Source organism: Ailuropoda melanoleuca, chromosome 4, assembly GCF_002007445.2.
Source record: "Ailuropoda melanoleuca isolate Jingjing chromosome 4, ASM200744v2, whole genome shotgun sequence".
Lineage (NCBI taxonomy): Eukaryota > Metazoa > Chordata > Mammalia > Carnivora > Ursidae > Ailuropoda > Ailuropoda melanoleuca.
In genome coordinates, this window is record NC_048221.1 from 61820498 (window position 1) to 61934891 (window position 114394).

At 46.5% G+C, this 114394-nt stretch overlaps 2 protein-coding genes and 1 long non-coding RNA gene across 7 annotated transcripts; 2 read left to right on the top strand and 1 right to left on the bottom strand.

The window, feature by feature from the left end:
* Positions 1-19810: 19810 nt before the first annotated feature.
* Positions 19811-85208, top strand: FHL2 (four and a half LIM domains 2). Of its 4 annotated transcripts, XM_034658926.1 has the most exons (7): positions 19844-19933; positions 51021-51219; positions 62898-63077; positions 71530-71704; positions 78161-78330; positions 80373-80559; positions 84604-85208. In XM_034658926.1, exons 3-7 carry the CDS (start codon positions 62922-62924, stop codon positions 84753-84755), a joined length of 840 nt encoding a protein of 279 aa, XP_034514817.1. In that variant the 5' UTR covers positions 19844-19933; positions 51021-51219; positions 62898-62921; the 3' UTR covers positions 84756-85208. The 4 variants fall into 4 exon arrangements, with proteins under 4 accessions (XP_002913547.1, XP_034514817.1, XP_034514816.1 ...); XM_002913501.4 differs by lacking the exon at positions 51021-51219 and having other exon boundaries at positions 19811-19933; XM_034658925.1 differs by lacking the exons at positions 19844-19933; positions 51021-51219 and adding an exon at positions 52689-52709.
* An 11567-nt stretch (positions 85209-96775) lies between these two features.
* Positions 96776-107502, bottom strand: C4H2orf49 (chromosome 4 C2orf49 homolog). 2 transcript variants are annotated; one of them, XM_011231123.3, is made up of 5 exons: positions 107328-107502; positions 105006-105172; positions 101439-101565; positions 101190-101312; positions 96776-99135 (listed from the first exon to the last, which is right to left on the bottom strand). In XM_011231123.3, the coding sequence occupies exons 1-5, from the start codon at positions 107424-107426 to the stop codon at positions 99079-99081; spliced, it is 573 nt and encodes a 190-aa protein (XP_011229425.1). In that variant the 5' UTR covers positions 107427-107502; the 3' UTR covers positions 96776-99078. The 2 variants fall into 2 exon arrangements, with proteins under 2 accessions (XP_011229425.1, XP_002913546.1); XM_002913500.4 differs by having other exon boundaries at positions 101190-101565.
* A 128-nt stretch (positions 107503-107630) lies between these two features.
* LOC109490412 lies at positions 107631-112436 on the top strand. The gene is made up of 4 exons (XR_004624816.1): positions 107631-108534; positions 109256-109389; positions 109494-109550; positions 109948-112436. It is a non-coding gene; the product is annotated as an uncharacterized LOC109490412 (long non-coding RNA).
* The last annotated feature ends 1958 nt before the right edge of the window (positions 112437-114394 follow it).

The window sequence follows — 114394 nt, forward strand, 5'->3', positions numbered from 1 at the left end:
CCCCCCCCCCACTCTCTCTCTCTCTTCTAAAAATAAAAGGGCCACAGACTTAAGTAGATGCTTTTTCCAAAGAAGATACACAAATAGACAACAGGTATATGAAAAAGCAATATTAATGTCACTAATCATGAAGGAAACACAAATCAAAACCACAATGAGATATCACCTCGCATCTGTCAAGGTGGCTATTACTTTAAAAAGAGAGAGAAAGAGAGAGAAGTGTTGGCAAGAAACGTGGAGAAATCGGAATCCTTGTACACTGTTGGTAGATACAGCTACCAAGGAAAACAGCATGGAGGGTCCTCAAATAAAAAATAGAACTACCATATGACTCAGCATTCTGCTTCTCACTATTTGTTCAAAAGAATTGAAATCAGGATCTCGAAGAAATATCGGCACTCCTCTCACCATTGTAATACTGTTCACAATAGCCAACGTGTGGAAACAACCTTAACGTTCACCAGTAGATGGATGGATAAAGAAACTGTGCGATATATGTACAACGGAATATTATTCAGCCTTAAAAAATAAGGGAATCCTGCCATATGTGACAATATAGACGAACCTTGGGGACTCTACACTAAGTGAAATAAGCCAGTTACAGAAACACAAATACCGCATGATTCTGCTTATATGATAGCTAAAACAGTCAACTTCACAGAACCAATGAGTGGAATGGTGGTTGCCAAGGGTGGAGAAGGAGACGTTTCTTATAAGCAGGCATAAAGTTTCAGTCAAGCAAGAGGACTAAGCTCTAGAATCTTCTGTACAACACTGTACCTATAGGCAACAAAACTGCATTGTACACTTAAAAATTTGTGAAGAGGGAGGGTGTCGTGTTACACATTCTTACCACAATGAAATGAAAAATTAAAAAAAAAAACAAAACCAAACTGAACACCCAGCTTATCATGGTAAGGTGTGCGGTCTGATACCAAACAGGTAAAGCCTCACTTCTCTACGGCTTAGCTGGCTTTGCCATCTGGATTGCAGAGCCCACGGAAGTGGCCCTTCCCGCCCTGCTCAAACCCTCTGACGCTCGCTGCCCGACCCTTTCTGCAGAGAATGGTTTTCAAAAGAAAGAAATAAGATGTTTTCATCTTGTCCTTGTTTTGCTTTTATCTGATCTTCTTCTCCACCCTGCCAACCTGAAGAGCTTTAACACCCATGAATTTCTTCACAACAGAAGACAAATGTTGACTCCTTGTTCAAAGTCTCGCTGATTCCCACCCCAAATAGAATAGTAATTTGGGATGCCTCCTTTCTCATGATTTTTTAGGACAAAACTAGATGATGATGAAAGCACAGGGTAAACTATCATGCATTTTAAGAGTATCTGTGTCATAATAGATAGCTATCACTTGTTAAATTGCCGCCCTGTTTTTTAACACGGTACAAATCCCGTATGGAAGAAAACAAGGGTGTGTGGAGAAAGGGGGACCTGTTGGGTTAGCTCTTCATCATACCCTTAGGTAGACAAGGGCACGATTTCCTCTATCTTTTTGAATTTTTCTTTGAGAAGCAGCCTCATCTTCTTGCCGAGTTAATGGTTGGGGAGTTTAATAGAATTTTCTTGACACATTTCATTTTGTGGCTACCTTGTAAATCAGTAAGAGATGGCTCTGGTCCCACTTCCTCCTGGCTGTGTGTCTTTCATTTCTTTTTCTTATTCTCTCAGCTCCCTCCCTCTGTTCTCTCCCCATCCTCTCCTCTCGCACTCCTGCTTCCTCCCCTACATCCTTTCTTTGCGCTCCCCCTTCCTCATCTCCTCTCCCTCCCTTAGACCTTAAGGTCACAGTTCCCCTCCTGATGGTGGGGGTCCAACCCAAAATGATTGCTAACCTCTTCTCACCACCCACCCCTCACCACCCTGGGTGACGTGTCCTTCTCTGTGCCTCTGTTAAAATGTCTTCGCTGCAGTACCAATGAGTCGGTCAATGCCAAGGTCACATCCTGTGTGTCTGGAGAGTTTCACTGGTGAATTTGTGTTGCCTTAAAACCTTCCATGTTTTCATAAATTACACCGATCCAGCAACATAAAGTGAGTTAGAGATTAAGGCCTCTTGTTTGATACAGGTAAGAGGTTCGGTTCAAGGGGACGTTGACAAATATGGTAACATCTTGATTTTGTCAAATGTCACCAATTATTTTTCAACTATTTTTGTTTAGCAAAACCAAATCTCTCCCTTCCTGGACTTTCTAATGCATGTGTACTTTAGGTGAAATATAACCTCTGTGTTTCCACTACATTTGCACTTAATATAGCCAACTGTGGGGTTTTTTAATATCCAAGAACACTTTCAGAGACTTTAATAATCCTCTTTTAAAAGTCTCTTCTCCCCTCGGGCCCCCAAACAGGAAATCGTATTTTACTAAGGGTAAACAAGTATCATCTCCAAAGTTCAAGCGTGTCTTCAGCCAAGCACCCAGCGTGATTGAAGAGGCTTCTGAGTTTGACAAAATGTGCTCTGTTCCCTCTGGTTCAAAAGTGTGAGACATGAAATTCCCAGACAAGTTTATAATAATCTAGGTTACTATACATATAAACATAATTATATCTTATATCTACATAATATATACACGTATATAGCCTATAAATAACTGTATACATAATTATGCACATTATAATCAACTCTCTACACACAAATATATTGCATATATTAAATGATCAATATATTATACATAATACATATTGCTTGATGGGGACCACTCCCTTGGATCTTGCATGCTGGGAGGTTCAATACTGTCCGCGCCTAACGATTCCACAATTCTGTTAACATGTTACTATTACTCAAGACCTATGTACCTAAAAACTCAAATTAACAACTTTCTTGCATAGATACACAGATCTTTGTCAAAAACCGTCAACCCTTTTTTCTCTTTTCATGGTATCTCTGGAGAATATAAAAAGCATGGCTAAGAAAAAGCAATGGATCATCAAATACACAGACCTTCGGACACTCCCTGCAGCGTTCCATCAAGCCTGCCTCCTAATGTCTCTTTGCTCCCTTAGATAATACGACTTAATCAGAAAGTTTTGTGCATCTAATCAAGTGGAGGTGGTAGTTACCACGTTCTCCAAGGCTCACGTCGAATCTTTACCCTTCTTTAACAATCCAGCTGACTGGCTAGCTCCTTCCTGCACAGCTCATCTCTGAGCTAGGACGGGATACAGGGTCCTCAATTCAACCCTGCTGGAAGATTCTGGGGTCCTCCAGCAAGTGTATTCTCCTGCCAGAATCCCTTGGCTGGCAGGTTCGTGGAAAGTGATTCTGGTCAAAACACTCCCTTTTTATGTGTGCCAACAACACACTTAGGAAAGGGGTCACACTTAATCCCTTTGTACTCTGGAGGTGTGTGTGCTTAGACACACACACACGCATGCACACACACACGTACACACACAAAGGTACATGCACACACATACAGCACATAGAACGTTTTCTATCCATTCCCACGTGTCCATGAACCCAACATGCCTTTCATTCTATCCCACAAAAGGGCCAAAAGCGGACTTTAAAATGTTAGCACAATTATTCCAATCTTAAGAAAGAGGATTGTCACTGTGTGACCTGGGGCCCAGGCCTATCCCCAGGTAGTTTGAATTTTGTAATCCCAGGGAGGATTTTGTTCTCCAATCCTCCAAGAATCTGATTCTTGTCCTCTTATCTCCTCTTTCTGATGTGGTGAACAGCCAGATCTCTGTCCTCTGAAGTAGTTATCAAAAAGCACAGGCAAGGCAAAGGCTGGAGCGGAGCGGTATTTGTCCAAGGATTCCGAGGAAAATCATTCACAGGAATGCTTCATTATTGACATTTGTTTCCTCAAAGTCCTGAGTGCCTTTCCCTGGAGCTTGGCAACTCCCGCCTCCTGTGTGTCTTGCCCATGACGCTGTCCTGAAGATAAACACCGTCGTTGGAACCGGCAAGAACAGAAATATAGGAAGAGGGCAGATGGCCCTTATGATAGGTGTCTGAAGATAGGAAAATAAAAATCAAGTGAAGAAATGCAACACGTTTTTGTATATTGAGTTTGTATCTTGCAGCTTGACTGAACTTTTTAGTTCTAACAGATTTTTGATGGAGTCTTTAGGATTTTCTCTAAGATCGTGGCATCTGCAAACAGAGACAATTTTATTTCTTCCTCTCCAACTCAGATGTCTTATTTGTCTTGCCTAATTGGTCTGGCTAGGACTTCCCAACCTATGTTGAGTTTCTATACTCAAATTCTCTGAGAAAGAGCCTGAGTGGCTCAGTCATTAAGCGTCTGCCTTCGGCTCAGGGCGTGATCCCGGCATTCTGGGATTGAGTCCCACATCAGGCTCCTCTGCTGGGAGCCTGCTTCTTCCTCTCCCACTCCCCCTGCTTGTGTTCCCTCTCTCGCCGGCTGTCTCTCTCTCTGTCAAATAAATAAAATCTTTCAAAAAAAAAAAAAGGAAAGGGGCGCCTGGGTGGCACAGAGATTAAGCATCTGCCTTCGGCTCAGGGCGTGATCCCGGCGTTATGGGATCGAGCCCCACATCAGGCTCCTCCGCTATGAGCCTGCTTCTTCCTCTCCCACTCCCCCTGCTTGTGTTCCCTCTCTCGCTGGCTGTCTTCTATCTCTGTCGAATAAATAAATAAAATCTTAAAAAAAAAAAAAAAAAGGAAAAAAGAAATGGGATAAACGCTATATCTCATTTTTAAAAAATTCTCTGAGAAAGAAATAAAACAATCCCATTTACAACAGCATCAAAAACAATAAAATAGTTCAGAATAACTTTAACCAATGAAATGAAAGATCAATATACTGAGAACTTTATGACTTTGATGAAAGAAATTGAAGACAGAAATAAATGGAAAGATATCCTGTCGTCATGGATAGAAAGAATTGGTGTTGTTAAAATATCCATACTACCCAAAGCTATCTATAAGTTCAATCCAATCCCTATCAAAATACTTAAGGCATTTTTCATAGAAGTAGAAAAAACAATTGTACAATTAGTATGAAACCACAAAACACCCCCAAAGAGCCAAAGGAATCATGAGAAAAAAAGCTAGAGGCATCACGCTTCCTGGTTTTAAATTACATTACAAAGTGAAAGTAATCAAAACAGTAGGGTACTGGCATAAAAACAGTCACAGACCCATGAAACACAATCGAGAGCCTCGAAATAAACCCATGTATATACAGTCAGCTAACATGACAAAGGGAGCCATGAACACTCAATGGGGAAAGAGTAGTCTCTTCAATAAATGGTGTGGGGAAAACTGGATATTTTCATGCAGAAGAATGAAATGGGACCCCTATCTTGTACCACTTACAAAAATTAAATTATAATGGCTTTAAGGAAATGAAATCATTATCTCAAATTGATATCTGTATCCCCATGTTCATTGCAGCATTATTCACAATAGCCAACACATGGAAACAACCTGAATGTCCATCAGTGATTGAATGGATAAAGCAAATCAACACAAATGACCCTGGAGGGCATTATGTTATATGAAATATGTTAGAGAAAGACAAATACTGCATGATCTCACTTATATGTGGAATCTAAAAAGGCTAAACTCATAGAAACAGAGAGTAGATAAATTAATGGTTGCCAGGGGCTGGGAGTGGGGGAAGTGGGATGATGCTGGTCAAAGGGTACAAACTTCTGTGAATAAGGTGAATAAATGCTGGGGATCTGAGGTCCAACATGGCAACTCTAGTTAACAATACCATGTTTTATACTTGAAAATTGCTATTAGAATGGATCAGATGTATTCATTTTTTTTTAAGATTTTATTTATTTATTTAACAGAGAGACACAGCCAGCGAGAGAGGGAACACAAGCAGGGGGAGTGGGGGAGGAAGAAGCAGGCTCCCAGCGGAGGAGCCTGATGCGGGGCTCGATCCCAGAATGCCAGCATCACGCCCTGAGCCAAAGGCAGACACTTAATGACTGAGCCACCCAGGCATCCCAGATCAGATGTATTCTTGCCACATACACAAGGCAATTATATGAGGTGATGGATGGGTAACTGATCTTACTGTGGTCGCGATTTTGCAGTATATCAAATCATCACATTGTACACCTTAAACTTATACAATGTAAATATATCAATTGATATATCTTGATAAAGCTGGGGGCGGGGATGAAGTAAAGATTCACAATTTAAAAAGGAAATGAGCAAAACAAGAAACCGACATGAAATAATACGCAGAACAAATCAGGACAGACATTTCTGAATAGAAACTTCTTTTGTTCAATCCATGATATTTGGGGTTGTTGGAGATCAGATGATGGGTCAGGGTTATGGATCATAGATTCAATTGTATTTAAAACACTTGTGTACGCACTGCCTGACTTCTTTTAGTCCCAGCCTAACGTCATCAGCTTATAGGTTTTGATGTGTTGAAACTTGAAGCAAATATATTGTGTGTTAAGATTAGTGACTACAATTAGAGGAAGTGGTTCCAAGTTTGCAATTAATGATCCAAGGTGCTGAGACCCATTTGACTCACATTCTCTGAAATGATCGAAATACTGATTCTACTTGACTAGATTCCCCACTGAGTACTCAGTGAGAAATATGAATTAGAAATACAGTTTTCAGGGTGCCTGGGTGGTGCAATTGGTTAAGCGTCCGACTCTTGGTTTTAGCACAGGTCCTGAGCTCAGGATCATGAGATCGAGCCCCGTGTCAGGCTCCACACTCAGTGAGGAGTCTGTTTGGGATTCTCTCTCTCCCTCTCCCTCTGCCCCTGTCTCTGTCTCTCAAATAAATAAGTAAATCCTAAAAAAAAAAAAGAATGAGAAAGAAGAAAAGAAAGAAAGAAAGAAAGAAAGAAAGAAGGAAGGAAGGAAGGAAGGAAGGAAGGAAGGAAGGAAGGAAGGAAGGAAGGAAGGACAGGCTTCATTTTTAAAATGCAAGCCTGGTGACTGTACAATTATGACAATAGGACGGAAAACAGCCTCCAAACACAAAATCAAAGTGTATCATCCGGATATGAACATGCTGAAATTCCTTATCTTTTGGTGACCCCAAATTTGCTAGCTCCCCAAGTGTCTCCTGGCTGCCACATCATCCAGTCAGCTGGGCACCCAGCAGTAACACACAGGAGCCTCTGGACATGCTTCTGTCTTAGCTGGGCAGCCATGACTGTTAGTGCTACAAATCTTTAACATCGTTCCCACACAAATCCTGGTGAATGCTGTCTTCGGGAATCCTAGTTGCTACAATTCAAAAAAGACTCAGTGGAACTGGAGTCAGATAACTGGGAGGTTGCCACATGAAGCAGAACACAACTGAGAATTTTCATCAAGATAGATAAAAGTAATTTTTAAAAAGATTCAGTTTTTTAAATGTGGGCATCTGGAAGCTTGAACATGGATCATTAAGGGAAATCTGGATGCTGGGCAATATGACTGACATTGTTTGTTTGTTTCTTTGTTTGTTTGTTTGTTTGTTTGTTTTGGCTGATGTCAAGGAAGATGGCGGCACCCTCCAGTTATTAGCTTGGTGCTTCTGTGAACACAGAGCGTTGAGCTGGGAATGATGTGTCTTCTTGGATGGCAGACACTTTTGCTGTTGTTGTCATTGTTGGTGTGGTGGTGTTCAGAAGAGGATGGGGAAATGTTCCAGAAACGGATGGAGGGGGACCCCGGCAACCATCTTATCTTTCCACATGGGAGCCCCGGAATTTTCTGGTGTAGCATCCCTTACCTCCCACCATACTAACCACTCAGAGGCAGAACCTAAAGGTTTTGGGTTGGTGATGGAAGGTAAAGCAGCGGAGCACGAATGTGGGGAAAAGATGGGACAGAGAATCCAGGAAGTGGAGGTTATGTTCTAATCCAGCCATTGAATCTCTATGAGGATTTATTATTCTCTTAAAATAACTTTTCTTTTTTCTGATCAAAAATTATAGGGGTGCCTGGGTGGCTCAGTCATTGGGCATCTGCCTTCGGCTCAGGGCTTGATCCCAGGACCCTGGGATCTAGCCCCACATCGGGCTCCCTGCTGGGAGCCTGCTTCTTCCTCTCCCACTCCCCCTGCTTGTGTTCCCTCTCTCACTGGCTGTCTCTCTGTCAAATAAATAAATAAAATCTTTTAAAAAAATTATATGCACTCATTATTAAAAAACCAAACTCCAGAAAAGTATAAAGCATAAAATTAAAACTACCCAATTTTCCATCCTCTACAGAAAACCCCCTGGATTTAATGTTCACATTCTACTGGACCCATCTCTGGACAGCTGTCTCCACTGGACACGTGTAAACACACAGCAGAGAAGACACTATCTTGAGTCAGTGGAATCCTGATTTTCATGCTATTTTAGAACATGGGGTTTTTTTTACTTCATGTATGTTGCAGGTATTTTACTTGGTCAGTATGTATAGCTCTATTTCATCTTAAGAACTGAATTGTGTTCAAGGTGTTACGTCGCTGTTAATGTATAGGAATTCATTTAAGTAAAACTCTAGACAAGCCTTTAGGTTGTTCCTGTCTTTTTTTTTACTGTCAGTAAGTCTATGATGAAAATCTTTGCATCTAAATCTTATCAAAACTATCAGACATCTCCTTAGAACAGAGTTCTAGAAAAGGGCTGTCTGCATCAGATGGCATGCTCGGGTTACGTGCTAACGTTGTTAAACTGCTTTCCAGAATTCTGACCTGGTATACTACCACCCACAACGCACAGGGCTTACCATTTTATCAGGGTGCCATCAAAATTGAGTCATGCCAGCTTTTTTTTTTTTTTTAAGATTTTATTTTTAAGTGAACTCCACCCCCAACGTGGAGCTCGAACTCACAACCCTGAGCTCAAGAGTCACACACTCCAGCGATGGAACGAGCCAGGTGCCCTGAGTAATGCCAACTTTTGGTTTTACCCAATCTAATAGAAAAACATGACATATCAATTTTAGTTTTATTTGCATTTCTTTTATGATGAATGAGGTCGGGCACATTTTAATAATGCCATTGGCTCTTCCTGTGTTGTTTCATGGTCCATTAACAGCTTTATGAAGTGGACCCACTCCCCTATTGGATTGTTTACCCTTTATTATATGAATCTATACAAAGTCTATTTTAAGGATATCAATACTTTGTTATAGCGATTGTAAATATTTCCTTCAGTTTGTGTTTACCTTTCAACCTCCGTCTAGGGCATTTTCTGCCACTCAGTGCGTTCTTTTACAGTTTCAATTTTTTGTGTGTTCCCTTGTCTTGGGGGTACAAACAGAGACCTCTGGCTGAGTTTCAGCACCTGACAATTAGTTGGACATCCAGCTTCCAAACCCAGAAACCGTGTGTTTTACTTGGTAACTCACCGCTCATTCTCTTCCTTGCCTCTTGAACTGGTCTCCACTCCCGTTCGTAAATTCTCTTCGTAGTGCTAAGCAGATCAGAATAAGCCTATGCCTCCCACCATAGTTCTAGAAGCCCGCCACCAGCACTTGGCCAGGCCGGGGCCAGGGCCTGGGGTCACAGATGCCAGGAGCGACTCCGACACGGTCACAGAACATACACGTCAGTTAGCACAGCAGCTGTCGAGCCTCGTTTGCAAGACTGCTCTCCGACTTGGGTCCTCGTGTCTGGAACGGCGTGCGTGTGCTGAGCCCAGGCCGATGTCCGCGCCGGCAGTCTGAACCGTTAGCCCTCCTGCGGCTTCAGAGCTGCTGGTTGAAAGCTGTTTGTTTCTTTGTTAACAGTTTCGGCTATGAGAGCTAGAGTTTCCAAATGGGACAGACCAAACTTTTTATTCTACTCCACCACAGCGAAAGAGTGACTAAGGAGAAAGCGAGGTGGTTCCAAGTCCATCACGGGGGTCAGGAATGAATCACTACACATGGATTCATCTGGAAATTTCTCCTTAATACGGCAAACACAGAGGTTGCTTAAGGTAAGGAGAAGCTGCCGCGTGAAAGGAGCACTGAGGGTCGTGTGTAATGACGCAGCGCCTTACACTTACGGGGCCACCTGAATGACTTTGTTGAATGAATGACGGCGTGAATGCATTAATGAACAAGTGGCCAAAGGAACAAAACTGTCCGAGTCATTACTGCTGAGTACAGGAAGGCTTCAAGAATGTACCCGCGGCAGTTCAAGAGAAAGGAACGCAAGGGATTTTGCTCTCTGGTTTTTTCCGAAGGGAGGATTGTTTTAAATGCCGTTGACGGTGGGGTAGTTCTCCAACGGAGAGCTTGGATGTGGGGGCGAAGAGTCATTAGAAACACCTGAGCTGTTTTTTCAAGTCAATATACTCTTGCTCCTTCCAAATACACGGTCCCACCTCCCCGTTCCTCCCTCATTAAGGATACATTTAGCTAATTCTGCCTAGGACATACTAGTCACTGGTTAGGGCAAACTAAGGAAGTGACCTTCTTGAATCATCTCTCGACGAGGAGTTCACTTAAATATGAAAAGATAAATGAGGTCGGCTCAGAGGACTGGGATACATTTTCAGTTAATTTGTCCAGACATTTGTATATAATGAGACTTTAGTTAGCATAAATCTGTGTCCTCCTAAAAACAGTTTAAAAGGTCTACATAGGAGGGGCACCTGGGTGGCACAGCGGTTAAGCGTCTGCCTTTGGCTCAGGGCGTGATCCCGGCGTTACGGGATCGAGCCCCACATCAGCCTCCTCCACTAGGAGCCTGCTTCTTCCTCTCCCACTCCCCCTGCTTGTGTTCCCTCTCTTCTGGCTGTCTCTATCTCTGTCAAATAAATAAATAAAATCTTTAAAAAAAAAAAAAGGTCTACATAGGAAAACAGAGTCTATGTTAAGTAATTTCACCAGAGGAAATATAAAGCGGAGGGCGACGGAGGAGCTGGGATGAGGTGGAAGTGGCCGCCCTGGGCCTCAGTGGGAGGCAGCACGATGGTGCCCAGGAGCTGGGGACGCCCAGGAGCTGGGGACGCCCAGGAGCTGGGGACGCCCAGCAGATCTGGGACAGGGAGCAAGAGCTGCAGCTGCTGCCCTGCCTGAGACCCTGCCACAGGCAGAGGGGAGAACTACCTGCTCCCCCTTTCCTGCAGCCAGCCTCCCCCTGCCCCCAGCTGAGCAGGTGGAAGCTGCAACCCTAGACAGCAGCTGGGAAAGGCCCCTCAAGAGCCAGAGCGACAGGGCCCCAGTGCTGCAGAGCAGAGTGGGCAGGGGAGGGGTTGAGAGGGGGCCTGGGGCATCCAGCCGCCCCCCCTTTGCCTGGACCAGTGCGAACAACATGCTGCGGGGCGCTGAGCCCACGGCCAGCTGCCTGAGCGTGAGGCCAGTTCTCCTCCCTGGTTTTGCCACTGGGCCTAGCGGGGGCCAGAGAACGCGATGTCTGTTGGATTGAAAAAATGGCAGTCTCACCTCCCCTTCCAGAATGCTTACATAAGCAAGGTCTTAGAGATAATGCCCCTCATGGTGTATCTTTAAACAAACTGGTTTCTGTTCCCTAACTGGTACTGGAGACTTTAAGGTAGGGAAATATTCTTTTTTTTTTTTTAAAGATTTTATTTATTTTTTCGACAGAGATAGAGACAGCCAGCGAGAGAGGGAACACAAGCAGGGGGAGTGGGAGGAAGAAGCAGCCTCATAGCAGAAGAGCCTGATGTGGGGCTCGATCCCATAACGCCGGGATCACGCCCTGAGCCGAAGGCAGACACTTAACCGCTGTGCCACCGAGGCGCCCCAAAGGTAGGGAAATATTCTTGAAATGCCCGCTCTTTTAACATCTGTCCTAACTGAGCCACAAGGGCAGAACTCTTCTGATCCTTAAATTATGTTCATGTGTGTTTATTCTAAAGAGTATGAGATTGGGGTGCCTGGGTGGCTCAGTCAGTTAAGCACCCGACTCTTGGTTTCCACACATGTCATAATCTCAGGGTCATAAGACCGAGCTCCACCTCAGACTCCATGCTCAGTGGGAAGTCTGCATGAAATTCTCTCTCCCTCCACGCCCCCCCAAAATAAATAAATAAATATCAAGAGTATGAGATGACTTAATGAAGAAAGCAAATATTATCTCGTGCCCCCCAAGTGTCCATCCACTAAATGAATAAACCAAAAGTGTTCTGTCCATACAATGGAATATTATTCAGCCTTAAAAAGCAGAGAAATTCTGACACCTACAACACAGACGAACCTTGAGGACATTATGCTGCGTGAAATAAGCCAGTGTGTTTGTCCCCAGCTCTCTTTGTTCCCTAAAACTCTTGCAATTTCTAAGTGACATGAGCAAAAGGAGCATCTTTTGTTATCGTATTTACTTTTTGTCCTCGGTTCCTGAAATGGCTCCTTTTGGCATCTTTTTTATGCATAACCAGCCCCTTTCAACCACACCTGAGTTCAAGTTAATGAGGTGACTTTGGGGAAGCCCCTAAGGATGATGGGGGGAGGGGAGCTGGTTGCCAGGGGAACCCATCATGTGATTAGAGGGTTAAATCTTTTAGTGCCACACCCCCAACCTCTGAGGAGAGAAGGAAGTTGGACATTGACTTAATACCCTATGGCTGTGATTTAATCAATTGTGCCTACATAACAAAGCTTCCAGAAAAATCCCAAAAGGATGGGGTTCAGAGAGCTTCTGGGTTGACGCATGCGTGGAGGTGCTAAGAGGGTGGTGCCCCTAGAGAGGGAGGGCACGAAGCTCTGTGCCCCTTCCCACATACTTGGCCCTATACATCTCTCCCAACTGGCTGTTCCTGAGTTGAATACTTTGTAGGAAAGGGATAAACATACAATGTTTCCTTGAGTTCTGTGAGCTGTTCTAGCAAACTGTAGAACCCAAGGAGAGGGGCACAGGAACCTCTGATTTACAGCCTGGTGGTCAGAAGTCAGTAGGGAGGCACTGCCTTGTGACCGGCCTCTGAAGTAAGGACAGTCTGGTGGCGCTGGGCCCTTAACCTGGGGGGTCTGGCATTATGAACTCTAGGTGGGCAGTGTCAGAACTGAATTGGATTACAGGACACTCAGTGGGTGACCCAGAGAATTGGAGAACTGGGTGGTGTGGAGAAAACCCCACACATTCGGTGTCAGAAGTGAAGTGTTGTGAGCATATTAAGGGGGGAAAATAAGTTTGTCCCCTCCAGGCTGTCACAAAAGGGCAAATCCTGTAGGATTGTTTGTATAAGGTCCTGGATTCAGGGACAGAAAGAACAGGGACAGAAAAAGCAGTGGCTTCGAGGGCTGGGGGAGAGAGACGTGGGGTGCTGGGGGTTTGGGGTCACTGGTCACCAGGCACAGAGTTTTAGTTTGGAAAGGCCGAAAGTTCCAGAGGTAAACAGTGGCGATGGTTGCACAAGGTGAGACTTGTCCACTTAAAATGTTAAATTTCATATTGTGCGTACTTTACCACATTAAAAAATTAAAAGATACGTATTTATCTAGTGGTTTTCCCCCAGAACTTGTGTCCATAAATCCGGGCTTTGGGGACATTTCAACATAATCTTTGGAAGTCCACTATGACCGCGAGGGTCGTCATGCTTGAGCGACTCATAACGCAATCCTGCTTTACAGTTGGTTGGACACTTGGGCCTGTTGAAATAAGGTGACACTACTCACTCCGGTGGATCTGGACCGGAGAGCTGGACACGCTTAGGTTGACAGAAGACACCGCATTAATAATACCAATAGCACCTCAGTCATCTGGGAAAGGAATGAGGGCCCAGAAGACAAATGATTCTCTTCCTCACTTCCTTTGTGCTGTTTAGTTTCCACTGTTACGAGCGAGCAGCCCTGAAGGGTCGGCTTGCTCGGCGGTGGGAAAGAGAGCGTCCATCCGCTGACGGGCAGGGGGGCTGAAGGTCCGCTGTCTCTCTCCTCTGCCTTTTCTGCCCACAAGTCAGCCTTTAGGATGTCAGTCACTTGAGGAAAGCGACTGCCACTCAAGAAAACAGAACATTCCCGCAGCCTGGGTAGTGCTGCTGAAAAGCCAGCCTCCTGGTCTTGGAAACCCGTGTCTTTGGGGCCAAGCTGCATGTGCCTTCCGACTCTCAAACTCCTGCAGCTTAGAGGTCCCCACTGCCCCTCTGCAGGAAGAAGAATAAACAGAGTAGGATATCTGTGTAACACTAACATCGAACATTAACCCCATGCTTCCCAAAGATTAGTTTACCATAACAACTGTCCTAGGGGTTTCACGTGTCCACTGAAAGGGACAGACAGCACGGCATCTGTAATCGGGAGATGTGGGTTTCAAGGCCACGTGTTACCTGACCGATCTCTACCACATATGTCAGCCCCCCACCCCAGACCGTGTCTCACACGTCATAAGATCTCAATAATCGGCAGGTATGTTGTGATGAAAGCATGTGTGTATTGCAGTCTAGAAATCCAGGTTACAGGAAATAGTGCTTGACCTCCCTTAAAAACAACTCCATTAGGAGGCTGGGTACCCACTGTCACCAGCCTGGTGGGAAATTCCTCCGTTGGCATTATTGGGTTGTCCCCTGACCTTTACCACACCAGAATCTGGAGGCTTAGGTGGCCCACACGGGGGGTGCCAGACAATCCCATCATCCAAAGCAATCCCCTGGTCACACCAGTGGCAGGAGCACGGATGTGCTCCCTCACTCAGAGAACCTCCCCCCCTTTACATTCACAGCTCCATGGGGTGAAGGCTGGGGGTGGGACATGGAACCAATTCTCTGTCTCTAACAGCTTCTGAAGACCTTTGATCTTTCCCCTCTTCACCAGCAGGGGACCCAGGAGGAAAGAGATGCCACACCCAAACAAGGTAATTGGAGGAGAGTTTTAACAAAGAAACTATTTACAAAGCTATGGGCAGCCATTTAGGGAAACCACTGAAGGGTGGTGCAGAACCTTGGAGCTGGCAACTGTGGGAAGCCATGATGCCCTTCATCCTTCCCGCAAGGAGAAGAAACTCTTACCAGAGACCAGAGAGGGGCCCCAACAGGTGCTGTGGCCTTCCCCAGAGGGAGACAACTATCCCGCAGCATCCCTGCAGGGAAGATTCAAGCACCAAGGGCCTGACCTCACTGTCCTGTCTTCTGATCTCTTGATGGTTCCTTCTATTAGCTAAACCCAAGCAGAAGCCAGAGAACAAGGAAGTTCTTTGATGCTTGTTCACATCAGCCACCTGGGCACAGAGCAGAGGGTCACGGAGCCAAACAGAAGATGTCTCTCGGCCCTTCTACCCCAAGGAGTCTGTCCTAGCATCACCTCTCCGGGAGGGTAAGGTTTTTCCGATGGTACCACCATGTGGTACTTGTAAATGGTTCTAGAATTATAGGCTTGCTGACCAGATGACAGTCCATTATCTGCAGTAACCGCTGGAGCGGCCCTGGGCGTGGCTTCCTGTATCGATGCAGGGCCTAGGAAGGTCCCTGAACTCTCCTTCAGCTTCTAATTAAGGCTCGACATGTCACCGGTTAAAGTTTCATCCCTTTGAAAATGTCGATCCCTACCGGAGCACAAGTAACTTGAGGCAAAGAATCACCAAGCTGTTCTCCACAATGTGAGCCACGGGATAAAGATTCCAAGAGCAGATCTGGTAGGAATTTGAGGGAGAGAAAGAGAGCCCACAGCCTCCGAAGGGAGGGGGCGGCGTCAACCTGCTGGCACACTGCTGTGCTGCATTTTGGGTGTACTCTTGTCGTGTGTCTTGAAGCAGAGTGACGTGTGGGATCCAGGGAATCTTAGCTGAGAAAAGCTTCGGCTGGTTCTCGGCCCCCACATGCTTTCTTCTTGCACCTGTGCTAGCCAACGAGACCCAGAGACCCCCGTCATTCCTGAGTTAGCTTTCTGACTCGGTAACTGGCTTTATTTCAACACCCAAAGCTGCTCAGCATAAGTCAAGTTCAGAATGAAGAGAGGCCTGGACTCTATCACACCAACAAATGGTGATGCTATTTTTCAGGTTGAAACTTTCCAGAGCCATTCGCAGACGTATTTACACTATGGGACGTTTCTGCAGCCTTTCTTGCCTGTTTATGATTCTGGGAAGTGCAGAGGGAATGTTTACGTAGCGATTTCAGTAACAGCAAATGGAGTAGTTAGATCACAAAAGGTATTCATTTGAAAACTAGGACGGCAGCAGGTATCGAGCTCATCAGCCTACCTTCTGCAGATAAACACTTTGGAGGCAACACATTTCATAAGCCACTCTCCGTTGCACCCCTGACACACCCTGGGTCCACAGCTGAGGACTCTCAGTATAGAAAAACAGGCCTCCTTCCCCCTTGCTCTTCCCAGTCTGTAAGACTTGATGCTGTTCTATGGCCCCTTTCCCAAAACCGTTCTCTCCAGACTTCTGCCTCTCCTGATCTGCTTTCTCCTCTGTTAAGAGCTTCCTCTCCTGATCTGCTCTTCCTTTTCTGGCTCCCTGACTAGCTCATCTTCCTCTGTCTCGGAATTGACTAATCCAACAAGGGAAAAATCTGTGTGGGGTGAAAGAGACGAGCTCCCTCCAGCTGGGCGCAGGTGAGTAGGCTCCCCATGCCTTCCCAACCAGGGAGGGTGAGGAGGAAAAGGCAGTCCCAGCCGCAATCAAGCTAGGTAGGCCTTGCTGGCCCTGGAGACAGATGAGAGGCACACGCTTCCTTCTCTAGGCTCCGCAGGACCAGGCATGGCACTCAGGTGGCGGGGAGAGGCACCCCATCCCCCTTACAAAACTCAGCTGTGCTAGGTTCCAAGAGTAGCAGAACCAGTTTCACAGAAAGATCAAGCCTGTCCAAAGTGAAGCAAGGAGCACTGGTGACAATGACTGTGGACAGCAGCAGGAAATGGCGTCTACAGTGAGCAGGACAGCAAGTGCTCCAGACTCCAGGTGAGGTTCTAGGCACACACGCCGTGTGGATACAACACAAGAGAGACGGTAAGCTCCTCAAGGTGAGGTTGTCCTATCTTGTTCAGAGCTGAGGCCCCAGCATCTAGCCATGGGGCTTGGAACATGGATGAACCTCAGTGAATATTTATTTTAAAAAAAGAGAGTGAAGGAGAATAGTACTGATGGATGAATGAGATTTCATGACCCCAGGGTGCAAAACCCCGGTAAGCATGGGCCTGGGGAGCTGAGATGTTGGCACTGGTGGGGTGGAGTGCCCTCAACCAGGCTGGTGGCCAGGGGTAAGCTCCTAGAACACTCTGGCCATCTGGGGGTCTCCCGCTTCTTGCTGGCCTGTGCCTGCCAGTTGCTGGTTCCTGAGGGGGTGACTCAATGCCTATTTGCTGAATTGAATCAAAATGTTTGTTCCAGACCCATATGTTCTTTGGTTTGTGTCTCTGAGTTTTTGGCAACAGGACCAAGAAACACCTGTCAGTCTTTTCTCTGTGATATTGTGGGAGAGAAGCAAGTGCTGTACCTGACAATTCTCCCTGTCACACCCAGTCCTGACCACAGCCCAGATCCTGGGCCCCAGCCCCCGAAAGCAGATGCTGTTCCCTCCTACACATGACTGCTCCAGGGGTGACTGTCAGCAGGCATGGCACATCCTGTCCCCCCAAGATTGTGTGCATGCAGTAGGCCCCTCTGAAGTGGGGAGGTTGAGTCAGCCTGGAGGAGGGAGAATGTCACACAGGGATGCTTCCAACAGCTCTTCCTGGGGGTCAAGGGAGAACCCCACAGGCTGGTGGACCCATATGCCTATTATGAAGCCCTCAATGCCTTGCCTCAGGTCTGGCTTTGTCTAAGAGGAGCCCCTTCAAGCCTCCCCTGCACTGATGTCTTCCCTTGCATCAGGAAGCTGTACGCCCCCACACGGGGGCTGACCTGAGGCCAGAGTCACCCTTCTTACCAGATGTCTGCAGGGCACGTGCCAGGGAGTAAGCCAGCTGAAACGTGAGGAAGGTGGTCAGAGCTTACACAGATGGGGCTTCAGGAGGACCATCCAGGAAAAGCTCTGGCACCCCAAGTTCCAAAGAGCAGTCCAGAGGGTAGCCCAGCCTCTGACTCCAGGCTCTGTCCCTGGGTGCTGTCTGATCTACAGCCTATTTCTGGAACAGCTACTCAACACAAAAGCTTTGAAACTACCACAGTGTGGGCTATCGACCAGGTCCTATTCATGGAGGGTACCCCCCTCTAGTGTTTGCACGCAGAAGGGTAGCCGTCGGTACCTGTAGCCCTGGGAGCCCAGTGAGAGGGCAGCCCCTCTTCCAATTACACGTATCAGTGGTATGTGCTCCCCTATCGCCGCTCAGGGTTGGAGGTCATTCCTCAAGTCAAATATAATTGAAAAGGAAGGCATCTTCAAGACCTACCTATTCTTTAACTGCACATAGAGACTTTGTTATGTCCTGGCCAGAGCACAAACGGGCTTGTCAGGTCAGATAAAGGTGATCTGGGTGTATGGGTATTTTCTGTCACCTCTATGACATAAACTTTCTTATTTTCAGACTCCTCCTTCTCCTTGTGCTTTTTTTTTTTTTCTGCTTTTTTTCCCCCCCTTTTCTCTCTTCTTGACTTACCTTTGCCTTCACAGGGGCACTCAGGGACTCTATCAGCCATACTGTTGATACTGGCATGAGGAAAAAAAGCTGCTGACCCCAACATAGGTCTTTCCAAAGCCTGGGGAGACCCCAAAGAGTTCTGTAATCCTAAAATAAATTTGGGTCCATTAATGCAGAAACACAGAAAGCTCTCTTCTGATTTTCAGAAATTTGGAAATGAAATGAAATGAATGTTCTTATTGTAAAAGCAATGCAAGTTCATTGCAAACGATGCAGAGATGACATATAAGCCAAAGAGACTAAAGTCACCATGATCCCATCACCCAGCTGGAAGCACATTTCCGCATCGGACGCTTATCCTTTCAGAGTGTATGCGTGAGGGAACTGTGCGTACATCAAGTTCCCCTTAAAGTTGCCCTGCCTCTTTACCACCAATATGTTGTCATAGGGTTTCTATGTTATTAAATATTCTTCTATGCCATTTCCAAAGGTTGCAGTGTTTCCTTTATGGCTAGACTATTCCTCATTTTACCAGTCTCTTTTGTTAGTCATTTTGGTTGTTTCCAACTTTCCCCGATTCTCGAAAGAGCTGTAAGAGATGTTCCTGGAGCTCTGTCTCGGGCCACATCCCCTACTCTTTCCTCAGGATAAATTCCCAGACACGGAACGTCTGTGGGTAACGCAGACGGCAGTTGCCAAACAGCTGACCCTGTTGGCCTTCCCCCACCCACAGCCCCTGATGAAATGACTTCCAGAAATAAGAAATTTAGGGGTGAATCAGGAATGGTTGCTCCCCCAAATTAGTCTTCTGTCTCCTCTTCTACCGTATGGTTTTAAAAAGCTCCATAAGGTTTCTGTGTTCGCTCTATAAAAAGAGGTGATCTGTAGCCCAAGGGTCCCCCTTAATCAGGGGGAGCAGGGAAGATGGGGGAGAGGGCTTCTCAAGGGCACTCCACATGCCCAGCCTGAAGCCGATCTCTTCGATCTCTTCGAATCTTCCCTAAATCTTTTTCATCCAAACAAATGCCCCGAAGCCAGCGTAGAGGGTCCGTGTGCTCCTTCCAAGAGGCAGTGCTGAAGACCCACCCCACACCACAGAGGCACTGTGGTGTGACCGGGGGAAGTTTCCTTCCCCATCTGGGCCTCAATGCCAGCCCCCTAATCTGAGGGGCTCCCCGCGATGGAGCTGCAGGCAGCCCACCCAGAGGCTCTGCCACTTGTCTGATGAAGTGAGATCCCTTCCCAGCACTATGGCTTTCCCCTTCCACAGCTCTTTGGGGTTGGCCTGGGATGTCCTTGAGGCGAACAGGCCGAATGGGGAGCTGGCAGCCCCTGCCCATCTGGGGGCCGAGGCTCCTTTAATTTGGATACCTTAAAAGGCTCTCGGGAGCGAAGGGCTGGGTTCTTATCTCCCGAGCTCTGGACAGTGCCTTATTTATAGCCCTGCTGACAAGAGGCGGCAGCTGGCCAGCAGCTGCAGACACAGTTGGGGCCATCCAGCAGAGCGCTTGGCCCTGCGCTGCCGCTGTCCCCTTCGGTCGGGCTGGAGGGCAGGAGACAGGACAGGTAAGCTTTCTCCTCTCCCTGGCCATCCTTCCTTCCCTGTGTCTGCACAGGCTTAGCTGCCAGCTCTGCAGCCTTCGTGCCCTGGGAGGGAGCCCTCTGGCACTCTGGACCTGCAGACCCCAAGTGCAGACCCAGGTGGCCCTGGCAGGGGGCTCCCCTCACAGCCAGCTCCTGCCCCATGGCTGCGGGGAAAGGACACAACCGGCCCTCCCCAAATCTACACCAGGTGTCTCCGGAACATAAAAAACACGGAGAGAACCCCTTGCTCATCTGACCTTCTTGAGTGGGAATCAGGAATTACACTGAGTTCTGAACACCAGAAAGCTTTTTTTTTTTTAAGAGGAAAAAGAAAAAGAAAAAATATATAGAATAAACTTTGGAAGGGGGGAAACCACAGGGCTCTGGAGCTTTTGCTCCCTGACAGAATTTCCGGATGGCCTGGGGGTGAGAAGGGGAATTACTGACAAGTCTGATTACACTGGGAAAGTATGTTTATACAAGATGACTTGTTACGGCTGATGGTTCAAAAGGACAGATAGCTGTTGTGTGCTTAAGGGAAATGCATTAATATTTCACCGATTTCTAGAGCAGGATATGAGCAAATGCACAGTACTGAGTAATGCTGGGGCCAATTGCGTAATAATGTTAATACCGATAGGATGACCTATCATGATCATAGGGGTCATCCGTATAAACGTCCTCTAGTCCTACTCTATGCAAGGCCCCTTATCAGGTCCAATCTAATAAAAAAATACTACCAGATCAGTTATTTTTTAATAATTCTGAGGTCAAACGATAGTATTAACACCTGTGTTATTGGCTGATGTCATTTTATCATGTGCTTGCTCTATATGGGTTTGTTCTTGTTTTACTTGTTTCTTGAGGAATGTTATTTGAATTTTGTTTTATTGCCAGGTTTATAACAAGATGTGCTGTAATCAAATCTATTACATTTTGAGATCCATCCCATCTTATGAGAGTTTTTGTTGAAGTAGCCAACTACTCAACACATATGATGGCATTTTGGAGGCCTCCTCTAATATTAAGAAAATAATTCAATGTATAACCTCCATGAAGAGTTGCATAGTCTCCCCTAAAACATTCCCTGACTGCTCGCTCAATCTCGCCTGTTTTTGAATCCATTTTGCACTATTAGATTTCATCATCCCATTTAGTGTTTCCAGAGTTTCCACTGGTTCCAAATCCCTGAGGCTAGGCCACGTCATTCTTCTCTCTGCAATCTGATAGCTCTTAACAGAGGGACCTACACACTCTCTATCCACTGGTGCCTAAAATATTTCATATTTAAAATAGGTGGCCAGGAAACTGAGTTTAAATCATCCTCTTCCCACTGTCAAAAAAAAAAAAAATTCAACTGAGTAAATTGGAAAGATCTTATTGGTTTCATTCAATGATGCATGAATCAGGCAGCATCCCATCCAGGAAGGAGCTCTGAGGGGCTGTACAAAATGGAAGACTTGCGTAGACAGAAGGGAGCAGGAACAAGGAAGTTACAGAGACTAAAAAATGGACTGGTCATTGCAAGGTCACTTTCCCTTAGAGAATGGCAGGGGGTCTGTCCAGCAGATGACCGAACTAATGCTGATCAGATGATTCCCGGTTGACTGGAACAGGCCAAAATTGTAATTAAGTTGGGTCTGTTTGGTGACATGGAGTTTAGTATAAGTGACTCCATTTGGGGCTTGTTGTCTTGTCTTTAATACCACCAAAGAAAGTGGTGCGATTGTATTCATGTGTTTAAATGTTCTGTTTTTTCATACTGTACAAAGATATGCTCACCATAGAAAATACAGACCAGCAGAGAGAAGAAAAAGAAAAATTATGTGTAGTCTTACTACATTTATTGTTTATCTTAACTATTTCCTCATTCCAAGAGGTCCTTGATTTTAAGACAGACCATTAATTCAATACTAGCTTTATAAGAGAGGGGGAAATTCTCGCTATATTGTCCAGATTGATGTATTTTAAGATGAGCCCAAACAACAAATTACAAGGGGAACTATAAATTATAATTAAGAAAGAACTGTATATGTAATCAGGTTATTTGGTAACCTACTTTTTGTTCCATTTATGATCATTGCCCTTTTACCGTGTATTCAAACTTTAATTCTTTGAAAATTAGTTATCTTTGTATGACATTGCAACCTCTTTCATTAGCCAGAATATTAAAATACCCATAAGAGTTGGGAATAATACTGATGGGAAGTTAAAAAAAACATAAACTGAGCTTTAGATAAGCAATTTTTATCAGAATATAACTCGTTTTAAAGTACAATCTGCTAACTTCTGCACTATTATTGCATCCTACTGAATAGTAAAAATATACAACCGATTTGTGCCTTGATCTACATGACCCCTAAAAACTTATTTTACTGATTTTTTTCATTATCACTGATTCATCAGCCTTTTATCATTTAGTCTCCAATATACCAAAATACGGATGAAAAATAGAAAAGAACTAACATAAATTCTGAGCAATTTGATATTTGACAGATGCATTTCATAAGTATCATTAATTATCTTAAGTGTAAGCTTGCAAATATCAATTTTAACTTTGAGTACATTTTTATAATTTGGGGCTTTGTTGAATTTAAAAGATAAATTGTAGATAGAAGAGGAATAAAAATTCATTTTAACAGAAGACTTTTGTTACAGTTAAAAAGTAATATTGAAAAGTTACACTGAAGTGAAACCACACCAAGCCAACGACTCATAAAATATAGTCCATGTGTTTTACTGAGAAGGCATGTATTATTAGATTTTAAGGGGAAAGTGCAAGAATTTCATTTCGGTTTTTAGGAAGTGAGCCTTCTTTCCCTGCCTGAGACCCATCTAATCAGCATGAAGTGCATAGAGGTATCTGAAAAGGCAAAAGGAACTATTTTAACGTTAAGTAGAAGGTACTAGAGTGCTTTCTGCCTGGGCTCAGTTTTTTCTGATAAATCTAGACTAATTTCAAAACGTCAGTCCATGGTTTAGTATGAACACAAAAAAGAAAAATCCATGATGCTGATTATTCTATTTCTAATTCACATCCCTTGTGGTAAAACAAATGGGATAATACGAAGGCACAAAGGGGTGTATGACAACATATATGTTGTATTAATTAAGATGATAAACAGTGCAGCTGCTCGAGTACAGTATGGTTAAAAAATTGTGATACAGCCATTGTATGGAATATATACAATATTGGAAATAAAGTTGGCAAAGAATTTTTAATTCTTCAACACAAAGCTATATTTATGATATAGGATCTTAACTGTGTAATATACATGTATATATACATATTGAAAAAATATACCAAAATACACAAAGTGGTTGTTTCTGTGGGTTAAGATTCCTTGTAATTTTATATTTTCTCTGCATTTTAAATAGTTTGCTAAATTCCTACACAGAGACTAATCATGGACATTTTTTTAATTGCAAAATTCCATGGAAAAATAAAGCACTGTAATTATTGCTGCCGATTATAAAAACTATGAATAACCAACCAGAAGGGTAGCCTTTCAAAAAAACAATAGCTACAATTTATTGAATGAGGGCTCTCTCTGGGAACTAGTATCAGTTCAAATAACATTCCCAGCCACGCTACAGGCATTATTCCTATTTTCAGATAAGGAAGCTGGCTTAAAACAGTGTTATTATCCCCTGTAGAAGATGCAACGGAGTTTAAAGGGGTCTGGCTTTCAGGACCCTCTATTTGGCATTAGAATAACAAAAGAGCGATCTTCAGGCCGTGTGCGATGAACACTGCGGTCTGAATGGCAGGCATGCACCCTGTAAGAATGGTGGGTGATATTCCTGTAGGAAAGACATACCTGGGTAAAGTTTACACTGACAAGGGCACGGAGCCCAGAGAAAATAAGGAATTATGAAAGCAGAGACAGGTGGGAAAGAATGTGAAGGATATGGAGATGGGAATAAAGGGGAATCGCCTGCGGACTGAAGGGCGTGTCCTATAGGAACAATGATGAGCTAAACGTGTGCGTAGGGCAGGGAGGGATAGCAGTCATGACCTGGGGACAATGCTGCTCTTTGCTCTCCTCAAACATTTCTATAAACCCACATTTGTAAGAGGAAATGAAGAGGTGTCCTGGGGCACCTGGGTGGCTCAACAGGTTAAGCATCTGCCTTCGGCTCAGGTCATGATCTCGGGGTCCAGGGATCAGAGCCCCCCATCCTGCTCCCTGCTCAGCGGGGAGCCTGACTCTCTGTCTCCCTCTGCCTACTGCTCCCCCTGCTTGTGCTCTCCTGCTCTCTCTGTTAAATAAATAAATATAATCTTTAAAAAAATAACGAAGAGGTGTACTGGCTCCCCAAAGTAAAAAAAGAAAAACAGACCTCTCTACAAAGAATCCGAATGGGGACTAATTTCCATTCCAAACTTAAAACAGAATGAAGCTCTGGGCTGGAGAGGTGACCTTGGCTGATGTTTTAGTGCTTGCCTGGGCCAGCACTGTTGTGAGGACTACACGTGTGCACACACGCTTGTGTGATCCGCCAGCAGCTCTGGGAGCAGTGCTTCTGGCTTCCCGGCTTATAGAAGAGGCCAGCCAGGTGCTGAGAAGCGCTCAGAACCAGTAGGTGGGGAAGCTGGGATTGGAATCTAGGCCCTACAGCTCCAAGACTGGCAGGAATCCGACCAGAGATTACTGGAAAAGCCTCCACTAGGGAGAAAGAACCTCACCTTAAAAATGAGTGAGGACTTTCCACTGACCCCTTGTTTTTCCTCTTAAAGTTCTTCCTTTATTCCCAGCACTTCTCAAGATCATGGGGAAGGGGTTAATCTTCTTCGTCAGACCCCTGAAAGCGAGCACGGTGCCTTGCGCACAGCAGCTAATAGATATTTGCTGGACTAAATTGTTGTGTTTAATTCAGGTGGAAGAAGTGTCGAGATGCATAGGAAGGAGCCACAAGTTTTCCCTGTTGGGTAGTACTTTTCCTTCTGTGATACTGGCTTGGAAACAGGTTTGATATTCCTTTTTCATCCTTGGTACACAAGGACGTAATTAATGATTGTAATAGTGTCTCTTTAAATGGGATATTCATTGGGCAATAAACACTAATTTTATGATTATATACCCTTAAGGAGTAAATTCTTTGCCTTGGAAGTTCTTATTCACCATAGTCCGTGCAGCGTGCGCACACGGGAGCACGGCGTGTAAGGGTGAGGTGCGTGCGCTGAGGGAAGGGAAAGACATGCTGGATGAATTCCAGACATGAGTTTCCTTCTTCAAAATCTCTCCAACTTTGTTCAGAATCTCTTGATTAATTTATTAGGAAACAATAATTCTGCTCTCTTTATTAATTTTTTATTATTATTATGATATGTTAGTCACATCCTTAGTTTTTGATGTAATGTTCCATGATTCATCGTTTGCGTGTAACACCCAGTGCACCATGCAATACGTGCCCTCCTTACTACCCATCACCGGCCTATCCCAATCCCCCACCCCCCTCCCCTCTGAAGCCCTCAGTTTGTTTCCCAGAGTCCACAGTCTCCCGTGGTTCATTCCCCCTTCTGTTGACCCCCCCCTTCATTCTTCCCTTCCTTCTCCTACTGATCTCCCTGCTATTTCTTATGTTCAGTAAATGAGTGAAACCATATGATAATTGTCGTTCTCTGCTTGACTTACTTCACTTAGCATAATCTCCTCCAGTCCCATTTACTTTGCTGCAAATGTTGGGTAATGGTTCTTTCTGATGGCTGAGTAATATTCTATTGTATATATGGACAACATCTTCTTTATCCATTCGTCTGTTGAAGGGCATCTCGGCTCCTTCCACAGTTTAGCTATTGCAGACAATGCTGTTATGAACAGTGCGGTTAATTCTGCCCTCTTTAAATATAATTTAGTGAACAAAAAGCAGATGAGAGAGAACCATCTCTTTATTTCACAACCATAACTTTAATTACACTGAATAAACCAAATATTGTGCCTTTCCAATCTCTAAATCAAGACAGAGGTCAACGAGACTTTCCAGTTCGCTTCTGTGAAAAAAGAGTAATGTGCACGCAATGTCAAGGAAGCCAAGCGATTTTTCAACGTGCCTAAGACAAACTCCTTTGAGACACCCTTCTCTCTACTCGTGCAAATTGGAAATGCAAAAATCCAATGAATGGTTGCAAATGTGTTGTCACTCAAATTAACTAGAAGAGGCAATCATCCAAGTGAGGGGAGAAACACTCAAAACCACAATACCATTTCTAAAATACTCTCAGATGGAAGACTCTGAGGGCAGTAAGGAGGTCAGACTGAGAATCTTCTCAATAGAACAGAATTCGCAATAAGTCAGAAGGTTTAGAAAGTCACAGTGGCGTGTTCAACATCCGTTTAATAATCAAATTTGGATAGAACTATTGATAAACCCTTCAGACACCATTATTAAGAAGTCACAGTAGTGAATTTTCCAGTCTGGCTGTGAATGAGCTCCGGCAGGATCCTGGCACCCGGCCCTGGGCTGTTTCTACTTTCGGACACGGCACCTCACTATTTCCTGGGAAGCGTCTGCAAATCTCTGCCAGCCTCAGGCGGGAGCAGCTAAGGCAGCTTCGGAGGCCAGCATGAGCTCCCTTGAACCACAAGTCCCTTTGTAAAACGTATCTTCTTTGTAACTTAAATTAGACCGTGTCACCTGCCTGCTCAAAACCTTCCAGTGGCTTCCCAAATCAAAATAAAACCCTAGTGCTGTATAACCGACAGAGCCTGACAGCATCCAGGCCCTGAAATCTGACCTCGTCTCCTCCCCTTCTCGCCTCCGTGGAGGATGCTCTGGTCACACTGCCTTTCCCCAACTGTGCCATGCGGCTGCCCCGCCCCAGGGCCTTTGCACTTGCTGGTGCCACCATCGATCAGGCTTTCCTCCAAGAAAATCACATACCTCCTTCCCACCAATTCTAGCACCACCCCTGAAGATCCCATCTAAAATTACACTGTCTAGTTCACTGCCCTGATTTATTCCTTATCCTGATTTTTTTTTTCTTTTTTAAAAAAGGACTTTATTTATTTATTTATTTATTTGAGAGAGGGAACGAGAGAGAGAAAGAGTGAGGGAGGGGCAGAGGGAGAGGGGGAAGCAGACTCCCTGTCGAGTGAGGAGCCTGACCCGGGGCTTGATATGAGCCTCGATCCCAGGACCCTGGGATCATGACCTGAGCCAAAGTCAGATGCTTAACCGACTGAGCCACCCAGGTGCCTCTGATTTACTTTCTTTTCAAAGCACTTATCATCTCACACATATACACACCCACAAAGTGCCACGTATATTAGTGTCTGTCTCTCGCCTAAGAACACATGAGCTGCAATGAAAGCAGAGGCTCTCTGTTCTGTTCACTGAGGTGTCCCCATCATCCGCAACGTTAGGCGGTGTGTAGTAGGTGTTGGGTAAGTATGTGTGCAAGGATGGAGGCCCTATAATCCCGTTTTATGTATTTCATTTGAATTCTTGGGAACTCTTTCACTGTAATTCATGTCATCAGCCATCACAAAGTGTTCATGTGAGGGTCTAAGTCTAGTTCTCCGGGTCCACAGGGAGGAAAGTTCAGCTTCTGAAGGCCGCCTGTAGTCATCGGCTCAGGGCCCTTTTCTCCACCTTCAAAGCCAACAATGCAACATCTTCAATTTCTCTTTGATTCTGACTCTCCTGCTTCCTCTTCCCCTTATAAGGACCCTTATGATTATATTGGGCCTGCCTGGATAAGCCGGGATAATCTCCCCATCTCAAAACCCTTAACTTAATCACATCTGCAAAATCCCTTCATAAATTCTGGACGTTAGGACGTGAACAGCTTCGGGAAGCCATGATCCCACCTACCTGTTACGAAGCGGCAGACCTGGGATCCGAATCCTCGCTGATTTCTTGGCCACGACACTTCTGCAGTACACAGCAGGGCTTTTGGTGTTTAGCAAATCCTTTGCTGTAATGAAGGGAAAATGGGCAGCTTGGGGCCCAGATCCGGGTTTTGGATAGGACATGAAACAGGAAGGTTCAGCCCCTTCTGCCCTGCTCCCTGTGATACAGGATACCAAAGATTGACAGTTCGCTCTCAGAGTCATTTTATCTTAAGATTAATCAGCCTCATCTTGTCCTCAAGCATATTATTGACTTTCAAGAGACCACAGATGTTTGATAAAAGTAGGTTGCGAAGTGGAAATGAAAGCCTTGCTTGGAGACAGGCACCTCGCATGGGGGTGAAGGGCCCGGGCAGTCCAGGCTGGACCTGGAGCCAGGACGCCCCGCGGTAAGAGGGCAGGTGAAAAGGAGCCTATTGACACCTGCCCAGGTGCTGGGCCAGCCTCGGAGGTCCCAGCTCAGGGTGCTCCAGTGAGGCGCACCCCACCCTGTGACCCAGATGACCTGGGACAGGAAGGGGGGTGGCCCGGGTCTCAACAACAAGGACCGTGGAAATGTCAGTAAGCAGCAGAGCACCAGGAGACAAAGGGACGGGGCCTGTGAGACCACGTGGCAGCCACACAAGGAGGTGATGGGCAAGACCCCAAGTCGGGCTGGTGGCCTCTGAGGGTTTCAACCTCTCAGGGTCTGGAAGGAGCTGGGAGACAGTTCCTCAGCCCAGCAATGAGCCCTACTCCACCTGGGAGGCAAGGGCTCGGGGCAGAAGCCCTATGTGGGTACAGAAGAAGCGGCCTTGCTGGAGGAGACCAGAAGTTGGGAACGGATGGCAGTTTGGGGAAGATGAGCTGTCCACAGCTCAGCAAGACTCCCTAACCTGTGGCAGTTGAACTATGTCCAGACCTCACCTCGAGCGGCACAGGGCTGTCCCCAAAATATACACATATTCCCTCCTTCCGCAGGAGGCCAGCTCAGGAGCTGCCAGGGTAGAAAGGGCCCAGTGCCCCCAGCTGGGCGGGACCAAGGAAAAGGCCGCAAGCGCACTTCCGCATGACGGGTCATGACCTACCATGACCTTGAACTTTAGAAGTGGGTACTCATTTGCATTATTCTGACGCTTACGTGAAAGTACACATCACAGGTTAGAAACTAGAGGTGAATAAACACATGGGCTCTTTGTTTTTGTGACCAAGAAAAAAATAATAATAATAATATAGATTGTGTGCTATAGACGTACTTTCCTTAATTCTCCATCTTAGGATGACCATAGAATTCATGGTCCAAACTGGGGCAGCCTGAAAGGGAAAGGGAGTGCTTTCACTACGTACACCAGGCCAACAGACAGATCCAGCCTCTGAGCCCCGAGCTTCAGTCACAGGCACCATGGTCCCTGGGGGAGCTGCCTGGGCCACACACAAAACCATGTAGAGGGATTATTCAATGCGGATAAGCTTCCTGAAACCTCAGACATTTTAATTCTTTTCTCCAGGAAGATAAGAAGCCTCATAGTAGGATTTCTGATAAAGTACTGGGCTGTGATGCCCACATAATGGCCGCTGAGTTCAAGTCGCATGTGTTTCTTTCTCTAGGAGATGATGAGTGTTTGAGAGCTGCAGGCCCCACTTCACAGCTTGATTTCCCTTTGTGACATTTTCCTAAAACGGGTGCCTGTCTTCTCTGTTGTCACTCCCCAAGTTCATACGGGAACCATGAGTTCACAGGAAATTCTCCTGTGTCTGCTCTAAATGCAAGTTGTCCGTTTCATAATTTCACAGTGAGCCATGATACCTATGTCATGGATCAAGACCTGCATATTCCTAACAATAACCCAGCATTGACTCGATTTAAAAAAAAGAAAAAGAATCATCTCACATCATAAGGATAAGCATTATTTCATGGCACATTTTGTCAGCACTACGTGTGGGGCTATGTGATGTGGTTAGGGCTTAAAAACGCACTTCCTAGCGTGGGTTGCTATCAGAGTGTTAGACATTCACTGCTGTGAGCCGTATTTGCAGATTTCCTTTCTCCTAAACCCTCACAGTGCCCAGGGCACCTCACCTCCTCCTACCCGCCCCTCAGAGATCCTTCTCTCTCTGCAGGTGGCTACGTGATCCCTTAGGCTAGAACTAATGAAATGGTTACCTCCTAGATCAGCTGTACGAATGGGAGTCTTTGTGAAAAAAAGAAAAAAGAGAGGCACCTGGGTGGCTCAGTCAGTTAAGTGTCCGACTCTTGATTTCGGCTCAGGTCATGATCTCGGGGTCATGAGATCGAGCCCCAAGTCGGGCTCCATGCTGAGTGTGGAGCCTGCTTGAGAGTCTCTCTCTCCCTCTCTTTCTGTCTCTCCCCGCTCCGCTCTCTGAAAGAAAGAAAGAAAGAAAGAAAGAAAGAAAGAAAGAAAGAAAGAAGAAAACAGAACCCTGTACCCTCACCAAAAAGTGAAAGGGACATGTGAGTAGAAATCTCTGAGAAGCTAAAAAAACAACTTGGCTACTGATCCAGCACCCCGCGCCCTCTCCTGCAGCATCGCCACCCCAGCCCTATCTGTGTCTGAGTGAGGAACTGCACACCATTCACGCAGTGTGGTCTGCTTCACCTCCCTTCTCTGCCACAGAATAAGTAAGACAAATCACAGCCTGAGGACCTGGCCCCTCTGCCTGGCTTCGGGGTCTCCGCGGCAGGCCCTGGGCTTCCAGCCTAGTCCTGTAATTTGGCAGATGGGCTGGAGGGTGGTTAAGTGGTTAGCCCCACATCAAAGGGTGCTTTTCATGACTGCTGCCGAGGGAAAGGGGGAAGACGGGATGTCAGAGCAGAGCAGAAGGAAACCACTCTAGGCAGGATGTCTGGAAGGAGAGATAAAGCAAATTGCAAAGGTATTTTAATAGACACGCTGTTTCCATTCTTTACCATGTGTTTTTCATTCTGTTTTCGGTTCCTTTTGACTTGAATTATGGGACTCTGTCTCTTGGTTAAGGTAACTTAGAGGCAGTTGCTTTTATACATCAAAATGAAGCCTGACTTTCTTGGGTGGGGCTGGGGATGATGGTAAGTGGCCAAGACAGAAACCATGCTGCCTTTCAGAAAGCTGGAAATGTTTTCTGCTCCCTCTTCCTTACGGGAGTGGAAAGTGCCTGTGTCCACGGGGCCCAGAGCACCTTGTATCTGCTAGGAAAAGGCAGCCCCAAGGATAAAATGGCGTGGCCGTGATACTGCCAAGGGGGGAGCCGACAGAGGGACAGGATGTCAGATGACCAGTCTTCCTGCTACAGAAAGGGGGTGGATTCATCTGAGGTCAGCAGCGAGGACTTCCTCTCTCTGTACCTCAATCTTTTCTCCTCTAACGTGCAGATAATTACGTTGGAAAAGCCTATTGTTAGAGGTTATGAAAACTGCTCTGGAAATCTTTAAGTGGCTTCTAAATAACTGGAAGTTAGGCTGCAATTTCCAATCATTCAAAAGCCTCCACCTCCCCCGCCTTCGCCGGAGCCATGTTGCTCCATTGGCCCTTGTCAACATCTGGGGACCACCAGCTATCTCCATGCTGCGGTAAAATACAGAAGAATCTTCCTTCCTTTGTGGGCAGAGATCAAAGAGGGAAGGGGAAGGCAGGCCCCAGGGCCCCCTGACACCGCTGCCTAAGTCTGGCCCAGTGCAAAACCTCACCTTGTCCCCAACTTGTGTCAGCCTACAGGGGGACTCTGTGGGTTTCCCATGTCATCCAAGCTGCAGGAAGAGGCAAGAAGAGAGAGAAAAAGAGCATCATCCCGACACTGTCGATTGAATCCTTTACTCTGGTTTCCTAGTTGTCTGGGAAGCATGGTGTCTATTGAGTGAGAAAAATCAGAATTGAAAAAGGGTCCTTTTGCAATGGTTTTGGTATCTCGGCCCTGACCGCTGATCTAGACAATTGTTTTCTCAACCCATCAATCAGTCAGTCTAGCAAAGAGGACACGAACACCGACCTAGAGATGTAATTGGGTAGCAATATCACACTGCAGTCCGTATTTCATTTCATTGAGATTTCTTTCGTCTGGGCCATTAGGTTGTCAAAGGTAAGTCACACCTGTCAGGACAAAAAAAAAAAAGGCAGAAAAACTTCTTTTCCTAGTCCTGATGTTTGTAAGTGGTTTGTGGCTCAGTTTGTAGAGTCACGTCTAATCTAGAGTTACAGTCCTGTGATAAAAAGAGTAAATCAAGCCATGAGGAACTATAAATCAAAAAATCATAATCATAATCATGCTTATCCTTGTATGTGACTCATTGTTCCCATAACAGTTTCACTTTCTTGGTAGCTTTATCTTATCTGAGAAGCACCAACTCTCCATCTACCCTGGGCCCCAGCAATCTCCAAGCACATGGCCATATATAACATTTTCTCCACACCCCTCTGGCCACCGACTTGGGAAAGCCAGGAATTAGTTATAGTTCAGAGGACTTCTTGTCATTCTCACCAGTGACATGGGTGCCTGAAAAACCCAAAGCAGAAAAGCAAACACATGACACTTATGAGGACACCAACACGACTTGAAGCCCACACAGCCATTTCTTGCTATCACCCCTCCTTCTCGATCCTCCTCACGGGCCCGGCCTGGGGGCCTGCTCCTGTGTTGGGGAGAACAGCGCTGTCGTTCCACGCTTGCACAGGTCCTCTGGCTGACCCTCATTCAACGATCGGACTCCAGGAGAAGCAGAAAGCCAATGGGAACAAGAAGATTGAGTACCCAACTCCTGGTCCAAATATAAAAATAGTGTGGTGAGGAAATAGAAATGTATTTTCCATTAAATCAAAGAAACAAATCTGGAAAATTAGATCCTAGCACATTTGAGTCCCTGATGGCAGGGACTATGATTTATGAGGCCAGCACAGAGCCGTGCCTTCCCTACGGGGGATATGCCTTGATGTAACAGCGCCATATCCACATAATGAGGCGTGGATACGTTTGCTCTGCTGCTCAGAAGCATTGGCCGTCTGTGAAGTCACTGTGACTATTCTTGCCCAACACCCTCCATCCAGTGACCAGGCATGCTGGCCTCCTCCTTCTTAAGCCCTCGCCCGTAACCTCAAGGAGAGCAGAACACCACCACAAAGCCCCAGATCACCAGTCCCAAATCGGATTTATGAGGACTGCGTCCTAGGCATTCCATGTGAAGCTGGCCATTGTTCTAATAGTAACTCTGGGACGGGGACTACATTGATTCTCCCTTGAAAACCTTATTGATCAACGGAGCCCACACCACATGGACTGTTGTAACCAGAATCTACAACTCTCCCATGAGTCTGACCTACATATAACGCCACTGGCTCCGCACCACCCCAAGGACCTCATGCTTGGGTATAGATGGAGCCCCTGCATCTGGGTGGCTCTGTAGCGCTGGGAGAGACATGCCTTCCCCCTTCCTCCCAGCTCCTGCCCCTCTAGCTCCTGCTTAGCCACCCCTCCAATTCTTCCTCACGTTACTCTCAGTTATGAGCAATTTGCTCCTATTATTAATAGTGGTGCTATCGGTTGAATCGTGTCCTCCAGAATTCATACGTCCAAGTTCCAATCCCCGTACCTTAGAATGTGACCTTGTTTGGAAATACTTTTGTTGTAGATGTGATTAGATAAATTAGGGGTGGGCCCTAATCCAATAGGACTGTGTCCTTATTTTTAAAAAAGGCGTATTTGGACACACAAACACATACACACAGAATGCTACGTGAGCACGAAGACAGAAATTAAGGCAATGTGTCTACAAATCACAGAACACCAAAGATGGCCAGCAAAGCACCAGAAGTCAGAGGAGAGACAAGGGACGGATTCTCCTTTGGAGCTCGCAGAAGGACCCCACCCTGCCAGCACCTTGATCCTGAGCTTCCAGTCTCTAGAAACATGAGACACCAAGTTTCCATTGCTTAAGCCCCACCCTTCCCCCCCCCCCCCCCCGCCCCAGTCTGTGACAAGTGACACTTTGTTCCTGCAGTCCTAGCAAGCAAATTCAGGGGACATCTCTCTCAGAAGGTGAGGCACGCTCCTCTGTGAACCTGAGCCAGTGCACGCCCACCACCCTCCACGGGACACTCTACGCTGGGGACCGTGTGCGTCCAGGAAGGTTGGACTAGGCGGCCTTCTGCAGGTCCGCATGTCAAGTACGGAACAACCAACTTTATAGACATGCATTAAACCAAAGGACAAAGACCCAGAGACACGTACAACAAGGAACTACACGTAGAAATATACTTACAGAGAGATCCGTCCTTAAAGACACAGAATTCTATACATCGACCCAAACCTCACCCACGGTGAAAGCCATAAGCACGGCCAAGTGCACACCTGCGACATGCTCCCCACGTCATCCTAACTGAAATGAACAGATAACGGGATCTGCTTTTATGGACCCGATTCTCTTGATACCTGCCGCTCTGACCTGCCTGGATCCTCAGCTCCTATCGCTCTCTTGGTTCCGGGTGGCAGTGTTTAACCCATGGAACTCTAGGCCTTATTTTCCATCGGAAGAAATTAGGAGGCTTTTGTCAAGGGGATGTATCCCTATGGTCCAGGCAGCTCGCTCGGATGCTCCCCTGCCTGGCTAGCTCACCTTCCACGCTAGAAGGCCAGGGATTTGGGAAGGTCGGCTCATTCAGCCCGACACCATCTCCACGATGAGCCTTGACCAGCTTTCCATGCTTGACCAGCCTTCCATGGCCATACGCAGAGTCAAAAATGAGAACAGACGTGAGACACGAGCTATACATGGCTACGCGAGCTACACGTCTCCACCATTCACTTGCAAGATTGAAATTACCCCACCCCCACCTCTATGACAAAACAGAACTGCCCAACAGATAGTGGCTCAGTTCAGTGGCTCTCAATGTGTGGTTCCTGTTCCCTGCGTCCCTTTCAAAGGGGTAGCCTAGTCCAAGCTATTTTCTTCACACTTGTTCACTGTGTGGCTGTGTATACTGGGCACAAAAGCAGTGGCGGGGGATCTCCTGTGTCTTAGCAGGAAGAGACGTGGCGGCCCCTGCAAAGCAGACCAAAATTCATCTCTACCTCGTAGGGTCTCCAGCTGCGCCTGAGAATTAAATCGACATAAGACATTAACAGGAGCAAAGCAGACAGATTCTGACACCTCCGTGGGAGCCTCCATAGAAGAAATGAACCCCCAAAATGGTGCTGAGCCTGTGTCTACACCAGGTTGAACAAGGAGAGGCAATTGTGGAGAAGTAACAAAACATGCGGGGAGCTTAAAGGGAGATAAGAGGTATTTTAACACGGCCTCTTTGGATAGATTTCTCTGGGCCCCGACGCCCCAACTGGCAATGAGAATGTTTCTTTACTCCTGGCACAGGGGGAACAACGTTCACATGGGAGCACATCTGCTTTCAGGAAGAAAACCGAGCAGAGCATTCCTGCACCTGCTATTTTTCAAGCGCCTTTGGCTTAACATAATCCTTATGCCAAAGTGGCATATTTTGAGTGATTTATTCGGCCACCCTCCAGACATTAGGTCTAATCGCGAGATGTGCCACCCCTATTCTTACCTGAAATCTATGTATTTTGGCCAATGGCGAAAAGCAGCACATACCGAATGCTGGTTTAATGCATATTTTGTACCCACAGGGCAGCATCAAAGACTTGCAAAGTGTTTTCTCCCCCCTGGGGTCAAAATTGAGTCTTTACACATGAGAAGGCACTCAACATCAATCATCATCAGGGAAATGCAAATCAAGCTCACAGTGAGATATCGCCTCACACCTGTGAAAATGGTTATTATCAAAAACAGAAGAAATAAGCCATGACGAGGATGTGGAGAAAGAGGAACCTTTGTGCCCTGTTGGTGGGAACGCAAACTGGTGCAGCCACTGATGGCAACAGTAGAGACGTTCCTCACAAATTAAAAATAGAGGGGCGCCTGGGTGGCTCAGTCGGTTAAGTGTCTGCCTTCGACTCAGGTCATGATCCCAGGGCCCTGGCTTCAAGCCCCACATTGGGCTCCCTGCTCAGCGGAGAGCCTGCTTCTCCCTCCGCCTCTGCTGCAAACAAAAACACTAATTCAAAAAGATAGATGCACACGTGTGGTTAGCACAGCACTATTTACAACAGCCAAGACATGGAAACAACCTAAGTGTCCACTGGTGGATGAATGGATAAAAAACTAGGGTCTATATACACAACAGAATATTATTCAGCCGTAAAAAAGAAGGAAACTTTGCCATTTGCAACAACATGGACGGACCTTCAGGGCATTATACTAAGTGATATAAGTAAGACAGAGAAGGACAAATACCATATGATCTCTCTTTTATGTGGAATCTAAATATATATATATATATTTATTATTATGTATATTTATTTTTATATATTATTTATATATTTTATATATCTTTATATATCTTTTCTATATCTTATATATATATTTACTAATACATTATATATATATGTATATATGTATTTACTAAGCTTATAGATACAGAGAACAGACTGGTGGTTGTCAGAGGTGGGGAGTAAGAGAAATCGGTGAATTGCTTTGGAGTTTTTTCTAGTTTAAATAAATAGGATTTAAAAATCTTTGTGCATTTGGCTTTGTGTACAACAAATATATACCAGGACAGCCTTCAGGTACAAGGTATACAATATGACATCCCTTAAACTACAGCTGTATCACGGAAAATTATAAGCCATCGGCTACTGAGAACTTAAGAAGCTATGGTCAGCAGCGTGTAGCTTAGTTACTAACTGCTAGAGCATCTCCAGGGAGACATGGTGTTCTTCTGTTCTTTAAAAAGCAAATGGAAATTTTTTAGAAAGAGTGGAAAGTTTCCTCCTTCTGACAAGGAGAAAAAATCAGTTTTTATGGTTCTCGATCTTGGAAAATTTCTGTCCATTTTTGTCAAACGGTGAAGCAAGAGGGAGAGCCTGGAGAGAAAGGGGCAATGGAGAGCTTTGCCCTTCGCTTTTGAGAGTTTATTTCTTGTGCTAGTTGAAAAGGAGAGTCTAGAAGAAGAGGCAGTGAGTGCTCAGAAACTGGTAACAGCCAAATGACTTGCTTGGGAGGCAGGGGGACGGAAGCGAGAGGACAGGCGGGACTTGAGTCAAATGTGCTTCTGATCTGAATGTCGGCCACACCATTGCCTCCGACTTTGGGCACATCATTCAGCCTCTGGGCCTCAGCTTCTTTGCCTGTGAAACCCACCTACGTTGTTTCCTTTAGTCTCATCAGACTTCTTAACACTGACATCGCCACATCCTCAAAGGCCAGGGACTCAACCTACTAAAACTTGGCTTTCCTGTCACTCCCTGGAAGTGGATTTCCAAAGTCACCAACAGCCTCCATCTCATCTTGCCCATTGGACCCCCAGCAGCCCCTAGTTTATTCGACACTACTGGCCTTCCTCCCAGAAACTCTTCAGTGCTCAGCATACCCACCCTCTCCCCACATCCCCCCCTCTGAGAGCCTCTCTCTGTCTTTATAGACTTCCTCCTCGGCCTGCCCCTTAAACCTGAGAGGCTGCGGGAACTTGACCTTTAACCCACTCCCCACAATCCACAAGCCTTCTTGGGTGACTTACTCATTCTACTTTGCTTATTTATTGTTTGTTTTAAGTGACCTTTTGGCTTCTGGTTCTTAAGTCCATATCTCCAGTTCTTACCTTCCTCCTTGAATCTTGTGTCCGTACAAGTTTAAAAAAGCTCTTTGGATGGCTGTCCCCAAAGTGCCTCAGTTTTAGTAGGTCAAAATGGAATTCATCAAATTTGACTTTTTCTATTTTCCTGAAGATGGTGGTAGCATACAGTTACCTAAATCAGGAGGCTGAAATTATCTTAGGCTCATCCTCTGTATCTAATCGTCTATACCAATTTCTACTGATTTGACATCTATCAAATATTCTTGAAACTGCCACCTCCTCCCCATTCCTATTACTATCACCCTGCCTTCTTTTAACAGGACCAGCACAGCAGCCTGCAGTCCTAGGTTGGGTTTCCCAGGAGCAGAGTCTGGGAGGAAGTGGGAAAATGGGACAGGGAAGAGGAAGAAGGTACAAAGGACGCAGTTTCAGGCCAAGTGCCAGCCTCAGCCTGATCCCACAGAGATGTCCTTGAGTGTACACTCTGCCTCAGGTTTGACCCAACTTGAGGAAGGGAGCTGGGCTTTCCCACCTCAGTCAGTCATTGCCAAGGACACACTGGGAGAAGGAGTAAAGGAGCCCCAGTAGCCCAAGGGCAGGGCACACAGAAACAGTAAAAGGGATCCAAAGAGACCCGATGGGGTCTAGGAAGAACACTAATGCCATCCTTACACCTCCTAGATAAGCTCGAGGTAGATTTCTATACTTCAGCCAAATTTATCTACCAAAATCAAAGAACTGCCCAGGTCAGTCTCCCACTTAAACCTTTTCAGTGACTTCCAACCTTTTAGCAGCACTGTGGAAAATGGCTTTCTTCACCATCCTAATAGGTATCAGAATCAGACAGGGGGAGGCGTCTGTGTTAAAATACACCATGGTCTCCTGAAGATTCATGCTGCATACCAGCTCATCAAGGGCTCTGAAAAGGGCTGCAGTAAAGAAACCTGTTCCCTTGCTCAGCCAGGGAATAACTAGCCCTATCTGACCTTAACTTGAGTGCTTGCTTGTGTGTGTCTTGTGGGAGGTACCCCTTACACACCTCTGTCTGCACACCTGGGTGGGAAGTGCTGGCCTATAGCATAAAGTTCCTCAGCATAGCACCTAAGTTTCTCTTTGGGTTGGCCTCACTTCCTTTCAGCCTCATCCCTGACTCTAGTAACACCGAACTGTATCCCAACCCTTGACATACAACTTGACGAGTCACCGGGGCCTTTGTGTCCCATTTTTGCTGTACAACTGAGCTCTCTGTCAAAGCTCAGGTCTATTGACACCTCTTCCAGGAAGCCTTCCTAAGACCCTGTAGCAGGCAGTGTTCTCCAGAGAAACTGAATCATACTATGGAGACCGAGAAGTCCCAAGATCTGCAGGGTGAGCAGGCAAGTTAGACACTTAGGAGAGCCGATGTTTCAGTCCGAGTCCTAAAGCAAGGAAAAAACCTGAGGTTCTAGCTTGAAGGTAGTGGGGCAGAAAAAATTCTCTCTTACTCTGCAGAGAGTCAACCTTTCTGTTCTATGCAGGCCTTCAGCTGATTGGATGGGGTCCATCCCATTAGGGATGACAACCTGCTTTACTCAGCCTTACTGACTCACATGTCACTCTCGTCCAAAAACACCCTTACAAAAATGCCCAGAATAATGTTTGACCAACTATCTGGGACCCCATGGCCCAGTCAACTTGATGCATGAAGTTAACCATCACAGACCTAAGGGCATTTCTTGTGTTCCCTCTGCTTTCTACACATACAATTTCTATTCTTTTTTTTTTTTTTTTTTACCTTCCTCACCATTTGTAAGCGTACAGTTCAATAGTGTTAAGTGTATTCACATTGTTGTGCAATGGATCTCCAGAACACCTTCGTCTTGTAAAACTGAAACTCTGCACCCATTCAACAATAACTCCCCATTCCCTTTTCCATCTGCTCCCAGGCCTGGCAGCAACCATTCTTTTTTTTTGTCTATGGATTCAATGACTCTAAGATTCTCATGTAAGTGAAATCGTTCAGTGTTTGTCTGGCTTATTTCATGTAGCTTTAATGTCTTCATAGCTCATCCACGTTGTAGGATGTGTCCTCCTTTCTTTTTAAGGCTGAGTAATAGTCCATTGTGTGCATACACCAGATCTGGTTTATCCATTGATGGACATGAGGCTGCTTCCTCATTTTGACTACTGCGAGCCATGCTGTTGTGAACACACACGTACAAACGTCCCTTCGTGACACAGCTTTCAATTCTTTGGGATATATACCCAGAACTGGGATACACTTTCCCATCTTAGCTCAGACCAGATCTTATTGGAATCTCATCTTGTCTAAGCTGGCTCGCTCCCTTCCAGTCACACTGGACTTTAAGCTTTGGAAGGGAGGGGCTGAGCTTGATTCATGCTGGCAACATGAGGGTGAATCACTCAGCAAATAACAGTTTCCTGCCCGGGAGTTTCCTTGTGCCCACCCCCCTTCTACCTGATTTCTCTGAGGAGGACATCATGAACTTTCAAGGTCTGAAGAGTCCCACGTTCCAGGATCATTCACAAATTCTCCATTTCAAAGATTAGGATTCTGGGTGAGCTGGGAAAAAGGACTCTAACTAAAACCATGAAGGAAAGACAGGGGCTATTAAGATGTGTTTGAAAAGAATTGAGAAAAAAAAAAAAAACTTTGCATGTTACACTTTGCTTTCTTTAAAAGTTGCTCTAAATGGGACAGCATCGGTCTTTGATAATACTCTTTCTAAAGTTATGTTTTTATTTTTAAAAGTTATGTCTTAAGACTTTAACTCAAAGACAATACTAGGAAATTACGCTGATGGCCTTTAATCTTGTCTACGGTTTAGGACACAGGGGTGGCAGTCTACCTTAATTTTAGGATCAGCTGTAGTGAGCAAATGAGAATGAGTGAGTCTGAACATCTAAAGGGATGATGGCAACATGCGCACCATACTCACAGGGGTCTATGTGTAATTCTCCCATGGGCGTTCCCATTACTGTCCCCCCTACTTTCAATTTCATGAGGATTTCATCAACAAGACACAAGTTCGGGGCCAAAATGGCGGACATTTTGTAAATGATGAAATGGCAGTTGGAAACCTGAGGATAAAAGTCTTCTTTGCAGGGTCCCACGACATCTTACCAGAGGTTGGCTTACTATGCAGCATGCCACTTCCCAAGAGAACGAGGCATGCTTCTGTCGTGTACATTTTTCAAGCCCTCGACGCTGTAATGACTGCCTCCTGGTGCTTGGCTCTGCAGCCGGTGGGTTTCTAGCCCATTGAATGACTCTCTTCACTGCTCCTGCTGAGTGTTTTAGCATTTCCTTCGTCCTGTGGGGACCCCGCTGGCTGCCAGCATAGCAGAAGCACAAGCCGATACAAGAAGACGTGCATACCGTAAACCTCCCTATGCTTCCCTGGGCCAAGAAATCCTTCTGGTCTGAGCAAGGCAATCCAACGTGTTGGGTTTAGACACCAGCATCAGCTAGCAGTGTCATAATAGGTGACGTGTTTCCCAGAGATGTGCAGTTAGAATAGACTTCAAAAGGCGTCGCCCTCCGAAATCCGCTGGCAGGCAGCTGACCAGCATCCAGAGCATATCCACTGAAGGACTAGCCCTACCAGACACACCCACTTAGGCTGTGTGGCCTCGGGTCTATTTGGGGTTATTTCCCTCGTCAGGGCACATGCCCATTATTGTCAGGACCAAGAACGGAGGCAGACAGGCCCAGCTTCTAGAAGGTGGAGGAGTTGCCTGGGTTTAAAACTTCTCAGGTCTCCGTCCAGCGGCAAGCTGCTTCTGCTTCGGAGAAGAAACTCGGATGCCGCCCTCCCGGTTTCCTGTGTCCCGACCCTGGTGTGAACATTCATCTCTGGACTCGGCCTCCCGAATCACACAGGCGGCTCCCAGCCCCGCCGGGGGGCACACGGTCATTCCGGGGTCCCCATCCCAGCCTGGCAACCAGGCCAGGGATCCTGGCATTCCTCATCCTCTGGAATGTCCCTTCATTCTGGTTGACTTGGCCTCAAGCCCTTGTGGTAGGAATGAGGCAGGAGTCGGCTTGTTCTCCCGACAGAGACACCAGGGAAGGCTCCTGCCTGCCGAGCTGTGGCCCACGGAGGAGTGGAGCCGCGTGCCTTTCCAGTCCACTCCAGGGGAGTCCACGCCGGACCAGAGGCAGCTCCTGGGTGACTCTGCTATCACCCCCCTGCCTCCTCTTTCTGGAACCAAGAGCCTCGACCATAACATCACATTACCTAGGGCGTGGCATAAACAGGCCTCTCTAGAGAGTACTGTATTCGAGAGAGAGTAGCGGACCGAACGGAACTTTGCTAGTCCTACACACACCACGGTGAACGACTCTTGAACAGAGCGTGCAATTTGCCATTACCGCAGGGGCTGACCTAAGAAGATCGCCCCTGCCCTTCCCTGCTTTGCTCCCTTGCTGGGCGTGTAAGGCCGTGGCCTCACTCCGAATGGCCGAAGCTGAGCGTGCAGCTAGCTCATGGAGAGTTTGGGGGTAACTGAGGCTTCTTCCTCTGAAACCATTCCCGACTTCCAGGGACTAGTAGCCTGAGCCTTATTTGTTCACATGAAATAACCAGCCAAGTGCTGGCCCCTTGCTTATTTCCCAGGTAGAAGGAAGCCTGCTTTTACCGTCTCTTTCTTCTTCTCTGCCTCACTTCTCTGCTTTCTTACAGATGGTGTCCTTTCATTCTCACTGGCACTATTTTTCCCAGCAGGCCTCTACAGCCCCTTCTCTCTGTCCCAAAGCTTTGCCGCAGAGACATTCTCCTCCTTTGAGCCACAGCCCCACTCTGCCTCCTTGGCGTGCAGGGAGGCGTCCTGCACTGCTGGGGGCTGCCGCAGGCTCTCCTGGTCTCCCCTGCACCAGTGCTCTGCCCCCCCCCAGCGCTACGTGGGGTGCAGAGCCCCCTAAAACCACGTCTCCTCCTAGAGTCTGAGACAGAAAGAAGAAAGGAGTCTTCCAAAGACTCTTTAACTAAAGCTACACCCACCTCACTTTCTTACACAAAGAATGCCACCATATCAGCCATCAAAAACAGAAGAAAGGCAGAAAGAAAAGAAAACATCTGTTGTAACAGTGATAACGAATGATAGCTCTTCTGAGATCAGCATTCCAGAATCCGGGATGTCAGGGTTACATTCGCTGACTCTCAGCTGGATCAGTTCTGCTCAAGCAAGGACTCTGTCGCCCCGCCACGTGTGCCTGCCCCTTGCAAGGGAACAAGAGACACCCATCCAAAGTAAAGGAGTCCTCCGAGCAAGCCCACCTGGCCATGTGAAAGGGTACTTCTCCCCAGCGAAAGCGTGACTCTGCAAGAACAGGGTGCTGGTCCCCATCTTGGCCAGGGATGTGCAAGTCAAAACTAGGACCGCATGACTTAGAAAGCTGCATGGTCGTCTCTGGGACTGTGGATGGGCACAGTAAAGGCAAGTACAGGCTTATGAATCCAGTCTACCTTTGAGAAGGACTATCCATCAGCAGTATGAGTGAGTGAGGGAAATAGACCAGTTTTTCTTTCCGAGTGACTCCACCGTTAAACAGGTATGGTTCGAAAGGGATGAGCTGTGTGCACCTACGTGGGCCCATCTCTGCAGCCCGCTGATCGCAAGCCCGCTTTGGGGGTGAGGTCGTCCCCCTCAAGGGCTACAGCAGAGCTGTCCCACTAAAGAGGCTCCAGCAATTAGACCTGCTTTGACAAGTGGCCCCTTTGGTTTGCTAAAAACGAAGGCGGTGGGTTCCATTAACATGACCACTTTCAGGTTGTCCCTCAGGGAGCTGCTTTCTACAGGGCGGAGTAGGGCCCAGGCGGGGGTGGCAGGGGCAGGTCCGGAGCAGCAGCTCCCTCCTCAGGAAGAGCTAGATGCTCAGAGGCAGAAGCGCTACCCCAGGAAGGTCCAGGGGTTGACCCCCTGCGCATGGCACCTGCGGGAGGTATACCTGGGGGGGGGGGCTCCAGCTCGTGCGGGAAGAGCAGCTCCTGGCTCCCATCTCCCGCTGTCTGAGAGGACAGGCCCCCCACTACGCTTTCTTTTTTTTTTTTTAAGGTTTTATTTATTTATTAGTCAGAGAGAGAGAGAGAGAGCAAGAGAGAGAGTGAGCATAAGCAGGGGGAGCAGCAGGCAGAGGGGGAAGCAGGTTCTCTGCTGAGCAAGGAGCCAGATGTGGGACTCGATCCGAGGACCCTGGGATCCTGACCTGAGCCAGAGGCAGACACTTAACCGACTGAGCAGCCCAGGCGTCCCTCCACTGCGGTTTAATGCAAGTGCTTGCAAGTCGGATCTCCGTGCAAAGCCCAGATAACCGAACTGCCCAAATGGGCAATAGGGTTGATTTGTTTGGTTTAGGTAGGTCCATATGAGCCCGTGTACGGCAGCCCTATATTGGTTTAGGCATTTTCACGATACCTGAATTGAATTCAGTGAATACTGACCGAGTTACAGAGGATATAAAAATGAATGTGTCCATCCTTGTCCAGAAGGCGCTCCCACTCTTTCCTTTGTTGTTATAAACAAGGGAAAGATGGGACAGTATGGAATGGTCAAAAAACAAGGGTAGGGATGGTACTCCTCGCAGCCTTCCCAAGGGAAATACTTTGTGTTTCAGGAGTTCTCGGGGCAGAACAGAGTGTGCAAAGCCATCTTTGGTCAGGGGAGGAGGAGGAGCATGAGGGAGTCAAGAGACCGGGTGGAAAGGGGTCTCAAGGACCTCCCGACTTACGTGGGAAGCCCCTGTTCTCCTGACTTGATGACTTTCCAAACATACTCTTCAAAACAGAAAACCTCCAAGCATTTCCTTCCTCTGCTTTCAGCCCGACCTGGAAACTCCAGGGACCGGTGACGATATAGGGAAATAGGCATGCCACACAGACAGGGTGGGAGACAGAACTGGGTCCCTAAAACGGTAACAAGATCAGGGAGCCAGGTTGTGATAAGGCCATCTGCAAGAGGAAAGCGTAATTTCAGATTATTGAAACAAAAGCAGAGAAAGACAGGGGAGGGCAGGAGGGAAGAAGGAAGGAAAGAGAGAGAGAGAACGGGAGAGAGGGAGAGAAAGAGGAAGACAGCCAGGCAGGCAGGAAGGAAGGAGGGGAAAGGAAGAGGCACTTACTAAGTTTAAAGACAGCTAATGAACAATTTGGGTATCTGACAGTGATTTGCCCCTGGAGCCCCTCCATCCCTGCAGGAGGCAATGACTAATCTGGAACAGTTACAGAGTCATTCCTCAGCATCTCTAACTGTGCAGAAGTTTCCAAAAATGTGTGTGTGGTTAGGATGGGCCAGAATTTGAAAAGATTCTTTGGGGGGCAAATAGTACTGCCAGGATCCAGTGAAGGTCAGACATTTTAGGAAATCTTTTCCTGGTTCCCAGCAGTCAAGGACCGTTGCAGTGCTGTCCCACAAAGCCTGGCAGTCCCAGGAAGCTCTCTCGTGACTCCCAGGCCCCACGTTAAAGCACCTTCTGAAACACTTGTGTTTTTAGGAGAACATAAAGCAACATAAAATACAGCTATTTGTCACCCACAAACGTCACATACCACACTGCACAATCATTTCTTTTTTTTCTTTTTAATTTTTTATTATGTTAGTCACCATACAGTGCATCATTAGTTTTTGATGTAAAGTTCCATGATTCATTGTTTGCGTATAACACCCCGTGCTCCATGCAATATGTGCCCTGCACAATCATTTCTATGGCAGGAGACATTCTGGAAATTTTTCAGGGATTGATTAACTATAAAAATAACTTGAAGAAGGACTACGTAATTTCAAATAACCCTTCAAAGTGAGAAGAGAGGCCATCCTTTGTTTCAGAGGTTAAGTAAACAGGACACGCACGGATGGCGGGTGGCACTCGCACACAGCCCCACAGGTGCGCCTGGGCTGGAGCCCCGTCCTTTCCGCCCCTCCTGGCAGCCCAGGCTCTTCCTAGCTAGACCACTGGATTTTCTGTTAAGGACCCTAATCAAAGTGGAAATAGCACAGAGAAGACTTGAGTGGCAGGGAGGGTGCACTGGGGATTTTAAAGTTGCGGTGCTCATTCATAAAGTTAATTCACAATGAATACTTGTGACTTCACTGTAGTTCAAATCTCACATTCTGAGAACCAAGTGGGCATGAGATGCTCCCATTTCAGGGACTCCAGGAAGAACTGGCAGAGGCCACCAGGAAAAGCACTTCAGGGATTATAGGGAAGCAAACATGGTTCATTCAAAACAGGATTTTGCTAGGTTTGCGCAGGCCTTGGACATTTACACTTCTTTTCAATGGGTTTTGGAAGAGCGGACGGAGGAAAAACAGAGTAAAACTGTTGGCAAACAGAGAAGTGACTGGATTACCGCAGAAAAGGGCTGAAATCAGAGACAAAAAGATCTCAGAGAAGCAGCAAACATTTCCAGAGCCCACATGAGAAATTGTTTTCATCTGAAACAGTCCAGCAACATTTCCTGATCCACGACTGGCCTCCGAGCCTCACAGAAATGAACCGCAGTGTGAACGGTTTCGTTTTATTGGCCGCGAGGCTGCCAAACAGAACCCTTCTTAAATGAGTTATCAAAGCCACGATGGAAACTTGCATGAAATGCTCCAGATCAGCTTTAACCAATGATGGCAAACTCAGAAAATCATGGAGTTGTTTGTGGATTTGGCTTGAAGTCAGACATGTTTTGAGGTTTTGAACACTGTGACTATTTGCATCCATTAAATCAGTTTGTGAAAAAGAGAGAACAAAGAACGGGATATGGAAACTCTGTGTCTTAAGAAAGAGCCAAGCTTCCCCCCCCCAGGAGTCAGAGCAAGGCTGGGGGGTGGGGGGAGAAAGAAAAGAGTTTGTGTCTCCCGAAGGGCTAGATTTTTCCTGAAAGTCTTAACAGGCAAAGGGCAACATCTGGGTGCCTATGAGAACAAAGCTGTAAACCAGACCACATTCCTTTGGTTTGCTCCAGGGGACATGGAGGTGCCCAAGCTCCCAAGCTCAGGGGCACAGGCAGGTGAGTGCCCTGCCTGCAGGGTCATCTGTGTTAGAAATGTTCCCTCTCCATTCAGGCAAATCCTGCTTTAAAAAAGTGAGCCAGGGGTCTGAGCCGGCATACTGAGGTGCTGCTCTGTCATAGGGAGGCATGCACAGACCTGCCCCTCACCCCGCTCCCTTCCCAGGAACAGAGCAAGAACTCACGGCTTACCGCCAGCTTCTATGATCTTAGACACTCACCCTCCAACCATCTGAGGCAATGAAGAATGATTACCTCTGAATCAAGGGTAAATCATCCAACAGCTTCCTGCCCAGGGTTTGAGTGGGCAGAACTGCCTGTGAGAAGTTCTGCTTCTGAAATGGGAGGAGTGCTGTAAAAATCCTCATTGAAATGGTCAGTTAGGGTAAGGGACATAGGGAGGTCTTGAACTTCTGCCCGTTTTCATGTGTTCCCTTTCTTCCTGGTGCTGGTGAGGTCTCCTAGTACCCTCGAGGTGGCCAAGGTCAGGAGGAGACCCCGGGCTGACCACCCCCTCTCCCACCTGCTCCCCCACCACCAGATCTGACCACACTTCTGGAAGCTGCGCCTTCCTCTCTGGGCCTCTCGGAGGAGAGAATTAGGTTTCAGCATTTGTACCACTGAAACACAGGCTGCTAGGATTTGCCTTTAAGTTTTGTACTTTGTGCTTCCCTCCCATGAAGTATCCCACGGAGTAATACTTGCCATTGGATTTTAGAGTTCATTTCTACCTGTGCTTCCCTCTGGTGAAGTACCTGGCAGAGTACGTAATGCTTGTAATTGAATTTTAGAGTTCCAGAGGCCTGTCTGTGTTTAGTGTTATCTGTTTCTACTTCCCCAACCCCCCCTAGAAACTAACATCTGGGTTTCTGGTAAATTACTGAGTCCAGAGTTGGAATCCTAGGGAGTATTTTACCTCAAGGTACTATTAGTCATTACCTGCAGGGCTTGTTAAAACACAGGTAATGTTTTACTTCTAATCAGTGTCTGGGAGATCCTGATGCTGCTGGCCCTGGACCACACTTCGAGAACCACTGGTCTATGCCACAGAGCCTTCCCTTTCTTTCCCTGCTTCTTCGTTACCCCATTCCTGAAACCACCCCCCAAAAGAGAGGAAGAAGTCAGGGTGATGCTGGCTGGTGAGGGAATTACAGAATTGAAATGAACAAGAGAAGTTTGAATTACTTGAATTATCTATCAGAGTTGCCTCTATGCCTTCCCAGGAAATATAATTTCTTTTCTTCCACAAATTAACCTTTTATCCACAGCAGAGAATTTTTCTGTCAAAAAACAATCTTTTATCTTTAGAATACAATCGCAACTTTAATCCTTCCTTCTGATGAGAATTAAGTCCGTTTCCTTCCTTTTTTATTGAGATATAATGAACATATAATATTATGTTAGTTTCAGGTGCGTACCATGATGATTTGATAATTGTGGATATTGCTAAATGATCACCACAATAAGTCTAGTTAACATCTATCACAGTTACATTTTTTTCTTGCGGTGAGAGCTTTTACAATCTACTCTCTTAGCAACTTTCAAATATGCAGTCCTGTGTTATTAGCTACCTCCCTAGGACTGACTTATTTTATAACTGGAAAATTGTACCTTTTCACCACCTTCACATTTCCCTCTTATTCTGAATTCATCTTCCCTTTACTGTCAAACAAAATACCATGGAATAAAAGCTAATATTTACTGAGGCCCTACTATGTGCCAAGGACTATACTAATACCACTTAGTGGTTTACATGAGTCATCTCAAAGGATCCTCCCAAGAATTTTGCAAAGTATATGTTATTCGCCCATTTTACATATGAGTGGATTGAGGGTTAGGGAGATTTTGTGGTTGCCTGAGGCCACCTCAGTAAATCCTAGGAAGGATGGGGATTCAAATCCAGACCTGATTCCAGAGATCAAGTTATATCGTCATAGCATTCTATTTTCTATAATATTCTATCTGCTATACTATAAAATAATCAATTACAAAATGAAAGACTTACCACATATTAAACAAGTCTTCTGTGATCCATTCATTCAGTATCTGTTTTAATTAAGCACATACCACGTGCCATGAGCTATAGTTAGGCCCTGAAAATACAATGGTATAAAAGAATGTTTCAAAATACATTTTACCATTCTGCCTTTTAAAAATATTTTTTATTTCATTTTAAAGATTTTATGTATGTATTTATTTGAGAGAGAGAGAATGAGTGCATAAGCATGCAGGGGAAGGAGCAGAGGGAGAGGGATACACAGACTCCCCGCTGAGCACAAGCCTGAAGCAGGGTTTGATCCCAGGACCCAGAGATCTCGACCTGAGCTGAAATCAAGAGTCCAACGTTCGACCCACTGAGCCACCCAGATGCTCCTAAAAATTTATTTTTTAAAAGATTTTATTTATTTGAGAGAGAGAGAGAGAGAGAGAGAGCGCGCGCGCGCATGAGCGGGGGAGGGGCAGCTGGAGAAGGAGAAAAACAATCTTCCAGCTGACTCCCCACTGAGCCAGGAGCCCACAAGGGCTCCATCCCAGGACCCTGAGATCATGACCTGAGCCAAAGGCAGACTCTTAACCAACTGAGCCACCCAGGCACCCCAAAAATTTAATTTAAAAATAGTTTGTCCTTTGATTTAAATTGTTCCAAAAAGTACGTACCATTCAGCTCAGAACTATATTCCTCCTGCCTCTATTTCTCGCAAACTTCCTTGATTTTCTACAAAGTCCGTTTAACAAACTTGTTTCCTATTTGTCTTAAAGGAGCATGTGTTGCTTTAATTTTTAAAATATTTTTATTTTTTGAATGAATGATATATTTATATAGCTCGAAATTTAAAAGAAACAAAAGAGTAAAGAGTGAAACTTAATCTTCCTTCCACCCCTGGCCCCAGCTCCCCACATCTCCCCAGAGGCAACCACTATTATATGCATACATTGTCTTCCTCCCTTCCTTTCTTAACACAAATATTTGGTTCCTAGCTACTTTTCTTTCCATAGACAGAACTTGGAGATCATGCCAAATCAATAAATATAGTTACCTTGTTCTTTCTAACAGCTGCATATAGAAATAACTGTAAAATGTACAATATTTAACTAGTCCCTGTTGGTGAACATATAATGTGCTCCAATATTTTGCTATTATGAAGAATTCCACAAGGCTTACTCTTGTATGTATATCAATTTACACATGAGCACGTCTATCTGTAAGATAATTTCCTGTAAGGGGAAACGCTGGGTCAAAGTCAAATGGTATGTGCATTTGTAATTTAAAAAAACGTTCCATTACAGAATTTTTCAAGCATTACAAAAGGAAAGAGACTAGTAGAATGAACCCCCCACCCGTCACCCAGCTTCCAGTTACCATTAATCCATGACTTATACTCTTTTATATATTGGCCCTATTCATTCCCCCACCTCAAATTATTTTGCAACGATTTCAGACATAATGTTATCTTGTTGGTAAATATTCTGGCACTATTTCTGAAAGCTAAGGGCTTTAAGAATGTGTGTGTGTGTGTGTGTGTGTGTGTGTACTATTTCATTATCACACCTAAAATAAATTCATAATAACTTATCAATGTCATCCACTACCTTGTTAGTGTCACACTTCCCCAAACTGTCTCATGAAAATTTATTTTTGAAATAGTGTGCTCTTCGTTTCAGTATCTATTCAAGTCCATCCTATTCATTGCAGCTACTTAAGTGTTTTGATTTTCCCTCAGCTCTCTCTCTCTCCCTCTTGTTCACTCTGGAAGATCATTCTGTAACTTGCAACTATACAGACAACACATCTAGATAACTGTCAGCGGGAAGAGGCTTGTCTACACAGGCTTTGCTCAAGATACTGACCTGCTTTGACTACCGGTGTGACTGCAGGTCTGGAGCCCATACTTTCCTCCTTGGTGAGAACCTGTCAGGTTCAGGGAGGAAGGGAGGAAGGAAGGCTGGATTCCCCACATCCAGCCCTGACTGGGCTCACTGCTGTAGCCCATCTCGGCCCTCTGGAGGGCAACGGAGTGACTGGTGGGATGAGGGGCATGTCCTGTCCTGTAAGCTACTCAGGGCTTTGCCATCTGACAGACTCCAGGTCAAATCTCAGCTGGCCTTGAGCAAATCTCCCTGAGCTGAAATTTCCTCACCTTAAAACTGGGGTATTAATCCTTAGCTTCAAGGGGTGAGAAGCAAAGGATATCACATGCGGGGCTCCTGCTCAATGAGTGTAGCCCGTAGGACTCTCAAGTTCTGTGATTCCACGATGGAGGCCCACAGAGTCTCGAATAGGCCCAGACACTGAGCGTCAACCAAGAGAGAAGCAGCACGTAGCTCTTCCTTCTCTGAGGCCCACTGCTTGTTAAATATAACATGTCTGCCCACGGTATTCCTGCTCTCTCCCTCTGCTGTCCTCGCACCGGCCCATCTTCTCCCGGGGGGGGGGGGCAGGGAAGGCTGGCCACCCACTCAGGAGCAAGCGTTTCTATCCCGATGCCCCCTTTCTTGCGGATGGAGGGGTGCATCTGTCCCTCCTAAGTGTGGGCTGCAGGTGCGGGGGCTGCGCTTCCGGGAGGCACTCTCTCCAGCTCACCTTTGTTTTCTCGCCCTGAAGGGAACAACCGAACGTCTGAACAGCCCCCTGGCCCCTGCCTAGCGGAACAAAGAACCTGGCACGATCCATTCTCTCTGGCCATCTGCTCGGCTCCTTTCGTGACCGAGAGGGGTCTGCGGGGTGAGGCGGAGAAGCCCACGGCGCAAATACATCCCAGACGCCGGCCTCCCGCCGCTGCAAGACCGGATCGGCGGTCCCCGTAAGGCAGCCCACCCCCACCCGCTCTCAGGCTTCGGCTGGCGTCGCGTTCCCCGGACCCGGGTGGGGAGTGCGGACGTGGGGAGACCCCTGCCGCTCCGCCCCGGCGTGGGGAGACCCTGGTGGCAGCCGCGGCGGCCCGCGCGCGGCCCTTGCCCCCACTCGGCCCTGTGAGCCCATGCCAGGGACGGAGCCCTGGTAACCCCCGCGCCTTAGAGACCCGGGGGTATCGGAGCCCCAGGCGCACAAAGAGTCGGGGTCCGCGAGCGCCCCGGCCACCGGGAGGCCGACGGGCGCCCTCCCCCACGCCCCCACGCCGCGGCCCGCGCGCCGAGCCCGCGTCGCCGGCGTCTCGGAGGCCCTCCGCCCGCGCCCCCCGCGGGAAGCCGACACCTTGGGGACCCGGGGTGGGGGGAGGCTAGCCGCGGAAGAGCCGGGAAGACTGGAGCCGAGACGTGGGGGACACCCGGGAGAGGGGAGCGAAGATGCGGGGGAGACCCCGGGAAAGGGGGACCGAGCCGAGGGGGCGACCCGGGGGGAGGGAGCGGAACCGTGGGGACACCTGGGAAGAGGAGCCAGGCCTTGGAGGCGACCCAGAGACCGGGGAGCCGAGATGCGGCGGAGACCCGGGAGAGGGAAGCTGAACCGGGGAGAGGGGAGCATAGCTGTGGGGTGACCCCGGGCAGAGGGGAGCAGAACCGTGAGGACACCTGGGAGAGGGGAACAGAACCGTGGGTTACCCAGAGAGGGGAGCGGAGCCGCGCGGGAGACCCTGAGAAAAGCCGGGTAGAGGAGAGCAGAACTGTGGGGACATCGGGGAGAAGGGATCCGAGCCTTGGGCTAGACCCGGGCAGAGCGGAGCAGAACCGTGGGGATACCTGAGAGAGGGGAGCGTAGCTGCGGGGTGACTCCGGGAGAGGGGAACAGAACCGTGGGAGGTACCCGGGGAGAGGGGCACGGAGTCGCAGGGGAGACCCCGAGAAAGGCAGGCAGAAGGGAGCATGGTAGAAGGAGGACACCTGGGAGAGGAGAGCGAACCTTGGGGGAGCGCAGGAGAGGGAAGTTGAGCCTTGGGCAATTGAGCCTCGGGGAGAAGGGACCCGAGCCTTGGGGGAGACCGGAGGGAAGGGGAGCTGAACCATGTTGGGAGAGCCGGGGCGGCGGGGGCGCTGTAGGCAGAAGGGACCCGCCTCCCCATCCCCATGCTGGGAAGAAAGACCGAGTCCCAGCGAGTCCTGGCCAGGCAGGTCACCACGGGGTGGGAGCAGGGTCACTGCCACCCACGGGAGAGCCCTGGGCAAAGGCTGGCCGCCGGTCCCAGCGCGGGGAGGTGACCGTCCCTGCCCTCCCTGGGGACCAAGGCTTGGGAGTGTGAGCGAGTCCTCCCAGCGGCGAGCAACGGGGTTGCCATCTGCCTGTGGGGGTGTCCGGGGCACTCCCCTGCGGTCCAAAGATGTGGAGCTCCCGATGTGGCCTCAGGCATTGACTCAGGTAGAACTTAAAAGACTGAACTATCAGATTTTTAAATGTGGGCTTATTTTAAACGAGAAATATTCTGATCCTCGGTGAGAGCGGTACCCGGGTGCTATTTTAGCATACCTGAAATTTTGGGAAGAAATGTTAAATGTTGTTTCCTGTTTAAATCAAGAATCAATCATGCTTCTTTTCAGATCCCAGTTTGGGTTTCCGTTAACTAGTCTAACCCAGGTTAAATGAAACGTATACTGTTGCCTTCCATGATGTGCACTTACGTGTGCACTGCCTTGCACTTATTTTGGGAGGTAATAAATCACAGCTGGGGCTCATAAGCAGGAGAACTGTGTTCCTGTGTTCGAAACACAAGGCCATATGGAGCTTTGACACTAGCTCTGCTTAGCTGTGTTTTGTAATAATATGTAAGAGGGGGAAAGCTCTGATATCCTGAGGGTGATTCACACCGAACAACATTTCAGGCAAGTCTTAGAAGTACAAGGATTTCTAGCCTGACGATTAAACGCCCATAGAACCAAACTAAATGAAGAACATTTCATTGTGCATTTATGTAAAATATTTTTCACAGTGTTTTCCTCTGAATTCTTAAGGATTATCACTTAATTCATTTGACCCTCGAACAACATGGGGGTTAGGGATGCCGACTTCCCCCCAGTGCAGTTGAAAATCCAAGTATAACTTTTTACCCCCCAAAATTTAATCACGGTTGACTGGAAGCCTTACTGATCACACACATTTAGTCAAAACATATTACATATGTTATATGTATTGTACACTATATTCTTACGATAAAGTAAGGTTGAAAAAAGAGCATTATTCAGAAAATCATCAGAAAATACATTCACAGTGCTGTATTTATGCAAAAAAATCTACATGTAAGTGGACAGGCATAGTTCCAACCCGAGTTGTTGGAGTGCCAACTTTATACAGAATTGGGTTTCCACAGAGTTATTATCATTCCATGCTTTAAATTGCTTTTCACACAGCAGCATATTAATAAGGGCTAAATCGGCTTATTATAGCCCAGGCACTGTTTTGGGCACTTACATTCACAGTCTCATTTAATCCTCACAAATACGCTATTCGACAGGTGGGGGAGGCTAGCGGGCATGCATGGCTGGAGCAAGGCTGCCTGACTTCACATGCCTCCACATCTAGCTGTGCAACCTTAACTAAGTCACCTAATCCCTGGGTACCTCAGTTTCTTCAACTGGGAAACAGAGGCGATCGTGGCTTGCTTGAAGGGGTGTCATCAAGCCTGCGCATCATAAGTAGTATACATATCGATATCATCCTTGTCTTTGCAGAGAAACTGAGGCACAGAGAGATCAAAGAAACTTGTTCAAGCTTTCCCAGCCAGTAAGTGGTGGCCCTTTGATCCGACCCCAGGCAGCTTGACTGGAGAGGCTGAGTTCCAATCACTAAAGTACTGGGGACGTACCTGAATACTTCAAGGAGGCCTCCTGATGCATAGTTTGACCCACAGTCGCTTGTTAAACCACCTCCGGTACTGAAAGAAGTTACAGACAAACGAGTTACAGACAAACGAAGCCTTATAGGAGATTGAAAAATAGTCAGGCTGGACATCAGGAGGCCTGGGTTCCTTTTTTTTAAAAAAAAATTTATTTATTTGAGAGAGAGAGAGAGAGAACAAGGGGAGGGAGGAGCAGAAGGAAAGGGAGAGAATCTTAAGCAGACTCCACACCCAGCACAGAGCCCCATGAAGGGCTTAATCTCATGACCCTGAGATCATGGCCTGAGCTGAGATCAAGAGTCAGGTGCTTAACTGACTGAGCCACCCAGGCACCCTAGGAGGCCTGGGTTCTATCCCTGTTCTGCATCTAAGGATTTATTACCCAGCGCCTGGGGCTAGGGCTGCTTCATTTGTCAACAAGGGGGCTGGAGTAGGTAAGCTTCTCTCTGCCCCAGATGCCATGAGATACAAAACTCCTTGAGCTTGAGTGAACAAAACAGATATTGGACAATTCCTGTGTAGTTTTATTATGAGAATTCCATCAAAGCCCATTATCACATGGAATCCTACTGAGAAGCCACTTCCTGAACATGACCAACTTGAGCAAAATGCCCAGGCTCTTCTCTAGTGACCAAGAACCCGGTCTTTCAGGAGACCAAGCAGGCATTGTGACTTTGGGGTGGAGTCACCAGGTACCTCTGTAGTCCTCAATTGTGGATTTCGACTTTGGGCCGTATGATGGTGAATTTTATGTCAGCTTGACTGGGCCGCAAGATGTCTAGACAATTGTTCAGACGTTACTTCTGGGTGTATCTGAGAGGGTGTTTCTGGGTGAGACTAACATTTGAATCCACAGACTGAAGCAGACTGCCCTTCCCAATATGGGTGGGCCTCATCCAAGCAGTTAAAGATCTGAACATAAAGGCAGAGCGCTGGGAATTCCTCTTGCCTGACTGTTGGGCTGGGATATCAGTCTCTTATGGCCTTCAGACTCAGACTAAGAGAAAACTAAGTAAAAGGGCATTCCACCTGCCTGACTGAAGAGCTGGGACGTTGGTCCTTTCCAGCCTTTGGGCTCGACCTGAAACTCAGCTCTTCTTGGGTCTTGGGCCTGCTGGCTTTTGAACTGTAACTTATACCATTGTAAGGCCTGGTTCTCAGGCCTTCTGCAGATCTTGGGACATAATAGTGTGAACCAATGCCTTATAACAAATCTCTTTATATATATGTGTGTGTGTGTGTATGTGTGCATATATATATATATACACACACACACACACATATCTATACATATGTATATATCCTATTGGTTCTGTTTCTCTAGAGAACCTGACTAATACAGTGCCCTAGTAACTTTGCTTAAAAATTCTCCTGCCAACAGGGCACCTGGGTGGCTCAGTCAGCTAAGGGTCTGACTCTTGGGTTTCGTCTCAGGTCATGATCTCATGGGTCGTGAATTCAAGCCCCATGTCAGGCTCCCCGCTCAGCATGGAGTCTGCTTGAAATTCACTGCCTCTGCCTTTCCCCCTGCTCGCTTGCTCTCTCTCTCTCTTTCGCAAATAAATAAATACATAAATAAAATCTTTTTTAAAAAGTATCCCACCAGCGATCGGTCTTGCTTTTTAAAGATTCCATGACTATTTGGCTGCTGGTGGTACTGCCTTTCCTTTTGCTGTAAAATATGGCCCCTTCCTGGAGATCTAATGAGAGGCCGGGGGCAGCGTCTGGCCTCCCGACCATTCGTTCAGTTCTCCTGAGTGATTCTCTCACCAAGTCTGAACTTGGACATCGTGTGTCATCACACTCGTCTGTGGCCTCTGTAATCCGTACGTTTCCTTGCCTGAGTCCGTCTGTGGCTTAAAGATCTTTAGGCTTGTGGTACTAAGGGAGGCAGGCGATGTCTGTGCCAGGAAGAGAAGCAGTTGTGGGTAAGGAAAACGAATGTCACAGGGCATCCTTGAGGTTTGGAAATATTTAGGTGTTTAGTCAAAAAGAAAATGGATCTGTGCATGTTTGAGGATACAACTTTTGGAACCAGTGAGGATTAGCCGGAGATGTGCAAGTGTGTGCTGCCAGGACCCCGACGCCGTATGCTAAAGCAGCACCAGGAGGGAGCAGGACCCGGAGAGGGAAGAGGCCAGTCCGTCAAGGACAAGGACGTTGGGCGTCGCAGTAGGAGGAGGCCAGTGGGGACTCACAGCAGATGGAAGGGGAGGCAGACAGAAAACAAACAATGAGCTGCCTTTTGGAGATAGGGGGAGACTGATGAGAGTGAGTGGATTTCATTTTGTTCCTGTGGAAACAAAGCATAAATAATGTGTCCACATGTTCCCAGGAAGGTGGTGGCAGAGCTCTAGGGTGGGGCCACCCCCGAAGCCCCCTCACTGGGGTGATTTATGAGCCCGAGTCAGCCCACCATTCTCGCCCGCATAATTATGCTTGTCTTTCGTTGACTGAACTGACATGTTTTGAGATTAAATGACAAGATAGTATCTTAAAGGTGATTTAAATTCTTTGGAGCTAGAACTATTCTGGAACTCTTTTAAAGAGATCCTGTATTTTTCCCAGTTTTCTCCCAGTGCCTAAAACAGTACGTGGAGAATACATCATATCAGTATCATCATTCTTGTATTCATGGACTTAAGGTCCAAAACCTTGCATTTATTATTTTCCCATTTCTTTTCATTATTCAGTATTCCAAAGATAATCGGGAAGATAGCAGGTTACCTTAGTCAAGCATTGTCTCTCATACAAAGTATTCCCTTTAAAAAAAAAGGTTTATTTATTTAATTTAGAAAGGGGGGACACTAGAGGAGGGTGGGGGGCGGAAAGAGAGGGAGAGAGAGGATCCCTGAGCAGATTCCCCACTGAGCAAGAAGCCCGACGATGCTGGGGCTCCATCCCAGGACCCAGAGATCATGACCTCAGCCAAAATCAAGAGTGTGCCGCCCAGCTGACCAAGCCACCCAGGCAGCCCTCACACAGAACGTTTCATAAAACCATCAGAGAAAAATCAAAAAAATTTTTTAAGTTTCTGAAAGTTACCTGTGTCTATACCAAATTATAAAACATCCCTGACCCCTGCCCATATACTTGGTAAAGTCTCATTAAATTAATCCAGACATTTATCATATAGCAGTAGGCCTAGTTAAATTTACACCTTACCAACCATCTAAAAATCGATTTCAGGGCTCCTGGATGGCTCAGTCATATAAGCGTCTGCCTTTGGCTCAGGTCATGATCCCAGGGTGCTGGGATGGAGTCCTACATCGGGCTCCCTGCTTGGCAGGGAGTCTGCCTCTCCCTCTGCCTCTTCCCCCGCTCATGCTCTCTCTCTCTCTCTCTCTCAAACAAATAAATAAAAATTTTAAAACCAATCAATTTCGAATGGATTCTAAATGCATACTTCTATTCTTTCAAATAGCAAACTCCTTGTACTTGCACCTCTCTTTTATTCACTGGGATTTTTATTTAAAAGAAACAGTTCAGCTAGACTAGTAGAGTGTGAGAGGTGAGCCCCGTTTCTGTGCCAACACTTCTGTGCACAGGAAAGCAAAGTGTGCAGGCTGCTCTCCGGCTACAGCTGCAGGTGTGAGAGCCCGAGCCCTTGGACAGAGGATCTTGGATTTATAGGCAAGCTGTGTCCCTGCAGAACACCCAGGACCTTTCCCTGGTATCTGGAGCCTGTGTCAGGGGATCTAGAGCTTTCTTTGCAGAGATGCTTGGAAGCATCCGGTGGGTTTCCGCTCCTTGACCTGACCAGGCCTCCCCGAGACCGTGCAGCCGTGTGCTCACAGCGGTGTGCAGTCCCAGCACAGTAAGAGGGATTCTACCCGCCGTGGAAGCCGCAGTTTATCTGGAAGGGGGAAGGAGGCCAGGGACACAGGAGAAGCAATGACGCCCGGGGTCTGTTACATTAGAAATGTTCAGAGCGTCGGATGCCAAACCACATTACATTTCGGGTTTGGTATGCAACGGGGATGGTTCACATAAAACATTCCTCATTTTCATTCTTGATTTTTGCCCACATGTTTGTACTCCTCATCCATTTGTCCATTCATTCCGCAAGTATTCATCAAGCGGCTGACCCTGTGTTTATCACCTGGGGGCGAGGCCACCTCAGTATGCCTGCCTTCATGGCGCTTATGGTTTGGTGGGGGACGCAGGTGGTCACGGTGTCGCATGATGTCATGAAAACATTGTATTTTTAAAACATTCTTTGAAAAGAGCAGCAGGCTGATTTTCTGAATTCTCTCCAGAAAGTCCTGACTGTCGATTAGCAATGGAATTTCCCACTAGCGTCATTTAAAGATGATGTGGCTTCAGCAGAGACTGACTTAGGGACGCGGCTGCTCGTGTCGTGGGAAGGATTTGGGAGTATTTGCAGATTTCAAGAACTGACTACGTTAGAAAAGCAGGGTGAAACTGAGGGTCTTGAGGAGGAGAAGGACGAAAATGGCATCTCTGGGGTCAGATCAAAGTCTGTAGCTGAATAAAGGGAGCTTTGAAGACAATGCTCAAGGGAGACCTCTTCTGCAAATCTGGCATTTTTAGGCAAGCCCTGGGGCCCATTAGGCCTCCTTTTGGGAAGGACAGGCCAGGTACCTGGCACTCATGGGCTGGCCAACTCGCCAGCCTCCTCCCTGTATTCCCAAGACAGCTCTCCTGTTAAAAAAAAAAAAAAAAAAAAAGGAAAAGGAAAAAAGAAAAGAAAGTGCATGAGCTTCCTGGCTCCTAGTGTCCTTGTGTCTTTCTACCTTCTTCACCCTCCTGTCTTTCTCCTGCTTCTTCCCATCTCTTCTTCTCCCTCCTCTCTCCTTCCTCCTCCCCTTCTCTGTTTCTTTTCAGTGTTCCCAGCTCTGACACTTCCACCCTCTCAAACTTTGTCTCACAGGTTTTAAATCTGCAGAGATAAAAATAACCCGCATTTATAAGCCTGGGGTCTTAAAATAATTGTAATGTGGTTGGTAGGTGAGTCTGTGCACCACCGCTCCAGGGCTCAGGGAGCCTTTCTTTTCCTACCCGCCCCAAAGCTGGGCTGGCGGGAGACCCCAACCAGAGAGAGAGAGAGACCCGGGTGCCTCCTCGCCTGCCTCCCAGCCCTCTGTGCCCTGGGGCTCCCCTCACCCAGAGCAGTTAGCAGGGCCTGGAGCCACGCCTGGCCCCTACCAGCCAGCTCTGTCAAGTACCCTGCTTGCTCAAAGCCAAAGGGGGAATGACATCAGACAATGAGTTAGCCCTGGGCGGAGAGTTCAGGCAGAACTCCTGGCCACAGTCATTTGGAGTCAGTTCAAGGAAAGAGCAAGTCAGCAGCCACGCCCCGTGCCCAGGTGCCTGCTTGCACGCCGCAGCTCACTTCTCTGAACACTTCTGGGTCCCATGGGATGGGCAGGGGCCTGGTCTAACCCATCAGGAAGATGCGGAGCTTCAGACGGGGGGAGGCGGTAGCACTCGAGCAGGTGGAAAGAGAATCCTTACAGATCCAAGATGTCCTGTTTTTTTCTAAAGAAATGACTCCGAAATAGACCCTGACACCCTGGAAACATGTTTAAAGAGTCACTTCCCCTAAGTTTTGTCCTCCTCACCCCCACGTGGAAATCGGGACTTCACACAGTAAACTCTGAGCTGAGGCCTGTGATGATGCCCACTGCCTACAGGGCAGAGCCAAGTTCGAGGTCAGGAGCACAGGCTCTCCTTTCTTTGAACTTTGACTACCTTTGCAGCTTCCTGTGCTCTGCTGCCTCTGCTCCTCAGCACGCCTTTGTCGTGGGCCCCCTGGCCTGCAGGATCACCTGGCTTATCCTTTTCCAGCACAGGGAGACATCTCAGGAAGTTTGCCCTGCCTGCCCCTAGGACCCTCTGTGTCTCTCTGTCACTGTCCTGCGTGTGGAGCTTTATAATCTGTTTGATACATCGTTGACCCTTGAGCGACAGGGGTGTGAACCACGCAGGGCCCCTTATACACGGATTTACTAGCCAGTGAACATAGTACACTACAATACATGTATTTTCTTTTGCTTGTGATTTTCTAAATGATATTTTCTTTTCTCTAGCTCACTGTATTGCAAGAATACAGTATATAATACATATAATATACAAATATGTGTTCATCGGCTATCTGTGTTACTGGCAAGACTGCCGGTCCACAGCGGGCTATTAGTAGCTAGTTTTGGGGGAGTCAAAAGTTCTATGTGGATTTTTGATGGCTCAGGTGTTCATGTCCCAACTCCTGTGTTTTTCAGGGATCCACTGGGTATCGGTTTTCCTCCTAGACTACGAGTTCCTTCAGGGAGGGCCTGTATCGTATTCACCTTTGTATTTCCAGCACTTTGCATACCCCCTGACACTCAGGTCCAGCTCAACTGATGCTTCTGGAATGAATAAATAATCACGTGTTCCATAGGATTAAAAAATGCAAAGTCATGGGGACCTTCTAATGTAGGACGATAGATACATTTTTCCCATTAAAAGGAAGCTTGAGATTGATAGTGTACATTTAAATATACACTTTTTAAATTTTTTTTATTTTTATTTTTTTAAGATTTTATTTATTTGACAGAGAGAGAGAGAGCCAGTGAGAGAGGGGACACAAGCAGGGGGAGTGGGAGAGGAAGAAGCAGGCTCCCAGCGGAGGAGCCTGACGTGGGGCTCGATGCCAGAACCCTGGGATCACGCCCTGAGCCGAAGGCAGATGCTTAACGACTGAGCCACCCAGGTACGCCCAGTCTGTATCCTTCTAGCAGGATCTGGGCTCTGTCTGAGCCCCCACGGACTAAGATCTCGAGTTTGTGTTTTCTAACTTACATGGCTTTTTGGGAACGCTCATGCAGATCTTCTTTTTTCCCTAATATTCATGGGCTCTCGTTTCTCCATCCATAAAATGAGGTAGCTGTCGTAGTAGATAATCTCGGGAACGGTTTCCAGCTTTTAAAATCCTACTTTATAGTTCTGTCTCCTTCTGTTGTTAGTATTTCAAAATCTCAAATCATTCGTCTATTTTTGTGAGAAGAACAGGCAATCAGTCTCTCATTCCCCACAGGTAAATGGCAACCTTTATTGGAAAAATATATTTGTTGGAAAGACAGCACTCAATTATGATGACATAAACAATTGCCACTTTCAAGGGCCAATAACTGAGGAATTACAGGAAAGCGTCGAGTCTTCTGCCAGCATAACTGCCGTAACCCGAGATGGCCTGAGTACAAAGGATATTTAAACTTTGGGTTTCAGAAGAATAATTCAAACGCACAAGAGCCTCATCTTGTAATGTTATCACAAGAATGTCCAGACAATGTTTTCTTTAACTCCGGGAAGAGCAATTTAGAAGGCTGGATCCTGCCACATGGGTCCAGCTGCATGTTTAATACTCTTGGAAAAAATTGTTCTATAAACAGAGAAATCACCAAGTACGGATGCTTGAAGGATGTTTCTTTCTTTGCTTACCGTTTTCAGGACCTTGTATACACAAGAGCACAAAATTAATAAACACTATCAAATTTGCTGTTATCATAAACCATTTAGCAAGATTTTATTTGCATCACAAGCTATCCCGGAATTTCACTCCTAAATGGTTTGAAAGCACTGAACATCCAACCAAGTGTAATGAGAGTTCGCAAAACATGGCTCAGAATTCCATAGTCAGTCTCCCTAGTTAATAATTGGTAAAACTTTTCACTTTTAGCAAATTAATATTGCCACTGGAGAACATGTTCCTGAAGGAGACTGAGTGGGTGTTTTTCACACCCCGGGGGCACGTCTCCACACCAAGTACGCCCACGGCGGCCTCGTGTTTTCAGGCAGTTCCAGCCTGTTCGTATGTGGACAGCACAGGAGGCTGAGAAGCTCCTCCCACCTTCCTGCGCCTCCTCCCCATTCCCCCTCTGCCCCTGCACACTCTGTGCGCTCCCTGGAAAAAATGCAGGGTGACTGGCACGGAGATGCATTCCTGTTCCTCTCTGAAGGGCTTGAGGTGTTGCCTGGAGAACCACTGACCATGGTCACTGCGTTTCCCACTGTGTGATAATCTCTGTCCTTGGAAGCCGGCCTTCCCCTTTATCCTGCTCTCTCGATACCTGGGCAGCAGAAGGGTAATCTTTTCATAGGGGAGAAGTGACCTTCCCCCCACGGACATACAGCAGTTTTAGAAAACTTTTTAGTTTTAGGGCAGGTTGTGCTTCCCAATGTCACGTCAAGGACAAGGGTAATGTTCTTTTGGCCTCTCAGGTTTACCAACTCTGACACCCCATCCCTCTGGACACCGTGGTTTCTTACTCTTCGAATTTATGCATCATAAAGGGGAGCTCATGGAAAATCTTTTTATAGAAATGAACATATTGTTTCTATCCTGGCCTTTCTCTTTTGGGGGCAGGGAGAGAGGGAAGATGTAAGGCGGCGTCACATGTTTGAAGCAGACACACCGCCCTCCAGGATGAGAGCTCTGATGCTGGCTCTCCCTGTATCCAAGGTCCACGTAGCTTTTGTGACACGGTCCACAACATGGGGACTTTCAAGGAAGTGAAATGTGTGCAAACAACAAAACTGCCCCCAGGCTAATTATTTTTTTTGTCAGTATCACTGAAAATCATGACTGTTGGAAGGGTGAGTTTCGTTTCTTCACCCAGAGGGGATCCCATCCCTTGGCTAAAGATGACAACAGACAGCAGGACGACATCGCGAGCGTGCTCACGGGAACCTGTTCTTTCTCTGCTTGTTAGGTTGTTGAAGAGCCCGGCGTCACGATGACTGAGCGCTTTGACTGCCACCATTGCGAAGAATCTCTCTTTGGCAAGAAGTACATCCTGAGGGAGGAGAGCCCCTGCTGCTTGGCGTGCTTTGAGGCCCTCTATGCCAGCACTTGCGAGGAGTGTGGGAAGCCCATCGGCTGTGACTGCAAGGTATCCCTGGACCTCCCCTGGGGCAGCATGCCCGCGACCCTGGGATCCCTCTGTGCTCCCCAGAAACCACGGGCTTCTGTGTGGTTTGCGCTGAATCTCTGACCCTTACTGCCCGTGGAAATTCCGTGTCTTGAGCCCCCTTTGATGGTCTTGTCCCCTGCAGCCAAGAAGCCTTTCTGAGCCTCCTCCCTCCAGCTGCTCTGTGCCCGCTCCTGATTCCGTATTGCTTAGTGAGTACCTTTCCAGGACGCTCGCGCCGAGTGTTCCGAGCACACGTCCTACATCCTGGCTCTTGGTGTCCTGGTCGAACACCCCCTGCCTCTCAGCGCTCTGGCTTTCTGGAGGGCAACGCCGTCTCACTCGTGTTTGCCCCGTGCTGACGCAGGAGCAGCAGGTGCTGCTGAGTAAATATTGGGGAGGGAATGTGCACTGGGGTGACCTGGAACTGATTCCCAGATGCATGGGCACGAAAAACACTAACTTCATTGGACCATTAGGGCCTCTTTTCTTTTCAGTGAGAGAAGATCAGGATTGGTAGTGTTTCTTTTTCAAGTGGAAAGGCTCTCGCCTAAGGGCCTAAGGGATGACCAGCTTTCCCCGCTGTGGATGGCAACAGCAGGGTCATTGGTGCTGATTGGCTGGGGTTGAGTGCTGAGGACCCTGGCCCGTGCTTCTCAGCACACCTTAGTCCACGCTGGACCACTCAGAAGTCCCCCTGGAGGTCCCCATGACGATAAGATCTCTGATATCTTCACCTGCTAACCGGTTGCTAAGACACACTGGATAAGACTTTAAGGGGCTGTCGTCCTCGCAGCCACAGAATTGGTACAAACTGGGGTCCCTTGGGGAGCTCCTAAGGAATTCCCAGCTTAACAGACTTCAAGGCGATTCGGGTCATCTTGGCGTCTCTTTTCCGCTCTCTTCCCTTGCACTCTGCTGGGAGCTTTGCCTCTCTCCTCCGTGGTTACGGACGTCAGTACGTAGCTGCTGCCTGGTCGGGTCAGGCCGCGCCTGCAGCGGGCACGTGTGACCCAGCCAGTGCGCGGGTGTGACGTTTCTTTCCTCTGTCACGTCATTCCCAGGAAAGGCGGGACGCGGAGGGCCACCCCGTCAGTTTCTGCCGCTGGGTATTTGGTGACAGTTGGGGAATAACTTCCATCCTGTGTGGAGGGAAGCCTTTGCCCCAGGCAGAGACAAAGGTTCTGCAGCCTGGGCCACTTGAAACCGGGCCTCAGCCACGTAACTTTTGGCTACACAACAGGGGAAGCCTGCCTAAAAGAAACTGAACAGCAGCAGTCCTGCATAAACTTCAAAATGTGCAGAGGTGGGGCTGCCCTGAGCAGAACACCACTGATCTAAAAAGCTAGATTCCGTCCTGTCTCTAGCGTTGTCTGATGTATGTCTCATTGTCCCTCCTGGATTCTTAGAAGACTTTTAGTCCCTGTTCCTTTATTTACAAGGCCAGGCATAACCACTCTGACCCCAGACTGCCTGGTTCCAGTCCTGGCTCTGTGTCTCACTAGCTGTGTGAGCTTGCGGTGATGACTCGCCCCCTCTGTGCCTGTCTTTGCCTTTATGACATGCAAATGAAACAGGTGCCAACGTGATGCGGTTATTACAGTACGTGGATCCCAAGCCTTGGCACTCCGAATAGCAGCCAATGGTCTTGTAAACTCCAGCGGACTACTTCCCTGTTCTTTCTGCAACACGTTCCCTCCACACACCCCCTGGGAGTTTCGTGCTCTCTCTGTTTGCATTATGGGAACATCAATAAAAACGTCCGGTTTGAGAAGAACTAAGAGACAAAAGAAAAAAAATGATCTCTTATAAAAATTTAACCTGGAGTGGGCTTAAGTGGGTGAGAGGCTCAGATATTATTTTGACAAAGAGCAGCACATTTCGGATATCTGGGGCTAGTCGTCCTTGACCAGTGGCTAAAGTAAAAACAAACCAGCAGTCTCTCCTCATTTCTCCAATACGATGTAGTGCAAAGACCCTTAAAACTAGTTACCCTCCGGCACGCATATGATGAGCAGATAAACAAAGTCCCCCAAATGGGGCCAAAATCAACAAGACCGCTGCAAAGCCGGGCATTAATCATGCTGAACTTTTCAACCCCGCTTCACGGGTTACTATACATGGAGTTCTGCCATGTGGTTTTCTGCATCGTGGAAGGAAAGGGGATGCTTCCTTGAAGTTTGACTTGGCTGCTTGGGGCTCTTCAATATTTGGAATGGTTAGCTTGACTTTCAGAAGTCATTATGTCGTTGACTTTGGGTAGGAAGCAATGATAGGAAAAACATTCCTGCTATTTCAGGAAGTAAAGCTGAAAGTCCTGGCAGGCGGGGCACTGAGCGGGCAGAGCTGGTGGCCCTTCCCTTGTCTCAAAATAGCACCAGGAGCCCCACTCAGCTCCTCCGACGAAGGACACGCACCTGGGTATAGATTTAAAATATGGGCACGTCGATGGGCATCGAGCTCGTTTTGTGGGTATTGAGAGACTTGTGTGTGACAGAGATGGGACTTCAGGACCTGTTTCGGCAGTTAGCTCACATAGGTTTGAAAATGTTTCTATGCACTTACTCAGTGGTATTTGCTATTTCTGTTCAGTTACTCTGAGGATATGCTGTGCTCTCAAAGGAGAGAAATCATTCATTTTAGGACCAGTGGAATAGGTGAGAACAGGTAATGCAAATAAAAATTTCATGCTCCTCTAACATTGCCCTGTTCCTGAAATTTTTCTTGGATGTTTGTGGGTACTAGCAAAAAAAATTTTGGTCTGATGACAGATATTTTTGGATGGGTCTACTTATGTTCAGGGCTTCAAAAAATCAAGAAACTAAGGAAAATGTAGGCGGGGCCCATAACTCCAGAGACGGCTGCTAGTACTGGGTACTTCACAAATCAGGGACTTGAACAAACTCTGGGCCACATGGCTAGCTCAGTTTGTTTCTAGAACATACTTTCCAGGGTCGCCTGAGTGGCTCAGTCGTTGAGCATTTGCCTTTGGCTCAGGACGTGATCCCAGAGTCCTGGGATCAAGCCCCACATCAGGCTCCTCCACTGGGAGCCTGCTTCTTCCTCTCCCACTCCCCCTGCTTGTGTCCCCTCTCTCACTGGCTCTCTCTCTGTCAAATAAATAAATTAAATCTTCAAAAAAAAAAAAAAAACCCAACATACTTTCTAGCTTCTGAGTAATTAAGTGGAAAACATCGAACTGATAATCAGTTTGGCACAAGGCCACCCACCAAACTAAGTTTCTCAGCAAACGTCTGTAAAGTTCTCAAGGATCAGAAAATCTCTGGGGTCCTTGGGCAGGAGGCAGCCAGGGGACTGAAAGGGGAGACAGAGGCTCTTACGCCAACACATGAAATCTAGCTGTCTCTGCTATACTTCTAGAAGGCTCCTAACCACGGCGGGTGTAGGAGGCATGAGGTCCGATTGGAAACACCTGTTCGTCCTGCCCTCGAGCAGGACGCAGGCTCCCCCGCCCACCCTCTGGGCCTTTGTGGGAAAGGCTACTATTCCAGACACGTTCCAGACACGTCCTCCCAGTCCAACTCCCACACCCAGCACTTTTTTATTTGTTGAAGTGATTTTTAAGTGCTTAGTGAGTGAATCATCTTTTTAGAGTTTCCATGTAATTTGTCCACAGAGTTTGTAATGAGCACTGAAAATCTATTTGGACATCCTCCCGTAAGAGAAAAATCTGTTTCTAAAGGGAAATGAAGGAAGCAGGATCCTCAGAGCTGGGAACGAGGCTGACCAGGGCGGTCACGCAGGAAGGACGTCTTAGGCCCTGAAAAACCAAAGAGGTACCCAGGAGGCACGCCACACTCAGCAGTGACACCGCCCCTGCCCAAGGTGGACCTCAAGCCACACGGGCCTGGGTCCACCTTCAGCCAGCTGAGGAGTGGAGATGTTGATGTCTCCTACAAGCCTCTGTTTCTTTTTCTTTCTTTCTTTCTTTTTTTTTTAAAGATTTTATTTATTTATTTGACAGAGAGAGAGGGAACACAGGCAGGGGGAGTGGGAGAGGAAGAAGCAGGCTCCCAGTGCATGAGCCTGACGTGGGGCTCGATCCCAGGACTCTGGGATCACGCCCGAGCCGAAGGCAGATGCTTAACGACTGAGCCTCCCAGGTGCCCCACAAGCCTCTGTTTCTAAAAACAGGGTTGCCTGCATTAAGACTGTCACAGGAATTAAGTGAGTTACCACGGTTGGGACACCTGAGACGGGGCTCCGCAGAGTGAGCGCTGTCTTTTCTGTCACCATCCGTTATTCAGGACCTTTGTTCTTAAGTATCTGAAGGAACATAGAGTTGAAAACATGATACCCTGGCAGTCTCAAAGCATAGGACATCTTTTCAAAGTGCGGAGCCTGATGGGTTCTGAGAATCTATATATCAAGTGAAATCCCATGGATTTGAGGAGGGGTGGGTTTGGGAAATCCGTGTCTGAACTTCCTCCAGCCCAGAAGGGGTGACGCCAGTACCAGCCTCAGTCAGAGTGACCCTGCTGCCTGGGGCCACCTTCAGCCAGCCGAGAGGTCGAGGGTCCCGCCAGGCCACCTGCTCTTCCCCCTGGCTGGAGTCTCAGTGAGGGCAAGTTCAGAGTCAGACAGCAAGTGCTTCCCATATTAAGAATGTTTCTGAAGTGGAAAAATCATGAAATCTGAAAGGAAGTGTTTGGGGCTAATCTTACGTTGTTTATCAACATTTTACTGCAATTTATGACATTTCCGTGAGCACACAATTAGCCTTGGTATGTTCTCTTTCTCGCTTTCTCTTTTTTTCCTCTTTCCTTCTTCGCTTAGAGGACATGAAAAACCACGATATTTCTGGATACTCTGAGGTTCTTCAAAGTCAGTGAGTCTGTGCTTCTTTTTTTTTTTTTTAAAGATTTTATTTATTTATTCGATAGAGATAGAGACAGCCAGCGAGAGAGGGAACACAAGCAGGGGGAGTGCGAGAGGAAGAAGCAGGCTCATAGCGGAGGAGCCTGATGTGGGGCTCGATCCGATAACGCCGGGATCACGCCCTGAGCCGAAGGCAGACGCTTAACCGCTGTGCCACCCAGGCGCCCCGAGTCTGTGCTTCTTAACCTTGTACCTCCAGCATTGAAACTGTGTCCTTCGGGGACCACACAGTATACTCTATACAAAACAGAATTCAGCTAGATGGACTCAGTTCGTCCTAAGAATGAAAACTAACCATCTGTTTGGAGCTGTGAACGCAAGAAAGGAGAAGGACCTCCAGGTACCAAGAGTTGGAGAGAAGGATTCAGTGTGATGTGAAGCTCAGGTCCAGGCACACGGGTGTGGTCCATTGTAACGGCCTCTGGGCCTTTGGGTGGTAGTTTCCAGCCCACCTCTCAGCTGCGCACTCCTGTGCCTAAAACCCTGCCCCATGCCGAGACTCAGAAGAGCGTGTCGTCTTGGCCAGAAGCCTCAGCGTGCCCTCCAAAAGCAAACCAGTGTTCAGTTACCTTCCTCTGGCCATAAAGTCTTTTCTCACTTCCTGTGTATTGTGGGCTTTCTTAAGAAGTGAGTCCAAGAGGAAGCTGTGACATGAATTTATTAGCTTAACTCCGATTTCCAAAGACAGCACAAGCTGAGAGCCCAAGAGAGGGAATTACGGGGAAACCTGATAGCGTAGCGAGTTAGATAAGGGTTTCCACCAGGATTCTGCAGAAGGTGTTGACCCGGGCTTGTGGCCGCGGCATGCGACTTCCCTCCGGCCGGGGCAGCTCACGGAGCGGTGTCATGCCAGTTGGAGAGGAGGCGAAGGGCCTTCCAAGGCCAGGCGCACCGTGGGCCGGGGCGCAGAGGTCTCATGGGTTGGGAGCTGGGCTTTGGAAGGTCCGGAAGTCTTGCATCGATGGCTAAGGTCTAGTGAAGTCATGTGTCTGGTACCCCGAGCGTGGAGGAGCACGTTCTAGTGCCTCGCGGCTGCCAGCACATCAGCTTAACCTGCAGCTGCTGTGCGTTCAGGTTCACTGGAGGAAAAACGGGTTTCTGCAGTGCTTCCGACCCATGGGGACCCTGAAACGAACTGTGTCACGGCTGTCCACACGCACTGACCACTCCGCCACTCTTTCCTCCCATCTGGGGCCTCCCTAAGTGGAGACCGTGGTGACATCTGGTGCCTTTGTTGTCACGATGTCGCCCATAGAGGTTCCTCCCTCAGTTTTTTGAAGACCGGCCTGGAAGGCAAGTTTCCTTGAACCTGTATTTCCTTTCCTTCTTGTTCCACTAACATGCAGCGTAGCCCGTTTGTCTATGTCGATGCCCTGGGTAGAGCCCACACGCAGTGCTGGGCCCAGGACTACCTCTTCTCCACCCTCGAGCCCTCCCTGGGCTTCTCTTCTCAGCCCAGCAGTGGGCGAGGCACGGAGCACAGAAAATACTTGCCCCTATTTCCACAGGGGCGGTCCTTCCAAGGTGTCTGGTCTGCACAGAGGGAACCCACCCAACATCTGCAAAGGCTTTTCCACCGGCTGCGTAATAGTCAGAACCTTTTTTTTCTTAAATTGTGGTGAAATACACATAACCTGAAATATACCATCTTTGCCCTTTTGAAGAGTGCAGGTCAGGAGTGCCACACGCTTTCACCTTGTGTGGCTAACCTCTGGGACTCTTCCTCTTGGCAAAATTTGAAACTCTGTGTCCAGGAAACAACTCCCCGTCTCTCTCTCCCCCAGCCTCTGGCTCCCACCACTCTATTCCTGTCTCTGCGTTCTTGTCTCTGACTACTAGGTACCTCGTCCAAGCAGACTCGTATAGTATTTGTCGTTTTGCATCTGGTTTATTTCACTAAGTGTCATGCCTTCAGGGCTCCTGCACGTTGTAGCACATTTCGGAATTTCCTTTCCTTTTTGAGACTGCATAATATTCCCTTTTGAGTACGTACCACATTTTTCTGATCCGTGCCTCCGTTGACAGACACTTGGATTGCTTCCACTTTTTTGGCGATGGTATAATGCTGTATGGATACAAGTCTACAGATTCCTTCTTTTGATTCTTTATGCATATGCCCAGATGAAGAATTGCTGGAGCTTATGGTAATCCTGTCTTTAATTTTTTGAGGAACTGCCAATACTGTTTTCCATAACAAAAAAAAGGTTAAATGCATTTATTCCATAGTCAACATTATCACAATGATAATGATCAAAACCTCCCAACTCTTCTTAAATGAGGCTGATTCCCATTCTTATCGGACAGGGCTTTGGTGGCTTGTTTGACTTTATTCAAAGTCTCAACAAGGGCAGTGCTGAGCTGTATACATTTATAAAACGTGGCGTTATTTCTGAATGTTTTCCGTGGAAATGTACAGATCTCATCAAGGGTACAGTTTTTGAAAGCAAAGAGTAACGCAGGCTCGACAAGCAGTTTACCTGGATTGGCTCACTGCAAATAGCTTTTGAATCAGAGGAACACGAGCTCGAAGCTTGCTTGGTTCAGCTATGTGCCGGTGTGGGACTGCAGGCCCACTACTGAGCTTCTCTGAGCTTCCGTAATAATATTTACCTCGCAGGGCTGCACGGGGCCTGAACTCACAACCTGGCAATGAGTACCATGACACATGTTCCAGAAAGAGAAAAAGAATGATTTCTTCCTGGAAATATATGGGCTTCATGGTGTATAATGAGTTTACCTATATAATCCCGAAGTCAAATTATAGCAGTTTATACTTTGTTTCATTTGTCAAAATAACGAGTCGGGCACGATTTTCCCCTCTCCCGTTTAAACAGTTCATCCCTTCTCCGCTGCCTTCAGGATCATCTTAACCTCCGTGCAGAACTAAAAGGGCCCTCCCGCCCCAGCCTGGACCTGAATTCCCCCGCCAGGCCCTGGGCTGTCCCTCCAGCCTGACCACACCTCTGCCGGGGACCCCTCTCTCTCCCACCTCTGCTGTGCCCGTGCTCTGTCTCTGCCTGAAAGTCCCTCTCCGACCCCCTCTGCCCCCCACCCTGCTGTCCACGGGCCATCCACACTCTGCTGGTGGCACGTGCACCAGAAGTCTCTCCTGACCCCCTTCCACCCAGCTGAAACAGAGCCCTGTCCTCACAGCCACTTCTCTGATGTGCCCTGTGCTCTGTTTCTCCCTCACCAGTTGCCATCGAGCAGCAGTCACGAGTTGCATGTTCTGTGTTCCTCTTTCTTACTGACCACACCTAAGGGAAATCCTTGGGTTTTTGGAAAACATCTCTTTCTCACACAGACACACACTTCCCCCCATCTAAACGGCGGCTCCGAAACGCAGCCGGAGGAAAGCAGCCCAGCCCTCCTCATTTCACCAGCAGGGTCACGGTCCAGGCACGCCCACAGGCCTCGGCCCCTCTCTGTTCCCTGTCTGCCCCGGGATGTGTGGGACTCCCCTGGGCTGTGGGTCAGGGAGGCAGCCGCGGGCCCCCCTCCGACCCTCTCACTGTGTCGCATGTCTGGTCTGCAGGACTTGTCCTACAAGGACCGACACTGGCATGAGGCCTGTTTCCACTGCTCGCGATGCAAGAGCTCGCTGGTGGACAAGCCCTTCGCTGCCAAGGAGGACCAGCTGCTCTGCACGGACTGCTACTCCCATGAGTACTCATCCAAGTGCCAGGAATGCAAGAAGACCATCATGCCAGGTCAGGAACGGCCCTTCTCCCTCGCCATGCCGCAGAGCACGCTTGCACTTGTCTTCCCTTCCACATGTTGAATTTGTCCTCGGTGGGCTATTCAGCAAACGCATTGTGCCCCGCTGTGCACCCGGAGCTGGGCTGGGAGCGGGGCACTCATGGAGTAGTGAGTGGGGGGGCATCAGCCTGTCCCCTGTGCTCCCGGACTCCATGTTCTAGACATTCATTCATTCTCAGCAGACAGACTTGATCACAGCTGGGTCAAGTGTTACGACAAGTAATAAGGTGACTTGTTGTTAGGGGGGAGGATGGGACCGTGTCCCTTGTTTCTTGGGTGAAGTTGGTTCTGTTTTGTGGGAGAGAGGAAGCTCTTATTTTTAAAAACTGGGTGAACGAAATTATATAGAAATTTTTAAATACGGGATCAAAAAAGTCTTGTCCGGCACATCCAGAAATGAGGGCAAGGAAAGTAACCACCAGGAGAAGAGCCTGAGGTCTGGACCCTGGGTGAGTGAAAGGTACGTGTGTCGGCGGCGCCCGGCTCACAGGCCACGGACGACCCGCAGCGTCTATCGTCTGCATCACCACTAAATGGTACCAGAGGGTAGATTCGCTAGAGTCAGCAAATAAAAATACAGACTCCTGGTTCAGTCTGGGTTGTAGGCAATTTTTTAGCCTGTGGCCCATGTGGGACATCTTGAAGCTGGCGTCCCTACGAGAGTCCCAGGAACCCGGTGGAGAACTCTGTGCAGTGAACATCTGCGGCAGGTGTGGCCCTCACGGAAGACAGACTGGCATGGAGCCGTGGCTAGGCCCCTGCTATCCAGCCGGGTGGCTGGGGACCCAGCCTGCCGTGAGTCCGTGGAGGGCTTGGAGAGATGCTGCCGTGAGCCTCCCGTTGGCAGGCGCTGGCAGAGCTTCTCCCAAATCAGGCTCAGGGTGGCGGGAGGGGCGCCGGTCAGGCCAGCCTTCCAGCTGCTGAGAAGCTGCAGCCAGCTGGCCGGGGCCCCCCACGTCACCGGGAGGGTGCCCACCCTCAAGACAGGCCGAGGCTGAGGCCGGTAAACGTCCTTCAACCCAGGGAGGTTTAGAATTAAGGGCAGACATAGGAGGAAATCTAACGGACAGCAATAAGGTGTTCAGTCTGCTGAAGTAGGTGGGAAGGTTTAAAAAAATGCGGTCTGAAGAGTAAATTAAGTGTACATGATTTAGGCTTGTGACTTCAAATGGGACTTTTCTTAATTTATCACCCGTTGTGATGTTCAGGGGATTTGATGATTCATCGTATTCACAAGCTTAATTCATTCCAATGACAATCACTTAAGAACTTAAGGTTTGGTTTGTTGGTTGAGGTTTTTAAAAGGGATATCAAATATGTGAAACTTTCAAGTGCCGTTTTGAAGGAGTTGAGGTCTGGGGGCACCTTGAGTGGCTCAGTCGGTTGAGCATCTGACCCTCGATTTGGGCTCAGGTCAGGATCTCAGGGTGGTGAGATCGAGCCCCATATCGGGCTCCACCCTGGGCGTGACGTCTGCTTAAGATTCTTTCCCTCGCCCTCCACCCCACCCCCACTTATGCACACCCACGTGCATACACACACTCTCTCTCTCTAAAAGAATAAAATCAGGGGCACCTGGGTGGTGCAGTCGGTTTAGCGTCGACTCTTGGTTTGGGCTCAGGTCGTGGTCTCAGTGTCATGGGGTTGAGCCCCATGTCAGGCTCCAAGCTCAACGAGAAGTCTGCTGGAGTTTCTCTTTCCCTCTCCCTCTGCCCCTCCTTGTGCACGTTTGTGCACTCTCTCTCTCGTGCGCATGCATTCTCTCTCTTTCTAAAATAAACGAAGAAACCTTTAAAAAAATTAAATTAAGAAAAAAGAGGAGTTGAGGTCTGTACCTTAATAAATAGAAGCAAACACAAAGGTCCCTTAAAAGTGATTTTTCAAACTTCACCCTGTTCCTGAATGCTGTATAAGATGGATCAGGTGAACTGGGGTTGAGGGCTTTGAGCTGGTCACATCCACCGATTGAATGTTCATTTTTAAAAACCACAGTAGCTGGCTGAGTCACAATACTTCACAGAGTAGCTGGGTTCAGGCTGACGTGTGACAAGAATTAGGGCTCCCACGGTCATTTAGAGCCAGACTGTAGTGGAAGGCTGCTTGCCGTGGCCTGGAGTTTTCCTTTTGTTTTTGGTTTGCTTTGTTGTTGGCAATGAAGAGATACTGAAGAGTTTTTGAGCGAGAGACTAACGTGTGGGAAGTGTTATTATAGGGAGATATATTGGATAAGAAAGAGTACGTTTTAAAAAGGCAAAGGGCATAATTAGGCCTTCATTAAGATGGTTTCTCATTGCTGCTACGTTTCGCTGCTTGAGACATCTGAAAAGATAGCCGGCTCCACGCTATTACAAGGAGCAAAAGCCCCAGACCAAGGCCTCTTACAGAGTTGTGTCAGCACTGCAGATGTGTGACGAGGGCCCGTGAAATGAAAACCAGAGCCCACGTAAAGCCGGCTGACCCCTGGTCCTGTCCACAGGGAGTCACCCACAGCGACAGAGTGGTCCCGGCATGGTGAGAAACACGAAATTAATTAAAACCAAATTAAATCTTTACCAAGTTCTCATGACAAGAGCCCAAGGGACTTTCCATTCTGCCTCATAGGACTCCCCCATCCCCTGCCACACCTCCCAGGGTCCCGGGCTGCCAAAGACTCCTGCTCCCCTACAGCGGGCTCTTGGGGCTCCCTTTCTTCTTGCTCACTCTGCACCTTTTTTTGGTTTTGCTTGCTTGCTCGTTTGCCCCCCTCAGCAGTGCTCTGGCCTTTTGCAAGGCACTCCTGCTGGCCTGTCGGCATCTCCCTGCCCTCATCAGCAGACCTGGAGGACCAGGTGGGGACAGTCTCCCACCCCACTAGGACTCTAGGGTGCAGTGGGAGGTCATGCATACACCTGGCCCCTGCGGGGCTGGCCGCAGACCCTTCATGAAGACAGCTGAGAGGGTTTACTGTTTGGATGGTGCCCCGTGTGGGCGCTTAAGACCCCCCCCCCACCCAGCTCAGGCGCTTGTAATGAGAAACAGCTGAATTACAGAACACAAAATCGTAAGAGCATTGACAGTTTTATGGTTAAATGACCTTAAAGTTCACCTGTCTTGTCTACCAGTGAAGAGACCAGAAGTTTTGGTGGCAGTCACCTGCCTACGGTCAATGGCCCAGCCAGGATTAGGACCTTGTCCAGTGTTCTGGTCTCAGAGCTTTGATCCGCCTTCTCAAGAAGGTGGACCAGGAGCCGGGGGTCTGGATGAAGGTTAATTCAGAAGATGGAAGTAACAGGACACGTAGGATTAACCTTCACGGAATGGGGTGCTCACAGCTTCCCTAGAAGGAGGACAGAACAGCAGTGTCAGTATCGTGTCCTCCAATTCAACGGCTCAGTGTTGTCCAAGTGCGCTGGACGCAGGGCCGACAGGCTGGAGGCTGGTGGGGGGGAGTCCCCTGTTTGCTGCAGAGTAGCTGTGTGAGCGATGCCACTTGGGAGCTGGGGGAGCCTCGGTCTCCCCTCCAGTGCCCCTGCCAGTCTGAGTCACTTAAAATTCAAAAGCAGTCCTGCAGATGTCATTTTCCCACCACAGTGTCTGTCCCGGCTTCGCCCTCACTGTGGCGCTCCTTCCCTGAACCATCAGTTCTCAGGCAAAACCTAGAAACTGACAGGTTTGGGTTTCAGCCTTCCTGTTTCCTGGCTCTGACCTTTCACTGGTCATTGCTGCTCACCGGGACCTCACTAGAGAAGCCTGGCTCATACCCGCCACGGTGGAGGCATGGGCCCGGGGCAGCGTCGGGAAGGGACCCCGGGGACGTCACCTCTGAGCAGTCTCAAAGGATGAGCTGGGCTTCACCTGATGGAGACGTCCCAGAAGGGCACGCTGGCAGGGGACATGGGCTCAGCGCCAAAGACTGCGTGTGTAGGAGCAGCTTGGTGAGACAGATTGAGACAAGACAGAGAGGGAGAGAAGTGGGACAGGGGAGGGACAGGGGAGGAATGGGGAAGGAAGGGATGGAAAGACAAGAAAGGAAAGGAAAAGAAGAAAGACGGGAAGTGCTGAATCATAGCGCTTGCTGCCTTCCTTTGGTTTGATTTTTGAAAGTGCTACAACGAAATCATGATGAATGGGCGCGCAGGTCATCAGCTTGGTTGTGGCCGTGCATTTACGTATACAGATCAAGAGGCCCGTGCTGACTGACAAACTCGCCCACTGGCCCCAAACCTGACAAAAGTCCCTCCCCCGAAGTAGTCAGGAAACTAGAGTCCTCCACGAGCCACTGCGCTAGGGCTCCCCAGCTTCTCAGCTGCCAAGCGCTGAGCCTCTGTTTGCAGAAGATTCTTGCAGGTGCACTGCTTCCTCTGAGCGGGCTCACAGGAACTAATCCTTCACCACTGTTGCTGGTTCCTCACTTGTTTGCTTGAATCAGAAAAAGACCCCCTTTCATCAGGACCCTGTACTCCCATCAGCTGGAGAAGCTGCACGTTGTTAGAAGAAGGACCTTTGCTGCCACCTGCTGGCAGTGTTGTACAATAAACGATGCCGGTCCGTGGAGGGGGCTGGAAACGGTGCCTCCCAGATGTGCGCCCACCACCCCTCTGGGCTGCAAGTGCCCGTCGGGTCCCGACTAGACGTGAGACAATTCTCTGAGACTGGTGTTGATAGGAGACCGTTATCCCCAAACACACCGAGAGGCACTCACACTGTCCTGCTTGCCGTCTTTAGTGAGCATACGGTCGCCCTATGTTCATTGACAAGATTGTTTGGTTTTTGAGCTGCTTTATCAGGGGAAGGTCAGAGATTAAAACAGCAAGTGGCAAAAATACATATGGGAAGATAATCCCCTGGAGACAAAATCATTCCAGATTCAGATCACAAATCTTCCACTCTTTTTACTTGAAATTCAGTTGTCCCTTGTATCAGGGTTCATCACCCCACGACTGGACTCCACAGCTTTGAAGATCGTTATGTGAATTTCCCCTCGCACACACACCCTCAGCTTCCAGCACCTACACACACCCTGAGTAACTCCCTCCCTGCCCTGATCCCGCTGTGACTTCTAACCACTGCGTCCTTCATACCACAGCCCCGAACTTTAAGTGAGCCCACGGGTTGGCTAACATGGTTCCAGAAAGAACCAGACAAATATTTGGGGCCTTGAGGGCCATGGTTTCTTTTGCAATGACCCGTTTCTGCCATCGTAGTGTGAAAGCAGCCATAGACAATTGAAGTAAGGGAACAGGTGTGGCTGTGCTCCCAGAAACCCCGACTGTATCTCGGGGTGGCGCAGACTGCGTGCAGGCCACAGGCAGTGTGCCGGGGCTGGAGCCAGCTCAGGTAGGGGGAGCATTTTGGTTTTTTCTCTCCTTATCCTCCTTTCCCCCCCAAACTTACCTTGGGCTGCATGCAAACAGGGCTTGCATACCCATCTGTCTTGAACCATCTCTTTCTATAAATACACATGCTTTTATTCTCTTGGAGACGTATGGGGAAAACATCAACAAATACTGAATACTGTTACTCCAGCTTGGTGGTGGGGGTGAACCAAACAGCGTTTCCGTTCTCTAGGACTTCCCGATCTACTTGAAGAAATCACGTAAACATATCAAATGATAACAGTTATTCGAAAGGAAGTGCAATGTCGTAAGATCAGATCAGAAAATTGCTAAATGAGACATCTGAGTATTATACGTGACTTTTTTGTTTAAAGATTTTATGTATTTATTAGAGAGCGCACACAAGCAGGGGGAGGGGCAGAGGGAGTGGGAGAAGCAGACTTTCTGCTGAGCAGGGAGCCCGACATGGGGCTTGACCACAGGACCCTGGGATCAGGACCCAAGCCGAAGGCAGACGCTTAACCGACTGAGCCCCCAGGTGCCCTCCGTGTGGCTTTTACGGACAGTACTCAGGTATCACTTCTAATGATAGCACTTGGACACATCACAGCTTGGTTTCCATGGCAGGCCACATGAAGTGTGTGCCGTGGAGGCTCCGTGCGGACTCAGGCTTGAGACTCTGGTTCAGGTCCGCCCCACCAGTTTCCATCCCGTTGCAGAGCAGAAGGGTGGAATTCCCATGCCTTCTGGATGGGTCTGAGCTCTGCCAGAATTCTCTCTCTGTTGTGCAGTACTGAGAGACAGAGACAAATACTTTTTCCGTTTCATGTTCTTAAGCACCCTGCTGGACAGATACACACTGTGTATACACACAGAGACTGTTCTGGGAGCGGCGTGTACAGCTGCGACCCCAGAAAGACAGAGTCCCCGCCCTCTCCAAAACAGTCCCATTCCGAGGCGAGCCTTTGAGAGCAAATGCGACTTGCTGTAATCACAAAACCAGCGAGTGGCAGGTTCTCGGCGCGGCCTGTGGGGACTCCCAGCCAGTCATGTCATCAGCTCTCTGCTGCTGCTTCTCGACTCTCGTGGCAGGTACCCGCAAGATGGAGTACAAGGACAGCAGCTGGCACGAGACCTGCTTCGTCTGCCGCCGCTGCCAGCAGCCCATCGGCACCAAGAGCTTCATCCCGAAAGACAACCAGAACTTCTGCGTGCCCTGCTATGAGAAACAGTACGCCCTGCAGTGTGTTCAGTGTCAAAAGGTATCTCTCATCCCCCTTGGACCTCGTCCGTTCCAGTCCCTTTGCTTCCACAGCCTCGGCTGCCAGCCCTCCTTCCCCCAAGGGCCGACACCCGTAGTACTTGAAGGGCACAAGATCCTTGCCGGGCTGACCCTCCAGCCCAAGGCTCTCACACACGCGTGTGCACTTACCCCCCGGACGGACCCCTGCTCCAGGCCTCCCTCCCGCAAGCGCCCCACTGTGACCAGAGATAAAATCCTGTGTCCCTCCTTCTAGAACACGGCCAAATATTTGCTCCTGTTTATGACATAACGTTCAAGGGGAGGAAAACGTACCATCCCAAATCGGTCCTGTTACACTGCACTCTGTCAGTGAACAGCAAACCTCACGGGAGGGAGGGAGAGATGTGAGAAGCAACGGAGAGTTGTGCCCCGTGGACAAGGCACGGGTAGCTAGTTGCACACTTGCCCACTGGGTCCGGTGCCGTCCTGTCGCAGCGCTGGGTTCAAGAGGGAAAAGGAGCCCGTCGTAGAGCGAATGCACACCCTGTTTGGCTCCGGCCCTATTACGAACTCTGCTGTTGGGCATGTGGGGGCCCAGCCTGGCCTCCGGCTGCCATTCCCTGGGCAGGTCAGCAGGGAGCATCTGGGCATCATCCTGCTGGCACCTCCTCCAAGGGCAGCGTAGTACTAACTACGGTTCTAAATTCCACTTCTCCCACTGCGGCTCATAAGATTATCCTGTTATCTGCTGTGTATCCCTGCCTCCTTGGATGAGCTGCTCATTCCTGCCTTTATGTCCGGAAGCCTCTTCTCTGCTCACTCCCTTTCTGTTCGGTCGCTCTTTCTCATCAAGATCCAAGGAGAAAGTTCATGCCATTTGCTTTTCTTCCGCTATGTTCCTCCCCACCTTATCGCCACCGCGTTTGGCTGCGGAAGTGCAGGTAACGCACCCTCTGGGAGGCACACCCTTGTGCGTGTTCACAGGGATGCCTGAAAGTTCATGCCAGAAACATCCATCCCCCTCCCCTGCAGTGAAGGAAGCCCTCGGGGCTACTTGGGGGGAATGCAGTCCAGTGGCAAACATTCAAGTGCTTATCGACAAGTGTGCTTTGGAGAACAGTCTTAACAGTGTGTACGGGGATGGTCTGAGCTAAGCTGAGGAGTGGGACCAAGGCTGGAGTTTAAGGAGGGATCCTTTTAGAAGGTAACCCCGTGAGCAGCTCTCAGCTAGCGGGATGATGGGGGTGGGGTGGGGGACCTGGAATCCAGACACAGGGAGGACAAGGGTACGTATGCCAGGCAGAGCAAATCTCTTACTACACACGCCTTCTGTATCCACACAGATACCTTGCAACCAAATATATGTCACATACATTCTGTTCCAAAGGGGCAATTTATAGGGTGATCATTAACACTTTATAGTTTAATGGAAAGAATATACGATAGAAAGAGCCCTGAACCCTGGCACCTGCTTTGTCTTTAGTTATGAATTCTCAGGCAACGCCCTTAATTTCTCTGGGTCTGTTTACTCACCTGTAAAATGGAAATAATGTCTATATTATGTAAGGGCCTTTATACAGTTGACTCTCGAACAACACGGAAGCCAGGGGTACCAAGTCCCCTGCGCAGTTGAAAATCCATGTGGAACTTTTGACTCCCCAAAAACTTACCTACTAAGAGCCGGCTGTTGACCAGAAGCCTCACTGGTGGCATAAACAATCGATGCACACGTCCGTGGCAGGTTCTATGTATCCTATACCGTATTCTTACAATGAAGTAAGCTAGAGCAAAGAAAAGGTTATGGCAGGAAATTATAAGAGAAACACCACTGACAGTACCGCGCTGTGTTTATGGGAAGAAGTGAGCGCAGACACGGACCCGTGCACTTCAAACCCATGTTGTTGGAGGGTCCGGGCAGTACTTTCCCTAAGGACTAGAGGCGGCCGAGCCGTTTCTCGGTGCCTTTTTCACGCACCCCGGTTTGTTCTGGATGGGGATCTCGCGCCATCCGGAGCCCACGGGGCCTCGGAACGCTGACCGTGGCCGCCTTGCCTCCTCCAGCCCATCACCACTGGGGGCGTCACGTACCGCGAGCAGCCCTGGCACCGGGAGTGCTTCGTGTGCACGGCCTGCAAGAAGCCGCTGTCTGGCCAGCGCTTCACGTCCCGGGAGGAGTTCCCCTACTGCCTGAGCTGCTTCTGCGACCTGTACGCCAAGAAGTGTGCCGGCTGCACCAACCCCATCAGCGGTGAGTGTCCCCAGGGTTCCCGCTCAGCGCGCACGGCTGGTGGCTCTTCCCCACGTAGCCACCCCCAGGGGTGCACAAAGAACACAACTTTGGTCCCTGAATTGGTGTCTCTGCCGAGACTCGGGGCCTCACTGAGGTTCCGAACAGAGCAGGTGTTTCTGCGTCCTCGCTTGCCTGGCCTTGTGACTCCGGGAACGCTGCCGCAGGGAGCCTTACCCCTCTAGCTCACCTGGTCCCTGAAAACCACAGGGCCTCTTCTCAAGAGCTGTGGTATTTCTGCTTCAGCTGGGTTATCTCCCAAACTGCAGTCTGTGAGTATGTGGCCCGCGGGTAAGCACACGGGAACTGGCGTGTCCAGGCTGAGCCGCCGCACTGCATTTTTAAAGGGGCTCCCTAGGGGCGCCTGGTGGGGCAGTCGGTGCCGGCCCCCCACTCTTGCTTTTGGCTCTTTGGTACGGTGATCTCCTGGTGGTGAGATCCCCGTGTGGGGCTCCACTCAGTGTGGAGTCCGCTCGAGAATCTCTCTCCCTCTCCCACTCATGCTCCCTTTCTCTCGCTCTCTCAAAATAATAAATCTTTTAAAAAAGAATAATAAAGGCACTCCCTAGCATCTTAGAGGGACTTGTTGACCACAAGGCCATAGCTACACGAGGGCAAAGGGCAACATTCTGGGTGGTTCTTTTTTATTGCCCAAAGCGCAGGCAGAGCGAGAGCCCAAGGTCTGGGTGGGTGCAGCCCGGCGTTGCACTAAACTATTAGTGTGCCAAGAAACTGAGTGTGGAGGACAGACGGCTGGTCAGACTCAAGGCTTGTAAACGTGCACCATCCATCACCACACAAATCCGTGACTGGGCTGGAAGGAAAAGAGAATTCCGTAATGACACAGGAAGAGTTCTGGATGTGGGATTCCCAGCTCTGCCACATTCAGGTGACTGGTTGATCCCTGTCAATGGCAGATGGTGGACACGTGCAATATAAGCACAGCAGCCTGGCCAAATGGCATCCTTGGGTAGCGTTGCAGCGTAATCACACATTTGACAACCTGTGTGCTTGTCCCTTTTTTTTTCCTCCGGTCTAGAACTGAGTGCCCCTAACTCGGCCAACTCACCCGGATGTGGGAAGCCCCAGGTCACTAAAATCATCCTTTCCTGTGTAATCCAGAGTTCCATTTCCATATGAAGTTAAATACAAAGAAAAGAAGCACAGCATTTACATTTTTCTGCTAACCCGATTCCAGCCACTTATATACCAGACTGGAATCGTTCAGAGGGAAGAAATGCAGTCTTTTCCCCTAACATTAATCTTGCATGCTGTTTTCACGGTAACGTCTACGGAAGTAAATGTTTATGATGTTAAACTTTATAAAGCCATGTAATTAGATAAAAGCACTTCTAAATGTAAAGTATCAGTTACGTGTTGTTACTCCCATTGTAGCACTAAAAAAAAGAGCGCAACACAAGGAAAATAATGGACACTTTCCTCCAAAAGAGGGGTGACTTCTCTGAAACACAGACACTCACGTTCTGGAACCTACAGAGGAATTTTGAAATTGCAGCTAAAATGTACGTGTAGCCAAATCTCTAAACAACGATGTGAGACTGTGACTTTAGACTGGATTTTTAACAGATCCTTACTTAGCACTTTCTCTTTAGCAAAATTTAAATGATTTCTGTAAACGAATCGGAAGTTCTACTTCCCAGCACTCTGTGTGCAGTGACGCGGAGTTCGCACACAAGTACAGTCAGTCCTCCTTACTCAGAGTCCAGATCTGCAGATTCGCCCACTCACTAACGTGGACTTGTAACTCCAAAATCAACACTCGAGTTGCTTTCATGGTCATTCCCAGACACCCACGGAGTGGCGAAACATTTGAATCATCTGACGCGAACGCTCCCGGCGGAGATGAGGCGAGGGGACACTCTCCCTCCTCGTTTCAATTCTCATCTTAGAACCAAGGGTCCTTTCCTTGGTCTGTTTAGTGCTATGTTGTTGGCATTTTTGTGCTTTTTGTAGGCAGTTTCGCTGCCGGAAATGGCTCCCAAGGGGCAGTGTGGACAGGCTGTGTTCCTAAGCACAGGCAGGCTGTGAGGTGCCTTATATGGAGAAAATGCACCTATTGGATGAGCTCTGTCCAGGCTGGAGTTCTGGGGCCACTGGCTGTAAACCTCAAATAACAATAGTTGACTGTGTACGCCTTTCGCGTTTAGGAGGATTTGTCCTCCTTGGGCTGTTGTTGGTTCTCATTTCTGTGACTTGCTCCACTGACGAGCATTTCAAGGAAGGAGTGGAGTTTCTAAAATAAGGCCATCCCCTGGGACAGCACCCAACATAGCACCTCCCACTAACATCCTTCTTCATCCTCTCCCTGCCAGTGCTCCTCCCCGCCCCAGATCTCCAGTGTAGCAGGACTTAGCAGAGGTGAGAGAAAGGAGAGACATAGAATGGTAGAAATGCTAGGGCATCCCAGCTGCTTTCTCGGCTTTTCAGTTTGCTCAGTGCGGAGAACAACAACGACGGCCTTTCAGCTGTTCTGCAGTCCCTGGCCCTAAATCAAGTGTTGCCTAAACCTCTGGTTTTCGGACTTGGCTACAGATTCGAAACGCCTGAAGAGCTTAAAAGATTATTGCTGCCTGGGTCATGATTTAATTGGTAGGGGCTACGACCTGGGTGATTGTTGAAGCTTGAAAAGCTTCCCAAGTGGTTCAAAGCTGCAGGAAAGTTTGAGACCCACGGGCCTAAATCACTGGCTTGGTGCTGCCTCAGGGCCAGTGCAGGACCGATGTGATCGCAGCCCTTAGGAGTCCGGGATGCATAAAGGCAATCAGTGTTTTAGCAGCACTGGGTATTCAGTGTACCTTTGCTTTTAAAGCTGTGGGATATTCAGGAAAAGAGTCGAAAAGCTGTGCTAGTGCGTACCCCACCAGCCACAGGGCTGGGGTGGCATTGGAAGGAGCACTGAACTTGCACTGCCTCAGCCTCTAATGAGCTAAGGGCACTAGCTCAAAGGGCTCTCCCAGGTGAAAGACTTCATGCCCCACGTCAGCCTAGCCAATTCCGTCACAAAAGGGACTAGCTGTTTGTTGAATTACAGACATCTCCGGTTCGCCTGAGATTTCAAGCCGTTATAAATGGAGCGGTCATTGTGGTTGCGTTCTTTTTACTGTGGTAGATTGAACCATTATTTCTGGAAAGAACTCCTTGTAGTTGGAATTCATGATCCAGATTTCACTAGAATCAAGGACAACTCCGAATAACCCTGCGTATTTGATTCCAGTTTATTTCAGGTGGCTCAGCGGCAGGACCAAGCAGTCATTAGGTAATAGGCGGCCAGCGTACCTTAAACATTTGATGAGAAGTAGTCATCAAACAAGAGTCAAGCACTGAACTGAGTTACTGCTTTCCTTGTTTAAAATATAAGATGGCCTTCTCTACTGACTGCACAACGTGTAGCCAAGTCTGCGGATCCCACCCACCCTAGCAACCCACCTCCCCCTCACACCTAAGTTCCTGCTTCTGTAGCTTCTATATGATATTCGCTCTGCAAGAGTGCCCCCCCCATCATGTCCACATGCCATTTCTTTTGTGAGGCCTTTCCTGGCCATTCCAGAGAAAATTAGTATTTTCCTCTTCCCTCCCTTCAGTACTTCATTCATTAAATCACGAAATATTTGAGCATCAGACATGAGGCACCCAGTGAAGGAATAGGAGAAATCAGCTCCGGATCTCCTGGAGTTTCATTCTGGCGGAACAAACAAATAGACACAATTGTCCCTCCATAATTGTAGCACCGATCATGTAGTTTTGGAGCCAGTTTATACAGCTGTTCCTGCTGATACTTACAAGCTCCTCGAGGCTGTGCAGGGTCTCTGATTCCCATGCAGGTCGCCAGCACCCAGCCATTAGAAACTCACTCTCTCCAGACTACACAATCCAGCTTTGAAATGGCTCAAACCAGAACTCCTTTGTCGGTCCTGGGGGCCGGGTTCTAACCAGCAATGTTCCCTTTCTCTCTCCACCCTGGTGTTCGTTCTTCTCTGTTAACAGGACTTGGTGGCACAAAGTACATCTCCTTTGAGGAACGGCAGTGGCATAACGACTGTTTTAACTGTAAGAAGTGCTCCCTCTCACTGGTGGGGCGAGGCTTCCTCACAGAAAGAGATGACATCCTGTGCCCTGACTGCGGAAAAGACATCTGAAGCCCACACAGCTGCCTGTGACACGCACGGATTTAGAAACTCTGATTCTCCACCAGGCAGTACTGTGCCTGCTCTCCAACGGCCACGTTGAGACTTTCCTCTTGTGCTTCTCAGTGATATTCACGTTTGTTTAAACCCTTTAATCCTTTGTGGTAGCTCAGTCCCAGGGAAGGAGGAAACCCTTCTATAAACCCTTGGTGGGAAGATGGTGTTGAAATTTTGTAATCAAGCAAGGCAAATCCAAGTGTAGAAATCCTTTTGAATGACATCTTTATACATTTATCTGTCTTTCACTGTGTATTTAATTTTTAAGTGCAATTAACATGTCACGAACTTGAGTTTTCCAAACTACATGAGATAATGAAGAGTGGGCATTTACAACTGTGTGGCTTCCTGTCATGTAAGACCTAGAGCGAGATCATATAGCTTACAATAAAGTTATCCAGAACAAAATCCTTGGCCACACACAGCGTGTGAAATAATGATTAAACATTGAAGTTCTGAGCATTGCGGTATAAAGCACTATATTGTATGTTCCACCAATCACTGTATGAAGCTCACTCGGGCTGGGGCAGCGTTCACGGAGATCCAGCACACCTTTCATTTCAAAGAAAGCCTTCAGTCAGCACCACCACCTCTTCCTGGCTCCCTTCTCTTTGTTCCTCTCCCAAACTTACTTTCTCTCAGAATTTAATGCTCTGCATTGGATGCGTAACAGAAACTCCAGGATATGAGCAGCAAAGTATAAACTAATGACATGAAGGCAGTTTGGGGGTCGCTTTTCTTAACAGAGCTCGGTGCTTTCCCATTGCCGCAGGTCCCTATCCTACCCTGACCTCCTTCTCATCCATAAAGTGAAGGATCACAAAAGGATACAAGCACCTCGAGGTCAGAGATGACCTCTTGCTGCGTATTCCCAATACCCTAGCAATTTAGAGCATGCTTTGGAAGCCTTCAGTGTCTCTGAAAGGAGAGAGAGGGAGAGACTCACAGCTATAAAGAGCAGAGCTCCTAGTTTGGCATTGTCTGTAAAAGCATCCGTGAAAGCATCGTACACAACTGGAAAGCACTGAGCCAATTTATGTGCTAAGCTTTTGCGTATTTCCCTTTTTAGAATGCTAACAGTAGTGACTTTCGTCCTTAGTTTTCTAAGATAGTGCAGTACCATAAAACAATGGGCTGTGCAACAGAAAAATGGAGTGGAAATCAAGTCTTAGCCATGCTGAGGATGTGTGAAGTCAGTTTCTTAATCTGAGTGTTGGACCACATGAGAAGTGTCTGACGATGTCTAAGACAGGCCTTCTGAGAACTCCATGACTTAGTAGTTCTCTTGCCTTCTCCTAATCATGTTATAAAAGTGAAAGCATTCTTGCAGGTGTGCTTTTTAAAGTGAAAATAACAAATTTCAAAACAAAAAGGTAAACGCTTTGGAAATGTCATCGTGGAACACCTTTCTTGTTCCTCATTAGAGCCACAGATACACCAGATGCACCCGACCTTAAATTAATGGAAGGTGAAATTCCACTTCTACTAGGTAGCTCCTACTGGACTCCAGTAATCTTCTGGAATATATATATAAAAGATTTTATTTATTTGACAGACAGCACAAGCTGGGTGAGCGGCAGGCAGAGGAGAGGGAGAAGCAGACTCCCTGCAGAGCAGAGAGCGGGATGTGGGGCTTGATCCCAGGACCCTGGGATCATGACCTGAGCCAAAGGCAGACCCTTAACCATCTGAGCCACCCAGGTGCCCCCAGATGAAATATTTTTAAAACTTTTGAAAACACTGGAGCATGAGCCAAAGCAGGAATACTTGGGAGGGGAGTGGACACTTGAAGAATGGGTAGATTTCCCATTTTTATGGCTTTTACCCAAGGGCAGGCCCCAAAAAGGGAGCTAAAACTCTGTTAGAAAACCTGCAGCCTTACTGGCTTGAAGAACCGGAGGCCAGAGCTTGGGACAAACAGCATCTGGAAAGTTAAGAGGGAAAGTGGTATGAAAAAGAACCCCAAGTTCTTTGTATGAAAATCCTACCCATCTCTGGCTGACAACTGGACCACACATGCAGAGGCTAGACTCTGAGCAGCCCAGCTAAGGCTCCAAGAACAAAGTGGGTGGGACCTCAGGATGGTGGTGTGCAGAGCTCAGTAACTGTCTTCCCAACGTTGACAACCATTTAACTGGGACGTGTGTGTGTGTGTGTGTGTGTGTGTACACATACCAAATAAATACCTTCAAATCTTGGAAAGTTACCCTAAACACGTGCAGCAAATGGAGGAACATTCGGGAAAATCTACATGTTAATAAGAGTGAGAGTCTATGGCACTTGAGCCATGGACTGATCCTATCCCCCCCACCCCCAGTTTCACGTGACAGCAGCTCTACTCTGGGCAAGTGCAGCCAAGAAGGTAAGGGCTCCTACTGGTCTAGGCTGCGCCCCAGGCATGACAGTCTGAAAATCCTGGGGCTCCGACCGCTCCTGTTCCAGCCTACCCATTGGGTAGAGGCTCCACGAGACAAGGGGCAGTCTGAGAAGACCAGAGGCTCCCATGCTGCTAGGAGTAGGACTGTGTGAAGACACTTACTGGGATGATGTTGGCACATTCTGCTGAGGGGAATCCCAGCCTTCCCCATCCAGCACTTACTCGTAGAGGAGTGCTGCTCAGGAGGAAGGACACTGTGGGTGGGAGTGGCGGCTCTGAACAACTAGCTCAGCAGCTCTGCAGGAAGGGACTATCGGGTACCCGGAATGGAGGGATCTATGCCTATGGGGATCATCAGAAACAACGGGGATTTCGGTGGCGAGCGGCTGAGAAGGGAAAGTGGTATGATACTAGCTGTGTGATACTAGCAGCAAAAGGCAAAATGGCAGACCAGCCAGAAATTTAACAGAGAACCAGGGAAAGAGACAGCTAGGAAGAGCCCTCCTGGTCCCATTTATCCCTGGGGGCCCAGGAAACAGTGGGCATGGACTGGGTCACAGCCACTCAGGACCGGAGTGGGACATGCAGCGGACTTGAAAGCATTCTCTACGCCACACACAGATCATAAGCAAAAAGCAGAAGTCTCATGAACTCAGGGTGCTTAAGCAGAACCTCTGCCCAACGCCGGCGTGTTCAAAGCATTAAAGGGGCATGTATGACGGCAATGCTTACCAAACAGAGGACACTAATAAAGAGATAAACGTCACAAAAATATCAAATGGGAATTCTGGAGCTGAAAAGTATCATCACCAAAATGGAAAATCCACTGGAGGGGATCATACATTTGAGTTGAGAGAAGAAAAAAAAAAAATCAGTGCAATTGAATATAGACCAACAGAGATTATGAAATTTGAAAAACGGGAAAGATGAAGAAAAATCAACAAACTCAGAGCAATGTGAGATACCGTTAAGTGAACCAACATAGGTATAATGAATGGGAGCATCAGAAGGAGAGAGAAAAGGGACAGAAAAAAAAAATTTAATGGATGAACACTTCCCCAAATTTGATGAAAAAATTTTAATCTAAAAACACATTCAAGGGGCACCTGGGTGGCTCAGTCAGTTAAGCGTCTGCCTTCAGCTTGGGTCATGATCCGAGGGTCCTAGGATCAACAGGGAACCTGCTTCTCCCTCTCCCTTTGCCCAGCCCCCACTTGTGCCCGCTTGCGAGCTCTCTTATTTATTTAAAAAAACAAAATCTTAAACAACAACAACACGTCCAAGAACCTGGGCAAACTTGGAGGAGAGGGTTTGAAGTTTGAGTCCAACCACACACAAAATCTGGGTCTTTCTCCAGCCCAACCCTACTCAGCCATCTATCAGTTGTGTATCATGACACTACATGATATTTCAGAATGGCTCTATGATAATCCTTTTTATTAAGCAAGACTAAGTTGTGAAATAAAATGTACATAAGAAGTACATAGCGCAGGTGTTAGCAGGTAAAACTAACCTATAGAGATAGAAGTCAGAATAGTGATTACCTCTCTGACTGGGAAGGGACCTAAGAGAAGCTTCTGGAATGCTGGAAATGTTCTGTATTATTGTTGGCAAACTATGGTCCGTGGCTAAATCCTGCCCGCTGCCTGTTTTCTTCATGTTTTATTGGCACACAGCCATGCCTATTCATTTACACACCATGTGGCCCACAAGACATTCTTCCTATCTGGCCCTTGACAGAACGTTTGCCGACCCTTGCTCTAAACCTTGATTTTGGATAGTGGTTACAGTTAGGTATATGTAAGTTCACTCTATACTGGATTTTTGTAACTTCACAGTATTTATGATACCCTCAATAAAAACGTGTATGTTCTGGAATTCCCTGTACTGGACAGTTATTTTAAAGCTTACCTTATTCTTGAAGCAAAGCAAACTTGATCTTTACGTGGTTATTCTAGTACATGATAGCTGTGGGGGTGTCTGTACCACCTGACGTTTCTACTGGCCCTCATGCCTGGGGCCGTGTTTCCTTGCATGCTTGCATAATTTTGACTAGTGCTGGTTGCTGACGTTAAAAAAATGATCTGTGGGGTTTGCTCGGGCTCAGGACGAAACTGTCTTCCCGCAGAGATGACTTCTACGACCTCCGCCAGCCTGGAACGACTGAGTCACTTGCTGTGTTGCCTTGGCCATCCTCGGGGAGGGGGGAAGGGGTGTCAGGTGTGGTCAGGAATCTGTGAGAGCCGGCTTGCAGGCTTCTAGCCTCCATCACAGCTCTTCTTCCTTCCTATTTTCCTGTTCTTTCTTCTTTTCCTTCCCTCTTACCCTCCCTCCCTCAGCAGGCCAGACTTACTTCTCTTTACCTCTAGCACATGGGGTTGCTCTTTGGGGTGTAGCTATTAGGTTTCCTTTCTTGGCGGGCACGGGGCTTTGACTCCTCTGTACTTTGTGTCATGGTCAACAAACCCATGGCTCACTTTCGCCGGAGCATCCAAGTGGCCGACTTCTCTGGATTCTTGGGTTCTCTTAGATTCTTGACTGTCAGTTCTTCGGTGCTTTTTCTTCCTTCAACACTTTTTCCCAGCAGAATTGTTCCTTACATTTGAAAAAGTCAGAGCCAACTTTTTTTCTCTACTGTTTGGCATAAGAAACCCTAACTATAAACACTGTTAATTCCTCTTTGTCACACAGTCTACAAAATCGAGACTTACGTTGATTTTACCTCTGATTTTAGTAACTTGGAGCTTTGATTTTAAAATGCGTTAACTACCTTTAGAATAAATTATATATTTATTAGAATTATATGCTTAAACTTCACAGTATTATTTAATATTTAGGATATTGTAAAGCTCTTCATAAACTAGTCTACCTTCAGCCCAAACCGTAGAACTCCAGTCAGTGAAGTAACGGAAAGCAACCCATTCCCGTTGGGGGAAGTCATCAGAGAGAAGGGACTGCCAGTTGACACATGAGCCGGACCCAGGACCCAGGCGCTCGGAGGCTCCTCACCCCTCCCCTGCCCACGACATGTGGGAATGTAGCCTGCCTGCCTGCCCCTGGAGGCTGTTCCAAGGACACAGCCCTCAGACAGTGAGGCGGTGGTAAGAACATCTGCACAGTACACGTGAACGAACCCAGTTAAGGCCCCTTTATGAACTTTTAAGATTGAGAGGGCGGGTGCGGGGATCCATTCTGTCTTGCTGCCGCCCAAGATAAGCCTCGCGTGTGAGCTCCCTCGGCTTCTTAGAACTGCCACCAACCCACCTGAGGCGGCCTGCCTCTCTCTTCAGTCTTCCCAGCCCCCTAAAGCGGACGGTTTCAGATGACACCGGGAAGCTCCCATTTCACATCACCTTGCACGGACCTTGAACATAGCGAGCAGCTCAGTAAATGTACCTGCTCTCATACCAGGAGCCCCAGAGCTAGGCCTGTGACTACTGTCTCCATATTGTCCTCAGTGACAGCTTAATCTCTGGTAAAACTTCCAAGAAGTGTCTGTGAAAGACCTCAGCACTGCTGTAAAGAGACCTAGAGACCCGGGAGCAGAGAAAGCCTTGTTATCAACACAGGTGAAGCCAGAATATATTCAGAACGTATCACTGACTTGCCACAAATGGACACAGCTCAATCTGTAAGCAGGTGGCTGTCCTCACGTCATAAATCAGCCTAATAAATAAGCCCGAATTCCGTTTGAGAAGGTTTTTTAAAAATTAGCTGTACTAAAGCAGAATAAAAGGGAAATTAACTTGTGTCTCAGTTCATCATATTCCTTTGGGAACTTAAAATACATAAAAAACATAAAATCAATTGTCAGTCATTAGTGAAGCCCATTCAGACTTGAGGAAGCCTCTCATATGCTGACAGGAGGACACGGGGGTGCAGAAAGAATAAAAGCTTACTCAAGACACAGAGGCCTACAGGCCAGAACGCAGGTCTCTTGACTCCTACCTCACTGTCCATTCTGAGAATGTCCCCATGGCAGTAAAAAACCAGCTGCTGTACATTTTTACAATACTTACATCTCTTCTCTCCAGCAGCCAAGTTGCCTGTCCTTTTGAATGACTGCTTTTCTAAAAGCTGGCACCACTGTACACTTTACTCCCAGGGCGGGGCAGAGGGTGGCTTCCAGAAAGGGACCTATCTCTGGTTTCACACAGAAGAGCAAGAGATCTAGGTTTTAGTCACTGTTCTGCCACCAACAAACTGCATGGCGTTAGAGAAGTCACTCTTCCTCCAGGCCTCCGCTTCCTCTTTTGTCAATCAGAATGTTGGATTAGATTGTGGTTACAGTCTAATTAACCTCCACTGGAGAAGAATTAGCAAAACCATAATGTGACTTGATAAATTTCAGGGAGGGTACTGTATCTAACATAAAACACAAATTATTTTCTTACATGATTGTGGGGGAAATGCCATCTCTGAATACATACGAATTTTTCTGAAACCCTGAGCAAATGTCCAGGTAATGCATATGCCAAAATGTACATAAACTAAGAAACTGACCTTTTTAAGAGCGGCAAAGAAAGAGAGTAACAAATAAAACCCTGTTACAAAAATAAGAGCAGTGTAACTTCATCCCCAGATACCTATTAGCAGTTACACAATTAGAAGCCTATGAATAAAAAAATCTCCCAGGACCAAAACAAACGGACAAACAGCCAACAACAACAAAAAACAGAAACAGTTTCATAGATACAGAGAACAATGGGTAGTTGCCACAGGGAGACGGGGAAAATAGGTGAAGGGGACTAAGAGGTACAAACTTACAGTTATAAAGTCAGTCAGTCATGGGGATGTAATTACAGCACAGGGAATATGGTCAATAATATTGTAATAACTTTGTATGGTGACTATACATCTTGTGAGCGTTTTGTAATATACATAACTGTCTATCACTATGTTGTACACCTGAAATATAGGTCTATTAAAAACACAAACAAACAAAAACCTGAGCCTCTCTTGCTTCTGCCCTACACTTTATCCTCCCTATCAGAGAGGTGGCAGGGAGGTCAGGGAACAGAAGAGGCCCCGGCTCAGGTCTCCCCACCCCCCAAGCCCCACCCACGCAAGCCACACACGCACATGTGAGGCCTTCAACTACCCAATCCAACACGAGCCTATGTTTTGATGTGTTTCAAATAAACAGAGGTCATGTAAGTTAATTTTTTTTTTTAATCCCCTAGGTTCTGAGGTGACCTTCTAAAAGAAAAATCCATTCTGTTTTGGGCTGGCTTCCTCAGGTTTCAAGGAATTAAAAACATAATGAGTAAACTATTTAGTACACAGAATATTGTTGACTTAAATTATTAAACGTTCTTCAGATTCCTTCTCAAATTATTTAACTATTTAGACTGAAACAACTGGGATTAATAAAAGGATAAAGCCCCCTGAGAGCAGGGACCATGTCTTATTCTAACTCCTTATTAAGAGTGTGAAAATACAGTAAACATCTATTGAATGAATGATATGTTTTTCCAGGAAGTTTATTTTGTTTGCGATTAAGAAAACAGAGAAAAGTTATCATGGCATTCTCTTTTTCATTAAAATGGCAAAACTGCAAACATTTTTTAAGCCATATGACTTAAGTGACAGTAGAAATGAGAGGAATCTGTAAGAACAAAGGCAAAAGGAATTATACATAGGCACTGTACTCTAGTTGATAAAGTGTTTTGCACACAGGTCCAGGTTGACAATTCTACAGCTGCTGTACTTGTGAACTGGAACCGAACAATGAAATAAATGGATGGTGGACAGTGGGAGCCAGGTTTCTGTTGGGGTGGGAAGTTACAGACAAGCAAGGGAGTCTAGAATGATCCACATGGTAACAGATTTGAGTTGGAGGCACCAGTATGAACTCATGTTTAGGTACAGAAGTATTTACAGCCATGTGTATATACAGGGTTAGAATACACACCTCCATATTTCCTTGCTCTCTCAGTTGAGATCTAGAAGCAATGACACCGCCACTCCTAGTTTCCAGATCTTGCTTTCTAATTCCATTCTTCAATAAAAGGAATCAAGGCTCTGTGGAGAAGTGGCTGCGTTTAGGACTGGGGCAGGAAACATACAAGCTGAACATGGAGCACCTGGAAGTGCTAGAAAGTAAGGAAGTGCTCCAAAGAAACCACGATGATGAGGTAAGTCAAAGGGACACAGGAGCCAACTGAAAAAGTTTCCAATGGCCAAAGCTGGAACAATCTGAGAAAAAGGCATCAGATTATAACCCAAAGAATAAGACTCTAAGTTTACACTGACGCGAATTATTAAATAAAATAAAGAACAGATAAATCTGCACAAAATTACAAGTAATTTATGTAGATACTTGGCCCATAAGGTGGAGCTTAATTTCCCCCTCAAGTCTTTCTTCCAAAGAATACAGTGGGAAGAGGAGGAAAAAGAGTAGCTCTATTTGAACCTGACATACAGTACCTCAGCCAGGTGACCAAGATTAATCTCAAAAGCAGTGAGTCACGTTGATAGCATGTACCCTTTATATGGGACGAAAGTCGTACTTTACCTCTGTGACGGTCCCTCCAAAATCCATAACTCTGGTCTAGTCATGAGAAAAACAAAGACAAATTCAACCTGAGGTACATTCCACACATATCTAATCAGCATGCCTCAAAACTGTCAAGGTCATCAGAAATTCAAGGAGCGTCTGGGCAAACTGTCACAGCCAAGAGGAGTCTAAGGAGCTATGATGCCTAAATATAAGGTGGTGTCCTGGATGGGATCCTGGGATGGAAAACAACATTAAGTAAAAACTAAGGAAATATGAGTAAAATTATGGATGTCGGCTAACAATAACGTTACCAGTATTGATTCACTTCCGTGAACATACCATGTTAATGTGTATCAGTAATGGGGGAAACTCGGTGTGTGGTGTATGGGAACTCTCTCTACTATCTTGGTGATTTTTCTACAAACCTCCAAACTTCCCTAAAATAAAAGGTTTATTTTTTATTTATTTATTTATTTATTTATTTATTTATTTTTTTAAGATTTTATTTATTTATTTGACAGAGATAGAGACAGCCAGCGAGAGAGGGAACACAAGCAGGGGGAGTGGGAGAGGAAGAAGCAGGCTCATAGCGGAGGAGCCTGATGTGGGGCTCGATCCCATAACGCTGGGATCACGCCCTGAGCCGAAGGCAGACGCTTAACCGCTGTGCCACCCAGGCGCCCCAAAGGTTTATTTTTTAAAAGCTTATTTTTAAAAATTACATAGCGAGACAGATATAACAAAAAGCTTAGCTAGATGTGGTGTTTCTATAGTTATGAAAAATATCTTTTGCCATAATTGGTGTTTCAGTCTCCTAACATTTGTCAAAGCAAATATAAATATTTTAGTTCAAATAAGCTGAAAAACAAAATGAAAAAACTTGGATAATTTTACTAGAGAAAATAGTTCAGGACTACTATATACTTACTTAGCTAGTCTTATTTCTGTCTTTTGGTTAAACTAATGCTTGGTTAAATCTGAACATAGTTAATAGCTTCCAACTGCTTGTAGAATCAAAGTCCTTACCATGGCCTAGGTAAGATCCTCAGAATCTTGCTCCTGCCTACCTGTTTTGGCTTTTCATATACTCTGCCTGCTCTTTTCGCGGATCAGAGCCACACACCTTCTGTTCTAAAATCCTAGTAATAAGCCTCAGCGCCTTCACTCCACTCTTATCTGGTGGCTGTTATCTAATGCTGGGTAGCAAACCATCCCCAACACTTGGTGTGGCTTATTACAACCCCTATTCTGTTCACTCAGGATGCTCTAAGTCAGATGTTTGGGCTGGTCTCACCTGGGCCATTCATGGAGCTGTGGTCAGCTGGCAGCCAGCGTGGGGATGGGGGGCTAAGTCACATCTGGTGGTTAGTGCTGTTTCCTGGATGTTTTTCTAGCAGGCCTTTTCAGGTGGCTGCAGCAGGGTCCCAGGGTGAGAGAAGCATTTGTTTGATGAAAGCAAATTACAAGGCCAGTCCATATTCAAGCAGTGGGAAACAGACTCCATCGCTGATGGAAGGAGCAACAAATACGTAGACGTTTAAAATCTACGATAAAAATGCTTTTCCTGAAAGCTTTCCAAAACTGTCTCCCCTTAAAATAATCTCTTCAAAGAGGCCTTTCCTAACCACTACATTTAAAGTAGCTCTTCACCCCCCCTTCCCCATCTCTCACTATTTTATTCCTTGGTTTGACTTTCTGTCATTACAATTATCCATTATTTCATTGAGCAGGAACGTAATTAATTCACATCTTTATTTTTTCTGCCACAATAGGATAGACAAATAGGTTTAACAAAAACTGCAAGAGCAAAGCACGTCAGTAAAAAGTGTTTCAGTAAAAACAATGAAAATAAATTTTGTCTCTTCTGTCCTGACAAAAAAATGATCTATTTTTTTAAATTCAAGGTAGAAAGTAAGCTAAAATGTTTCCAAGTCAGTAAATTTAAGGCTTCAGTCTCCAACATTAACATACCAGTTTAGAAGCGTACTTTTTAAAGACCACCCTGGACACAAATACATAATCCTTCAACTGAACTTCTCATTTGCTCCAAGTTTGTAAGAAAGCTCCCTCGGGCTAAGGTTCAAGGGACTTGTTTCCATCCGTCAAAGCGCAGTGGCAGTCAGCTTGGCAGCCCCAGCGGCATCAGGCTATCCCGACACCGGGCCACTCTAGCCCATCACTGCTTCACAGCACGGGCCCTGGGACGTGGCCGGACTGGCATGATGCCCGATCCCAATCAATCCTGGTACAGAAGGCTGGACTATAAAGCATAACTTTCCCACCATACAGTCTGATCAAATAAAAAGAGATCAAGTCCTTACAGAATGGTTTTCCACTTTATTTTTTTATGAATGACAGACCTACTCAATAATTTTATTCAGTTTATTTAAATAAGGATAAGGCTACTTAAAAGACCTTTTACATACAAAAATGTACATTACAAGGTTAAACTTTCTGTACTGAATTACAAAACCTGCACAAGCATTTAATAAAAGAGCACACTTAAAAACATTTTGACCATTTTGTAGCCTCTAAAAATTACTGAAGTGGCACAGTAGTAAATAGAGGAAGCTCTTACATACATATGATTTAATCTACTGGCAGTTTTACTTGATTTAAGTTTTAAAAAAGGTCATTGCTATTGAGTGAGTCTCAGTTTTTGAATCCTCTCTCAAAACTTAAGTCAACCAAAATATTACTTTGAATAATAATTACAATTCTGAAGGATTTTAATACTAGCAAAAATATTATGGCCTCATAGTAGTAGTTGAACCAACTTTCCAAAGTGCCTGGTAGCTGTCAAGATTAATAAAGCTATTTTGGTAAACTGTACTGCCTTTACAGCCACTGGGAAGCAATTTAGGGCCCTTGCTGCAGGGGCTTGAGAGTTCCAGAATTCACGCAGCAGTCTATGATCCCTCAAATGTAAGAGGATCGGGGGTCAGCCTGTCTTAACTCCTCAATGAATGCATTATGATGTGCAAACCTAAGCCTGACACTTAGGGTCTGCAGAAGGGAAGATGGAGAATGGAAGCAAAAGAAGTTAAAATATGGGAAAGGGAAATAAGAAAAAAGAAAACGGGGGACAAAGAAGGAGGGGAAGAAAAGAACAAGACCACCTGCCAACGGCAGGCAGTGGTAAAGTGCCCGTAACTACACCTCAGAAGCCACTCACGGACTCGACCATTCGGTTGCCTACCCCAATAATAAAAAAGGGTGGCTCTGTTGGAATATGAAATCAACAGCAACATTAACCCACGTGAGTGAGTCAAGGGTATGCCAAAGTTGTTTGCCATTCAAATAGGTCCTTCTAAACTTGAAAGCACACCAAAGCAACCCTTCAAAACCTACGATTCCCGACACTTCTTCAGATTCTCATTCAGGAGGCTTCATGACACGGAGGAAGACATTGCAAGACAAGCTGTATCTATACACCTTGACAAGGCAAGAGCACTCTAAGATGTTGGTATTATGTAATACACAGTACGTGGTTTAGCACTTCTCCACATTTCAAACTCAAAATAGCTCAATAATATGCTGCTATATGAGCACTGATTCTGAAGGTTCATAATATAAACTTCAATTTGAAGCAACAACGTTACACAGTTCAGCTGTTATTACCAACCTACTCTGTAAGTTAAATATACAAATTAAAAATTAATTTTGAGTAACTAAAAATAAGTTTCCACTGACTTAAAACTGTCAAATGGCTAACTCTCTCTTAACTAAGAGAGAATGCAGATGAAAGCAGAAGGGACAACTGAATTATCAAATATAATTTGTCATTCTACCCTAAAATCTGTACTTTTAAAATCTTCCTTAACATACGGCTATGTAAAGGGTTACAGTTGTCCTTCAATAATATTACACATTATCAGCCCTGCAGATAACTATATATTCACTCATTTGGCATAATGTCAATAATTTATGCAACACATAGTATGTATCAATTTCATCTTATTTGTACAGATTTATAGTCTGAATAAAGGCAGAATGGCTAAAAACTGTAGGGTTCAAGTTTTAGTACGGTACTTACCTGCCAGGCCGAATGAATTTTTTGTAAGGCTATTTAATAGCTGAACTAAAATACTTGTTTCAACAAATCAAAAGAGGAATGAGACTGCTGTAAAAAGTTAATGAAAAGGTGAACCCCAATTTGAAGATCAGTCATAAAAAGAAAAAAGTATAAAGTATCCTCTGCACTTGGTTAGAAATACAAGGCAAAAAAGTGGACAGGAGAGCATGTGGCTATAAGGAACACCCTATGTTCCCACCGATCTCCATTGTACGACTGGGATGGTAACATTGCTATAACATGAACACAAAACCTCAGTGGGTAACGTGTGCATGGCAGCCCCCTGGGAAGCTGCCCGTTACCGCAGCAGGGAGCCTCGTCCGCCTGGTACGCGTCCTCTACGCCTCTACGCCGTCACTCTGCGGTGGCTGCCGGCTTCCGCACCCTCTCTTCTGCCTACTCCAGATCATGCTAGGCTTCCCCCTCAGCGCTGTCCCTCCTGGACTCTCTGAAGTGCTGGAATTCCATCCCCTCCTCCTAGTCTCTACACCTCCTGCCATCAGGTACCACCTCGAACGTGACTATGTCACCTGAAGATTTTAAAGTCGGCTTCTTTTTGAAAGGATGAAGCTCCTAGGAAGGAGTGACACCTGAGCTCCCAGAGTGAGATCACAGACTGCTCATGAAAACAGTGAGGACCGCTGCATGACAAGGACATCTTAAAGGGTGGACCAGCTGTGAGACTGACCAGTCAACTCCTAATATACCAATGCTGTTATGACTTCAAGGGAAGGAGCAACAGCAAGCACTGATTTCCCTTTTGATTTTTATGGGAAAAAGCAATGTAAGCACTTAAAGAACAGCAATTTCATCCGTATATTCTGAATAGTTTATTGGCAGCACTACAAATATGCTTTTCTTGGTGAACCTTGAGAAGGAGTTTGGCAGTATTTACTAAAATATTGGGATAAACTGTTAAATTCTTTTGCTAGGGAAAAGAAATAAAAATTGTGAACTTCTAAAATATTTTGAGTTTAAACAAAATCTCAAGTTTACCCAAACACTGAAACAGTAATGAAAACTCCTAAAATTCATCAGATGCTTATCAGATTGGCAGCTAATGATTGACTAGGATCAATATAAATGACTTACACTAAGTCATTTGTTTAAAAAGAAATTCTTTCCTAATAAGGGCACAAAAGGCAAAAATTTTTTTAAAGAGGGGGGGAGGAGGGGAAAGGAAAAACTATTTTTTTCAAACCTAATTTTAAACCTCTTAAGAAAATTTCACAATAATCAGGATCTCTGTAAATACTGTCAATATATGTGAACTTGCTTGAAAAACTACAGTTACAGTTATATTTACATTTTTGGAAACTTTCCTTCAGGGCCATGTAACATGTTGTATCTTCCTTTTTGCTTCTGGGGGCTTCAGGTTATTCTGAAAAACATGAACAGAAACCAGTTTATACTTGCAGAAATGTCAGAGGATAGCTTGAAATAAGTGCTTTAAACCACCGAAGCTCACTACTAATATACAAACGGTAGATCACTGCTGCCATCTGGTGGGAGAAGATTTTAGGAGATTAGGGAAAAAAGCAAGTCTCGCCTGCCACCCTTTTTTTCCAGCTGTGATTCTCAAAAGGTTGCACAGTAGAATCACCCAGAGCACTTACAAACATGCCCAGACCTGGGTCTTATCCCAGAACCAATGAAGTCAGAATCCACGCAAGGTGGTGGGGATGAGGGTCTGACTTCTGTCTGGGTTTTCTGGAAACTCCTCTGGGTAATCCTAAGGTGCATTCAGAATCGAAAACCACTGAGGACTCCAGACCTGCTTCTTCCCTGCCTACCCCATCGCCTTCCTCAACCTCACAGTCCAAGATCTTAATACTAGTAAACTTAAAAATAAAAATAAAATCACATCTCAAAGAGTAAAATTTTTCTGAGTAGAAAGATGTGTTTTAAGAGGCCGAAAAAAAGATCCTCAAGGCTAACTCTTTTATTATAATATTTGAGGTCGAGATTATCCTTCCTACTTTTTCCCCCCCTCCCCACTCTTATCTGACAGCCTCCTCCTCCTTCCCACAAAGTGACTGAAATAAGTAGAGCGGCAGCTTGGTGTCATTAGAAGTTCGTGCGCTGAGGCCAAACAGGTCTCTATTCAAACTGCAGCCTGGCCACTTACTAACTCTGAAACCCTGGACAAGTTTATTTAAACTATCAGAGCTTCTATTTCCTCATCTGTGAAACGAGAAAAAGAACTGTGCTATGTCACTGGGTAGCTGAAAGAATAAACTAATGGAAGAACCCAGTGCTGGTCGGATTTACAGTAAGTAGTCTTCTTTCTGCTACTATTTTAGAATGTTTGAACTACTCTGAGTTTTGATCCCTTTGACACACAATTCGAAGAGGATAATAAAGTCAGAGTATAACATAGGAATACTATAGACTGAATGCGTGTGTCCCCTCAAAATTCATATGTTGAAACCCAATCCCCAACGTGATGGTATTGGGGGTGGGGTCTTTGGGAGGTGCTTAAATCACAAGGGAGGCACTCTCATGAATGGGCCCTTAGAAAAGAGACCTCAGAGAGCTTACTTGCCCCTGTGAGACCACAGTGGGAAGCAGCCAAGTATGAACCAGGAAGTGGGCCCTCACCAGACACTGAACCTGCCAGCATCTTGATTCTGGACTTCTAAGCCTCCAGAACTGTGAGAAATGCATGTCTGTTGTGTAAGTCATCCAGTCAGTATTATTTTTTGGTATAGCAGCCCAAAGAGACTAAGACAAGGAATAAAACCTATAGAACTGCTGGATGTTTAAAAGTAAAAGCATTTTCTGAGGAGCCTAGGGAAGAATCAAGTATGTTTATGTGTGTGTATATATACCATTTCATAAATTAAACTTTAAATAAACTCTAAGTATATCGCCTATCAGTACCATTTGCAGTATATGAAATCCAAGCATCCAAATGCTTAACTATAATACAGTCCAACACAGTATGCTCCCCAAACTTCCCCTATCCCTCCAAGGATAGTTAAATTTGAGGGGAAGGGGAGGTCTGTGATAAATCCTGAACACTCTAGTGTGGTTTTAAGGTAAGTGTAAAACAGACAGACTGAAGGTCAAGCTCTCAAACGCTACTTAATAAATATGTAACGCTGGACAAATTGCTTAACATTCTGAGCTTTACTAACAAAGGAATATTTTTCTCTTTTAGTTCCAAAAATGGTTAAAGGATCAAGATGAGAAAAGTCTAGGAAAAGTGCCTAAGATATTTTAAGCAGAAATAAATTGAGTGGACTTGAAATAACATTAGTTTATCATCATGGATTTTCTAATTCCAGGAGTCAACACGAGAGAGGACCCATAAGAGTTCAAGAGCTGCCTGTGGCCCGGCTGGCCCACTCCGGCACCACAAGGCCTCCAGGCCTCCCCGCTCAGAGATTTCATCCCTCTCGCTTACCAGCACAGAAGCCACCCCGCACTTACCACAGCCTCAGCTTCTTCTTTAGGGGCCGCTCGCTTTAACTTCACGGGAGTAGCTCCAACAGGGGACAAAGGTGGGGACTTCACAGGACCCAAAGGACTTTTCCTATGCGTTAAGTCATGGTTCTGTTTAGTGTCATTATTATTGTGTTCCATTTTATTGTTCATAGGCAAATTGGAAGACAGAATTAGGGGTGAAACACTTGAAGAGGAATTTGACAATTTTCGAAAGGCATTACTGGTAAAGCTTGCCTGAGGGGGAGGCCTGAGCCGGTCATTATCTCCATTCTCTGTCTTTCTCACTTTGATGCTTGTACTTGTTGAACTTCCATCAAACACAATGAGGGGTCTTTTCCTTAACCCATCTACAGTGCTAGTCCTGAAATCAAAGAGATGTATTCTTGAAAAATATGATCTGCAATGGCAAACCAGTCCGCAGAAACTCAAAGCTAAAACAGTGACCAGAAAACAATTACTGGTAAGACTTGATCTATTGTAAGTAGGACTACTGGGAATGAAATTGTCTATGTTCACCCTAAATGAAATGACAATTTTCTAATGCTTTAAAGTGTAAAATATTTATTGACAAGAAACTTAAGTTAGCTTTAATGTACACACAAAATAGATTATTTTTAAAACATCAACCAACCAATTAACCCCAGAACTTAAAACAAGATTTCCTAGTAACTAAAAAAAATTTTAAGTTTTAAAAATCACCCCATTTAATTGACGGGGTTATCAGTTATTATTTAAAAAGGATGATGAACTACACAACTGTAACAAGACTATCACAGTTACAGTCTACAAAAAATGAGAACATTCTATTCTATTTATCAATGGTCTCTAAAGCCAAGGCACTCTCTAAATTCTAACTACAACGTTTGTGTAATGTTAATTTTATAATCTGGCAAGTCTTCATGTTTAGCTTCTGAAAACCTAATTTCCACTCTGAATCATAAAGATAAATAATAAAAGCATTCATTTGTCCACTATTCATTATACCTCAAGTGAAACAACAGATTTATGGGGGGGGGAACCTTTTAATTAAACATGTAACAAGAACTTGAGCAGTTATTAGAATACTTCAGCCTTGCCACTCAAAGTGTGGTCGAGGGACCAGTAGCATAATCATCACCTTGGGAGCCTGTTGAGAAATGCAGAATCTGGGGCTTCAACCTGTACTGATTCAGATTCTGCATTTTAATCAGATCCTGGGTGACTGGCCAAACTCAACAATTCTTAAGTCACCACTGAACATCATCTGGTAGAAGATAAAAAGAGTTCCCTACATACACACTGCTGCTGCGGAAGGGAAACACAGGGCTCATCAGAGAGAGCAGGGCTCATCAGCTTGTGAGAGTTCAACCTAAGATCTCGGGGGCACGATGAAGTTCGAGAAGCACTGTACTGTTGATCTGCGCCGAGCTCTGTGTGAGCTGGGGCACATCACACCACTTCTCTGGAGCTCAGTTCCTCCAGAAAAGTAAGCAATTCAGCAATACCTGACGATCTCTTAAATCCTTCCAGCTTTAATGTTTTGATTCAAGAGTCAAATTTGTGATTCTTTTAAAAAAGTCATGAATCCAGGGCACCTCAGTGGCTCAGATGGTTACGCATCTGCCTTCAGCTTGGGTCATGATCCCAGGGTTCTGGGATCAAGCCCCTCTCTGCTCAGTGGGGACTCTGCTTCTCCCTCTCCCTTTGCCTGCTGCTCCCCCTGCTTGTGCTGTCAAATAAACACATAAAATCTTTAAAAAAAAAAAAAAAGGTCACAAATCCTCTCCAATAGGATACTGAGGCGCTTAAAGGGATTGTCATATGAAGTAACAGTACTGAAGCTTTGCTTAGGACAATGTGCCTGAATGTGCAGATCAAGAAGAAAATACTTTCTTATTAAGAATCAACAAAAGTAAGGGGTGCCTGGGTGGCACAGTTGGTTAAGCAGCCAACTCTTGATTTTGGCTCAGGTCATGATCTCAGGGTCCTGGGATGGAGCGCATCGGGCTCTGGGCTCCTCACTCAGCTCAGGGTCTGCTTCAGGATTCTCTCTCTCTCTCCCTCTGCCCCTCCCCCCACTCACTCAAGCTCCGCCTCTAAAATAAATCTTTTTAAAAGAATGAATCAACAAAAGTAAACTAAAGGTGTATTTGGCATAACCCACGGACATATAAAAGCTGACACTAAATACGGAGCCTGTACCAATACATAACCATCAAGCTAAAATGATGCTCGATCTCAACTGGATGTGCTCCTGATCAAAAGAAAGACTATTTTCCAAAAAACTATGAGCACACAGGTTATATTCTTCAACTGTTTTCATACTTGGGGGATACTCTCCCTCTCAATAATGAGCTCTTCTCTGTAACTAGAGATTAACACCCCTCATCAACCCAGAGCCAGCACTCTGGCTTCATTCCACCTTCCCCCACAATCACCGCTGTGCTCCTGATGACAGTACCTTACAAACAGAAGGCTACAAAAACAAATTCAGTAATTAACCAATAGCACCCACCTGTGATAAAACAGACACAGGAAAAGAAACAACTAGCTCACTCAGGGATCTTAGGATGCTTTGTTCTCATTAAATCATCTATCATTGTTAAAGAAACATAACCTTCTTTTAAAAAGGAAATTCATTTGCTTGTGGTTTTATGAAAAATTTCCTGAAATTTAAAAACCTCAGTGTCCCTGAAGCTATTTGACAGTTCCTTCATTTCTTTGTTATTCAAAAACCTTAAGGTCTCGAACCCACTTTTTTCCTCACAATTCAGCAAATCTTGTTGGCTCTATCTCCCAAATACATCCAGACTCCAACAACTTCTTTCTTTTTTTTTTTTAAAGATTTTATTTATTTATGTGACAGACAGCGAGAGAGAGAACACAGCAGGGGAGCGGGAGGGGAAGAAGCAGGCTCCCAGCAGAGGAGCCCGATGTGGGACTCGATCGGGAACATGGGGATCACGCCCTGAGCCAAAGGCAGATGCTTAACAACTGCGCTACCCAGGCGCCCAGACTCCCAACAACTTCTTACCAAGCTCACTACTTCAGTCAAAGTCACCACCATCTATCACCTGGATCACAGTACAGCCTCCTGATTGATTTCCCTGTTCCCCTCCCCCCACCTTAAATCACTTCTCAGTACAGCAGCCAGAGTGATGCTGTTAAAATGCACGTCAGATGATGTCATCACTCTGCTCAAAATCTTCCAATGGCTTCTTATCTCAGAGCACAGCCCAAGTTCTTACAATGACTTACAAGTTCTTACAACGACTTACAATGATCGCATTTTACGCGATCTAACAACAATCTCCCCTACTCACCTCCAATTAAACCTCTTTTCTCCACTCTCCCCTTGACTCTCTCCACTTTGGCCTTGACGGCCTCCTTATTGTTCTGAGTTTATGATGGGCACATTCCTGACCCAGGCTCTTGTATTCTGTCTGGAATGCTAGCTTGCTCTCCATCACCTACAGGTTTCTGTACTGAAATGCCGTTTCTCAGTGAGGTTGTTCCTGGCCACTTTACCTAAAATGGCAGTCTCTCTCCGTTTTACTTTTACTTTACTTTTATAAGCATTTATACTTATCACTATGTAACATACCATGTATCTTACCTAGCTTTTTAAATTATGTTTCTCCCAATTAAAATATGAGCAGGGAATTCTGTCAGTTTTATTCATGCTATAAGCACAGTGCCTGGTGCTCAATAAATAGTTATTGAGTAAATGAATTTTTCTTACCTAAGTTTACCTGGAGAAAAAAAAAGAAAAGCAAAATTGTTAAGTCACGAAAGATAAAAACCAGAACCGCTAAAAAGTACCTTTTAGGCTCATTTTTCATCTCATGTTGCTCTCTTTTCTTTTCCATCATTTTCCCCCACCTATTCTTTGGCAAATCTCTTTGAGGCAACGGTATTGCGTGCTGAACATAAAGATCAGTGAGATTGTCTTTGTTTATTCTTATGTCATTTTCAACAGCTATGTTCTTCTGTGGAAATGGAAACAAAAGTAATTTCACAATAACATCCTTCATGTTAATTACTACCTACCAACAGGGTAGAACATTCCTGCTTAAGTAACAAATTTAATAATTACAAAGTTTAATAATTGTATATTTTATAATTTACCACTATACAATTTAATAATTATAACTTATTTTATTTACTTATAATTTACAATATATAAAATTTAACTTAACTCATAATTTACATTTATAATTCTATGCTTATACAATTATTGTGTATTTACTATAATTACAGAATTTGTTATTTAAATCTGAGTTTGTTATTTAAGTCATAAAGGGACTTAAAAGGACTGCCGTCCTACATAGTACTGTAGGAAGCAGTATTACAGAAGTTAACCTCTGCAAATTAGGATCAGCCTCATTTTAAAAGACAATGGTCATATGATCTCAGTGTGACAAGGACTGCAGTCCACAACTGGTCAGTCACTAACCGGGCATGGAGACCATTTCCAGTAGCATCATCTTAATCCATGAAGTAAACTGAAAATGGGAGACTGCCTGGGGAAACCAGACCAAAAAAAAAGGCCAACAACAATAACAATTACTACATGTCAAAAAATTATCCAGAGTGTGACTATCGTGATCAAAGTAGTGGGCTAGAGGTCTCACCCTGAATATTGTTTCCCATGTTTCTCTAATAATGTGTCTTAAATCGAAGTCAACTACCAAGATTTCAAATGGCCCTACAGATGGGCACTGCAGTTCCCTACCTGATGACTGTACTGGTAACAATGAATCATTACAACCTGCCCCTCATGTTTTTACCAGTCCTTTCAAATAGCTTCCAGTCACTGTCCTACCATCTGTGTCTAAATTACCTCATTCTCCCTCACGTTCCATTTTGCTCTCAACATCACGGAAAACATGAGGCATAAGGAAAAGGAGTAGTTACAGATAAAGAGTCTGGATTTAGGAAGGAAAATGAGAATGGAAATAAGATCACGGACTCTTCATCTGCAGTTCAGAAAGGCTTGGAAACATATGTGTTCAGCGTAACTAGCAAATCAAGCCTAATCTATGTCCTCTGATAAATTGACCCCAATTACTTTTTTCTTCAAAATTTTAAAAGTACAAATGTTACTTTTCTCTCTTATACCTGACCACCCTTTGTTATCAGTTTTCACCCTCTATTCACTCAGAGACATGGAAAAACCCTGTGAGAGTCCCCTGGATAACATTCCCAGAGAATTCATAGGCATCTTGGTTTGGGAAGCACTGCTCCAGGGTGATGGTTCCCAAGCTATGATCCCTGGACTAGCAGCAAGAACTTGCTGAAAATGCCTATTTTCAGGCCACACCCTGGACCTACTGAATCCGACACTCTGGGGATGGAGCCCGGTAATCTGTGTTTTAACAAGCCCTGGAGGTGAGTCTGATGTACCTAAAAAGTTTGAGAACCACAGGTGAAAAGTAACTGATGTCAGAAAAACTACTTAATAGGGCTTAAGGAAATTAGAGAAAGAGTACTGAGGGGAAAACACAGGGAAAGCAACAAAACATGCTACTTAAAACCACAAGGAAACTTTCAGTAATTCTCTACCACTTTAAACCAAATTCACCACTTCTTTTGTCTTATTTTTTGTTGATTATCTGAGGCCACATTAGCTCGAAAAGAGGAAATGCTGCATTGAGAGCCTGGAGTCCTGACTTCTCCTGCCTGCACCATTTAGCGATGGTGTGACCTTAAATAAGACACTTCACTTCTCTGAGACTGAGTTTCATCTTTAAACGAGGTGAGAATATGAACAAAGGGCGATTTCTACGATGCTTTCCAGCCCTGACAGTCCCTGATTACTACCCTTCATTTCTACTACGTTTTTCCCCCCGGCCCTTGCTCACATATAGGCCGCGGGGGTCGCCAAGACTCCTCTGTTGGGGCCATCAAAGACCCAAAAGGATATGTCCTAATTCCCAGGAATTCCTGATATTCTAAGGACGTCTCGTTCCCGGATAGGGGCGTGGGGAGACCTGGTCGTTCCGTGTGGAGTGGAGAGGGACACAAACCGGGCGGGAGGAGCGACGGCGGCGGGTGTGTCCGCTTGCCACTGAGGATTACTTGGGACCAGCTCAAGTCCGAACCCCTCTCCCAAAAAGGCCCACCCGCCCCGGCGCGCCCGACCTGCTCCAGGGTGAGGAGAAGGAACTCCTGGGACAGCAGCTCCGGATGCAGCAGCAGCTCCGAATCCGTGCAGCTGCGACCGCCCACATCCCCCGCCATCGTCGTCGCCAGGAGACCCCGGCCGGCTACCCACAAGGCTCCACGAAGGGAGCGTCCCGGAAGTGACGCGCAGGCGGGGCCTTGGGTGTGACGTCACTCTTGGTGCGCCAGGCGTCCCGCTCCGCCTCTCTGGTGGCGCGCCGGGATGCTGGGATAGATCTTGCTGAGGGGAGACTTCCGGTCCCGAAAGAAGTGGAAGGGATGTCTGCAGAGAAAACGATTGGCATTTGACGTCTTGCAAGAAGAGAGAAGAAAAACTAAGTTCCCGAAGCGGGCCACGATTGGTCGCACTTCGTGTGACGTCCAGTGGCCAATGCCAAAGGGATTCCAAGGGCAGTCTCACGGGAAAGAGGCGGGGTAGCCAGACGTCCGTTACCGTATATATGGCACTGGTCGCTTCTGAAATTGTCTTAGTTTTCTTTTTTAAACCGGCTTCTTTGTTTCCTAATCCTCCTTCAAGATGATGATGATTTTAGGCCAGACGCTTTAATTCCTTGTAACCCCATGGCCTCACACATAGTAGGCGCTCAAGTATTCCCTGAAATAATACTCCGAATTAACCTGCTCATGTATGAAAATACCAAATTCGCCAGTGAAACAGCCAGATATTTGTTAGACATGAACGATGTGTCAGGTACTGGATTTAATATGAAAACTCTTGCTCCTCAGAACAGCGTTGTGAGGTATATGTTACGAGAATGCTTACATTCCAGTGAGGAGACTGAGGCACAGGGCAATTTGCTGAAGATCAGAGAATGAGGAAGTAGCAAGACTGGCACTCAAGTACGTTCTCTCTGCAGTTATAACTACTATGAATAACAGTTTTAAACAAATTCTTGTAGGTTTCAGGGATGATCTAATCCCTGATAATTCATCAAGGAATCTCTTCTACTTCTCTTTCATCTTTTGTGGAAGAGATATACATCCCAAATTTTAGACACATTTAAAACTTGCAGGCATGTTCTAAGTGCTTTCTGTTTGCAAACTATGATGTATCATCTTCTTGGAAGTTATTGCAGTAAAACATGTGAACAGCTCTGAGGATGCTTAAAGATAATCCTTGAAGAGGAATTGGAAAATAAGTGAGATCCTAAATCAAAAAGATAAGGTAAAGCTGAGAAATGTTTTGCAATTTTTCTTAACCATTTATGTATATGATAGTTTATCTAGAAATTGAATTTCAGAACTGGGCAAAACCTTAAGTTAGACCAGTTCTTTCATTTTAGTGTTGAGGAAGCTGACCTGAAAGACATTTAAATGACTCACCCAAAATAGAACAGAGTTTTAGACCTGAGCTGAGGCAGGTATTTGGATGTTCTAATTCGGAGTTAAGTGCATTAACTTCATGGTATTAGGATCATGGGGGTTTTTTTCCTCCAAAATCTGATTACATTTTCATAACAATAGTGAAATTAGTGTGACTGATATTATCCTCACTTCCTCTCCAGAAGGCATGTCGTTTTAATGGCAAAAGCATTTGTCTTGGAAGGAGCCTGGCCTTGAAAACTAGACGTTAGTTCAAATTTTGTTCTGCTGCAAAACGAGGCCTTGGGTGAGTTACTTAAGTCTCTCAGCCTCAGTCTTATCAGAAAAAAATTGCTGTGCTAACATCTGTGAAGAATTATCAAAGGAGTACAGATTATATAACACACTTGGCACAGAGCCGGTGCTTATTAACTGGTAGCTGGTTTTTAGAAAGTATTCGACCATAATTATGAAACAGTATAGAGAACTGGCAAAAGGGCAGGCTTTGGAGTGGCCCAGACTTGGATTCTGATCCTGGCTCCAGCATTCACCTAGGACAAATATTTTCTGTATTCCCATTGCAGTGTCCTTACCGGTGAAATGGATATTGTAAGGCCACCCCACAATGCTGTGAGGTTGGAGCTAGAGTATGTAAAGTGCCTCTTCTGTTGCCACTACCTGGAGATTTGTTGTAGCCTATTGACTGTCATCAAAGAAAGTAAGTGGCAGGATGGTGGTGTGGGTGGGGAAAAAGTTGAGATTAAGAGTCTGAAAATATGATTATACAGCCTTGCTGTGCTCTTCTACCCTGTGGTTTTCTAGACCAATCACCTAACCTAAAGCCTCAAGCTTTTTATCAGCAAAAATGTTTTATGGCAGGTAAGATCTGTTCTTTTCTCTCTCTCTCTCTCTTCCTTTCTGTTTTTCTTAATTTCCCAGAAGTGTTCTCTGCTTTAAAACTAAACCCATTAAGATAATTCCAGTTGCCTCTAAACCAAAAGTCTCTACAGGGTGTGTCCCCTGGGGCAGGAAAAAACATCAAGATTCAGAGGGGAGGAAGTAGAATGGGATTCTAACACTCCCCACAGGAAAGCAAGACTATTTGGTAAAGCCTGCCCCCACTCCATCCTGGGCAAAGCCTGGAAGAGTGGAGCCTGAGAGAATTTGTGGTCAGGTGACTGTGCTTTAATCAGAGTCTCTGGTGTAGGAAGTTGGGGTGGGGGGAATTTGCATTTGTAACAAGTTCTGAGGTAATGTTTCAAATACGTCTTGGCAGAAGGGCCACCTCGAAGAGATTTCTGCCACATCACAGGGCAAGAAAGCCACAGACATTCCCCGACCCTCAAGCTAAGCAGTCGCCTTGATTGGAAGGACCAGGCCAGTCAGCACCAAAACCATGAGACTGAAAATCAAACTCCAGAGTGGACAAAGAACATCTCCAAATCCCTGTGGGGACCAGTGATGCTGGGACCTGACATCTGCTTCCTATCTTGGCACTTTCAGTAATTCCCTGACCTGATTAACACAGCCCTGGGGAAGAGAGAGGGCCTCCGTTGATAAGATTATTGTCACTGCAGCTGAGTGGGGGCTTGAAAAAAAAAACTCAGTTACAGAAAAAATTCTGTTTGTTACACATTTGAGTTTGTAGACCGAAGCTCATTCCTGCTATGCTGTTATCTGTGAGTATTCTATCATAACCAACAGTTTTTATGTTCAATGTTATAAGATTTTCCTTTACTCAAAGATCATGAGGTTTCATTTTTTTAACATTTTTATTTGGTGCCTATAATTGACAAAAACAAACTGAGGGACACCAACAAACACTGCCATGCCTGGCATCATCACCTCACTAGGTTATGTGTTCCTGTAGGACAGGGTCCATATATTTCCTTTAAATCTCCCACTTGTTCAGTAGCACACATGATGCTAGTACTTAGTAGGTACTCAGTAAATATTGAATGAAAGAGTCATGAACAAAATATGCACTGAAAACTTTGGGTGTTGATTCTTCTTCTTGGTAGTGCAATATTTAAGATACTTAGGTTACAAATACTTTAATATTAGTTGTCAAAAATATATTTGAGCATAAATAAAATTAAGGAGCTTCAAAGTGAATATAATAGTTTAAAGAGTACTTCACATTTTTGACCTGTGTTTTTAGGTGTTTAGAACCACACTTCTGCTTTGAGTTTTAAATAACTACTTTCAGTACCACAATAATAATTGATGGTTTTATTTTTTATTGTCATTTCTTATTCCTTTTACAATCAGATCGTAATAAAGATGCATTCGCAGACTTCAACTACTCATCCCATAGGTCCTTCATGAGCTCCTTGGAACAGTGTTTTGTCTTTGGGTTCTCAGTACGCAGCACAGTGCCTGGAACCCAGTATAAGACCAATAGCCTGTGCCGAATGAGTATGAGCAAACCTTTCCTGATTCTCAGGCACTTCCTAACTGAGCTCTCCTGTGACCAAACTTTTAGAACACATTATTTTTTGCCTTAGGATATGATTAGGTAGGTCTCTCTTCCACATATTCCACTAAATCAGGGGTTCTCAAAATTGAGTATTAGAGTCACCTGGAGAGCTTATGAAAACCTCTTTGCTAGGCCCCAACCCACAGTTTCTGATTTAGAAAGTTTGGAGTAGGCACATGGGAATTTGCATTTGCAGGTTCTGAGGTGATGTTGATACTGTTGATTATCGACCATACTTTATAAACCACTGTACAAAATTAAGTTGCTTGAGGGAGGGGGCTATGTCTTCCTCATTTCAGGATTCCTGGCAGCCTCTGCCATAGTACCTGGGACACGGGAGTAGCTCAAGAAATAGTTGACTTGAGCAATAGTTCAAAAAGTTTATTTTACTGAATTTAAGATTACAGGTATATGAATATATGTACATATATCCTTAAATGAGCTAATACACACAAAAGCTCTTAAAACATGGAATGTAGACCTAAGTTTGCTTAAAAAAATAAATGTAACCTTTCTCTGCTTATCACCATGATACCCAAACATTCAAGAGGTGTACTCTTAACAAGACTGCTTATAAATGAGAGTAGCAGAATGTTAGCACTAAAAGCCTCTTTTAAAGATAACCTAGTTTATTAATATTGAGCATCAGGATTTTTCAAAATTGGTTACGAGCTTCCTACATTCAGATAGACACAGCAAGAACATGGTAGACACACTTACCCTCGGGAGCTTATAGCCCGTGAGGAAGTGAGGAATCCAGAAGTATGAGCAGGTGTAAGTAGAGGATGTTAAGTTTGGGGAATGGCTAACAACTATGAAAGGATTCACTTGTATCTATTCAACTCCTAATCATCATTCATCTGTTAGAACTCATCTTTTGCACATTCTATAAAATACTCTTAGCATGTTCAGTATGGGCCCAAGGGATATTTACTAAATATTCATAAATGAAATTGAAAATTCTTTTGAAAAACACATGACTTTGATATTTCTTCTTCACTGTGACCAATCAAAACAACATGAGGAATTTAGAATTAGCCTGATGTAAATACAAGTGTGTGTCATCCAAGTGTGTGTCATATGTGAAATAGACTTCTCAGAAAGTTCCAGGAAGAACAAATGTTTCTGGGTGGAATCCTGTGCACATGTTGAACTTACCATTTAATAATCCTATGGGAAATCCTTTTGCAAAGGAAATAATTATTTCTGAATTATCTTTTTTCCCCTCTTTTTTGTTAATACACATTTCGACTTCTAGATTGTTTAAAGAAGAACACAAATGCTCCATCAACTACCCAATCAATAGAATTTAACTTTATAAAAAAATTCACTGTGTTGTTGAATTCTGGATTCTTTTTCCCGCTCCATTCTTTTTTTTTTTTTAAGATTATTTATTTATTTATTTATTTGTCAGAGAGAGGGAGAGAGAGAGCACACGAGCGTGCACACAAGCCAGGGGAGCAGCAGAGGAAGAGGGAGAAGCAGGCTCCCCGCGGAGCAAGGAACCTGCTGTGGGACTCAATCCCAGGACTCTAGGATCACGACTCGAGCCAAAGGCAGACGCTTAACCAACTGAGCCACCTAGGTGTCCCTTTCCTGCTCCATTCTTACCACTATGGAATCTGGGACAAGTCTTTGGGACTTTGCCTCAATGAACTCACCTATAAAATGGAGACATTAGTAGTGCCCACTTCAGAAGGATATGGCAAGGCTTAAATGAAATCATTGCTATAAGATCATTGTCCAGCATTCAGAAGATGGTCACCTCTGCAACCAGTTTTGCAGAACTCTCCATATGATGATACAGTAGGGCACTAAAATGGAAAAGCACAAATTCTAGGCCCAGCTGGGTCAGTGATTAGCTGATGACCTCTCATATTCTCCCAGGGCCTGGGCAAAATGAGGAGACTGGGCTGGATTTGCTCTGATGCCTTTCTGCTCCCTGGCTCCACTGGCTAATGGCCTCCTTAGATTTGAGTCCATTCACTACCACTTGCCCTTGAAGTCCAACTGCTGGTCATAGCTCTACGCTTCTGGGAAACCCCTTCCCCATCCCCGGGCTAAGCTGGTTCTATTGGGCAGAGCTGAAGCACTGTTTGGGGGTGGGGCATGTGTGTGACCTTGAACTCACAAGGGAGGTGGGCTAAAGGACAGGCCACAGAAGATTGCTTCTTGATGGTTCTTTATTTCCTTCATTTAACTTTATTGGGGGGAGGGGCTCTTTTGTTCTCGCTTTGAAACGGAAGACCGCAGAGTAGAATCCAGTATTTGCCTCCTGATTCAGGATAACATCTTTGTTTTACAATCCCGTGGGGGTGGGGGGCAGAAGAAAGCTGAGGCCACAGGTCACTGATGGGTTCTAAAGTCAGGGGAAATCATTCAGAAAATTTGCCGTTTATATGCTAATAATTGAACGCTGACAACTCTGGAGGGAACTTCCTAATTGTTTCATCTTAAAATTGGATTTTGACTATATATTGAAGAGAGAAGTTCATGGATTCATAGTACCCCAGGATTCTTCACTGTGGCTGGTGACGCAAAGGAATGGCTGCTGATAGACTTTACTAAAAAGTGTGGGTAAAATAGACCCAGGACTCCCTTTTCAAATAAATACGTCATGCAAATATACAGCTCTCTAGGGATTCCTTTCTGCCCCAGGGGCCCTGGATTAGCGGTGGGCCTGGGGGTGGTGGGCAGCGCCCTCCCAACGGGACAATTCAGCCCTACAGCAAATACCACCAGCTAGTCAACTCCCCGAGCCCAACTTTGTCAGATGGCAGCGCGGTCAAGCCTTTCCAGGACTCATTGATTGATTGGTTCATTCATTCACTCAGCAGGTATTCCCCAGAGTCTACACTCTGCCCAGTGCCGCGTCGGTGTTAGAAATTGAGCGGCGAGCAAATCAGGCAAGGCCCGTGCTTTCCTGAAGCTCTGCGTGCCGGTGGGGGAGGAGAAAATACATTAACGACAACAGTCCCCGCCAGCATTTCTGGAGCACCCACCCAGTGCCAGGCGGTGTTCTGAGTGCTTCACACGAATTAACTCATCTGACCCTGCGCACCGCCCCGAGGCGGGGGCCGTTGTGCTCCCGGCAGGCGGGAGGAAACTGAGGCCGAGGGGCGGCCCACGAGGGCGCCGCCCGCTGATCAGGGTCGCCCCGGGCCCGTGGGCGGCTGGGCGGTGGGGGCCGCAGGCCCGGCTGGACCGCGCGGGGACCGCGGTGCTCCCGCCCTCCGCCGGCGCC

Excerpts from the sequence above, each read along its gene's own strand:
- FHL2 (XM_002913501.4), top strand. The coding sequence starts at position 62,922 with ATGACTGAGCGCTTTGACTGCCACCATTGCGAAGAATCTCTCTTTGGC. Across the intron at positions 63,078-71,529 it reads CCATCGGCTGTGACTGCAAG|GACTTGTCCTACAAGGACCG; the intron begins GTATCCCTGGAC and ends TCTGGTCTGCAG. Across the intron at positions 71,705-78,160 it reads CAAGAAGACCATCATGCCAG|GTACCCGCAAGATGGAGTAC; the intron begins GTCAGGAACGGC and ends CTCTCGTGGCAG.
- C4H2orf49 (XM_002913500.4), bottom strand. The coding sequence starts at position 107,426 with ATGGCGGGGGATGTGGGCGGTCGCAGCTGCACGGATTCGGAGCTGCTG. Across the intron at positions 105,173-107,327 it reads TTCTCCTCACCCTGGAGCAG|AAGAACATAGCTGTTGAAAA; the intron begins GTCGGGCGCGCC and ends CCATTTCCACAG. Across the intron at positions 99,136-101,189 it reads AAGAAGAAGCTGAGGCTGTG|AATAACCTGAAGCCCCCAGA; the intron begins GTAAGTGCGGGG and ends CATGTTTTTCAG.